This window comes from Hemiscyllium ocellatum, chromosome 2, assembly GCF_020745735.1.
Source record: "Hemiscyllium ocellatum isolate sHemOce1 chromosome 2, sHemOce1.pat.X.cur, whole genome shotgun sequence".
Lineage (NCBI taxonomy): Eukaryota > Metazoa > Chordata > Chondrichthyes > Orectolobiformes > Hemiscylliidae > Hemiscyllium > Hemiscyllium ocellatum.
Window position 1 is genome coordinate 10676958 of NC_083402.1, and position 125748 is coordinate 10802705.

The 125748-nt window shown below is 40.8% G+C and overlaps 1 protein-coding gene across 1 annotated transcript; it reads left to right on the top strand.

The window, feature by feature from the left end:
- The first annotated feature begins 693 nt into the window (after positions 1–693).
- cfap99 (cilia and flagella associated protein 99) lies at positions 694–104721 on the top strand. The gene is made up of 15 exons (XM_060847287.1): positions 694–804; positions 17063–17207; positions 21222–21316; positions 21413–21525; positions 31632–31809; positions 50404–50484; positions 70981–71049; positions 78676–78759; positions 88044–88132; positions 93828–94032; positions 95020–95161; positions 98850–99001; positions 100905–101116; positions 102066–102243; positions 104599–104721. The coding sequence occupies exons 1-15, from the start codon at positions 694–696 to the stop codon at positions 104683–104685; spliced, it is 1941 nt and encodes a 646-aa protein (XP_060703270.1). The 3' UTR covers positions 104686–104721.
- The last annotated feature ends 21027 nt before the right edge of the window (positions 104722–125748 follow it).

Sequence of the window (125748 nt, forward strand, 5' to 3'; positions counted from 1 at the left end):
GTGTCATCACATTATGACACTCCAGTGCTGAGAGATTTTTTTGGCTCAGATTCTATCCTTTGGATGAACACATGCTCTTGTTCCAGTGAAGCAATTCAAAATAAGGCAGGGAATTTCTTTAAAGTCTTCAAGAAAAAAGGAAGGCCTACATTTTACAATGTGACCGTCAAGACCTCAGAAAAACCCAAAGCATTTCACAATCAATCAAGTACTTTCAATGTGTCAGTGTGGCAATGTAGGAAACATTGCAACTAATTTTCACATCAGACTCCTACAAATAGCTCAAAGTGGATACACTATTTTAGTGAGACACTGTTTCGGGGATAGATAATGTCCAGAACTCTGGAGAGAACTTGCTTGCTTTCTTCAAGTATTGATGCAGTGTAATTTATATTGATTTATCATTTTGACCAATATTCTTCTCTTGACCAATATTACTAAAAACAAAATTAACTGGCCATTCATGTTTTTGGTGCACATAAGAGAGCTGTTCTCATGGCTTACATCGAAAGAAAATCTCTCCAAATTGATTTTTTATATGTGAAATATTTTTGAATTCTTAAAATATGTGAAAAGTTCCAACATTATCAATTTCACTCCAAACCTGATGCTGATGCAATGCTGCAGAAAACTAAGTCTCCTGTTTACAAACATTTTCCTATTTACCTTCCAACAGATTTTTCCTGTTTGAACATGTCAAGTTACTCACAGCTCATAATTGATGTTGTCCGTTTGCTGGATCAATTTGACCCTCAAAATCAGAGCACTGATCACTTCGTAAGTGAAGCTGCTAAAAATTATCAGGTGAGTGAACAAAAGTAGTCATGCTGAAAAGACTTCTGTAACAAACTCCTGAGTGAATTGCGAGAAGTGCCCGCAGGGCTTCACAGTGCCCTTATTCAAATAACGTGTTTGCATAGATTTGAGAAAATTGTTGTCCTCTTTAACTAAAGTGTTAATTCTGTGTTTGTGTTCTTCTGTTTTTATTGACTGTAGTTCTCAAAATGTAATTGTGTTTAATTTAACCTTTTTGCTAATATATTGTCGATCAACTCATTCTAGGCCTACAGCAATGTGGTTCACTCCTAATAGCCCACTGGGCAATTAGGGATGGGCAATAGATGTTGGGTTAGCCAGGGACTCAAATCACATGAATTAATTAAAAAAAAAGAAATGAAGTTTAGATAAAGAGGGAGTGGGAAGATTGATTGGCACCCATTTGCTACCCAAATCATTGGAAGTGGTGTTTAAGTGTCCTCGCAGAGTAGTTAAGTTATTTCAGAGGGCAATTAATTGTCAACCATAGTGCTGTAGGTCTGGAATGACATGTAGGCCAAACTAGGTAAGGCTGACAGATTTCCTTCCCAAAAAGGCATTTGTTAATCTGCTAGGTTTTTATGAAAATCATTAGATGGTAGCCAGCAGGCTAGCTACCCAGATTTCTTTTGTCGAATTTAAATTCCATCATCTGTCATGATAGGATTTGAACCCTTGTATGTTAAACATTAACCTGAGGTTCCGCATTACTTGTCCAGTGACTTTATTATGATGCCATCAACTTCCCTAACTGGACTTCAGTCTAGTACCAGTTTTCCTAACATAATTGGATTTTAGTCTGTGAGACTTGTGAGTGTATAAAATTGTTATAGCCATCTGACTGAAAAGAGGTTCAAGTCTCAGACTTAGAAAAGATTTGCAAAACTGTCTCAATAGTCCAAGGTAAAGAAACTGGGAAGAGGGAAGAACAATAGTTAGTTTGTTAGGGAAATAGACAGGCATTTCTATGGTCATAGATGTGACTGCAGGAAGGTATATTGCCTCCCTTGAGTCAGGATTAAGTTTATCACAAAGCAGCTCTAGGAAATTCTTCTGGAGCAAGGTGAACAGGTAGAGGTCATGGTCCACTTTGGTACCAATAACTTGGGTAGGAAGAGGAAAGTTGTTCTCCAATTAGAATTTAGGGTGCTGGGTAGAAAATTAACAAGGAGGACCCTTGTAATCTTCTGATCACTCCCACTGCCATGGCTAAATGAGTACAGAAATGGAAGTTAAGGCACATGAACGTGTGGCTACAAAGATGGTGCAGGAGATTCCTGGGACACTGGGAGTGGTTGTTAGGGAGGTGGATCCTGTAAAAGCCTGCATTTGAGCAGAGCCACGCCAATAACCCACTGCAAACTTTGAATATATGATCCATCAAGCCAGATTTAAATCTGGGATCTGGCTTGTCCAATATTACTATCAGCTTGGATCATAATAGTATCTGTTACTTCCATGTTAAGCCATGGAAGAATCTTTCTTGCTGAGTTTTTGTTTTTAATGTCGTTTTGTTGAATATTTTGAATTGTTTCTTCAAATGTTTCTTACTGTTTATTTACTGCTGTATCTTTATGTTTATCTATCCAATCACATAATCACCACATTCTTGAGTCAATGTGATTGATCTTATTTCACTTTAATGTTCTAACTGTATGTCACTTTCAGTCTTACTATGGGATTCAATTTTACTTCATTTTATCCAAAAAGATCTTTTACTGTGAGAGAACTCAGGTTAAAAGGGGAGGTGAAGGCCAAGAGTGATAATCGCTTGATTATTAATCCAGAAAATCTGCTGTCTCTGAGTTTATAATATCCAGATTCGAATCCTGGCACAGCAGATGGTGGAATTTAAATTAAATTTTTCAAAATCTGAAATGAGGAATGTACTAATGATCATGAGGCTATTGTCGATTGTCAGAAAAACCCATCTGGTTCACTAATGTCCTTCAAGAAACAAAATCTGTCATCCTCATCTGGTCTGGCCTATATATGACTCTAGACCCACAGCAATGTGGTTGACTCTCAATTGCCCTCTGAAATGGCACAGCAAGCCATTCAGTTGTACCAGTCACGACACAGTTTCAAAGAAATGAAACTGGACAAATCACTCGGCATCAATCCAAGTACTGGAAAAACAATGACAAATCACTAGATTCAGAAACTGTTTCATCAGATTGGAAAGCAGCAAACGTAGACTATTTATTCAAGAAAGGAGAGAGGCAGAAAACAGGAAACTACAGGCTTGTCAATGGGAAGGTGTTTGAATTGATCATTAAAGAGATTGTAGCTCTGACCTTTGAAAAAACTCTAGATATTGGGCACAGTCACCTTGATTTTGTGAAAAGGAAATTGTGATTATCCAACTGTTTGGTGTTCTTTGAAGGATAACATGCTGCAGATAAATAAGAAGCCTATACATAGATACTTGTGGATTTCCAGAAGACATAAGAAATAACAAAGGCTATGGTGGACAATAAAAGTTTATGTTGTGGGAGTAGCATATTACCATGGTTGGAAGCTTGTTTGGTTGGCAGAAAACAGAAAGTATGCCTAACTGGGTCTTTGTTTGATTGGTGAGGTGTGACATGTGGAATCCTGCAGCCTATGCTCAGGACTCAACCTTTTACAATTTGCATCAGTGAGCTAAATAATGGAAACAAAGGAATGAAAGCTAAATTTGCAGGTGACACCAAGATAGGTAAGCAAATGTTGTAAAGAAGACATTAGGAAATTGTGGGTGGATATAATAGGTTGTGTGAGTGGGGAAAAATCTGGCAGATGAAGTATAATGTAAGAAATTGTGAAGTTGTTCACTTTGGCAGGAAGAATAAAAAATGTATTACAGTACTTAACTTGAGAAGCTCTGCAGAATTCTGAAATGCAGAGGGATTTAAGTGTTTTATTGCAAGAATCATAAAATGTTAATGTGCAAGTACACCATGTAATCAAGATTCCTAATAGGAATGTTATCCTTTATTGTGAGAATTTAACCTAAGGATATTGTGCTTCAATAGTACAGAGTATTGGTGAGACCATGTCTCAAATACAACATGCAGTTTTGGTCTCCTTGTTTAAAGAAGGATGAAAATGCATTGGAGGTGGTTCATAAAGTTATCGAGCTGTACAGCATGGAAAAGGACCCTTCATTCCAGCTCGTCCATGCTGACCGGATATCCCAACTTTTTAAATATTATAATTGTACCAGCCTGTTTGAAGCTGGATTTAACACATGGATTTGATTCCATCGGAGTTTACAAGAGTGAGTGATGGCTTGATTAAAGTGTATAAGATCCTGAATGATCTTGACAAGACTGACAGGGAAAGGATGATTCCTTTCTGATCCATGTCCAGAATGACTGTTTTGAAGTGCAACCTTGGGATTCTGTGCCTCAGAGGGCAGTGGAGGCAAGGCCATTGAATATTGTTAAGACAGAGGTGGATAGATTCTTGTTTGGCAGGAAAATCAAAAGTTATCGGAGGTAAATGGGAATGTGGAAATTGAAACACACAAATGAATCAGCCATGATCTTATTGAATAGTAGAGCAAGCCTGAGGAGCCAAATAAACTTTCTCTGCACCTATTTCTTATGTTTGCCTTTTGATTCGAGTTCTACCAGTTTGAGAGAAGCAGCAACCTGTTGTAGTCAGTAAGTTACTGAGGCTATACTTCACCTTAGAGGTACAATCTCTCAAATTCTCAAATGTGGGGGTGTGAGGAATCAGCTGAGCAGTGTCTGACAGTAAGGGAGGGCCTATCTGCAATACTGGCCACCTGCTGAATGACCTGCTACTAAATATATTACAGATGAGGAAATGCTGGATGTCTTGAAACGGGTAAAGTTGGATAAATCCCCAGAACCTGATCAGGTGTACCCTAGAACTTTGTGGGAAGCTAGAGGAGTAATTGCTGAGCCTCTTGCTGAGATATTTGTGTCATCAATAGTCACAGGTGAGGTGTCGGAAGACTGGAGGTTGGCAAACGTGCCACTTTTTAAGAAGGGCGGTAAAGACAAACCAGGGAACTATAGATCAGTGAGCCTGATGTCGGTGGTGAGCAAGTTGTTGGAGGGAATCCTGAGGGACAGGATGTACATGTATTTGGAAGGGCAAGGACTGATTAGAGATAGTCAGCATGGCTTTGTGTGTGGGAAATCATGTCTCACAAAGTTGTTTGAGTATTTTTGAGGAAGAACAAAGAGGATTGATGAGGGCAGAGCAGTAGATGTGATGTTTATGGACTTCAGCAAGGCGTTCAATAAGGTTCCCATGGGAGACTGATTAGCATAGATAGATTTCATGGAATACAGGGAGAACTAGCCATTTGGATACAGAACTGGCTCAAAGGTAGAAGACAGAGGGTGGTGATGGAGGGTTGTTTTTCAGACTGCAGGCCTGTGACCAGTGGAGTGCCACAAGGATCGGTGCTGGGTCCTCTACTTCTTGTCATTAACATAAATGATTTGGGTGTGAGGATAAGAGATACAGTTAGTAAGTTTGCAAATTACACCAAAATTGGAGATGTAGTGGACAGCGAAGAGGGTTACCTCAGATTACAACTGGATCTGGACCACATGGGCCAATGGGCTGAGAAGTGGTAGATGGAGTTTAATTCAGATAAATGCGAGGTGCTGCATTTTGGGAAAACAAATCTTAGCAGGACTTATACACTTAATGGTAAGGTCTTAGGGAGTGTTGCTGAACAAAGAGACCTTGGAGTGCAAGTTCATAGCTCCTTGAAAGTGGAGTCGCAAGTAGATAGGATATTGAAGAAGGCGTTTGATATACTTACCTTTATTGGTCAGAGTATTGAGAACAGGAGTTGGGAGGTCATGTTGTGGCTGGATAGAACATTGGTTAGGCCACTATTGGAATATTGCATGTAATTCTGGGCTCCTTCCTATCAGAAAGATGTTGTGAAACTTGAAAGGGTTCAGAAAAGATTTACAAGGATGTTGCCAGGGTTGGAGGATCTGAGCTGTAGGGAGAGGCTGAACAGGCTGGGACTGTTTTCCCTGGAGCATCGGAGTCTGAGGAGTGACCTTTTAGAGGTTTACAAAATTATGAGGGGCATGGATAGGGTAAATAGGCAAAGTCTTTTCCCTGGTGTCGGGAAGTCCTGAACTAGAAGGTATAGGTCGAGGTTGTGAGGGGAAAGATAGAAAAGAGACCTACGGGGCAACTGTTTCCACACAGAGGGTGGTACGTGTGCGGAATGAGCTGCCAGAGGAAGTGATGGAGGCAGGTATAATTGCAACATTTAAGAGGCATTTGGATGAGTATATGAATAGGAAGGGTTTGGAGGGATATGGGCCGGGTGCTGGCAGGTGGGACTAGATTGGGTTGGGATATATGGTTGGCATGGATGGATTGGACCAAAGGGTCCTTTTCGATGCTGTACATCTCTATGACTCTAAATGGTCACCTGTGCTCCTCACTTTCTCCTTACTAAATGGTCACCTCCAGGCATTTAAACCACAACCCAGCTTCTGTTTGGGAAACTAAAGGACAAGTGAAATATCCAGTCAGCTTTCCTGAAATGTATTTAATAAGATTCTTAATTAACCAAATTAACAAGACAGGCAGACGTTCCTGATAAAAATGACTGGCATTGGGGACAGGGCCAAGAATGACTCATGTTGGCCATACCAGTATAACTGTGAAATATTCACCCCCATCATAAAACAGGACAGTGTCTCAACATTCATCATATTGACTTTGTTTCTGTCTCTCTATAAGTGCTCCAAAACTGTTGAGTATTTTCAGCATTTTATGTTATTTCAGATTTCCAACATCTGCAGTATTGTGCTTACGTATTTTGTGGTAAGAAGTCTGTGTTTAGGGCCACATTTGCAGTTGATTATCCTGTTAGCTGTTTGTGAAAGCTTGCATGTGAAAGAAATAATTACTGGCTCAAGATAGTGGAGAGTCTAAATAAGGAATCAGCAACTTCAGGAAAGAAAATAAAGAATATTCTTGGTGTTGTTTCAGTGAAGATTTCCTGCAGATTCTGACTGAAATGTGATGAATGATTACTGAAATAACTCCACCGAGGCTTTTATCCCACCACCAAGTCACCCTTTATTTACATGCCCGAATCCTTGACACTGATCCAGCTCCCTCAGAGCCAGCTCTCAGAGTAGACAGAATGTCTGACACTCCGGTTTTATCTGTCAGACTGGATTCCCTGATTGGACCAGATTATTAGCCCCAGTCAGGGAACTCATTTTCCTATGAAGTACACCTGGCTGACCTTATTACAATCACTACAATTCTCACAGATGGTTTAGAGGATACAAAGCACTCTGCCCAGTTCTGTTCCTACCATCTGTACACGATTGCTGCTGAATGTCACAATTCTTCAACAGAAGCAGTGAAAATGTCAGATTTTCAATCTGTGATAAAACAGCCCCAGACTGTAATATGATTAAATGGACAGTGACTGACAATCTCGTAACTTGGAGGAATAAAAATGAGAACTTATATATTTCTCATAAAGTTGACGTCTCCTAGAAGTCGGCAAAAGTGAGGACTGCAGATGCTGGAGACCAGAGTCTAGATTAGAGTGGTGCTGGAAAAGCACAGCAGGTCAGGCAGCATCCGAGAAGCAGGAAAATCGACGTTTCGGAATTCTGATGAAGGACTTTTGCCGAAATGTCGATTTTCCTGCTCTTTGGATGCTGCCTGACCTGCTGTGCTTTTCCAGCACCACTCTAATCTAGTCTCCTAGAAGTAACCTAGTGATTTACATCATTGCACTGTCTGCAGGTAACAAAATACATTTGGTAAATAAACTTCTTATGAAAACATTGCCCTTTTAATTCCCAACCCAACGCCACAACTTTCTGATTGACTCAGTGAGGTGTTGCAATGAACACATAACTATGTTTTATTGCCTCAGTATTTTTTCTGAAATCTCAATTCTCCCTGACCAGGAGCTCCCAGTACATTTGTTGACCTTTATAAAAATGGAACAAAAGCAAGGTGTGAATATCATATAAACTAAGAAAGGATTTTCACGGAAACCATTTGTGAACTACCTGGCGTACTGTTTTTCTGTGCAATTACTTCTTCCTTTGTATTGATTATTCTGTTTGTTTAAGAATTCATTACAAGAATATTATCTTGCTGAGTAAACAAATGAGCTATCAAACGAGCTACTGACACAACAGAATGCTTCAGAGAGATCCTTGGGTTGAGGAAGTTAATCAGTTCACTGAAATATTTTACATTTTCAATGTCAGAGAAAGCCATTGTGTATGGGGGTAATCTAATTGGGCACCACTTAACATTCCATCCAGTATTGCCATCTCTGAAGCACTTCTTCGGTACTGCATAGATGTTAATTTAAACAACCTGTTCAGACATGTTGTGATACACCTGAGGAACAGGTAGGACTTGAACCTTCTGATTCAAAGGTAGGGATACTTGCACAGGGCCACAAGACTCCTCCTGCACAGATCATTAAGTTAAGAAACAATTTAGTTCATCAACAGCAACCATCCAGAGAGATCCAATCACCTCAGCCACCAAGTGTAAACATCTAATTGTATCTTAAATGATTCGGAAGTCAGTGGAAGTGTTACCAGTCACCTGTTGTAATTCTGACAGGAGGCCAGCAGAACTCCCAGAGAAGTGTGATAAATGTCATGATAATGCAAAATCTAATCACGTTCTAGTCAAAGATAAATGTTCTCAAAGGCAAATGTTTAGCCAGTGAGTTCTACATGTCTCTCAGCTAATTTTGGCTAGAGCATTGTGGAATCCTTGTTTTTTTTCTATTCATATGTGGAAAGTGGACATCACTAGCTGGGCCAACATTTATTTCCATCACTAATTGACCTTGAGAAGGTGGTGATGAGCTGTCTTCTTGAGCTGCTGCAGTCTATTTGGTGTAAGGACATCCATAATGTCATGAGCAGGAAATTTTCAGGATTTTGACCCACTAACAGTAAAAGAATGGTGATATATTTTTAAGTTCGGGGTGAGTGGCTTGGAGGGGAACTTGCAGATGGTGGTGTTCACATGTATCTGCTGCTCTTGTCCTTATAGATGCTAGTGGTTGTGGGTTTGGAAGATGTCATCTAGAAGCTCTGGAGGATTTTTGCAGATCACCTTGAAGATGATACTTCTGTTATTGAGTTAGCGACGGACATTTGTGGCTCTGGTGCTAATCAAATAAGTTTCTTTGGCCCGATAGTATCAAATGTCATGAGTGTTACTGGAACTGCACTCACCTAGACAACTGAGAATCTTTCATCACTCTCCTGACTTGTGTCATTTAGATAGTGTACAGGCTTTGTGAAGTCAGGAGATGAGTAAATAATTGTGGGATTCCTAGCTTCTGACCTGCTTTTGTATCTACAGTATTCATATAGCTTGTCTAGTTCAGTTTCTGGGCATGGTAACCTCCCACTCCTGGATGTTGTTAACAGGGATTTAGAGATGTAATGTCATTGAATGTCCAAGGGAGATAGTTAGATTCTCTTCTATTGGGAATGGTCATTGCCTGTCTGGCACAAATGTTACTTCCCACATGTTAGTCAAATGCTGGATATTACCCAGTTTTTGTTGCACTTGGTCATGGACTGCTTCAGTATCTGTGAGTCATGAATGGTGCTGAACATTGTGTAATCATCTGAGAACGTTCCCACTTCTGATGTTATAATGGAGGGAAGGTCATTGATGAAACAGCTGAAGATGGTTAGGCCTACAAACATGAGGAACTTCTGCAGGATGTTCTGGAGCTGAGATGACTGACCTCCAACAACCACACCATCTTTCTTTGTGCCCAGTATGACTCCAAACAGCAGAAGTTTTTCCCCGATTCCCATTGACTGCAGTTTTGCTGTGGTTCCTTGATGCCACACTCAGAAAACTGTAATCCTGATGCCAAGGGCAGTCACTCTCACCTCAATTCTGGAATTCAGCTATTTTGTCCATGTTTACATTGAGGATCAGTGAGCAACTTATTTTTGGGCAAGTGCTGCTCAATCATATTGATAATGACATCTTCCATCCATCTCTTTACTGACGCTTGAGAGTAAATTGATGCGGCTGGAACTGGCTAGATTAGATTTGTTCTGTTTTTTTTGGGTACAGGACATACCTGATCAATTTTCCACATTGTTGTGTAGGTGCCAGTATTATAGCTATACTGGAACAGATTAGCTGGGGTTCTAGCAAGTTCTGGAAAACATGTCTTGGGTACTATTGCCAGAATGTTGTCAGAGCTCATAGCCTTTGCCATGCTATCACAATCATTTTGGCTGATGGGACTGGCATTTGAGGTTTTCTGGATCTTTGGATGAGGCTTAGTTCAAAGGAAGTCTGCTACTAACTTAGTCAAAATAAGATCCAAAATCAAAGTACCTACTCAATGAATAGTGTAGAACTTGCTAAAGGTAAAACAAAGTAAGTCAGAACTTGTATACAAGCAATTCCTTTCACATTCAGATTTTGCAAAACACACCACTGCACATGAGGCTATTTAAGGCTGAACCAAGGTGTTCACAACTTTTCGGTCATGGTTGATCCCATTTTGTGGTTCTGACTACACATCTGTGCCATCACTAAAACTACCTACATCTACTTCTGTATACTTACCCAATCTGCCCTGTGTCAGCGCAACTGTTGCTGAAACTCTCAAATCTCCACCATGCCTTAGTTACCTGTAGATTACTATTTCAGCTGGCTTAATATCTTACATCCTCTCTAAACTTAAGCTCATTCCAAACTCTGCCATTCATACTCAAAGGCACAGCAAGTCCTGTTCAGCCTCAGGGTGTGTTCATCCAAGCTGGCTCCTCGTGAAACAAAGGTTCAGTTTTATATTTTCTGCTCTTCCAGGCCTGGCCTTTCCTTATTCTATAACCTTCTCTGTCCCAACAACTCTGAGTCTCCAGTTTCTTTAGTTCTGTGGTTTTGCATATTTTTGACTAATCATTCAACTATTAGCAACCTGTCTTCAACTGCTTTGGTCCTAAGCTCTCAAACGATCCCTGGAAACCATTCTGCCTCTATCCTTCTCTCTCTGACTCGGAAATATTATTTAATGTGTACCTATTTGACCAAGTCCATACTGATATCTACTTGTCTGGCTTGGTCATAGATACTGCTGCAAAGTGTCTTTATGTGTTTTATTACCCAAAAAGTGCTACATAAATGCATTGTGGATGTCGGTTTCAAACTGTTGTCACTGTTGAAATTTTGGGGAATTCAGGACCTTTTTGCACAAATTCTCACAGACAGCAATGAGAGAAACAATCAGATGATGTTGGTTCAGGGATAAATATTGTCCAACATATTAAGAACACTGCTGACACTATTTAAATTGTAGAATGGAATCTCTTATATACATCAATTGGAACAACAGTTCAACCTTAGTTTAAAATCTCATGAGAAAGTTATCATTCCTGATTGAAATGTCAGCCCAGATTATGTGTTCAAGTCCTGGTGTGATGTTTGATCCTACAGTGTTCCTGCTCATTTGTATCATTGAGTCACACTGGCATGCAGAAAGTCCACAATCCATTTTAGAGCAGTAAATGTTCTGACAACCACTATTTCTGAAAGAGCTATGGATACTGGTAGATGGAATGTACATTGACACTTAAGACCAGTATAATAGAGTTGAGACATTTGCTGACCAAGATATTTCTTAGGACCTATTTGGCTAGAAAGTCTTGTCAAGGACATAATCCTGGCAGGTTGTATTTAAAATGCCTTAGAAGCTGAGGAATGTTCCGGTAGCTAGACAGATACCCTGTGATAATATATTCGCCCAATATCTATTTAGACCCATACCTGGACATGACATTAGAGATCGTAATTACTTTTGGCAACTTAAGCCAAAAGTACCTAATCTATCAGTTTGACTGTGAAGCAACCACAAATGTGAAGTAATCCACTCTGTAAGATAAATACAAAAAAGCAGATTACTTTTTAAAAAGTGATTGTATCCTTGTACATGAGTCACAGAAAGTTAAGATGTAGATTCAGCAATCAATTAGGAAGTCAAATGGAATGTTAACTGCCATTACAAAGGAATTGGAGTACAACCACAAAGTGGTTTTACTGCGATGTTTCAGAATATTGGTGAAGTTACACCTGTGTTTCGCTTTGCTCTCCTTATCATTGACCTTGTACCTACTTGTCATCAAGGAAGTGCTACAAACTCAGACTGATCTCCAGTGAGGAGACATTAGATTCACTGAGTCAATATCCTTTGGAGTTTAGAAGAGTGAGAGGGTATCCAGTTGAAACTCATACCATTCTTAAGAGATTTGAAAGGGAGATGCTCAGAAAAAAATGTTCTTACCTGGGAAATCTAAACATATAGTCACAATTTGAGAATAAGGCATTAAGGTTAGAGATGAAGAAACATTTATTCACTAAAATGCTTGTGATACTTTGGAATTCTCAACTTGAGAGAGCTCTGGATGCCTTGAGTATACTCAACAACTGAGGTTAGTAGTTATTTGGATATTAGTGAATGTGGGCTAGTGCAGAAAACAAGAATTCAAGTAGGTCAAACAAGAGTTAACTAGGCAAAAGTGATGACTGCAGATGCTGGAAAGCAGAGTTTAGATCAGAGAGGTGCTGGAAAAGCACAGCAGGTCAGGCAGCATCCGAGGAGCAGGAAAATTGACGTTTCGGGCAAAAGCCTGTGGGATATAGGTAAATTAATGTTACTTCTGCAATTATAATTGATTATATAAAAATAAATGAACTCACATCAGTGTGTAATTGTCTCAGCCAAGAGCTGAGTCAACAAGAATGGAAACCATGTGGAGGAAGTGCATAATTGTTTTTTGTATTAGCTAAAAATGTGTGCAAGAAAGAAATGGGACTGCAAGACAATGGTAGAAATACAGGCACTTGATAAAATGCTGTGAAGAGAGGCAGTTAAACTAGATATGCCTGTATAAACAATAGGTATAAACATCTGTTTCCCACTTTTACAGAAACACAGGAACAAACCCCAATTAAAAGAGTCTTAATGATAAGATGCTGAGAGGGGCAGCACAGATGGAGGGAGTAGATAATGGTAAGCAAAGGATCGGATGAGGTCAAACGGCCTTGTGAGGCCAGAAATAAGCATTTTGTCACAGACAAGGCTGGATAAGACAAGAGATAAACAGGAGTAATGGGTACCGATCTTAGAGAAGTGGAGGATGTAAATGGGGCAAGGAAACAATGAAATAAGAAAAAAATATGTAGGAACCAAATTAGGTAAATATCGAATATTTGTTGAATTCAGTGATTTTTGTCCCTGCCTTGTGGACATCACACCCACTTGCAAGTGTGAAATAAATGACACTACTGATTCAGATCTTGTCTCAGACTGAAATTATTGAAGTGAGTGAGCTTTGTTTCTCACAAGCCCTTCCTGATGAAGGGCTTTTGCCCGAAACATCGATTTTCCTGCTCCTCGGATGCTGCCTGACCAGGATGATAGCTTTTCCAGCACCACTCTGATCCAAACAAGATTTAAGTTCAATGGCTAACTAGTTTCCAGGGACCAAATAGTGCTATTTTATTAATACTAAGATAGTGGAAAAGTGGACTGATGACTATTTGTGCTCATCTTTATTATTTGTCGAGAGTGTAATGCTGGAAAAGCACAGCAGGTCAGGCAGCATCCGAGGAGCAGGAGAATCGATGTTTCAGGTGTAAGCCCTGATGAACGGCGTTTGCCTGAAATGTCAATTCTCCTGCTCCTCGGATGCTGCCTGACCTGCTGTGCTTTTCCAGCACTACACTCTCGATTCTGATCTCCAGCATCTGCAGTCCTCACGTTCTCCTCATTATTTACTTGTTTTAGATATTTGCATAGAAAATGTGGATTTAGCATATATTGTGTCTTTACATATTTTAATTATGTGGAAAAACAAATAAACTTTTCATTGTGTAATACTGTGACTTTTACAATACATTTTGTCCTGCAGTATAGCAAGTCAGAGTACATTGTAATATGTAGTGAAACTGGTTAGAATATTCACTGAAGAACAGGCTGTATGATACTTTATTCAGTCATCAATATACATGTAACTATGACCGGGTTATTCCCTGTCATACAGATGAGTCTTGTCATTTGCTTACCAGTTTTGTCCAAAGTTTCTGGTTGTTTTAGTTCATTCATGAAAGATCGGTGTTGTTGCTCAGACCTGAATTTCACCAATGCATTTTCTAATACCAGGAATGAAGTCAGGCAGTAGTAAAACAGTATGAAATATAAATATGAGTATATTGGTACAGAGCAGCAGATGATTCATTTGAGATCTCCAGTATCATAGATATCAGTCTTCAACCAATTTGACTCACTCCATGTGATATCAAGAAATGACTGAAAACACTGCATACTGCAAAAGATATTAGCCCTGATAACATTCCAGCAAGAGTGCTGAAGATCCTAGTCAAGCTGTTCCAGTACAGCTACAATACTGGGATCTAGCCAATAATGTGGAAAATTGCTCAGGTATGGTCATGCGCATAGGAAGCAGGATAAATCCAACCCAGCTACTTTCTGCTCTATCAGTCCATTCTCAATCATCAAGGAAGTAATAGTAAAGGAGTCATTGACAATGCTATCAAGCAGCATTTGCAAATTAATAACTTGCTTATTGAAACTCAGTTTGGGTTCTGTAGCATCACTTATCTCCTGATCTCATTACAACCTTGGTCCAAACAAAGATAAAAGATCTTAATTCCAGAGTTAACATAATGGCAATGTCTAGTAATGTCTGGATAACACTAGCAATCCAGAGGCCCACACCAATGCTGTGAGGAAATGGGTTCAAACCCCATAATGACAGAGAGTGATGATGGAGAGTTGCTTTTCAAACTGGAGGCCTGTGACCAGTGGTATGCCACAAGGATCGGTGCTGGGTCCACTACCTTTCTTCATTTACAGAAATGATTTGGATGTGAACATAGGAGGTACAGTTAGTAAGCTTGCAGATGACATCAAATTTGGAGGGGTAGTGAACAGTGAAGACGGTTACCTCAGATTACAAAAGGATCTTGATATGATGGGCCAATGGGCTGAGGAGTGGCAGATGAAGTTTAATTTAGATAAATGTGAGGTACTGCATTTTGAAAAAAGCAAATCAGAGCAGGACTTATACACTTAATGGTAAGGTTCTGGGATGCGTTGCTGAACAAAGAGACATAGAAGTGCAAGTTCATAGCTCCTTGAAAGTAGAGTCACAGGTAGATAGGATAGTGAATGCAGTATTTGGTATGCTTTCCTTTATTGGTGAGAGCATTGTGTATAGGAGTTGGGAGGTCATGTTGCAGCTATACAGGACATTGATGTGTTCGGCAAGAAAGATCGGACTCACCAGCGACTCCCATAAGAATTAAAAAACTGTGTAAGTACATGTAAAAGAAATGTCATATGCTGAAGTGTCATTTGTGAAGGACAAAATATTCCTGTCCTTTAAAATAAAGGTTTATTCCATTTGAGACTGATATATTTACTCTGGCATTTCTCAAACTATACTCAACATAAAATGAGTGAAGATCCACCACTGGGTATTGAGCCCAGCTTGTGTTCAGAGGCTCCTCAGTGAACAGAATGAGGCACAAAAACCATCAAGAAAACTTAACAAAATGCTGGCATTTCAGACATTAAGTCACTCCAATAGTTAGGAGTGCAGCAGATTAGCACTTGTAAAAATTTAGATAGATAGGCTTGTTAGGAAAGTAAGCCATTTAATTGTCAACATAGAAAAAAGTTAACAAACCAAGATATGTGTGAGACTACTGCAACTTCAATGCAATTAGTCAATTAACTCTACCACAGACTCAAGCAAAGACCATAAAAATATGAAAAAAACAGATATTCAAATGAGAAAAATGGATACATTTCTCATTATTAATAACTGAGTGCATATACACTAACTGCCTGGAAAGGAAAAGAATGACCAATTATTCCATAAAAGTGTTCTTGTTAGATCAAACACTGGCTATACTTACCCACACTAAATCGCATAAGCCCCTAAAGAATTGATACACTTAAAAAATACAGATAGCAACACACACCACATGGTGATCAGCCGGAGATCTAAAGATCTAATTTAGCAGCTCCAGTCTCAATGAGGTAAACATGCTGGTCACTCAAGAGATGTCAAGGAAAGCAAACATTGCTGATTGCTGAGGACAGTGAATGCAATGTCCCACATGACAATACTCGACAGTGAATACTTCAAAGACACAGAAAGCTTTTCAGTCCTGGTAAGAGAACTGCTAGAACAGATGGAATCTGCAGCTCCAAGATAGAGGCTGCGTGACAAGGCTATTATGTGAGAGTACTCGCAAATCCAGGTTCAGCCGGCAAGCAAGGATTTGATTGAAAATGACTGCTACAAAGGGAAAACTGTAATTGTTTTTTCATGGATGCCTGGTTCAGCATTTTTTGCTCATCCCTAATTATCCAGCAGGCAAGTAAGTGTCAACTAAATTGCTGTATATTTTGAGTCAGATACAGATCAAACTGGATAAAAATGACAGATTTCCGACCCTAAAGAACATAAGTGAGCCAGATGGGTTTGTGTGACAATTTGAGTGTGATTGCCATTAGGTTACATTTCTTTCATATCAGATTTTTGTTGAATTCAAATTTCGCCATGCCGTGCTGGGGTTCAACACTCCAGTATCCTAATTAAAGCAGTATATTTTTCTGCTTTAAGTCCATAATACAAAAGTAGTGGTCTTTATATTGTAAAAACCTATCTGGTTTACTAATATCCTTTAGGGAAGGAAATCTGCCATCCTTACCTGGTCTTGCTGAAACATGACTCCAGACCCACAGTAGTGTGATTGACTCTTTACTGACCTCTGAAATAGCCCAGAGAGTCAATTAGTTCAAGAGCAACTAGGACTGAGCAATAAATGCTAGCTTTGCCAGTAATGCCCACATTTCATGCAAGAATAAAAAAAGCAGGGATGAGATTGATCAACACAGACCACTTCAGGTGTGTGGTTCCGAGTACATTTGCCAAAAGCAAAAGATATGCTTCCCTAGTTCCAGTTTACACAGCCTATTAACTCCACACTATGCAACTGAAAACATAACTAATGATTTGCATTTTCTGGGATATTGATTCTGGTAAATATGTATTTACTTTTTTAAACAAAGCAATTAAAGTTTTATTTCAAAAAGTAGCTCCAGTTTCAGTTACAATTTAAACCAGATTATTTTCAGTGACATTTTCTCCTGTCAATTGTGCTTAATTTGCAGGCACAAGGTGAAGCTGAACATACATTCATTGTGGAAGTCCTGTCGGGCTGTTTACAGTACAAGCCACTGCTCAATGTGGTAGTGTCTGAATTTTATATGCTAGATGGCAGGAACTTTCTGCGATCGGAATGCAATCTCTACGTGGGTAAGAGATGTTTGAGCAGTTTATGTAAAGTCATTTGTGGCAGCTGAATTTGGAGAAAAGATATTTAGCGCACTATTAGTTCAGCTGGTTAGCAGCTCAGCAGTGCAGGCAACAGAGATCTCAGATTTAACCCTTGGTCTTTGTTGAATTATCTGCTGTCAGCCACAGTCCATTGGCCTCAATGTATCCTTAGTATTTCTGACTTCTCCCTACTGAGACAGTGATATCCACATCTCTCGAATGCCCTTAAAAAAGGAGCTACAAGAGAATAAGTCACCGAGGGTCTACTGATATTCACCAGTTGACCTTGCTGCCTACCCCCTAATTAATCTGCACCCATTAATCCATGGGCAACCAAGATCAATTAGCGCATATGAGTAGGAACTTTGGTGACTTATTCCCTTGTAGCTCTTTTTTTAGATGATGAGTGATGACAGGGTGGGGATCACCCTGTTTCAGTGGTCTAAACATTTGGCAACACTTAAGATCCAAGTCCATACATGAAAGAATGGGCCTTTCACATGAGGGAATTTCCCAGCCAAAAGCCAACACTTTCACAAGAAGAGGAGAGGAGAAAATTGCAGCAGGAATGCCATTCCCACCGACTGTTAGAGTTCTGTGTATGGTGTGAAACATGTTCCATGCAACATGTTACCTGGAGGATTTGTGTGCTGAATTGGAATTGGTATCTCTTCAGAATTATCAAAAGAAGTGTATCATTGCTAACCGACTGACAACCTTAAATTGGTTGTCAGTGCAATTCTTAGCACATTCAGGATTATCCAGAAAAAAATTGTCTGATTGCAGAATTACATGTACTGCAAAGAATTACACTGACAACGAATTTAAGATTGTCAGTCAGGCTCACAGGATGCCACAGTTGCATGTGTGCTGCATATATCAAAACACAGGGCCTTGCTCTTTGTGGACTGAGACAATATGCATGCATGGAGATCTTTTTTCAACTCAACTAAATAGGTGACAGCTATTTGTTAGTTCATTTCTCAGGACAATACCTTGACTAATCAAATTTACCCAGCTTTGTTTGAAATCTAAACAAAGCCTGGCTGTTTACTGTCAATCATCATTAGCTGTTGCATTTTCAATGGCATAACCTGTGGCAGAGTCCCTACCTCTGAGCCAGGAGGCCCACGTTCAAGTCCCACCTGCTCCAGAGATGTGTTGTGACATCTCAAGCAGATTGATCAGAAAACATAAAACCCTGAGGAACTCCTGCAGTGTTTTTCTGGGGCTGAGATGATTTGCTCTGTGACCATCTTCCTTTGTAGCCATGGGTGTTTTTGACTAGTCAGTACTCTCCATAGTTGTCAGTGCAGATTTTGGCAAGGGGCTTTTGTGGTGCCGAGGTAGAGTTCCTACCCCGGACCGAGAGGCCTGAGTTCAAGTCCCACTTGCTCCAGAGGTGTGTAATAACATCTCTGAGCACGTTATTTAGAAAAATAGGTCAACAGCAATATCTCCACCAATTATAGTCCACTTGCCAACCAATCAACACTGTCTTTTTATACACCCTAAATGTTGGTTTTTCCATGGCCTTCAAGCCCACTGTATATTTCAACATGGTCATCGCTGATCATCTATTCCAAAGCTGTGCTCCTGCTCTCTCCCAATTCCTCAATACCATTATTCTCTAGAAATCTGCTTCCTTCTTAAACATGACTTGGCCTCCACAACCATCTGTGGTCAAATTCCATTAGTTCACCAACTTCTGAATGAAAAAATTTCTCCTCATCCTATTCTGATATCCTATATCCTAAGATAATAATCCCTTGTTCTGGATCCCCAGTCATGGGAAACATCATCCTTGCATTCAGCCTGTCCAGCATTGTCAGGCTTCTATACATTTCAATCAGCTCCAATCTTGTTCTTCTCAACTCCAGTCAACTCAGTCTATCCTCATTCAATAAATGTGCCATACTACAAATCAGCCTGTGGTAAGTATATATTTTCTTAACTAGGAGATGAAAGCTGCACATAATACTCCAAGTATGATCTTACTAACACCCAGTGCATCTGAATAAAGCCAAACTCACCCCTGTACTGAAACCCTCTTGCATTAAAGGCAAACATTCTATTTGCTTTCCTTACTATTTACTGCAATAGTGTTTACTTTCACCTTATATAAGGACATGCAGGTTACTTTATACATCAATATTTTACAATCTATCATCATTCAAATAATACTCTACTATTCTTCTTATTCTACTAAAGTGGAAATCTTCATACTTACCCACATTACATATGCCATGTATTTGTCCTCTTACTCAATTTGTCTAAGTCACCTTGGAGCCTCTTGTCCAGCTTCCTCACACTCACAATTCCACCCTGTGCAATGCCAGCAAACATGGAAATATAATATTTGACTCACTAATCGAAACACTCGATATATTATGGATAGCTTGGTCCCAAGTACTAATTCCTGTTGTACCTCATGAATTATCACCTTCACTCCAAGAAAGACCCGTTTATTCCTGCAATAAAAAGCAATGTACAAAGATTACTGGAAATTTGATTTTAAAGCATAAAGTGCTAGAGAAACTGTCAGAATCTGTGAACAAAGAAAAAATGGCTTTTATGTCTGAATTTATTTCTCTGTTTCCTTTATGGCAACCAATTCTCAATCTACACCCGTGTATTACCCAATTCCATGTGCTTTGATTTTGTAAAATAACCTATCACATGAGTCTTTATTAAAAGCATGCTGAAAATCCAAATTCACTACATCCATTAGTTTCCCCTTTCCTATTCTATAAGGTACATCCTCAAAAATGTCCAGCGGGTTTGTCTAACATGATTTCACTTTCATAACTCCATGGTGACTTTGTGTAATCCTGTTGGTATTTGGAGGAAACAGCTTTTCTACATCTATGCGTCAAAACCCCTCAGGATCTTGTATGTTTTCAATTAAGTCACCACTTACTTTTCTAAACTCCAATAAATATCAGCTTAGTTTGTCCATCCTCTCTTTATAAAATGATCAACCTCTTCCATGGAGAAGTGATGGCCTAATGGTATTATCACCATACTGTTAATGAGAGACCTAGATAATGTCCCACAATGCAGATTTGAATCCCTCCTCAGCAGAAGCTAGTTCTTGAATTCAATTTTAAAAAGTCTAAAGATGGCCATGAATCCATTGTTAATGGTTGGAAAAACCTATGAGGTTCACGAGTGTCCTTTCGGGAAGGGAACTGCCATCCTTACCAGGCCTGGCCTACATGTGATTCTGGTCGAGAATGTGGTTGACTTTTAACTGTCCTCTGGCCAATTGGGGATGGACAATAAATGCTTACCTGCCAGTGATGCCCTCACCCTGTGATTTAATAAAAGAAAGTGTTAGTCTAGTAGACTCAATGAGCCCAATAGTTACCTTCTGTGTACAATTACTTTATCATTCCATGAGATGATGTGTATTGCCAAAGTTGAATTTATTTCCTTCATGTACAAATCTCTTCTTTCTCCCAGAATTTGATTTAATATAAATGGAGGGAAATGCCTTAATTTTCTTCATTAATTTCAATCTAATTTGAAAGTAAACAATGCCAGGTTAGAACTACGCTTGTCACTTTTAAACCATTGCTCAAGAAAGCTCCTGCTGTTCCTTAGTTTCTTTCTTTGTCCCTTCTACATGAAGGTTTTGACAAAAATCATTGGAGTGCTCCAGCACAGATTACCCTTCAATAATTTGTCCATGTGAGCAGTTTTATAGTAGCAGATTAATAGATAATGGGATCTATCACAGCCAGCCCTCGTCCTTTTTTCACAGGCTTTTACAGGGATCCTGAACCAACATTTAAATGGCTGATTATCCTTCTTGCTAATCCAGTGGAATTGAAGATATTTGAACAGCAGTTCTGCTGACCCAAGTATGATCAGCTCATGTGACCCAAATATGACTTGGACTTGGTCAATCTTGAACTGTATCACTCAGCTACTCACCTGAATTTTCTCTTGTTTCTAAAATAACACTGTACTTGCTCTGTTCTATTACAGTTATATGCTATCTTGCTATTTTTCGACTGGAAGAACTGGGTCTGAAACATTTCACCAAGATTGTCAACTCTCAGCCTGCGAACAAAATGCACCAAGTGAGGATGGCATTCATTAATCCCTGAAAATGTAAATATTTTATTTAAGATTTTAGTTTTATCATTATTTCCACGGCTGTTGTGATCTTTCCACAGTTTCTTAGGTTCTTATTTGATAGTCTGAACCTGACCACATGGATAAAGGATGAATGGTGCCAAATATATGATGTTGCCTATGTAAACCAGATGCTGATTGATCCTCTGCTGAGGTAATTCATCAAGTTTAAGATTATTTTCCTTATTATGTCATATTGAATGTTTTCTGTTGCCTGAATTGAATATTGGAAAGGCACATGCAACACTAATATGCTCAATAGGTGTCCCTGTTCTGATACCTGCCCCACCGAAAATTTCTACCTCCTGCCCAAAATCCACAAACCTGCCTGCCCCGGCCGACCCATTGTCTCAGCCTGCTCCTGCCCCACCGAACTCATCTCCCAATACCTCAACACGGTCCTGTCCCCTTTAGTCCAAGAACTCCCCACCTACGTTCGGGACACCACCCACGCCCTCCACCTCCTCCAGGATTTTCGCTTCCCCGGTCCCCAACGCCTTATTTTCACTATGGACATCCAGTCCCTGTACACCTCCATCCCCCATCACGAAGGACTCAAAGCCCTCCGCTTCTTCCTTTCCCGCCGCACCAACCAGTACCCTTCCACTGACACCCTCCTTCGACTGACTGAACTGGTCCTCACCCTGAATAACTTCTCTTTTCAATCCTCCCACTTCCTCCAAACTAAAGGAGTTGCCATGGGCACCCGCATGGGCCCCAGCTATGCCTGCCTCTTCGTAGGATATGTGGAACAGTCCATCTTCCGCAACTACACTGGCACCACCGCCCACCTTTTCCTCCGCTACATCGATGACTGTATCGGCGCTGCCTCGTGCTCCCACGAGGAGGTTGAACAGTTCATCAACTTTACTAACACCTTCCATCCCGACCTGAAATTCACCTGGACCATCTCAGACTCCTCCCTCCCCTTCCTAGACCTCTCCATTTCTATCTCGGGCGACCGACTCAACACAGACATCTATTATAAACCGACTGACTCCCACAGCTACCTGGACTACACCTCCTCCCACCCTGCCCCCTGTAAAAATGCCATCCCATATTCCCAATTCCTTTGTCTCCGCCGCATCTGCTCCCAGGAGGACCAATTCCAACACCGCACAACCCAGATGGCCTCCTTCTTCAAGGACCGCAGATTCCCCCCAGACGTGATCGACGATGCCCTCCACCGCATCTCCTCCACTTCCCGCTCCTCCGCCCTTGAGCCCCGCTCCTCCAACCGCCACCAAGACAGAACCCCACTGGTTCTCACCTACCACCCCACCAACCTCCGCATACAACGTATCATCCGCCGCCATTTCCGCCACCTCCAAACGGACCCCACCACCAAGGATATATTTCCCTCCCCTCCCCTATCAGCGTTCCGCAAGGACCACTCCCTTCGTGACTCCCTCGTCAGATCCACACCCCCCACCAACCCAACCTCCACCCCCGGCACCTTCCCCTGCAACCGCAGAAAATGTAAAACTTGCGCCCACACCTCCACACTCACTTCCCTCCAAGGCCCCAAGGGATCCTTCCATATCCGCCACAAGTTCACCTGTACCTCCACACACATCATCTATTGCATCCGCTGCATCCGATGTGGCCTCCTCTATATTGGTGAAACAGGCCGCTTACTTGCGGAACGCTTCAGAGAACACCTCCGGGCCGCCCGAACCAACCAACCCAATCACCCCGTGGCTCAACACTTTAACTCTCCCTCCCACTCCACCGAGGACATGCAGGTCCTTGGACTCCTCCACCGGCAGAACACAACAACACGACGGCTGGAGGAGGAGCGCCTCATCTTCCGCCTGGGAACCCTCCAACCACAAGGTATGAATTCAGATTTCTCCAGTTTCCTCATTTCCCCTCCCCCCACCTTGTCTCAGTCGGTTCCCTCAACTCAGCACCGCCCTCCTAACCTGCAATCCTCTTCCTGACCTCTCCGCCCCCACCCCACTCTGGCCTATCACCCTCACCTTGACCTCCTTCCACCTATCCCACCTCCATCGCCCCTCCCCCTAGTCCCTCCTCCCTACCCTTTATCTTAGCCTGCTTGGCTCTCTCTCTCTCTTATTCCTGATGAAGGGCTTATGCTCGAAACGTCGAATTCTCTATTCCTGAGATGCTGCCTGGCCTGCTGTGCTTTGACCAGCAACACATTTGCAGTTGTCCCTGTTCTGATGTTACAGAAATCCCCAGCTGCTTTCATCAACTTTACAAGATCCTGAACGTCCATCATCCTATCCTTTCACCTAAAAACACCTTAGACTTAAACCATGTATAACTTTAATTGTTGCAAGTTGGCGAGATTCCCAGTGCCTTTCTACCTGCAGGCCACTCAGAGTCAGTATGGCTTCATGAAGGTGAAAGCATGACTGAAAAATTTATTAGAAGTCTTTGAGGAGGTAGCAAGTAGGATAGATAAAGGGGGAACACTGGATGTTATATATTTGGGTTTTCAGAAGGTACCACAACATTCCATTTGCTTGATAAGGTACCACATATTAGGCTACTTAACAAGATAAGCGCACGTGGTGTTGGAGGAAGTATAGTAGCATGGGTAGAGGATTTGCTCACTAAAGAAAACAGAGAGTTGGAATTGGAAGGGGGGTGGAGCAGTGGTAGAGACATTTTCAGGTTGGCATCCTATAATCCACAGGGATAAGTGCTGATGACACAAGTTATATTAATGACTTGGGTGAGTAAAGTCAATGTACTTCCACTTTGCAGAGAGCACAAAACAGGTGGGAAGGTTAAGTGGTAAGGATGATACAAAGAGTCTGTAAAGGGAAATAGACAGGGAAAGCAAATGGACAAAAATTAGGAAATTGAATATAATGTGGAAAATTATAAGATGGTGCACTATGTCAGGAAGAATGGAGGAACTGAATGTAATTTAAATGGAGAAAGGCTATGGATGGCTACAAGGCAATTTGTGAATCCTTGTGCATAAATCACAAAAAGCTAGCAGCCAAGTTCAGCAGGTAATAGGGAGGGCAAATGTAATGTTGGCCTTTATTTCAAAGGGAATGAACTATTACAAATAGAGAAGTCTTGCTAAAACTATACAAGGCACTAATCAGACCAAAGTTTTGTGCCCATTATCAAACCAAAGGTATGCTGGCATTAGAGGCAATCCATTGGACGTTCACTTGGCTGATCTCAGTTGTGGAGGGACAGATTATGAGGAGAGGTTGAGTTGGTGGAATTCAGAAGAATAAGAAAAAACTTCATTGAAATATACAAGATTCTTAGGAGACTTGATAAGGTAGATGTGAGACGTTGTTTCCCTTTATATGGGAGTCTCGGTCCAGAGATCAAAATCTCAGAATGAGGAGTTACACATTTACAATGGAGATAAGGAGGAATGTCATCTTTCAAAGGGTAATAAACTTGTGTGGCGGGGGGGAAATCCAAGATGGCGGTGATCTAGGAGGATCACGTTGCAGAACTCTGCACTGTTACACAAGTGAGATGGATTTCTAACCCGCCCAACCCGGACCATTGCAATATTCTGGGACTCTGGAAAGGTTGTGGAGTCCGAGGAAACTGAAATATCAACTCACCTGAGTTTTTGCCATCTAGAGATGCCGAAGAAGGGAGGAGGAGCGTCCGAGGCCAGGCCTCCGGCCCAGCCTGCAGGATAAGCAGACTCTATTTCTTTCCAGGCCCTGGTGAAGGGGCTTGCGAACTCTTGCAAGACGTTGGGTAAACAGATAGCGGAGAAACTAGCCCTGATCTCTATCATGCTGCAGAAGAATGAACACCAACTGGGAGACCTGGAAAAGAGGACAGATGAGGTTGAACACAGAGTCACAGTGGGAGAAGCTGATACCAGTTCCTCCAAGGATAGGATCCTGAAAATGCAGGTCCATAATTTGCATGGCCAAGTGGATGATCTTGAGAACAATGGGCAGGAGAAAAAACATTTGGATCGTTGGTCTGCTGGAGGGCAAGGAAGGCGAGCAGCCGGCGGAATTTATTGAGGACTGGTTGCCAAGATTCCTTAACTTGGAGACTGGAATGAGAGGCTTGTAGATTGAGAGGGCTCACCAGATCATGGCGTGGAGGTCAGGTCTGAATCAATGTCCTTGTCCTCACTTGGTGCTATCCCATCATTATAGAGATAAGGAGAAAATTGTGGAAGCTTCCAGAATCCAGGGGAAGGATTCAAAGGTCCTAGTTTACAAAAGCTCTAAGATCATGTTCTTCCAGGCCTTCTCAGCGGCAGTGATCCAGAAAAAAAATCCTACGACGGTGTCAAGAGAACACTGAGGGAGCTTGGGATCTGAGGTATCCGGTGGTGCTTCTGAACACCTTAGATGGATCCATACATCTCTTTGAGACATTGGAGAAGGCAAGGACTTTGTGGACAAACTTAACCTAATATGAACAATTTAGTATGTACAAATAGTAGTGTTGTTTGGGTATGTCTTTGTTTTTTTCTCTTTGAAAAACAGAGGATTTCCAGTAGGGGCTTTCTTTTCCTTTTTTTATTGGTAATAATCTGGTTTAAACTATGTTTGACGGTGGTTGAGATGTGTACTTTCAATTTCTAAGTTAAGTTATACCAAAGGATGGGTGAGGTATTCACTCCTTTTTTCTTTAAAAATATTTTCTTTCTTCATACTGCTATTCCATGATTTATTTGCTTTCTTTGCTGCTTGTGTTTGTGGTGCGGCTCCAGCTAGGAGGAGGGAAAGTGGTTGGAATGGCTAAATGCCTACTTACGGGCAGCTTATGCCTGGTTTAGATATTTAAATGCCCAGGCTGCAGTATAGGTAAAAACAATGACTGCAGATGCTGGAAACCAGATTCTGGATCAGTGGTGCTGGAAGAGCACAGCAGTTCAGGCAGCATCCAACGAGCAGCGAAATCGACGTTTTGGGCAAAAGCCCTTCATCAGGAATAAAGGCAGTGAGCCGGAAGCATGGAGAGATAAGCTAAGGGAGGGTGGGGGTGGGGAGAGAGTAGCATAGAGTACAATGGGTGAGTGGGGGAGGAGATAAAGGTGATAGGTCAGGGAGGAGAGGGTGGAGTGGATAGGTGGAAAAGGAGCTGGGCAGGTCGGACAAGTCCAGACAAGTCATGGGGACAGTGCTGAGCTGGAAGTTTGAAACTAGGATGAGGTGGAGGAAGAGGAAATGAGGAAGCTGTTGAAGTCCACATTGATGCCCTGGAGTTGAAGTGTTCTGAGGCGGAAGATGAGGCGTTCTTCCTCCAGGCATCTACTGTGAATCCTCTTGCAAGGATGCCTGCCTTGAAGAAGTTTTCCTCCTCTCTCTACAAGAATCTCAGGGAGTCCCCCTCCCACTGCAACTCCCAGGTCATTTCCTCTGCCCTGAACCTCTTCAACCATGTCGTGAAACAAACTCGGTACCACAGCCACATTTGCTTCCTCAGTGCCTGCCTCCGTAACCAACTCATCCCACACGGACTCCGAACCACCTTTAAACCAGCAGAGTTTGGACCCGAACAGGACAAACAGTACAGACTACAGATTCAAAAACACCAGCAAGGTCAGGGTGGAATATGTTGGTGAAGTTGACGAACTGCTCAGTTGAAGGCAGCCGAGAAGGCTGACTTTGACAGGCTCTTGTTGGTCAAGCTACAGAGGATTACGGTGCTGCGGTCTGCATTGAATTCCATGCTCACACAAACAGCAAAGAAGGAGCTTACTCTTGCAAAGCAAAGGTTATATGAGCATCGTGACAGGCCAGGCAAATACCTAGCATATCTTGCCAGGAAAAGGAGTGCCCCTCAAACCATTACGGCGATTCGGAAACCTAATATGTGACTCCAAAAAGATTCACGTGGTATTCCAGAGATTTTACTCTCAGTTATACCAATCTGAGGGTTGTGAGGAGGGGGCGGGCCCAAATGAAGTCTTTTTTTAAGGATTTGGAGCTCCTGGGCATGACCCCCAAACAAGAGTCTTTTCTCAATTTCCCCTTATCAAAGCAAGAGGTGCAGGAGGCTGTGAAGCACCTTCAGAGTGGAAAGGCATCCAGTCCTGATGGGCTTCCCAGTGAATTCTGTACAGAATTTATAAACATATTGTCAGGTCTGATGCTCAACATGTTCAATGATTCATACAGTCATGAATGTCTCCCGCCATCTCTGAGAGAGGCCAATATTTTGCTTATTCTTAAAAAAAGGAAGATTCCGGAGGACTGTGCTTCGTATAGCTGCAAATGTGTTGCTGGTCAAAGCACAGCAGGCCAGGCAGCATCTCAGGAATAGAGAATTCGACGTTTCGAGCATAAGCCCTTCATCAGGAATAAGAGAGAGAGAGAGAGCCAAGCAGGCTAAGATAAAGGGTAGGGAGGAGGGACTAGGGGGAGGGGCGATGGAGGTGGGATAGGTGGAAGGAGGTCAAGGTGAGGGTGATAGGCCGGAGTGGGGTGGGGGCGGAGAGGTCAGGAAGAGGATTGCAGGTTAGGAGGGCGGTGCTGAGTTGGCCCATTTCACTCTTAAATGTGGACTTAAAATCCTCTCTAAGACTCTTGCATTAAGGCTTGAGACCGTGTTACCTTCTATTGTTTAAAAGGACCAGATGGACTTCATAAACGGCTGCAGATCCTCCAATAATTTTAGGAGGTTGCTTAACGTAGTTCAAGCATGTCAATAACAGTCAATACAGGGACTGGTGATTTCTCTAGATTTTATTTATCGAGTTGAGTTGCCATACCTTTTCCATACTCTGGAGCAGTATGGCTTGGGCGAAGCCTTTATAAGATGGGTGAAGGTTCTCTACAGTGACCGTCTCGCTGCAGTCATCACTAATGGGGTGGGATCCAGTAATTTTAACATTTTTAGGGGCAGCCAGCAGGGCTATCCCCTTTTGCCACTGCTGATTGAACAGTTGGTAGAGGCCACTCGTAGGGATCCCAATATATCAGCACCAGAACCGGGGTCAAAATTACATAAGATTTTGTTGTACGCGTACAATGTCCTAATTTTTTTTGTCAAATCCAGCAGTTTCGATGCCTCGCCTGATGCAATGTATTGGTGCTTTTGACACCTTTTTGGAGTATAAGATTAATCTTGCAAAATCAGAGGCTATGCCTATGGGTGGGCTTACGAAGGTGCTCAGTTTGTTATACCCTAAACGGATGCTCTCCTGATTTTCAATAAGCAAATATTCAGGAAACTGAACAGCTGGTTCAGCTCTTTTATTTGGCATCGTATGCGGCCCCTCCTAAATTAGCTAAACTGCAATTGCCTCACAGATTGGGGGGAAGTGGATCTCCCAGATATTAAAAGCTACCAACTAAGCTCGCTTTTATCCTCCGAGAGTGATTGGGCCTGTGGTTAGAAAGCGAAACCTCCCAGGCAAGGTGCCCCCTTAGTAGCTTGCTGTTTTTGGACAAAATGAGGACAGTTAGGGAACATTCCCATAACCCAATAGTTATCAATACTGTTAAAGCATGGAGGGCAATTCGGCAGAGGGAAGGCAATGTTGGCGAAACACCTTCTCTTACACCTATGGTGGGTATGCCAGGTTTTCAACCAGGGATGATAGATTCAAGATTCAAACATTGGGCAGCTAGGTGTGTGTCTTGCATGGACAATTTATTTGAGGGAGACACAATGACATCCTTTGATCAGTTAGCATGGAAATACAAGCTATCAAACAGGGACCTCTTTTGTTTTTTCAAGTTAGAGATTTTATTAAAAAAAGACTACACTTTTCACTGATCGCTCCAAATCTGACATAGAGAGGAGAGTGCTCAGTGCTAAGAGTACACTTTCTGTCAGCACTTTATATCATCAATTGGGGGGGGGGGGAGGGAGAGAGAAAGCTAGGTGTTGAGTTCTCCTCAGAGGCATGGGAAGATATTTGGGAAATCACGAGAAAGATATCAATTTGCAACAGGACCCATGCTTTACAATTGAAGATTCACCACAGGGTCCACTTGGCTCCGGACCATTGTGAAAATTTAAACCGGGGTATCTTCAACATGTCCAAAGTGCAAGGTTTGCACAGGCACTCTTACCCATTGTCTCTGGTCCTGTGGTAGGCTTCAAACATACTGGAATGCTGTGGCAGGTGCTATGGAGAGGATTTTGGGTGTAAGGGTGGAGAAGGACCCGATCTCTCTTTTTTTTGGCCTGCCCAGTGTGTTCCCTTGCAGATACACATAAGAAAGAACTTTTCAATATTCTCACTTTCTGCACAAGAAAGAATATCTTGCTAGGTTGAAAACCCCCCAGAAATAACAGAAGATTGTTATGGAGCATATCCCCTTGGATTTTCTCACAAATATGGTACACCATAAAACTGAGAATTTTTATAAGACATGGCAGCCCTTTTTGGAATACCTGGACACCAATGTATCTGCCACACTAATAAGGGTTTTGATATAACCTTAAAGATTGTGTTTTACAAGTCCAACATCCAGGGAGGAGGAACTGCTAACATATGAGTTTCTTGTTTGGCTGAGTTGAGTTACTGATATCTATTAGTTTGTTGTTGGTTATTATTTATTTAGTTAAATAGTTAGTTGGGATTTTTTATTATATATGTTTATACATTTGTACATGAGGGTGGATTGGGTTTGTTTTTTTTACTTTTTTTGCGTTCTTTCTTTGTACTGTTTTGTATTTGTTGTAATATTTTGTAAATTCTACTTTTTCAATAAAATGTATTTTTTAAAAACTTGTGGAATTCCTTACTGCTCAGGACTGTGAGGCAGTAACATTAGGTATATTCAAGGCTGAGAGAGACAGATTTTTAATCAATAAGGGAATCAAGATTATGGGAAAAAGCAGCAAAGTAGAATTGAGGATTATCAGATCAGTCATAATCCCATTGAATTGCAGAGCAGACTTGATGGGCTGAATGGCCTACTTCTATTTTTAGGTATTATGATCTAGCATACAAAAACTTGTCAATACACCATCAGTGCAGACTCATTAAACAAATATTGGCTAATGTGCTTTCAGGAATGTTTGGTCTTTTGTATTGCTTAACACAATGGCCCAGTGTGTTTTTCCCTGGTGAACTTCAGAAAGTCTGACAAGGCCTATTGTTTGTGTAATAGACCTATTGAAAAAGGCTTTTCTAGCAAGATCCTGGCTGAGGAACAGAAATATAGGGCATGTTTATGTTTTGAATGAATCACGTTGCATGAAATACTTCAAAAATGCTAGTTAAAACATAAGCAGTGCAAACTTGAAAGGGTTCAGAAAAGATTTACAAGACTGTTCCCAGGATTGGAGGATTTGAGCTAAAGGCTGGGGCTGTTTTCCCTGGAGTATCGGAGGCTGATGGGTGACCATACAGAGATTTATAAAATCATAGGGATCATGCATAGGGTAAACAGACACTGTCTTTTCCCTGGCATGGGGGAGTCCAGAACTACAGAGCATAGGATTAGGGTGAGAGGGGAAAAATTTAAAAGGGGCCTCAGCAGCAGCAGTTTCACACAAAAGGTGGTGCTTGTATGGAATGAGCTGCCAGAGGAAATGGTGAAGACTGGTAGAATTACAACATGTAAGTAATCTAATCTAATCTTTCGGAAACAATCAGACTGTTCATGATTGGATTCTGTAACTTAATCAGCCCAGGTTAAACTTAATTAGAATATATTTGAGTTAAAATACAGATATAAACAACAGGCTAGTCATTATGTTTTTACACATAGAAACTGTCTGAATTGAAAATGAATATCAAGATAAACTTTATTAATAGGACCAACAAAAAAAGAAAAAGACTGATGTATGAAGGAGTCAGAATTTAGTGTGGAACATAAAGATATAAGAACATAAGAACTAGGAGCAACAGTCAGGAATTCACCCGCTCGATCTTGGCTGATCTCTCCTCAGCCTCAACTCAACATTCCTAAGCACTCTCCGTAACCCTTCAACCCTTTACTAATTAAAAATCTGTCTATCTCCTCCTTAAATTTATTCAGTGTGCTGGGTGGATGCTCATATTAATTTCATCAATACTAACATTCCAGCAATATGTGATCAGTTGCCTGTTATATAAGCTGGCTCATTTTCCATTGTGCAAAGTTGTTCAGGATAAAAAGAAATATTTCCCTCACTCAAAGAGGTGACTAATGGGTGGAGCACCTTGAGGTCTTTCTCTGCACTAAATCAGAAAGAAGGCATTAACTGTGTTGCACGTCAAAAGAACTGAATAGAACTGATGGCCCAAAAAGGCACCATCATTGCTGTATTATTACGTAATTATATGTGTTTGCCATTCTGCTCTGTTCTCTCATTTATGTTTATTTGTTAAAGATGGCAACCAGATATCAACAACCTCATCGATCACTTAGCCAACAAAATGGCGAATCGGATTTCCAAAAAACTCGAGAGTCAGCCTGTGACAGTACCAAGAGAATTTAACATCACCAAGCCTAAACCACAATCTATCCCAATGCCTGAGGAAATTCAACTGCTGCAAACACGAAGGAAGGTAGGTTTGCTGAGTGCCTTTCACCTTTACTAGTGACTAGCACAAGAGAGAAAAACATCTACATAATATTGTAATTGCTTTGCTTATTTTTATTTACTTGCTAATTCCTTCTCTCTTCTCCTTTCCCAAAACACTTTTTTTCCTAGAAATTAATGACTCTTTGGTGCCTTGGCCAAATTGCTTTGATCATAAATGTTGGTAATTGTTTGAACCACAGCAGATCTAATACTGTCCTTACCCCATCAGGCACCTTCAAGTAACCTTGTGCTAATATTTCTACCAATTTTAGAGTTCCTACCATCACCCAGTTCCAATCAGCTAACTGCTTGCAGGACAGGGATTAATATTGGGACTTGGTTGGTCAGTCTTGCTGAATTATGTTTGGTCAGTGCTGTTTGACAAGAGGGTTATTTTTTAGTTTACCGTCTTTTTGAGCCGCATTGTATCTACCACGAGACAAAAATAAAGCATGCATGTGAACAGGTTACGCAGAAGATGTTTCTAAGAAAGAATGTTTGCCTATTAGCTTAGAGATGGCAATGACTTCTGTGACAATACTATGGATTTAAGAGCTGTATTTTCTCCTGGATTTTTTTGAAGACAGCTTTTAAGACAGAGTTGATCAGCTTTCTGTTGAAAACTTGAAAACAGCTTGTGAAGCCTTGAGGTTTCTTAAAGTCGGAGCAATAGCCTGAATAGGTGTGGTTAAGCAACCACAGAACCAGGATTTTTAGTTTTAGCTGTCAGCAGTCGCTATTGGTGTCCTCAAGAAGTGGAAGCTATTTTTTCCTCTCTCAGTTACAGCTAAAAGCTGGGGGTTCTCCTACTACTGCTGGAGTTGCATGTGAGACAATCTATTTTCTGAATTTGTCTTTTGCCAAGGGTGTGTTTATGAGATGTTACTACATTGGAAGTTATTTAATAATTATTAATAATCTATTATTCTGTTAAGTTTTCTAATAGCATTAAGTTATACCAATTTCTTCTTTCTTTTGTTGCGTTTTACCCATAGTGGATGAATAGAGTGTGGTTTGCTTTAAATCCGGTAGTTTGACCAATCGAATTGCATTTGAAATGCCAAGCACTTGCCTCTAAAATAGAACAAAGTTAGGATCTAGGCTATCTTATTCAAGTATTTTGAGCAGGCCTGGTCTGGTCCACAATACATCTACAGCTGCCCTTCCAAATAGACATTCAGTTCAGCCTGCCTAGAGGAAGTTGCTATGACACTCCTTCCACTTGATTACATAAACTTTGACCCTGTACCCTGGAGAAAACCTTGGAAATCCAGGGGAAGTAGAGAACAGTTTGAAAACTCTGGAGACAATTCTTTCCCCAAGTTTGTCTCACTTGTTCTTGAAAGGTGAACTTTGCCAAGATGGTCAGCAGAAGAATATCTGAAGTTGCATCTGAAGTTGCATCTTCTCATCAGCATATTAGGGATATTGGAAATGGGCAGGAAAATTGATAGAATTATAGAATCATACAGTACAGAAGAGACCCAAAAATATACAAAATCTACAAGTCCCACTTTCTATACTTGTCCTTTGGCTCTGAATGTTATGACACTTTGTTTTCATCCAAGTAGCTTTTAAAGGTTGTGAGGGTACCCGTCTCAACGACTCTCCCAGGCAGTGCATACCAGATTCCCACCAACCTCCAGTGAAAACCTTTTTTCTCAAGTCCCCTCTAAACCTCCTGCTTTTCACCTTAAACGTGTGTCCCTTATTGTGGACCCTTCAAGAGGAACAGCTGTTTTTTAATCCTATCTATGCCCCTCATAATCTTATACAGCTCTATCAGGTCCCCCATCACACCTCTATGCTCCAAAGTAAATAACCCCACTTTATCCAGCCTCTCAAGAGCAATTAAAATGTCAAGGTCAGTGTCGCCTTGTTCATATTAAATGGCAGAGCAGGCTGAAGAAGGCCACCTGGCCTGTGTTCATATGTTTCTACTCCTACTCTATTTCTAATGCCCTCATGAGGAGACCAACTATTTCCTCGGAGCGTTGCAGAGAGTGACAAGGTTACTTCTCAGAGCCCGAGTAAAGAGCTGTGAGATACTATTTGAGAAACAAGTCAGGTTCTTCAGCCCAGACAGGGATGTCTCAGCAGGAATGTTACACATAAATGGGAGACATGAAAGGGCGAGAGAAAACAAACTTTATTTCACAGGCCCTTGTCAAGGACAGAATGCACAGGGCTGGGGTTGTGAAAGGCACAGCCAAGACAGAAGCTGAGTGTAACTCTTTATACGGAAAGTGATCTGCAGTTTGCATGTGTAACCAGGATTGATGGTTAGGCCAGGAGAATCAAACTAATTTATCAAGCTGTTAGTTCCTTTCTTGAGAGGGACAGTATGATCCAAGAATGGGATCAAACTGCAGGAACTTGTTCCACATCTAGAAGTATCTGTGATTTCATATGTCACGGGATACTTGATTATATTCAGACAAGTTTCACTCATCACGGATAATGTTACTAAACTAACTAGCTATTTGTAGGGTTATTAGAAGTCAAGACTTAGATGTGAGTCATCTTTCTTCTGGTGTGCACATAACTAGGGAGATTTTCACTGGAACCCTGGGCACAGACCAAGGAAAATTTCCAAATTAATTATATTGTAAGAAAGAATTGGATGAGTTCCTTGCCATGGCCAGGTGGAGAAAACTTGTCAAAACAAAATTAACATCAAATATAATTAGAACACAGCAAAGAAAAAGGAAACATTTCTCTTTAAAACTTCACAAACCAGAATTCACTGAGCAGTGGCAGGGTGTAAAGAAAGGGGAATTGTATGTCAAAAAAAACAAAGCCATTAACCATCTAAATTAACTAAAACTTAAAGATGGATTAAAATTTCATCAGGACATAGAATGAAGAGTTTTCAAGTCATGAAAACATAAATAAACAGCATCAGCTCTCTCAGCATTGATCCAAAGGTGAAATCTACCAATTCATGGAAACTATTGATTACAGGTTTTAAGAGTGTGAACTTGCTGTATTTGAACAAATCACTGCAGATGTGTTCCTGTCACTGAAAAATGTTATGCTGAATATTCATAAAAACACACTTCTGAATATTGACCACAATTTAAGATGTGTAGTTCTTAGAAGTGCAAGAATGAAAGTTTCAAGTCAGAATTTACAATAATAATTGTAAACCATAATTAAATAATAATTTACAATGACAGTTTCTGTATTAAAGAGAAATTAAGGTCTGCAGATGCTGGAGATCAGAGCTGAAAATGTGTTGCTGGAAAAGCGCAGCAGGTCAGGCAGCATCCAAGGAGCAGGAGAAACGTCGAATCTCCTGTTCCTTGGATGCTGCCTGACCTGCTGTGCTTTTCTAGCAACACATTTTCAGTTTCATTATTAAATAAAGCATGAACAAATTGCTCATTGAACAAATTGAAATGCCTGTATTTATGCAATATACCCCTTTGAATGTTCTCAAACCACTTAATATATAATGATCTACAACCACTGTTGTCATGTAACAGTCAACAACATGAGATCCATGGTTAATCAACGATTTTGTACGGTTGATGAGGGGTACAGTATTGCTGAGCAAGTTCACCTCTTTGGACTTTGAAAATATTTTTCCAGTTATACATCTAAGATTGTGAGTAGATAGCAGAGGAGTGTTTGCCCTGTTCATTAGTATATTTGCTTTCTAAGCCAAGGATGGTTGGGAGCTTTATCAATCAAGTGGAAATTCAATTGCTCCATTGGCAGATTAAAGAATGATTAATTGGCAGAACAAGAGAATTTTTACAAGAAGCCATAAATTTTTTTTTCTGACCCTGAAATCCCTGAAACAGAAACCTTAAAGTCCAAGACTCACTACTAACCTGACTGTTGCAGTGAGCACTGTCAACATGGCAGAACACCTGATGCAACAGCAGATTGTGAAGTTTGGAATCACTTTGTTCTTGGGCCAATCAAAGCCAACTCTCAGTAAATGAAGCAAATGCACAACAGAATTATCTCAGTTTTCTTTGCTCATTAAAAAACAAAGCTGCTAGAAATGAATTACCATATGCTTGCTGCTGTGGCACCCTTCAGAGACACAAAGCAGGAATAAAGAGAGGTATAGTCAGAGGAAATATTAAAATATTGTAGTAGCTTTTATGTATATATGGGTGCAGGTCACTCTAATTGAATATTCATCTCCTAAAGTACAATGTTATTTCTAAATTTTGAAATGAGCATCTCCCATCATTTAAAATATTGGGAAACTCACCAGGATAGGAATATATTGTTGTAGGCTATTTAACAAATCAAGGGAAAGTGGGAATTGCAGACACTGGCGATCAGAGTCGAAGAGTGTGGTACTGTAAATGCACAGCCGGTCATTTGAGGAGCGGGAGAATCGATATTTTGAGCATATGCTCTTCATCGGGATTGTGGGGGTGGTCCAAGGGGGCTGAGAGATAAATGGGAGGGGGGGGGGCGTGGGGCTGGTGGGAAGGTAGCTGAGAATGCGATGAAGTTGGGGGTGAAGGTCATAGGTTGAAGAAGAGGGTGGAGCAGATAGGTGGGAAGACAGTTCAAGGGGGTAGTGCTGAGTTGGAAGGTTGGATCTGGGATAAGGTGGGGGAAGGGGAAATGAGGAAAGTGATGGATTCCACATTGATCTCATGTGGTTGGAGCGTCCCACGGAGGAAGATGAGGCGTACTTCCTCCAGGCGTCGGGTGGTAAGGGTTTGGCAGTGGAGGAGACCCAGGACCTGCATGTCCTTGGCAGAGTGGGAGGGGGAGTTCAAGTGTTTGGCCACAAGACGGTGAGATTGTTCCATGTGTGTGTCCCAGAGATGTTCTCTGTGTTCTGCAAGCACGTATCCTGTCTCCCCAGTGTAGAGGAGACCACTTCGAGAGCATAGGATACAGTGGATGATGTGTGTGGAAGTGCGGAGATATGAGTCAAATGTAGGTTAGACTAGGTGACAGATTTCCTTCGTTGAAGGACATTAGTGAACTAAGTGGGTCTTTATGATAATCAACAATGGTTTCAAGATAATCATTAGACTTTCAATTCCAAATTTTTTAAAAAATCATGTTCCACCACCTCTCGTATAATGAGATTCAAACCTGGGTCCCCAGATCATATCTGGTTCTTTAAGTTCCAGTCCAATGCTAATGCCTCTACAGAATCACCTCTCCCCTGTTTAAGAATGTTTGCACACAAATTATTAAATTATTGAAATTATGTTTACAAAAGACAACAGGAAGAAGCATTATATCAGGCAAGTTGGATAGAATCCAGCAGGTTGAAGAGATTAAAAACGAGGATAACACTCTTCCAGGCACACCAAATTCCCCAGCCATTCCACCCACTGTGTTCTTGATCTCTCTTAACTTGATCTTTATTATGCTTCTGCTAAATTGCCTTTATAAAGTACTGTTAAAAACACAAAGGCGAATCATGTTTTGTTTGATCGCTACTTACACATGGAATCATTCCCTTGAAACAAACACACTTCTGTATTTCAAGAGCATTGTTGCAATTGGTAGTCATTATAAAAAAAAGCACTAATCAGAAATCAATCCATCTTTTGATGAATTCCGCCCTGACCATCTGAGGCTTGTGCTGTAGCATTGTAGAAAGGGGAAAAGGGAATGAGTTGCCACCTTGCGTAGGTGAATGCTGACTCAGTTGAGCAAGAGTAAATATGCAGATTTCTAAACAAACTGGGAACCAGATATTATAAATGTACCTAAACAAGATCATTTGGTCATTGAAACCATTCTTCCTATAGGCACTGTACATTTGCTACTATGGATTCCACTCCAATCCCCAGCAAAAATCCACAAAATATATAGCTCCAGTCAATCACAAGATAAATCAACTTGAATAATGAAATATCAAATTATTCTTATATCTTACATTATTCACAAGTGGCTGCTTATCTTTCTTAGACTGACATTTGCACTATCTCAGCAGCTTAAGAAAAACGTTGTTTCAAACTGTGTGGAATTGACTGTGACTATATTTATAACCCAACTTCTATTTCATCAGCTGTACTTCAAAGCTGGTAACAGTATTAACTGCTTTAGCTGTGAGTCCATGGCACAAAGGAGGGAAAGATTCTTTCATCTGTTTTGTTTTGCTTGAAGCTTGATCGTGTCTATTCATATGTTTGTAGCCCAGTTAGATAATCTGCATTGCTCTCTGTCTTCTGTTATTACAAGGAAATGTCTATTTCCTAAACTGTGATACCATAGCAATGGTAATGGGAACCCTTAAGCTTATTCCTTGACTAACCCATTTGGGGTATGGGGTGGCATGGTGGCTCAGTGGTTGGCATTGATGCCTCACAGCCCCAGGGACCTGAGTTTGATTCTACCTTCAGACAACTGTCTGTGTGGAACTTGCACAATTTCCTCATGCCTGTGTGGACTTCCCCCGAGTGCTTCGGTTTCTTCCCATAGTCCAAAGATGTGCAGGTTAAGGGGATTGTGGGAAATGCAGGAGTAAGGATGTGGGTCTGGGAGAGATGCTTTTTGGAAGATTGGTGTGGACTCAATGGGCTGAATGGCCTGCTTCAACACTGCAGGGATTCTATGATCTCTTCAACTTCTCTCTTACTTCCATTAATCTTTTCTTCTCCTTGCATATTTGTTTCTGCTCACTTTATTGTTAAAACTTGTGATCAGTTTCAGTGTTTTAATTATCTCCATTGCCCTCAGATCTGCAAAAACCCATCTTTACTCTGTTTTTCAAGTTTTCTGTATAGCAATGGCTTTGAATATCTCAAAAGCCCTTGACTTTCTCAGCATATACTTCAGAACAACTTGCCATCAATGTCTATCCAAGCCTCAGTTCATGATCATTATCTAATTTCTTTCCAAGTCATTCTATATTCTGTAGTTTGTTTGTAAAAACTGCGCTTTTTGATAACAATCTGACGTAAAGTGTTCTGAATAAGTCAGAATTTCATCAATCGGTTTGACATGTCTACATCTGAATTTTCTTTCTTCATTTCTCCTATTTCATATGAAATTAAAATGGAGGCAACCCATTTGGCTCTTTGATTCTGAGCCACCATTCAAATAAGACTGAAATGTTTGTTTCAAATTCCACATTCCTATCTATCCCCAATAGCCTTCAATTTCCCCACTAAACATGAATCCATCTACCTGTGTCATAAAAACTTTCGATGACCTCACCTACACATTTCCTGCACTGATAAATGCCATCCCAGACACTGCCCAGCTCTTTGCCTCTTGCTCTTACTATTCTGTCCCAAGCTGTCAAAAGCACAGGACTTCTTACCTCTTACTTTTCTCATATAACTTATTGACCTTAACTATTTCCAGAAAAATTATCCTTCCTTTCCAACCCTTTACATTTCTACTGAACTGATTCCTTCTAATCTTTTTCTGTCACTCTTGATCATGGCCTGTAATATAGGTTAGGACCAATTTTCTTTGCTCCTTAAGACTGAATGTTAGATGTAATCCTGTTTTGATATAATTTAGATTAGATTAGATTAGATTAGACTTACAGTGTGGAAACAGGCCCTTCGGCCCAACAAGTCCACACCGACCCGCCGAAGCGCAACCCACCCATACCCCTACATTTACCCCTTACCTAACACTACGGGCAATTTAGCATGGCCAATTCACCTGACCCGCACATCTTTGGACTGTGGGAGGAAACCGGAGCACCCGGAGGAAACCCACGCAGACACGGGGAGAACGTGGAAACTCCACACAGTCTGTCACCTGAGTCGGGAATTGAACCCGGGTCTCAGGCGCTGTGAGGCAGCAGTGCTAACCACTGTGCCACCGTGCCACCCACATTTGGCCATTGTAAAGGAAGAAGCAACTTTTATATAATACCTATCAGGCAGTGTTTCAAATATTTCACACACAATGGAAATGAATGATGTATTTGATGTCCTTTTATCATTTTTGGAAGATGGATACTAAAATAGAGGTAGAGGAAATTTTGTCAGTTCTGTGAAGTTTTTTTTTATCAAGGTCAGAAAATCATTCCAGGTCAGTGACATAAATACGTCATTATTAAAAATAGTGTGAATGTAATTAAGAGCCTGGGAGAGCCTCCATTGTGTTTATGGATAAGAAGTTTTTATTGGTGAATTTGTGACAGGTGAAGTAAATGGAACAAAGCTATTGGTTTAGTTTGATTTCAAACAGAAGAATCAACTTGTTCAAAGAATATGGCAAAAATATACTGCAGATGCTGGAAATCTGAAACATACAGAGAATGCTGGAGAAACTCAGTTTTTCTAGGAGCATTTACAGAGAGACGAACAAAGTTGATGTTTGGGGTCTGACATGACTGCTCTTCAGAATATTGTTAAATTTAGTTCAGAAGAAACAAGAGTATAACTCAATTCAGAGGAACCAGCCACCTTAACTGAAATGTGAAGTTTCCAATCCAATGAGTCTTGAAGTTGTTAGAAATGAGAAAGTTTAGGCCCTCAGAATTGTGAAAGATTAATGCACACAGACTCTGAAAAGAATCGTAAAGTTGTTTCTGGAGTGTACATGAAGAAAATTAGAAGGAATCACTGAAGTAGAAATTTAAAGAGTTGGGAAAGAAGGATAATTTCTCAGGAAATGAGCAAATGTACTACATACTCTGGGAAACAGGTTAAAATTTGTTTTGCTGTTTATGTTTTCAAAACTGTTTTCATACCTATATTGCTTGGTTTGCTTTTTTTTTATTTTGTTAACAAACATATGTCAGTTAACAATGAACATTCGCAGCCTTGTGTGAGTAAGTTTCAATGACTAACCATCAGTAAAAACTATTAAACATATGATCTATCAACCAAGTTTCATTCTGGGATCTGATTTGTCCAACAGTACTATCAGCTGGGGAGATAACATAATAAACACTGTAGGAATGTAGACATCATTGTCACGTAGGCAACAACTTTGTGCAAGTCACGGTGGATTAAATAACTTTTATTTATAAGTTAATAAATACTTTATAATCTTTTTCTGCTCCTGTTGTTTTGACTGGGTGATAAATTTAGGCCTCAACATGAAGAGAACGCCCTGTGACACTCACCAAACAAGGTTACGACAAAATGTTGATAATTTGGATTTTGATCAATGGAAATGTTAGTCAAAGAGGGATAATTAAAGTCTACACTGGCCTGCTTTAGTATTAACCAATGCGTTCAAAAATATTTTTAATCAACCTGTGCAGGTATGTTATAGCACAGCTCTAGTGCAGATGAGACTTGAATCCTGGCCTCCAGGGTGAGATAGGGGCACTACCACTACACCACAGGAATCCTAAACCAATGTATTCACAGGTTTTTACAACATTGACTAAACCTAAAGAGGACGTAACTGGCTATGAAGCCCTTTGAAATGTCCAAAGTGTATGAAAGCTATCCAGTTCAAGATTTTCTATCTCATCTTATCATAATTGCTTTTTGTGCACCTGTGTCCTGTGCTATTTTGTAAACAATGTTTTTCTAAGTCAATAACACTGAGAAGTCTGGGTAATTGTCAACATCCCTGGTAGCAGGATAATTTCCGAACAATAATCAATTTAAGTAAACAGCTCTCTTATTAGGAAATGAGCTCATGACACTCAAAAGCTTCATTGTCTTTTGAAATTATGATTACAATCATTGTGTCATATTTCCATGATAAAAACAGCATGGTTGAGAATAAGTGACGTCTTGAGGCATGACGAGTCCTGTCAGAGTTCTCTGTCAAAGGTCCATTCGTCGTGAGTGCTGGAATGACTGACAATCATAAGCACAGATATACTGCCCGATCAAGAGCAGCACTGACAGCCACAACCAACAGGCCATAAAACTTCATTCTCCTACTACAACCTGTACAAAGGGAATGCCAAACAATGAGAGGCCAGTCAGTCTTATTCTGGTGTTGGCCAAATTGTTAGAAAGTGGCAGATGGAGTTCAACTCTGTTAAGATTGAGGTAATGCATTTAGGGAGGTCAAATAGTAAAAGGGAAACAAAATAAATGGGAAAATACTGAGAGGAGTGGATGACGTTAGAGATCTAAGCTTGCAAGAGCAAAGCACATAGGTGAGCTTGTAAAGAAGGCATATGGAATGCTCTCCTTCATTGGCAGGGGTTTTGAATTTCAAAATAGGGACATAATGATGAAACTATATAAGACAGTGCTGAGGCCATAACTGGAGTATTGTGTGCAGTTTTGGTCACCACATTACAGGAAAGATGTAATTGCTCTGGAGATAGCGCAGAGAGGATTTACTAGGATGCAGCCAGAGCTGGAGAATTGTAACTCCGAAGAGAGATTGGAGTTGTTTAGCTTGGAACAGAAAAGGCTGAGGAGTGACATGATTGCGGTATACAAAATTGAGAGGTAGAAATAGACTAGGCAGGACAAACTTGTTTCCCTTGGCAGAGAGTTCATAACTGCTGAAAATGTGTTGCTGGAAAAGCGCAGCAGGTCAGGCAACATCCAAGGAGCAGGAAAATCGACGTTTCGGGCATGAGCCCTCCTTCAGGAATGAGGAAAGTGTGCCAAGCAGGCTAAGATAAAAGGTAGGGAGGAGGGACTTGGGGGAGGGGCGTTGGAAATGCGACAGGTGGAAGGAGGTTAAGGTGAGGGTGATAGGCCGGAGTGGGGGTGGGGGCGGAGAGGTCAGGAAGAAGATTGCAGGTTAGGAAGGTGGTGCTGAGTTCGAGGGTTGGGACTGAGACAAGGTGGGGGGAGAGGAAATGAGGAAACTGGAGAAATCTGAGTTCATCCCTTGTAGTTGGAGGGTTCCTAGGCACCCTCCTAGGAACCCTCCAACCACAAGGGATGAACTCAAATTTCTCCAGTTTCCTCATTTCCCCTCCCCCCACCTTGTCTCAGTCCCAACTCTTGAACTCAGCATCACCTTCCTAACCTGCAATCTTCTTCCTGACCTCTCCGCCCCCACCCCCACTCCGGCCTATCACCCTCACCTTAACCTCCTTCCACCTGTCGCATTTCCAACGCCCCTCCCTCAAGTCCCTCCTCCCTACCTTTTATCTTAGCCTGCTTGGCACACTTTCCTCATTCCTGAAGGAGGGCTCATGCCCGAAACGTCGATTCTCCTGCTCCTTGGATGTTGCCTGACCTGCTGCGCTTTTCCAGCAACACATTTTCAGCTCTAATCTCCAGCGTCTGCAGTCCTCACTTTCTCCTAAAGAGTTCATAAACCAGGAGTCATAGTTTCAAGCTAAGGATGAGAGGGGAAATGAGGAAAACTTCTTTTTACACAGAGTGGTGGGTGTCTGGAATTCACTGCCTGAGTTGGTGGTGGAGGTAAACCTTAGAACACCTACAGCATGGGAACAGGCCATTTGGCCCAACAAGTCCACACTGACCCTCAGAAGAGTAACCCCCTCTGCCCATCCCCTTAACTATAACCCTACATTTTCCATAAGTAATGCACCTAACCCACACTTTCCAAACACTATGGACAATTTAGCATAGCCAATTCACCTAACCTACACATCTTTGGGCTGCGGGAGGAAACCGGAGCACCTGGAGAAAGCCCACACTGACACAAGGAGAACATGCAAACTCTACACAGACAATCACCTGAGGCTAGAATCAAACCTGGGAGCCTGGCATTGTGAGGCAGCAGTGCTAACCATTGAGCCACCGTGCCACCCTCAGACTCTGAACTTCTTTTAAACGTACCTGTATCTGTATTTTAAGTGCTGTAAGCTGCAAGGCTATGGGCCATGCACAGGATTAGAGAGGACACCTAGGTGTCTTTGGGTCAACGTAGATGAAATGGGCTGAAGTGCTGCGTTGTTTCTATGGTTCTATGGTTTCTAACCCCCAAGAATGCTGGAGACATACAGACAAAAATAATATACAAAGGAAAATACTAATATATTTAAAATCTTAAACATGGATTAGAGATGTGCAGTTAAAACTTAAAATCACCTTAGTTCTTCTTGTCATCAGCAATCTGTCTTTCTTTGAAAGAACTGCCTTTATCCCTTATGCTGTTCTTTCACAAGAACCTGACAGATTTTATACTGTAAAAATAAATAACTTGCCAGCAGCATACTGAATGAGGAACAGTGAGAAAGGTGCACCACTGATATCAGCTGCATTAAAATAATAAAAGGTGCAGTTTACTACAAAAATGAATTTGGCAAAGCATTTGTTAGAAAACAGTGTTGCTTAATCTAACATGGGTTATCAGCAAGGAAACATTCTTTGGTTGACTGAAACATCCTGAAACTGTGGAGGGATTGAATATAAGGCGTTTCTTGTTCCAAATGTATTTCTATCTTCTTAAAGCTGTGACGATTAATTTGAATAATGCTATCAACTGTTCCACCTCTCAAGTTCCAATCCTAAACTCTTTGTAGTGCAGTGTGGTATCCCTACCTCTGAGGAGGAGTCCTAGGCTCAAGTTCCATCTGCTTCAGGGCAGGTTGATTTGGAAAATACCTACAATCCTCAATCTTCAAGGTTTTGAATAGATTTTCCTTGCAATGAACTCTAAATTATTGATTCATGAAATGGCTTGACATAACAATAATCAGCAGGGCCTCACTCACTGGGTAGCTCAGCACATCAGTGCTTTTAAGACAGCCATGCCCTCTTGGAACACCTAAAATAGCTAAACTACTTTTTAATGCTGCAGTGTTTAATGTGTTTGGTCTCATGGGGTGACCAAGTCCCAAGATCCCAGAAATAGCACCTGTGTGACATCTGTATTTAAAAAAAACTTTCTGTTCCTCATTTATTGCATTGAAGGTCACAGATTTATAAACCAAAGTAAACCCATGAGATTAAAGGGACAATGGCAATAAGTATTAGCCAATTACGGAACAGAAAACAAAGAGTGACAGTGAACAGTTGTTTTTCAGGCTTGGCAGATATGACCAGAATTGTTCTGCACTATTTTACTCTCTTATGTGCATATTTATGAACTAGACTTAGGTCCATTGTAATAATTTCAAAGCTTGCAGGTGACACGAAACTCTAAAACATAATAAATACTGGTAAATTTAGTAACAGACCTTGAAGAATGTAGTACAATGGATAGATATGTGGCAGATGAAACTTAATCCAGTGAGGAATGAAATAATGTGCAATGTGTTAGAAAGATTGAGCAGAGGCAATAGTAACACTGGTACATTTTTTGAGGATGAAGGAACAGAAAAAATGTGAGTATGTACACAAATGCTGAAAGGTGGTAGAACAAGGTGGGAAGTCTGTGAATATCAAGCATTCTATATGGTTTTCACAGACTATAAAAATTTGCAAGACAGAACTTCAGTTTGACTTTATTCTATTCTGTTCTGGGCACACACTTAAGGAAGGTGTCAGGACCTTGGAGAGCGTACAAAAGTAATTTACTAGAATGGTACAAAGGATGAGAGACTTCACTTATATGGAGAAACTCATTTGAGCAGATTTGGTGCAAAGGAAATTTGACTGAGATGTTCAAAGTCAGAGAGGTTTTGTTGGAGTTAATAGAAATTATTTCCACTGCCAGAAGGATTGCTAACAGACCAGAGTTGATTTGCTAAACAAACAGAGTTGATCAGATTAGGTTAGATTCCCTACAGTGTGGAGACTGGCCCTTTGGCCCAACCAGTCTCCACTGACCCTCTGAAGAGTAACCTACCCATACTCATTTCCCTTTGACTAATGCACCTAACACTATGGTCAATTTAGCATGACCAATTCAGCTGACCTGCACATCTTTGGATTGTGGGAGGAAACCGGAGCACCCGGAGGAAACCCATACAGACACAGGGGAAAATGTGCAAACTCCACACAGTCGCCTGAGGCTGGAATTGAACCTGGGTCCCTGGTGCTGTGAGGCAGCAGTGCTAATCACTGAGCCACCATTACAGGAGCAAAATTTTTAATGCAGTGGATTGTTGTGATGTAAAATGTGCTGTCTGAAATGGTGCTGGAAGCAGCAGTACATCACAGTAGAACTCAGTTATAACTTCCAAAAGAGAATTGAAGTGGTACCTGAAGAGAAGATATTTTCAGAGGTTTAAAAAGTAGAGACCTGGGACGGAAATGAAAAAAAAAGGTAAGGAAACATAAATAAGAGTAACTACAAAGTAATTAGGGCAGAGCTACTTGGAGTGAACTAGAAAAGAGGTTTATCAGGAAAGAAAATGGTTCGTGGCTCACAACAATAATATATTCCTGCAGAAACAAAGATTCTAGGAAGAGGATAAATTGACTATAGTTGACCAGGGGAGTTAAGGATAGCTTCAAATTGAAAGCAAAACATACAATGAAACAAAGATATGTGCTAAACCAGAGGATTGGGAAAACTTTAAAGACAACCATAAAAATAATAATAAGGCAGAATGTAGGAAATAGCAGGTGTAGGAAATTTAACCCCTTAGCCATTTGATGTGATCATGGCTGATCTCAGTTTGGCCTCAACTCCAATTTCCTGCCTCTTTTCTATAACCCTTCTTCCCATTACTAATTACAAATTTGCCAATCTCCTCTTTAAATTTACTCAATGTCCCAGCATCTACTGCACTCTGAGATAGTGAATTGCACAGATTCATAGCTCTTTGAGGGAAATCATTTTTATTGTCTCTGTTTTACGTCTGCCACTCTTTATCCTAAACCAATAATCTTTCATTCAAGATTGCCCCATGAGGAACTATTCTTTCTTTGTCTACTTTGTCAGCACCCTTTAGCATTTTCTATAACTCAATTAGATCTCCTCTGATTCTTCTAAATTCCAGAGTGGATAGACTTAAACTGCTTCATATCTCTTGTGAGACAAAATCCTGTTCTATGGAATCAATCAAGTGAATCTTCTCTGAACTACCTCCTATATAACTATATCCCTCCTAAAGTAAGAGGGCCAGCAGCGAGAGTCCCTTTGTTTAAGAAGTTAATCCAGGAAATTACAAGCCTGTGAGTCTCATGTCAGTGGAAGAGAAATTATTGGAAAATATTCTTTGAGTTGAGATCTTTCTGAGTTTGGAAGCAAATGGACTTATTAGCAATGGACAACATGGTTTTGTGCAGGGGAAGTGCTGCCACATCAACTTGATTGAGTCTTTGAGGAGATGGTGAAGATGATTGATGAGGGAAAAGCAACGCTTGTTGTCTACATGGACTTTGATAGAGCCTTTGACAAGGTCCCTCATGGCAGACTGGTACAAAAGGCAGATGAAGTTTAATTCGGCCAAATGTGAGGTGATGCATTTTGGAAGGTCAAGTATTGGTCAAAATGTCCTGGCAGAAAACTCAGGAGCATTGATATTCAGAGGGATCTAGGTATACAAGTCCACAGATTACTGAAGGACAGGCAGGCAGATAAGGTAATAAAAAAAGTCTACAGCATGCTTGTCCTCTTTGGAAGGGGCATTGAGAATAAGGATAGGCAAGTTATGCTGAAGCTTCATAGAACTATAGTTAGGTCCCACTTGGAATATTGTGTACAGTTCTGGTCAACACATTACCAGAAGGATGTGGATACTTTGCAGAGGGTACTGAAGAGGTTTACTAGGATGTTGCCTGGTATGATGGATTTTAGCTATGAAGAAAGATTGAATAGCCTGGGTTTGTTTTCACTGGAACACAGGAGGTTGAGGGGCAAACTGCTAGAATTTTATAAGATTGTGAATGGCATGGATAGAGTGGAACGTATGAGGCTTTTTCTCAGGGTGGAGGGGTCAGTTACTTGGGGACACAGGTTCAAAGTGCAAAGAGGGAAGTTTAAAAGAGATGTACGAGGCACGTTTTTCACACAAAGAGTGGTGAGTACCTGAAACATACTGCCAGAAGAGGTAGTGGAAGCAGACGGAATAGAAGCATCTATGTAAATAGGAAGGGAATAGAGGGATACAGATCCTGAAAGTGAAGACAGTTTTAGTAGGGAGGGCAAAATGTGTCAGCTATAAGGCCTGTTTGTATTGTTCTTTGTTCTTCGTACAAAAAAAAAGTACCAGAGAAACTAATCGGGCAAAGGAACAAGAAGTTCCATGGACCTGATGAAATACTTGCTTGGATATTGAAAGAAGTAACTCCAGAGATAGTAATCTTTCAGGAATCCTTCAATCTTGAGCAAGTCTCAAAGGATTAGAAAACTGCCAATGAAAACCTTCATTTAAAAAGGAAAGTGAACAAAATACAAGTAAATATTGGCCAGTTAGCTTAACAGCTTTTTATCATGAAAATATTAGAATCTATTAAAACATGTAATAGCTGAGTATTTTAGAAATGAATAATATGATAATGCATGGTATCACGAAGAGGAAATAATACCTGACAAATTTATTACAATTCTTTGAGAAGGTAACAAGCAGGATATATGACAGGGAAGCAATGGGTGTAATATATCTGGAATTTCAGAAAGCATTAACAAGAAAAGAGACTATGGTTCTTGAAGGTAATATATTAGCATGGAAACAGGATTAGCTAACTAATAGAAGACAGAGATTTGAGATAAGGGCAGTGCACTTTCAGGATGGCAACCCTTGATTAGTGGAGTGCTGCAAAGATCAGTACTCTGGCGACAATTCCCAAAACATTGAGTCTGCTTTCTGTACACAGGTAATGCCAGACCTGCTGTGTTTCTCCAGCAATTTTTGATTTTGTGCACTATAGCCATGTTTGTGGATGACACTAAAACAAGTGGGAAAGTAATTGCTGAAGATGACGCAAAGATATAGAAGGGTTGAGCGAGTAGACAAAAACTTGGCAGATGGAATGTATTGTGAGATTATGGATCTTAGGAGGAAGAATAGAGAACTAAATATTATTTAAATGGAGAAAGACTGCAGAAAGCTACAGCACAGAAGGATTTGGGATTCCTCATGCAAAAATCACAAAAGCTACCATTTAAGTTCAAGTTGGCCTTTATTTCAAAGGGAATACAATGCAAAAATAGGGAGGTCTCATTACAAATAAACATGGCACTAGTCAGACCACAGCTGGAATACCATAAACAGTTTTGAGCCCCTTCTCTCAGGGAAGATATACTGCTCTTAGAGGCAGTTCAGATAAGATCCCACCTACAGAAAGACTGTCTAATGAGGAGTGGTTGAGCAGGTTGAGTCTGTACTCATTGGACTTTAGTAACAAGGTGATCTCATTGAAAGATCTTAAATGGCCTTGACATGATAGATGCAGAAAGGTCATATCCCCTGTGGGAGAATCTAGGACCAGAGGGTATAACCTCAGTAAAAGGGGCTGCACATTTAAGACAGAGATGAGGAGCAATTTCTTCTCTCAGGAGGTAGTATTGATTTCTTTACTGCAGAAGGCTGGGTCATTAAGTGTGTTCAAGGCTGACATTGACAGAGGTTTTTCAGAGAAACAAGGGTTATAGAGAAAAGGCAGTGATTGCAGTGGATGGCAGAGCAGACTCGGTAGAACAAGTGGCCTACTTCTGCTGCTAGCTTAATGGGCTTATGATCTTAAAAATGGAATAAATCCATGCTTCCCCGTTTTTAACACAAAACTATATTACGTTATTCTTTGTTCCTAAAATAGATAAATTCAATACAGCAAAAGAAATATGAAAGGGAATAGGATATGTTCACATGATTCATAAAAAGGAGGCTGATGAGAACACTGTTGCTGTCGAGCGTAACCACTGCATGGCCTTGTTGGGATGTGAATAGTATCGAGGTAAAAACAATGACTGCAAATGCTGGAAACCAGATTCTGGATCAGTGGTGCTGGAAGAGCACAGCAGTTCAGGCAGCATCCAAGGAGCAGCGAAATCGATGTTTCAGGCAAAAGCCCTTCATCAGGAATAAAGGCAGTGAGCCTGAAGCATGGAGAGATAAGCTAGAGGGGGGTGGGGGTGGGGAGAAAGTAGCATAGAGTACAATAGGTGAGTGGGGGAGGGGATGAAGGTGATAGGTCAGGGAGGAGAGGGTGGAGTGGATAAGTGGAAAAGGAGATAGGCAGGTAGGACAAATCTGGGCAAGTCATGGGGACAGCGCTGAGCTGGAAGTTTGGAACTAGGGTGAGGTGAGGGAAGGGGAAATGAGGAAACTGTTGAAGTCCACATTGATGCCCTGGGGTTGAAGTGTTCTGAGGCGGAAGATGAGGCGTTCTTCCTCCAGGCGTCTGGTGGTGAGGGAGCAGCGGTGAAGGAGGCCCAGGATTTCCATGTCCTCGGCAGAGTGAGAGGGCATCAATGTGGACTTCAACAGTTTCCTCATTTCCCCTTCCCCCACCTCACCCTAGTTCCAAACTTCCAGCTCAGCACTGTCCCCATAACTTGTCCAGACTTGTCCTACCTGCCTATCTCCTTTTCCACCTATCCACTCCACCCTCTCCTCCCTGACCTATCACCTTCATCCCCTCCCCCACTCACCCATTGTACTCTATGCTACTTTCTCCCCACCCCACCCTCCTCTAGCTTATCTCTCCATGCTTCAGGCTCTCTGCCTTTATTCCTGATGAAGGGCTTTTGCCTGAAACGTCAATTTCGCTGCTCCTTGGATGCTGCCTGAACTGCTGTGCTCTTCCAGCACGACTAATCATGAATAGTATCTAATACCCTTTTAAACAGATAAATGAATAAACTTTATGAGCTTACTGATATTTCAGGCAAGTGTTGTCTCAGTCTTATGTTTCTCTCTCTTATTATTCAGATTCCCAGAAGTACCTATGAACCTCCAAAAGAGCAGCAACTGCTGGAAACACTTAAAAGGAAAAATCGTCGCAGGGCAGAGGTTTGAATGCTTTTGTTGTCTTTCTTATGCTGAATGCAACTCAGTTGTTTGTGAGTCTTGTGGATCCAACTGGTGACAAGCCATTTGGTTGCAGTGGATGTCCTCTGTATTTCATCAACCAATATCCCTACACACTGACTCAAAAGCAATTTATATCTTTCAGCTCTTATTTAGAGCTAATTTAGATCAGGAGTGTTTCCCTGGTAACTCCTGTTCACTGAGTTCAGGTCTGTCAATCCCATCCCTGGGTCTACAGGTTTTACCATCTCACAGGGGAAGAAGCTGCTGAGAATGTTGCCTTCCTCCAAATAGCTTGCTTAATAAATCTTAGCTAAGCTATGAACATACTTTAATTTTAATAACAAATTAATTATATTTGTAGCATATTTTAATTTCTCACTTCTCCATGTAAGAAGAATATAGAGTTAGGGTTAATTTTAGTTTTAACAGAAAAACTTAAATGAACTGATTTGCTTATGTTATGACTTTATTAATAGAAGTTAACAAGCAATACACTTTTAAGTGGATAAATATAACCTGATGCCAAGAACTGTCAAAAGGTGTAATCTCAAATGTAATAGCATCCAATTAGATATTATTTCTAAATATTCAAGAATATCTAAGAATAGACAGGAGTAAAAAATGTGACAATATCCAAGGATGGAATATCGATCAATATTTAAAGTAAATCTTTACTTGCAAACCACAAGTGAATAAGGTGCTGTCTCCTGGAAAAAAATATATTTTCAGAAGTAATATCTGAGTGTTCTTAATACTTCTGAAATGTTAGTGAAAGGGTCTTATTTTTATATTGTTTAGATCCTACCTGCTATGAAAATGTTTGTGTTAACCCTTTATATGTAGGTTTCTCCCACTTTCATCTGATGCTGTATCATTTAATATAATTCCTTTATTATTCAGTGAAAATTCCTTTATGAAGTTGTGATTCTTTATGTCATCAATTTATTTTCTTTATACGTGGATATTTCTTTCATCACTCTTTAATGCCTTCATCTTACAAGAATCATTCATTCAGGATTTCTCAGTAAAGTTATTTCATTTCTGTCTTCATGAGTGTCTGATCCTGGTAATTAGTAGTACTGATGTGATTCGGATATTTGTCATATTTTTTCAGTTGGATAGTTTCAGTATTCCTTCTGTTAGCATCTTAATGTCACACCTAAGCGTGAAAATATCATGCCTTTTTCCAAGCCTTCATTCTTTATACTTTTCTTGTTATCTGTTTTGAGTACTCCTCAATTACTTTAACGATAATGTATGTCATAATATTATGTGTGTCATCTCCATGCCCATTTCTAGGTGTATTCTAATTTCAAAGTGGACCTTCCTGGCTTTTTCTGCCAGTTGCAATGGTTTCTTTAAAGGTGAATTCCTACCTGAATATTTATCTTTAAAGTGTTTTAAAATAATGTATGCCCTCCCTCTCAAATTAGTCTCATTTATTTCCCAGTCAAATATATTTAGAGTCATAGAGTCATAAAGATGTACAGCACGGAAACAAACCCAACTTGTCCATGCCAACTAGATATCCCAACACAATCTAGTCCCACCTGCCAGCACTTGGCCCATATCCCTCCAAACCCTTCCTATTCATATACCCATCCAAATGCCTCTTAAATGTTGCAATTGTTCTAGCCTCCACCACTTCCTCTGGCAGCTCATTCCATACATGTACCACCCTTTGAGTGAAAAGATTGCCCCTTAAGCCTCTTTTATATCTTGCCCCTCTCACGCTAAACCTATGCCCTCTCGTTCTGTACTCCCCCATCCCAGGGAAAAGACTTTGTCTATTTAACCTATCTATCCCCCTCTATAAGGTCATCCCTCAGCCTCCGACGCTCCAGAGAAAACAGCCCCACCCTATTCAACCTCTTCCAATAGCTCAAATCCTCCAATCCTGGCAACATCCTCGTAAATCTTTTCTGAACCCTTTAAAATTTCACAACATCTTTCCAATAGGAAGGAGACCAGAATTGCACACAATATTCCAACAGTGGCCTAACTAATATCCTGTACAGCCGCAACATGACCTCCCAATACTCAATACTCTGACCAGTTTGGATTAGATTAGATTACTTACAGTGTGGAAACAGGCCCTTCAGCCCAACAAGTCCACACCGACCCTCCAAAGAGCAATCCACCCAGACCCATTCTCCTACATTTACCCATTCACCTAACACTATGGGCAATTTAGCATGGCCAATTAACCTAACCTGCACACTTTTTTGGGACTGTGGGAGGAAACCGAAGCACCCGGAGGAAACCCATGCAGACACGGGGAGAATATGCAAACTCCACACAGACAGTTGCCCGAGGCGGGAATTGAACCCGGGTCTCTGGCACTGTGCTTCGTGCCGCCCACAATCATTCACACTAATCATTACAGTTCACATCAATCATGGAGAGGAAGATAGGTGAGAATTTCCCCTCCTTAATTCATTGGCAATCATATGAATTGTAGTCAGAAGCAAAATACTGTGGATGATAGAGATCTGAAATTTAAAAAATTGTACCTCCTGGAGAAATTTAGCAGGTTTGCAGTATTTGTGGAAAGAGAAACAGTGTTAACATTGAGTCCACTGATTCCTCTTCAATTATAGTGCTCTTCCTGAATGTCCCAGTTGAGATAACTTGATTCAGGCATCCAACCAAACTGCTTATTATTTAAATGGATTATTGAGTATCTTCACCTGAGTAAAGATTCATCTGAGCCTTTGTGTTTAGTGCCAGGATTTTGTGTTGCATGGGTAATAGACACCTGAAACAAGGGATTCCAGTGTGACTAAAAATGGAACCTGCAGCCTTATCAGCAAACGTGGGGAAAGCTGCTGGGGCTGCTCACATCTCCTCAGGCATCTTGCCCCACTGGGCACCATGTCTCCTGGGTCTCAAAAGAGTGTGGAAATGAGAAATGGGGAGTTGGGGGCAATCACAACTCCTGTGAAGTTGGGAGAGTGCTCCTTCTCTCCAGGAAGGAAAGACAACTTCAATACATACTTTTAGTTGGTGGCCTCAGGAAGGCTTTAGACATCCTTTAAACCCAAAAGCTGTCATACTCACTGAGAACTGATTTCTTTCAGAGCTTATTCAACAAATGTGAGGCTCCAATTAATACATTCAAGAGGCCGAATACCCTGACAGCAAAGAAATTGACATCAAGAATTTGTAATGCACTAGTGATTGCTACAACTAGTTTTGAATGCTTTGTACTGGAAAGGGAACATATTGATGTCAACCCCTTTCAGCCAAAGGGTGGATACCAGAAAGGTCTCAGCAACCAAATGAGAACACCAGAACTCTGAGAAATTCATATTGTTCAGTTCATAAAGAATAGCTTTCACTTGATACACAAGTATGTTATCTGTCATTCAGATACTTTAATTGCAACATAAGATTTCTTAAAATAAAGCCTACAGATCAGTAGTAGTATTACAATACCAAGGATTTAATGGCCCAGATTTTGTCAATATTTAAGGAAGGACACTTGTCATTCATGAGGCTTTTGAGCATCAGATTGCAGTCATTAGTGAATCAATTTCAATGTGCTGCCCTCAATAGGGGGTCAGAGGACACAACCCATGTCTTGTCCATCAATCAGATAGTAGAATCCTAACACAAGTCTGAAAGCCAAATGGGGACAAGGTGGGAGACAGGTGAACTGGGAATTCCCTGCTACCCAATTGCATACATCGTTTTGTGCCCAAGACATTTTCAAAAATGCCAGGATAGGGGCAAAGCCACGATCACGTCTCGATCACCATCCCACAAGTGACATGTACACAATAGAGGCAATGCAAGGCCACTGTACCAAATGGCTCAAATTTGCTGGATAACATCACATCAGCAGACCTACAGCTTAATTTTTCATCCTATCTCGCAGACCTCTGAATTACAATGCAGATCAGAACCTTATTAAAATTAAACTCTAGGTTACTGTCATGCAATGTTCAATGTCTAGTTGTTCCAAAGTTCAGAAACTGTACTGTGTGATATTGGCACTTGAATTAATTTGAATGCTAATTTCACCAGACAATTTTCAGTTCCCATTCTATATTAATGACCTTGGTTATGTTAGTTAGATCAGTTCATTCAAATAGATCAAATTGTTTTGAGAAGAGAAACAATTATTGCAAATATACTTCAGCACAGACGGTCCAGACAAGAACTGAACATTAATACTGTCATATCCTCAGCAGCTCCCCACAATTCACCCTTGCACTGTGTCATGAACATCACTAACTACTCTTTCCATGGGACGCTAGTGCCTACTTCAAGGGGGCATAATGACTGGTAATTTGGCTTGAGTCTAAAGATATCCAACGGTACATAATAGGTGTTTAAGATACATTTACTAAACTGAGGTAGTGCATTGCCATTACATTGAAATTGTAAAGCAGAAACAGGCTGTTCAGCTGAAAAAAGTAGTGTCTCTTCCCACATCAGAAAGTGATCCTGATCCCAAATGTCTGTCTTGTTTCCATATCGCCTCAAACCCCATTTTCTACAAGCAGCTATCAAACGTATTCTCCAATGTTGACATGGTCTCAATGTCAATCATTATTTTTGGCTATGCATTCTACAACATTCTGGATATTGCATCTTTAATATACTGAATGATATAAAAATAAAATCCTTCTGATTACCTTAAGTTTCTGAAATTTAACCTGATGTTCATGTCCTCAAGCACTAGGTTCCTCTCTAATTATTGAAATCAGTTTCTATCTGCCTCTCAGACAAATCAAGCCTTAAACTCCTGTATTCTAATGCCAAATGCCCCTCTGTCATTGCAGGCACTAATATAGATTTTTTTGTGGCCAGTGTTAGCAAGTTAATGAGGCAATTTTACAAGTTGTACTGTCAGCAGGAGTCTCCTGCTAATCATGTGGAAAATTGGAGAGAGGATGTGTCAATGTTTCTGATAAATACTGCAGATGAGTGGATTTTTCTGTTAGCAGTGCAGAGTCAGTGAATGATCCCATGCTACAGAATAAGAAAAGTGTGGCAGAGCTACCAGCTTTACACTCTTCCTCAAAAGATGTATACCTTCCAAGTTCCCTCTCCCCATCTACACTACCAACGCTTGCATTTTGTGATCTATTCATGTCTGGATAGGCCTTGTTATCTGTTCCACACTACCCGTTCCTATCATGTGCGAGTTTAACTGTTAACCATATTTATCATCAATCTGCTCAACCAACTCTCAACTCAGCTTTAATATCCTTATCTCACAAATCTGCAAGTCTCTCCCATCTCTGTTGTTCTCCATTTGCATGGACAATGTCTTTATTCTTACATAGAACAACTGGTCCACAGCTTAAAGCCTCTGACATATTGGTTAAAGGTGACAGCTTACCACAACTGGTGAGTGAAAATAAACTGTGTTTCTTCATGCCTTTGGTATGAGAGATACAGATTTAAGCCATATCAATCTGTAGTAACTGTGTCCTTTTAACTTTCTATTTTTGACTGTAGACTGAAATGGGAAGAAGGCAGATTTAAAAACAATAGAATGTGGAAGGGAGTGTGGTGCTATTTAAAAGCGGGCTGCCAGTACTTATTGTAAATGCAGTTTACACGTTTTTGTTCAGTCACTAACAGATATTTAGTTGCAGATGAACTGGCACCAAGGGGTGTGTACTAGATGCAATCCAGGAAGCAAAAAGTAGCTGATTGGTCTATGAAATGATATCAGTTATGATGACAAAGGCCTTCTAAGTGCCAACAATTATGCGATTGGCTCCCAGATATTTGAATAGTTTGTGGACGTGAATAATAGTGTCAGAAGCATTCCGACTACTGGAAAGTGAAGTGCTTCTTTCTCTCTGCAGTAAAAAAACCAAGGGCATGAAGAACTCAGTTTATTTTCCCTCACCAGTTGCAGTAATCTGTTGCTTTTAACCAATACATCATAAACTTTAAGTTGTGGACCAGTTGCTCTATGACTACTGCAAACCAGTGAAAGTACCTGAAGAAGAGAGATCAAGGAGCAGTAAGTCCTGACAAACCAAAGGATCATCTCAACGAACCCTGTGGACAGGAACTATTGAACTACCTTCCCAGTTTTTCCTTCACCCTCACATCAATGTTTTGTTGTCTGTATGTATGTGTGAGAAAGTTTTATAAGTGGGGTACACATTTTAACAAGTAGAGTTATATGTTAATGATTCATAATTGTTTTCCTGTATCTAAAATCAATTAATTGTAATAATTAGTCGGTCTTAAATACAGTAATCTGGTCCCTGTTTTCTGTAACCTATGCCTAGAAAGATGGGTAAATTTGGGAAATTTTGCTTACTTCTATAAAATCTTTAACTCCAGGAATAGTGGGAGTTGATTTCTGGTGCTCTCCCCTAGTGAGGCATGACATGGTGCACCTCTGACTTCACCATCCATTATCAGATCGAACTGCTTTATACATTGAGGCCTCATTCTGATTTTCCAAAACTGACCACTATTCCAGGATCATCCTGGAGAGCACAGTTAATTTCTCTTTCTATGACCTACCAAAGTTATCCTTAAACTCTTTCTGAGCTCCTCACCTTCAAATCCACGATTTGTTGAATCTTCACAAGGGCATTTCTGTTGGCAATTAATATCAGTGACACTTTGATCCTGTGAATGAATTTTTAAAACTGCATTTCTTTATCACAGAAATTGATACAAATTCAATTGATTATGTGGCCATCCCCTCTCCCTTTCCCTCAAACGCCTCATTGCACTTATGTCACACCCTTTTTGAATATTTTTTAGACATGAAAAGATGCAAATAATCATTTGTTGGCACTTACATTCTGATATTCTGTTGTGCCTTTCTCTTTATTAATTCTAACATTCAAACTGCTTGACAAGAAAAATTATGAGTAACTTAGTCATGGTTGACCATGATTATGTGAATATTTCTAACAAAGTTACTGGTGTACTTGGAGATTGCATGCTGCAGGAATAGAAACAGAACATTCAGACTCTGCCTCAACCTAGTTTTCATACATTTCTTTTACAGGAGAAAATATGATCTCAATTGACTCAAGATCATTGAAATTTTGATGCTAATGTTTATTTGTACTAATTATTATATTAATTTGATATATAGTAAAAGCAAACTTTGCACAAGACCTAATATTATCACCATTCCAAACCAAAATAGCAGCTGATTTTTTTGCTTGCAGTTTTATTCACCTCTTCTTCCCACACAAGGTCTGCAGTTCGTGTTAACTGACAGTCATTGAACAGTATTTGTACTATAACCTCCTGAACCATTTATGCAATGACAGCAGTTTTTTGGATAGAACAGGAGAAATGTTAATGGACACTCCTGAACCTGTTAATATTCAGCTATGTCTTGTGAGAAAGCAACAGAGGACTGTTCGTGATCACACCACTGTCTGTGCTGGTTATCATTCAGATGCAGAGCTCAGAGTAATCTTTTTCCATCCGTTCTGCAACACCACTTTAAGTAATACTTGATGGATTTTCACTTAACATTACTTGACCTCACTTCAAATACTCCATCAAACCTTAAATTGCACTGCCATCGGTCTACAGTTTAGAACGAATTGACAGTAGTTGAAGCACCAAGGCCAGGCAAATGTTTTTACTGTTTTCTCACCTATCAGTGGATGGCCTGAAAGGATCCTTCTGTGCAGTACTCGTCTCTGCATTTATGATTTATCTGGGCCAGTTTTGTACTCACTCCTGATCCCCAGATGGCATGGATTCCTTGGTCGAGTTTGATTTAATTGATGTTTGTCACACTCCTACTTCTCACAATTCTCTCATTCTTGTGTGTTTATACAATTTTTTGTACAACTATTAATGAAAAGCTGACTGGGATAGAGAATGGTTAGGCAGTGGAGCAATTTGCAGTTTTAATAAAAGCAAATTACTGTAAATGCTGGAAATTTGAAAAAACAATGGAAAATGCTGGAATTACCCAGCAGGTCTGGAAAGAGAAATAGATTTGATGTTTTAAGACCATGAAACATAGGAGGAGATTAAGCCATTTGGCCTACTGAGTCTGGTTCAACATTCAATCATGGCTCTTATGTTTCTCAATATCATTCTCCTACTTTCTACCCACAACCTTTGATCCTCTTAAGAAGAATCTCTCTATCCCTGTCATGGAATCTACACTCAATGACTTGTCCTTCACAGCCCTCTGTGGCAATGAATTCCATAGATTAACAACGCTCTGTCTGAAGAAATTCCTTTTCATTTCAGTTCTAAAGGGTCATTCCTTCACTTGGAGTTGGTGCCCAGTGGAAATATCTTCTCCACATCCACTCCATCCAGCCTTTCAGTATTCTGTAACTTACAATGAGATCTCCCCTCATTATTTCAATCTCCATCAAGAACAAACCCAGAATCCTGAACCACTCCTCATATAAGGCCTTCATTCCAGGATTACACTGTAAACCTCCTCTGGACCCCCTCAAGGCCATCACAGCTATCCTTAGATATTGGGCCCAAAACTACTCACAATATTCCAAATGCAATCTGACCAAAGCCTAATACAGCTTCAGTACATTTCTGCTCTTGTAATGTCAGCACTCATTTTGAGAGGGCTAGAATACATTTGCCTTCCTAACTGCCAACTGAATTTACATTTTAACCTTCAGAGAATTCTAAACTAGACCTCTCAAGTCCTTTTGTGGTTCTGCTTTCTGAAGCCTTTCCCATTTAGAAAATAGTCTATGCCTCTATCCTTCCTACCAAAGTGCATAACCTGACACTTTCCCACATTGTATTCCAAGTGCCACTTCCTAGCCTATCCAAGTCCTTCTGCAGCCTCCCCACTTCTTTAACACTATTTGCCCCTCTACCTATCTTTTTGTCATTTGCAAACTTTTCAACATGCTCTTAATTCCTTTGTCCAGATTGTTAATATAGAATGTGAATAATTGTGGTCCCAACACTAATTGCTGTGGAACTCCACAAGTCACCAGCTGCCATCCTAAACAAAGATCCCTTTAACCCCCACCCTCTGCCTTCTACCAGTCAGCCAATTCTCTACTCATGCCAGTGCCTTAACCCTAACACCATGGGCTCTTATCTTATTAAGAAGCCTCCTATACAGCACCTTGTCAAAGGCCTTCTGGAAATCCAAATAGATCCACTGGCTGTCCTTGCTTCACATGCTCATTACCTCCTTAAAGAATTCCACCAGATTTGTCAAGCATGACTTCTGAGTACTCCACAATCTCATCCTAAATAATTAAAATCTTACCAACAACTGAGGTCAGGCTAACTGGCCTTTAATTTTCCACCTTCTGCTCCTCTCCCTTCTTAGACACATTGGCCATTTTCCAGTCCTCTGGGACTCTCCCTGACTCCAGTGATTCTTGAGAGATCAGCACCAATACCTCCACAATCCCTTTAGCTATCTTCTTCAGAACTCTGGGGTGTTGTTCATTCAGTTCAGATGACTTATTCACCCTCAGAACTTTCAGCTTCCCCAGCACTGACTCCTTAGTGATGGCCACTGCACCCACCTCTGTCTCCTGACTCTTCTGACATACTACTGGTGTCTTTCACTGTGAAAACCATCAGATCTAGCAGCAGAATTAGGCCATTCAGCCCATTGAGTTTGCTCCACCATTCAATCATGGCTGATATGTTTCTCAACCCCATTCTCCTGCCTTCTCCCTATAATCTTTGATTCACTTACTAATCAAGAACCTATCCAGTTCCGGCTTAAACAAACTCAGTGACTTGGCCTCCACAACCTTCTGTGGTAATGAGTTCCATAGATTCACCATCTTCTGGCTGAAAATATTCCTCCTCATCTCATTTCTAGAAGGTCATCCCTTCCCTCAGTGCCCTCAGGTCCTAGTCTCTCCATGTCCACTCCATCTAGGTTTTAAGTCATATATTACTCTTCAAATGTAAAATAAGGATTTCAAATGACTAAACTGGGGGTAATTTAACAGTGAGCACAGAGATCATGTCAGGGTAACATTGATTTAAACTTCACCAAGCAGAATCCAAAGAACTGAACAAGTGGACTGTTAAAATCCCTTGGAGTTAGTTACACTCATGTGGCTTTCTGGAGAACAGTCAAGTCAATCCCATTTTTCTGCTCTATCTCCATGATTTTGAAAATTTAACCTTGATGGATGGCTTGGAAATGAAATCTGGAGGCTAAAATCCTGTAACAAATTAGGAAACGTACTTGAGGGGTTTCCTACTGTGTTTGCTATTCAACAATTCAACAGCTAACTCCCTTGATTTCTCACTGTGAGGTAATACTAGCACCTAACAATCTACAAAGACATTCTAGCTTTCAGAGCGTCACTCCTTCATCAGGTGGTAGTGGAGGGCTCAATCTTAACACACAGAATTTATAGCAAAAATGTACAGTGTGATGTAACTGAAATTATACATTGAAAAATTGATTGTCTGTTAAGCCTTTCATCTGTTAGAACACAGTGATAGATTCACTTCTTTCATGTGTAAATCACAAAACCTTTTTTTAATATAGATATTTTTATTGGAAATTTAACATTTTTGCAAATTTACAAAAATAAACAAAACTCTCAAATACAAACATTGATGTACAATTAAATCATATATACAATAGTCAAAATTTAGCAAAGAGAAGAAAAAGAGAAAAAAAAAGAGAAAAGAAAAAAAAAGGAGAACCAAAAAAGAACAAAACTCAACTTTCTACTAATCTAACCTTTAACTAACCAGAGTGCATACCTAAGTCTCTTACATGCTCGGAATGTATAAACATCAAATATAATAAAACCCGTATTCGCGCAGGATTCCTCTCCCAAGGGGCCCCGGAGCAGCCCGGTCTGAAATCTTCACTAAATAAAAGCCCTTGTTAGGATGGCCGAAATATCTGCATTTATATAATTCAAAAAGGGCTGCCATATTTTATAAAATAATTCAGTCTTTCAGTGCACCATATTTGTGAGGAAGTCAAGGGGGATATATTCCATAATTAATCTGTGCCAATTTGAAAGTCCAGGGGGGCCCTCAGCCACCCAGTTCACCAAAATATTTTTCCTTGCACAGAAAGAGAGAATAGAAAATAGTCTCTTCCCGTGCATATCCAGAGATGAGAGGTTCGAAAAGCCCAAAAGGAGAGATACAGGGTCCACCCTAATTTCCGTTCCTAAAATTTCTGTCAGGGTACTTGCTACTTTAGTCCAGTATCTGCGGATTTTCTGACAAGTCCACAGACAATGTACAAGAGTACCCACCTCTATTTTGCATTTGGGACACATTGGAGATGCTCCTGCCTTAAATTTTGCCAGTCGAGCCAGTGCTATATGGGCCCTATGAAGTATCTTTAGTTGGATAGCCTGAGTTCTGTTACAGATAGTAATTCTTCTAGCATTTTCCCAAATGTCATTCCACATACAAAACCTTTTTTTAACAAGTTGCATTCTCGGGTTAGCTGTTAACAATGGTGATAGCTAGACAATATGTTGAAGGTGTTGGCCCCTGTGTTCTCTGTCTATGCCATGATGTTTAGATTGATTCTAATCTAAAAAGTGAGATAACGGAATTTTACATGAATGCATGCAGGTTTTGAGCAAAGTATAATGTAACCCTGTAAGTACAAAATATATGTGTGCATGTGGATCTTTGTCTGCATGTGTATGCGTGTGTGTGTCTGTCAGGTTTGGGGGTTGTGAGTGTGAGAAAGTGTATGTGTGTGTGTGTATCGTGAGTGCAGAGTGTCTTAAGTCTGTGAGAGGGTGCATGTGTAGGTGTGGGAGTGTGTGTGTCTGTAAGAAAAATCTGGAGAAGCTTGGCATTCTCACCAGTACTAGCAAAGCCCAGCTTGGAACCACAGTAGACAACATTATCACTGCGGGGAAGTCTATTAACAACTTATCAGACCACATCCTTCGACCGGAAGAGATTGAAGTCCTGAGTAGGGGTCTCAACTTCTGCCCCACCACCAAAATGGACCCGTTGGTTCTGGCAGCAGACACGGCGGAGTTCATCAGACGAATGAGACTCCGGGAATTCTTTCAAGGTGCTGGCAGTGATCCCACTGAGCCCACTGATGAACTGGAACAGTTATCACAGGGATCTGTAGAGGAGCGACCAAAGAAGGTGTCAACTTGGACCCCACCGGAGGGCCACTGCCTTAGGCTTGACATGTATGCTCAAACCGTCAGGAAATATATAAATGCCCGATTCATCAGCCGTACCCACAAGGTAGGGCACAACATCACCCGTTCACAATGCAATGCCATCTAGGCTCTCAAAACCAATCACAACATTGTCATCAAACCAGTAGATAAAGGAGGAGCCATTGTCATTCAGAATAGAACAGATTACTGCAAGGAAGTGTACCGACAACTGAATAACCAGGAACACTACAGGCAACTACCAGCTGATCCGACCAAAGAACACACCCGTGAATTAAACACACTGATCAGAACTTTGGATCCAGTCCTTCAGAGTTCCCTATGCACCCTCATCCCACATACCTTTCGTGTAGGCGACTTCTACCACCTTCCAAAGGTACACAAAGCCAACACACCAGGACGTTCCATCGTGTCGGGCAATGGGACCCTATGTGAGAATCTCTCTGGCTATGTGGAAGACATCTTGAAACCTATTGTACAGGGGATCTCCAGCTTCTGTCATGTCACTACGGATTTCTTACAAAAACTCAGCACCCATGGACCAGTCGAACCAGGAACATTCCTCGTCACAATGGATGTTTCGCACTCTACACCAGCATTCCCTACAATGACAGCATTGCGACAACAGCCTCAGTACTCAACACCAACAACTGCCAGTCTCCAAACACCATCCTACAACTCATCCGCTTTATCCTTGATCACAATGTCTTCACCTTTGACAACCAGTTCCTCATCCAGACACACGGAATAGCTATGGGGACCAACTTTGCACCCCAATATGCCAACATTTTTATGCACAGGTTCAAACAAGACTTCTTCTCTATGCAGGATCTCCAACCAACATTGTACGCCAGGTACATTGACAACATTTCTTTTCCTCTACTGCAAACCCACAGACAACCTCACAATGCTACACTTCTCCAGCTTCCACCCAAAACATATTCAAACAGCCATCCCCTATGGACAAGCCCTACAGTTCACCGGATCTACTCAGATGAGGAGTAATGTGACGGACACCTGGAAGTACTCAGGGATGCCCTCACAAGAATGCGGTATAATGCCCAACTCATCAACCACCAGTTCCCTCCTCAGGAGACAAACACATGCTGCAACCGACAGGTTACCCTTTGTTGTCCAGTATTTCCCAGGAGCTGAAAAATTATGCCATGTTCTTCATGACCTGCAACACATTATCAATGAGGATGAGCACCTGACCAAGACCTTCCCCACACCTCCACTACTTGCCTTTAAACAACCGCCAAACCTCAAACAGATCGTTGTTTTTAGCAAGCTGCCCGGCTCTCAGGACAACTCCATACAACCCTGTCACGGTAGGCGCTGCAAGACATGTCAGAGTGTGTACATAGATACCACTATTACGCGTGTGGACACCTCCCACCTTGTACATGGCAGGTACTCATGTGACTCAGCCAGCATTGTCTATCTTATACGTCGCAGGCAAGGATGCCAGGAGGCATGGTACATTGGGGAAACCGAACAAAGGCTACGACAACGGATGAATGTGCACCGCACAACAATCAACAGACAGGAGTGTTCCCTCCCAGTTGGGGAACACTTCAGTGGTCCAGGACATTCAGCCTCGGACTTTCGGGTGACCATCCTCCAAGGTGGACTTTGGGACAGGCAGCAGAGAAAAGTGGCCGAGCAGAGGCTGATAGCTAAGTTTCCCATAGGGAGGGCCTCAACCGGGAGCTTGGGTTCATGTCACATTACAGGTGACCACCATTGCACTATACACACACATACAGATACTCCTACACCTACACACACACACACACACACACACACATTCACTTTCTCACACTCACAAACCCCACCCCAGACAGACACACACATTCACAGATAAAGACCCACATGCACACATATATTTTGTGTGATGAATTTGTACTTGCAGGGTTACATTGTACTTTGCTCAAAACTGCATGCATTCATGTAGAACTCTGAGCTCAAAAACTGCATGAATTCATGTAAAACTCCGTTATCTCACTTTTTAGATTAGAATCAATCTAAACATCATGGTATAGACAGAGAACACAGGGGGCCAACGTCTTCAACATATTGTCTAGCTATCACCATTGTTAACAGCTTACCCGAGAATGCAACTTTTTAAAAAAAGGTTTTGTGATTTACACATGAAAGAAGTGAAATTATTACGGTATTCTAACAGATGAAAGGCTTAACAGACAATCAATTTTTCAATGTATAATTTCAGTTACATCACACTGTAAATTTTTGCTATAAATTCTGTGTTAGGATTGAGGCCTCCACTGCCACTTGATGAAGGTGTGACTCTCCGAAAGCTAGTGTGTTTCCAATTAAACCTGTTAGACTATAACCTGGTGTTGTGTGATTTTTAACTTTGTACACCCTAGTCCAACACCGGCATCTCCAAATTATAAAGACATCGTTTGTAAATGATCTTTAAGGATAATGTTGAGAAGAGATTATAAATAACTGCATCGATAAGAATTGATAGCCGACCCTAATCCTCCATTCCCCTGATGCCCACATCCAAACACTTCCTTCTTGAATAATATATAGGAACCCATGCAGAATTTCCTGAGCCTAATTCATTTGCTTGGCTTGTCGAGCTTAAACCCTCATATATTTAAAATATTTTTAAAATGCTTGTTCTTATAAGGGATGAGGCGATACTACCAGGATTTGATATCAGACAGTGGAGGAAGCTGGCCTGCCATCAAAAACTCTCAAGGTGTCAGAAGTTTCTAACCTGCAGGAAAGGATAATCCAAAGTTCAAGTCCCACCTACTCCAGGGATGTGTAATAATATCTCTAAACAGGTTGATTAGAAGGTATATAGAATCATTGAATAGGTACTTCACAGAACGAAGCCATGTGTCCTATTGTGTCTGTGCTGGGTCTGTATAAAAAGCACCTCACCAAGTCCCACATTTCCAACTTTTTCCTTTGGTCCTACACTTTTTTCCATCAGATAATTTTTCTTTTTCAATTTGATGGCCTGTATTGACTCTGCCTTTTACAAAGTGCATTTAAGGTCCTAACTGTCTACATAAAGGATTTTTTTTATCTCACATTTCCATTGTTTCTTCTGTCAATCATTTTAAAGTCATATCTTTTGGTTTTGGATCCTTCCACCAAATAGAACAGTTTCTCCCAATCTGCTTTGTCCAGACCCCTTATGATTGTGATTTGGAGGCAAAGAAGGACAATGATGTAACTTTGGTAGATAACATTAATATATTAACAGTAAGAGGAAAGAGTGAGGCCAAAGGGGCAATCCGTGCGTGGAGCCAAAGGATGTGTATGAGGCCTTAAATGAATATTTCTCATCTGTATTCAGAGGAAAAAGACATTGTAGTTGGGGATTCAGTTGGGATGGTGAGGTTCTAGAACATGTTAGGATTAATAAGGAGGAGGCGTCAGATGGTTTCGCAGACATAAAAGTGCATAAATCCCAGGTTGTGATGAGATGTATACCAGGCTGCTATGGGATGCAAGGGAGGAGACTGCTCTGGTTCTGGCAGATATATTTTGTATTTTGATGGCCACAGGTGAAGTGCTAGGTTATTGATGGTTAGCTAATGTGGTTCCTTTGTTCAAGAAGGGCAGCAAGGATAGGCCAAGTAATTAGTCTGATGTTAGTGGTCAGGAAATTGTTGGAAAAGTTTCTGAGAGACTGGATTAATCAATACTTGGAAAAGCAGGGATTGATCAGGGACAGTTAGTATGGATTTGTTGGGGGCAATTCCCATTTGACTAATTTAATTGAATTGAATGAGTGAATGAACGACTGATTTATTGTCACATATCTCTAGGGAGATATTCTGTCAACAGAATCCAGCATCATTTTCAGATACAAATGAATAAAGAGAAAATACTTAAATAGGCCAAGGTCTCAAACATGGCTCCAAGACTTCGGCAAGGTCTCTGTGAGGTCCCTGCTCTGCTATCGCTGCAGCCAATGTCTCACCGCCAATTCCAGGAATCCCTGCTCCAGTCACCACTGACACTGCTCCGGCCTCCCCACATCATCAAGAAGATGACAAAAAAAAGAAGAAGAAAAAGATGAAAAGGAGAGAAAGATTAAAAATAAAGAATATGACTGGCCTGGAGTGAACAGGCCTACTGTGCTGGTGCTGGTGCTGTCATCTAGAGTAGAAAATGTGTTGCTGGAAAAGCGCAGCAGGTCAGGCAGTATCCAAGGAGCAGGAGAATCGACGTTTCGGGCATGAGCCCTTCTTCAGGAGCCTTTCCAGCAACACATTTTCAGCTCTGATCTCCAGCATCTGCAGTCCTCACTTTCTCCTGTCATCTAGAGTAGCTGAGCTAGCTGTCTGCTCCATGCTGCAGGATTCACTGTCCCCTCTACACCTCTGTTGTTTTTTTAAAAAAGTGACTAAATATATTGGTGAGGGCATGCTGTTGATGTGATTTATGTAGATTTCAGTAGAGCCTTTGATAAGGTCCCACATAGAAGGCTGATCTAAAAAGTAAGAGCACATGGGATCCAAGGCCAGTTAGAAAGCTGGATCCAAAATTGACTTTCCAGTAGGAGGCGAAAGGTGATGGTGGAGTATTGTTTTTGTGATTGGCAGCCCGTAACCAGTGGTGTGCTGGGACCTTTGCTGTTTGTTATGTACATTAATGACCTGGATGTGAATGTAGGAGGTATATTAGTAACACAAAAAAATTTTACGGTGACGAGGATGGTTTCAAGCTACAGTCTGAAATTGATCAGCTGGTCAGAGCAATGACAAATGGAATTTTACACTGATAAGGATGAGGTGATGTATTTTAGGATGTCTGATAAGGGGAGCATTTGCACATAGACAGAATAGATTGTGAGAATCTTTTCCCTAATGTGATAAATAAGTGGTTTAGAGAAGATCTGAGCAGGAATTTATTTTTTGCACAATGGGTGGTAAAGGTATGGAATGCACTGTCTGAGAGGGAGATACTCTGGCAACATTTAAGATATATCTGGATGAGCATTGAAAATGCCAGGTATAGTAGTCTATTGACCAAGTGCAGATAAATGGGATTAATTTATAATGGTGTTTTTCTGGTCGCATAGACATGGTGGGCTGAAGAACTTGTTTCTATTCTGCATGACTCTGTGACTTACATATTAAATTTCATCTGCCACTTGTCTGTCTCTTCCACTAGCCTGACAATCCCTATTGATGTTTACCATTCTCCTTTCCACAGTTCCCATTTTGAAACATTGTTGTGCTCAACAAAGGTGATAAATGCATATCAACAAAGGCAGGAGTCTAAACACTGGCCACCTTCCCCCAATCTGAATAAAAATAACGTTCACAGCTCTCTACTGAGCTCAGTTGGCTGGATGGCTGGTTTGCAATGGAGAGTAATGCCAACAGGCTGAGCATACCATGGAGTACTTTCCTTTCAACCTCTCCCCTTGCCTGAGGCATGGTGATTCTCAAGTTAAATCACCCCCCAGGAATCTCTCTCTAATGAAAGAGTAGCCTTACATTCTGGAAAGACAATAGCAACCTTACGTTTTACTTCATATCCATTTCATAAACTCGAATTTTACTGACAATCCTATTATGTGACACTTTGTCAAATGCTTTTTGGAAGTAATGACACTGAGCTCAAAAATCCACACTGTTAAGAAATTCATCCAAATTAGTTTGCCTTTAACAAACCTACAATAGCTTTATTTAATTAATCCACATTTGACCAAGTAACTGTTAATGTCATTCCTTAAAGTTTCCCCATAACTCAGGTTAAACTGACTAGTTGCTGGGCCTATCTTTATACCTTTGATTTGAACAAGAAGTAATATTTGCAATTTTCCAGCTGTCTTGCCCTACTGCTATATTTATTGGGGACTGGAAGGTCACGATCAGTGACTCACCAATTTTTTTCTTTTGTTAGATCCTGGATGAATCCCATGCAGTCCCAGTGACTTTATCAACTTTGAGTACAGATAGCCTGTTGAATAAAAACATTAAGTGCTGAAGAAACTTGGCATGTTTGGTAGTATCTGTGGAGAGAGGAACAGAATTAATGTTTGAGTCCAATATGGCTCTTCTTCTGAACTCAGCCTGTATAATATCTCTCCCATCATTAGTCCATCTGAGTCTCAATTACCTAACTGAAAGCAGCTTCTAACTTGGTAGAACCATAAATGCCCTCTATTTAAGTCCTGTTTTAGGTCCTTAGTAGACCCCACTTTTTTTTTAACCATCCTCTCACTGTTTATATACAGAATACTTATTCCAGACACCCTCTTCCTCTGTTTCATCTCAATCTCTTTTCACATCCAGAAAGCCCACTTTTTGATCTCTTTCTACCTCCTGTGCATGTGCCTGGATTGTGCCCAAATGACTGTCCTTTGTTCAATTACAGTTTGACCTACCAATCTTTCATTTCAATTTATCTTGACTAGATCAGTTCTCATTCCATTGAGTTCTGATTAAGGGTCATTCAACCTGAAACATTAAATCTGTTCCTCTCCACAAATGCTGCTGAATTTTCATAATGTTTAATTTCATTTCAGATTTTTAGCATCTTCAATATTTTTCTTTTGTCTCATCTGTTAATGTTTACCCTCCCCCTGTCATTTTTGTTCTGCATTGCGCAATGTACTTTTCCATGGTCAGCCTAAATGTTATGAAACAGCTTTCAGTGTCCATTAATTTATAACCCACTTGATCTTATTCCCAGGAACCAGATCCAACAAGACTTCCATCTACATTGGGTTATAAGTTTATTGATGTCGAACATTCTCCTGAATTCATTCAAGAAATCCTTCTCCCCTCTACCCTTCACATGATTACAATCCCAGTCTAAGTTAGGATAATTAAAATTCCCCTTTATAACTCAAAGACATCTGTACTTTCCTTGGAAATTTGGTTTGTTATCTTTCTTACCAATTGTCACACAAGAAGCACTTTTAAATAAAGAAATTCACTCATGGAATGTGGGTGTTGCTTGCTGGGCCAGATTTATTGCTCATTCCTACTTCCCCTCAAGAAAATGGTGGTGAGCTACTTTCTTGAGTTGCTGCAGTCCGTTTAGAAACCTATGCTGCAGTTTGGGATGGAACTCCAGGAATTTCACCCAGCATAATGCTACATCGATTGTTACTTAACTGTAACCAAATGAATTCTGTCCTTGACCCCTTAAGGGCATCTGTCTTGAACACTGTTACCCCTCCTCCTTTCTGTCTTTTTTAAAATTGTTCATGGAATTTGGGCATCACTAACTAGACTAGCATTTATTGCCCATCCCTAATTGCCCAGAGGGCAGTTAAGAGTTAATGGCATTGCAGTCAGTCTGGTGTTACATGTAAGCTAGGCCAAGTAAGAATGGCAGATTAGATTACTTACAGTGTGGAAACAGGCCCTTCGGCCAACAAGTCCACGCCGACCCGTCGAAGCGCAACCCACCCGTACCTCTACATTTACCCCTTCACCTAACACTACGGGCAATTTAGCATGGCCAATTCACCTAACCTGCACATCTTTGGACTGTGGGAGGAAATCCATGCAGATACGGGGAGAATGTGCATACTCCACCAGTTAGTCGCCTGAGGCGGGAAAAATGAACCCGGGTCTCTGGCGCTGTGAGGCAGCAGTGCTAACCACTGTGCCACCATGCCGTCCTTCACTAAAGGACATTAATGAGCCAGATGGGCTTTTACAACCATTAGTGGTTACATGGTGGTTGTTTGGCCAACTTTCAATTGCTGTGTTGGGATATGAACCCATGTTTCCAGCAGAATAGCCTGAATCGCTTGTTTTAGTAATTTAGGGGCATTCGCACTATGCCACCATTTCCATTCCATATCTTCCCTATCTTAGTGAGGAATCATAAAAATGTCATAAAAATTAATAAGAAAGGAATAATTGCCAAAATATAAAGCTACAAGGTTGGAAAGGAAAAATGTTGGAGTTAAATAATTTCCAGGCATTGTATATAGAACATAGAACATAGAAAAATACAGCGCAGTACAGGCCCTTCGGCCCTCGATGTTGCGCCGACCAAATCCTACCTAACCTACACTAGCCCAATAACTTCCATATGCCTATCCAATGCCTGCTTAAATGACCATAAAGAGGGAGCGTTCACCACTGCTACTGGCAGGGCATTCCATGAACTCATAACCCGCTGCGTAAAGAATCTACCCCTAACATCTGTCCTATACCTACCACCCCTTAATGGTGAGTGCTTCAAGCTGGCAGGTGAATCAGTTGTTAATTTTGATGCATTTTGTCCACTTTTTAAGTTGAACCTCTCATCAGTAACAAACAGAAAAGACAGCGATGGGAATGGAGTTTACAAAGATCTATCATTGATATGACTCAAACTACATATTCTGTTTTCATAGGAGCATCTCATGGAATCCAACATTGATGCATTCCGGTGTGCCATGGTACATGAAACCGAACATAAAAGGGTATGTATATATTTGACTCATAATTTGCAAAGTGTATGTGGAACAAGTGCATCTGTATTTCACTTTTATTTGGGAACACCTAAATGTGTTATATATTGAAGAGGAGAAAGAAAATAAGTATCAAGAAGCAAGAAAAAGAAACAGTCTGAGAAATTTTAATATATTATTATCCTTGAAAGTTTGTTTTCTTTTTAAAACAGATAAATTTTGGTCTGTTCTCTGAAAATAATTGTTTTTTTTAAAAGGAAATAATGGTCAGAAAATTAGTTGGAACGGTGACATAAAACATTCACAGAAGGAGTCTGATTCAGTCAAGTGTCTAGCAGGACACCTATGAAGTAAATGGATGGAATATTTACGTTGCTGCATTTGTGGAAAACAGAGCAAACAGACCAGAGGCCAGTAATTCAGCCTTTAACTTCAGTTCACAAGAATTAAGTGTTCAGTTCAGAAGAGAGAACAGTTTCCCCCGAGCGGGAGAATGAAGTTTTTAATTCAGGATGACCAGTCACCTTTCAGTTTGTGAAGCCTCCAAGTGTGACAGTGAAAGTTCTTAAGTTGTCAGAATTTTGAATTATTGAAAATAAGTCATAAAACTCTCTTAGGCTGAGGAGGAGAATGAGAAAAGGCATTTAAGTGAGAAGTTATAGTTAAGATAGGAGTATGTTTCTCTTGGAGTATCTGTGAAGGACAGTGTTTTAAAATAGGTTGAAACTTTGTTTTACTGTTTGGTTTAAGACCTTTCTAAACAGTTATGTAGATATAACTTGTTTTCTTCTTTTTTGTATCATAAATTTGTGCACTTTTGTCAAAGAATCTTTGCATCCTCCTGAGTTATGTCCATCACTAACAATCAAAGTACCAACTAAAAAAAAATGAAATTTAAAGATCTACCAACACATGTTTCACTCTGACATGACTTGCCAGTATTACCATCAACTGGGATCTGAACAGTTAGAATGGGAACTATCACACAGAGCAGTCTCAACAAAGAAATGAAATCGGACAGACTATCTGGTATTGCCCAGGCACCAGAAACAACAACTTGAAAAATAGCCCTGTCATTCCTACAAAATCCTCCTTATCAACATTTGGGGGCTCGTGCCAAAATTGGGAGAGCTGTCTCACAGATGAGTCAAGCGACACCCTGATGTTGTCTATACATTATGACTCTGTGTGTATTGTTATATCCCAGATACCACCATCCCTCGATATGTCCTGTCCCATTGGTAGGACAGCAGAGTAGCAGCACAGTGGTAGATACAACCAGGAAGAAGTTTCCATGGGAGTCCTCAATATTGGCTCTGGACATCGTGTTATCTCATGGCACCAGGTCAACCATGGGCAAGGACCCCCTCCTCCTCCGACCAACCAACATCCCTTGGCTGATGAGTCAATGCTACTCCATGTTGAATAACACTCGGAGGATGGCAAGGTCACAGATTGTATTCTGGCTGGGTCTTCAGTATACCCTCTTGTGGTTAAATTACCACAGACTACCTTTAATTAGACTACTTATTAATGTATCTCACAGACAATCAAATACTGAAACAATTACTTAAAGATTGTATGTAAGAACCAAAATAAAACCCCTCAAGTAAACACATAAGCCTCACAACCCAAATTAGCTATTAACCAATTAATGGCAGAATTCAACTATGATTCCAACCAACAGCATTTGTCTCTGGATGCATCCAGGTTTCGATCCTTGCACAGTGTGGTTCTTCAATGTTCTGCTGCTAAAGAATCATGGAGTACATGATTTTACACAATTTTCTCTCTTTCATGTTTGTGGTGTGTCATTATTGATACTTTAGATTCTTTCAACCCCAATATTAACCACATTTCTGGAGCCCTCATGTCTGTAACTTTCCTTCTTATCAGAAGGAGCTCCTCCTTTTTCTTGTTACATTTGGTGTTGACTGTCTGTTCAAAGACTCAACTTTTTGTTGTTTATGGAGTGGTTATGGAGATAACTGAGTTTAGAGTCATAGTATGAAGGTTCCCCATTTCTTTACTCAACCTGAAGTGGTTGCACTGGTGATTATTAGAGCCACAGTCAAAGTTTGCTAATGGTTGTAAAGAAGGCTTTGTCAGCAGACAAAAGAGGAGGAGACAAAGAACAAAGAACAAAGAAAATTTACAACCCAGGAACAGGCCCTTTGGTCCTCCAAGCCTGAGCTGATCCAAATGTACTTTCTAAACTTGTCGGTCAATTCCTAAGTATTTGTATCCCTCTGCTCTCCACCTACTCATGCATCTGTCCAGACGCACCTTAAATGAATCTACTGTGCCTGCCTCTACCACCTCTGCTGGCAACGTGCTCCAAACGCCCACCACCCTCTGTGTGAAGTACTTGTTGCGTATATCCCCCTTAAACTTTCCACCTCTCACCTTGAAAGCATGACCTCTCGTTGTTGAATCCTTCGCCCTGGGAAAAAGCTTGTGTCTATCCGCCCCATCTATACCCTTCATGATTTTGTAAACCTCAAACAGGTCCCCCCTCAATCTCCTTTTTTCTAGTGAAAATAAGCCTAACCTACTCAACCTCTCTTCATAGCTAGCACCTTCCATTCCGGCAACATCCTCGTAAATCCTCTCCAAAGCGTCCACATCCTTTTGGTAATGTGGCAACCAGAATAGTACACAGTATTCTAAATGCAGTAGAACCAATGTCTTGTACAATTTTAACATGACTTGCCAGCTTTTATACTCAATACCCCGTCCAATGAAGGCAAGCGTACCATATGCCTTCTTGACCACTCTATCCACCTGTGCAGCAACCTTCAGGGTACAATGGACCTGCACTCCCAGATTTCTCTGCCCATCAACTTTTCCCAAGGCTGTTCCATTCATTGTATAATTCGCTCTAGAATTAGTCTTGCCTAAAGGTATGGATTTGTATGGATTGAAAACCATCTGCCACTTTTCAGTCCAACTCTCCAGTCTATCTATATCCTCCTGTATTCTCTGACAGTCCCTTAGGCTTTCTGCTACTCCACCAATCTTTGTGTCATCTGCAAACTTGCTGATCATACCAACAGTGCCCTCTTCCAGATCATTTATGTATAATACAAACAACAGTGGCACCAATACTGATCCTTGTGGAACACCACTGGTCACCTTTCTCCACTTTGAGAAACTCCTTTCAATTACTACTACAGACATTGGAGGATGCTGGCATGGTCAACAATATTCGAATTTGGAAAAGAAGCCAAGGAAGATGATTAAAAACAATAGTTACGTAGTAATTTTGGACACTGATGAATGCAACTTCAATGTTCTGCAAAAGATGTAAACTAGACAGTAAGACCTCAAACTGGGACCGCTGAGAACCCAGTCTTAATGAAATGGACAGCAGCCCCAGTAAAGTGATAGTGCAACAGACTTTGAAAACTGTTATAAACCCAAATTGCAAACAAGGTCATTTTAATGCTTTTCATGAACATGAATACTTTACTTTTCTAATTTCAATCACTGCCCAAAACCAACAGTCAAATTCACGTCAGCAGAGCAGCCTGAAAACAATTGCAAAAAGATTTCCTCGAATTACACAAAAGAGGGAATGAGCAGTGTCCAGTGAAATGCTGCTCACTGATTTACACAGATATGTTTACTTATAATTTCTTATAATTTGTTACAACACAGAGATGGTAAGCTAGAACAAACCAGACTTACTAACACTAGATAACACCAACTGTGAAATTAAAATATTCAGTGACCCTCAAAATTGTCCCAATTGTTCCTAACCAGATTTAATGAATAACAGATATAAGATAACAAATTTATAGCTTAAACAAAAATTAACAACATATTATTAATACTGTAGCATTAACAGAGCAAAGTTAAACAACAAAGTATTCTAATTAAAGTCCCATTATCTTACCAAACAAGAGGGCTGCTGTCTCAATAGAGAGAGAGAGATGACTAGTGAAGGTTTTGGTGATGGTTTTAACCAAAGGTCATCATACTCAGGGAAGGAAAAAGTTTGAGAAGGAGAATCCTTGATTGTAACCTCAGCTGAAGTGGAAATTGAACCCACGCTGTTGCCTTCACTCACCAACGATCCAACCAACTGATCTAACTGATGCCCCCATTCAAATTAATGTCTACAATTTAAACCCAATCTTCTTTGATCATAAATCCCCATACTCACAAAGATACACAGACATGTGCACGCACACGCACACGCACACACACACACACTCTAAAGGGATGAAATAAAATAAAAATTTAAAAAGTCATGACTGCTAGTTCACTTAAACAGTTTCAAATTAGGTTAGGTGGATTGGTCATGCTAAATTGTCCAGGGATGTGCAGGCAAGATGGATTATCTATGGGAAATGCAGGGTTACAGGGCTAGGGTAGGTGGGTGGGTCTGGGATGTCCTTTGGATGGGTACTGTGGACACAATGGGCCAAATGGCCTGCTGACATACTGCAGGGATTCTATGATTCTATAAATGATAGTTGCTAAGCCTTCATGCATTCCTTGGATAATGAGTTGTTTACAGGTATGTGGGACTTGATTCTAAAGTGACAGGTCAATGCAAATGGATTCCACAGACTGTGGAGACTTTTACTTATGTTACACAGACTGCAGTGCTTTCCTCAGAACTTTTAAAAATTTGATAACTGGAGGAATTCAAGAGAGCAACCAAAACATTTCCAGCAGTTTTCACAGCCACACAACTTTCTGCCAAGAAAAAAAGACAATCAAAACCAGTTCAATCTTTCATATTTCTTTTTGTTTCCAACATTCTCTCTGTTCGGCTGACAGGCCTTTGACCCTTTTAAGCAGCTGCTGGTCCTTGAACATAATATATCTCAGGTGCCAAAACTTCTGCAGTGTTCTTAGAATTATAAACAACTTGCAACTAACTTTCCAAGCCAGTTCCCATAAACATATATCAGTTTGGTTTTAAAACAAGCTACTGCTCAAAGTCCAAAGTTTAACTTTCAAATTCAGCTCCAAGTTCCAAACCAAAAATATGAGAAAAATAAATAAAAACAGGGATGGTTTAAATGTTAATTTAAGAATTGAACAATTACAATTGAACCATTTAAAAATTGAACAAATTAGAAACAAATTCCGATGCTGTGGTGCACGAGCACATTTGGTGGTCCAAACATATAGTATGGGTCTATAATCTTTTTGCACAAACGAGTCCACACTTAGCAGGGTCTCGGTCTTTGTTCTACTGTTTGAAGTTGTAGTGTGACTGTTCAGTGCCTGTCCAGGTGGAAGGACCTCGAAAGGAATATCAGTTTGGATGATGACTTGCCTGGCAGCCAGGCCAAGAATGAATTGGTGTTTATATAATAGCTTTCACAACACTTCAGAACACTTCACAGTCAATGATTTACTTCTGATGTGCAGTTACTGTTACGCAGGGAAGTGCAACAATCAAGCACTCTGTTTGATTGCTCTTGGCAATAAATTTTAGACAGGTTACTTTGCAAAGTGCATTGAGATTTTTACCATCCCCCTGAAGGGCAAACAGAGCCTCAGTTCAACATGTCATCCAAAGATTAGTGCTCCTTCAATTCTTTCCTGCTGTGTCAGACTAGATTATGTTCTCAAGCCTTTAGAGTGGGACTTGAACTCATGAGCTTTTGACTCAAGAGATATCAAAGAACCCCTCTAGTGTGGAAGCAGACCATTCAGTCCATCAATTCCACACTGACCCTCCAAACGTGATTCCATCCAGACCAAACCCCACCTTCCACCCTATCCCTGAAATCTTGCATTTTCCCAAGGCCAATCTACCTACCCTGCATATCCCTGGACAGTATGGGCAGTTTAGCATGGCCAATCCACCTAATCTGCACATGGTTGGACTGTGGGACCCATGCAGACACAGGGAGAACATGCAAACTCCATACTGACAGCTGCACGAGGATGGAATCGAACCTGGGTCTCTGGCGTTATGAGTCAGCATAAACAATACCCACTGCCAAGCTGACAGAAAATATTAGAGGCTTGGATACAGATCACCTGGACATGTCTTTAGAGAATGGCACTCTCATTTAAGAACCGTTCCTCTTCATCAGCAATTTTAACATAACAAAACTCTCACAGGCACTGTATAGGAGTTTTATTAAACAAAATATGATTCTGGACAACATAAAATATTAGGTCAGATGACCAACAGTTTGGTCAAACAGGTTAGTCAATACTTGTAATCAGAGGGGCATAAATAATCAGACAAAAAGTAGTTTATTGATTCCAAGGATGAAAGCGTTCTCCTCTGAGTCAAATAGATCTTTAAAAGTTATGAGGAGAGATTATTCAAATTAAGCCTGTTTTCTGTAGTATTTAGAAGGTTAAGGAGTGATCTGTTCAAAGTCATCAAGATAATAACAGGAAAAGTCAGGGTAAATAAAAATGAACTATTTTCACTGGTTGGGGATTGTAGAACTAGGAGGCCTAGTCTGTTTTAGGGCCAGACCATTCAGGGGAGATTTTAGGACATAAAGAAGTTTGGAACTTTTCCACAAAAAGGCATTGATGCAAGATCAGTTGTTAATTTTAAAATCTGAGATAGTTGTTTTCTGATTAAGGAAAGGTATTAGGGGATATGGATCAAAGACCAATATATAGTGTTTGGCCACAGATCAGCCAGGATCTCATTGAATACTGGAACATACAGGGAGGGCTGAAAGGTCTATTCTTGTTCATGTGCTTTCTGGTTTTTAGCAAAATAGCAAGAGATCATCTTGAAATATATAAGAATCTGAGTGAGTCTGACAGGAAAGATGCTGAGAGGCTTCATGGGGTAATATAGAATAAAGGGGACTGAGTCTCAGAATTTAGAATCCATTACTTTACTTGGTTGGCTCCCTATCCACCACCTGAAATATTCACTCCCTTCAACATTGATGTATAGTAGCAGCAGCAGCAATGTCCAGCATCTGCTATCTCTCCACAGAAGATGCCAGACCTGCTGAGTTTCTCCAGAAATTTTGATTTTTGTTTCAGATCTCCATCATCTACAGTTTTGCTTTGCTTTTTTGTACAATAATCTTCAAGTTTCTCCCTAAGACACCCTTCATTCTTCATTTGGAAGCTTATTGCCATTTCTTCACTGTCACTGGGTCAAAATCTTAGAAATACCTCATAGCATGATGATTTGGACTGTTAATAATGATGGGCTCAAAATTCACAAATTGCTGTTCAATTTCACTCACATTTTGGTCTTGTCATCTCTATCTGCTTCATATTGACAGTTCCACATTCACAACCAAATTGTGGAGCTGCGGATACCTGTTCTATAGTCCACTGATGTGGGTGCAACTGAGTGGCCATTAAAAGCTGCATGCGCAAGGTGCACATAGTTCCATATAACCTCCAAAATAGACATTTTAAATTTCAGCAGTGATTCATTGTTAACTAACAAGCGAAGTATTCTCTATTTATAGACCTGTTCTAAACCTCTTAATTATACATTGTATAAGATAGAATCTAACAAACTGCAAAAGTGGTCCTTTTGAAAGCTGCTCTGACCACCTACACAAGTGAATTAGAGTCGAGCGCTGTGCTGATGTACAAAGATTTGCAAAATTATTTTTCAGTTATATTCTGTTGTTATAGTTACCCACCTGTGTTTCTTTGTAACCCTGACAGCGAGTTTTGTCTGAAATTAAGAAAGAGGAAGAGGCCAAGATGAAATATACCATTCCAAAACCACGACCCATCCCTGCACAGATGGTAAGTCTTGGTGAGTTTTTTTTAGAAAGGGCAATGTCTCTGCTTAACCAACTAAGAGCTATCAGACCATTTAGCTCAATGTTGTTACCACAAACACTAACCTCTAGGCTATAATGTTTCACTGGGCTCTGCATTGAACCTTTAGATGAATTTTCATTTAAGTGACAATAGGAAATATTTTGTGTTAATTATTACATTTTAATAGCGGAACTTGGTTAGCACTGCTGCCTCACAGTGCCAGGGACCCGGGTTCGATTCCAGCCTCGGGCAACTGTCTGTGTGGAGTTTGCACATTCTCCCCGTGTCTGCGTGGGTTTCCTCCGGGTGCTCCGGTTTCCTCCCACAGTCCAAAGATGTGCAGGTTAGGTGAATTGGCCATGCTAAATTGCCCATAGAGTTAGGTGCATTAGTTAGGGGAAATGGGTCTGGGTGGGTTACTCTTCAGAGGGTCGGTGTGGACAAGTGGGGCTGAAGGGCCTGTTTCCACACTGTAGGGAATGTAAAAAAAAACAGAACTTTAAGTCAACGTTGTCCTCAGCTCTCTCAATGGAAGAGGGGAGAAGCCTGCCAGAGTACCTCTGACTGTCAGATACCCATTAATTCCTGTGAGAAGGAAAGGGAGTGGTAGCTGCTTAGTTGTGTTGGTCAATACAGTCAAATAACTCTTGAACAATCTATGTCAGACATGAAGAGAATCACAGCTGCAAATGTGTTGCTGGTCAAAGCACAGCAGGCCAGGCAGCATCTCAGGAATAGAGAATTCGACGTTTCGAGCATAAGCCCTTCATCAGGAATAAGAGAGAGAGAGCCAAGCAGGCTAAGATAAAAGGTAGGGAGGAGGGACTAGGGGGAGGGGCGGTGGAAGGAGGTCAAGGTGAGGGTGATAGGCCGGGCCACCCCACTCCGGCCTATCACCCTCACCTTGACCTCCTTCCACCTATCCCACCTCCATCGCCCCTCCCCCTAGTCCCTCCTCCCTACCTTTTATCTTAGCCTGCTTGGCTCTCTCTCTCTTATTCCTGATGAAGGGCTTATGCTCGAAACGTCGAATTCTCTATTCCTGAGATGCTGCCTGGCCTGCTGTGCTTTGACCAGCAACACATTTGCAGCTGTGATCTCCAGCATCTGCAGACCTCATTTTTTACATGAAGAGAATCACCACTGTTAAAGCTGAACCCTGGGTACATGACTGTAAATTAGAGGTTAAGTTAAAAACAAAGGAGGGGACCATAGGAGATTAATTTTGTGTGTTGCCTGGAGAATTAATGCCACCTTTAGATTGGCCCAGGTGTGAAAAGTCCTTCCAAGTGTTATTCCAAGTGAAAAGCCAAACACTAATTTTAAGATTTGTCCTCATATTCTGCACTACAGAAAACAGCTTCTTAGTACTTATTCTAATAAATGCTTTTATTATTTTAATAACCACAACTGAATTACCTCAATCCTTTAATCAAGCTCTTTGGAAATGTTACGACAAACTTAAGGCTGAGATTTGAACCCAGATATTTTGGCTCAGAGACAGGAACACTACAACTGCACCACAAGACCCTCATTGCAATCTTTATAAACATAATGGAGTATAAGCCATATTGATGTCAGCTGTCATTATAATTTAACTCTTTATATCATGGTATCCTTTAGGTGAATCTATACTGTTTTCCTTCCAAAACCAGTATATCCTTCCTTCCTGCACTGCTCTGAACTGAATCTGGCTATGGTTCTGCACACCGAAGCATTACTTTCTCCGTTTATTTCACTTTTCTAGTTATATGTGTGTGTTTTTACACTGTGTCTTTATCCATTCTTCTTTGCAATTTTATCTTCTCACTAAAAAAAATTCAAAATAGTAGTTTCTGTTTATTGTGGTGGGCCAGCCCTGGTGATGGTGTCCCTCCTTTACAGTCACTCCATTGGCTGAAATGGGCTATGAGTGGAGAGTACACTCCCCTTACTGTCAAAGGCAGCCTGCCTGGCCCCCAGAAGGATAAAAGGATAAAACATCTCTTCCAGGTGTGATGATGCTGCTCCTTTAACAAGGTTGTATTGTACTTGATTTGTTTTCAGGAGGTCGTAAAGACACAGATTCCAAAATGTCTGGGGTTGATCTACTTGAAGAAACTTAAGTTTTAAAAAAAAACACTTGTACAATGAAAGGGGAGTGGCCAGTTCTCCCAGCTCAGCTTTATCTCTTTATTAGATTAGATTAGATTAGACTTACAGTGTGGAAACAGGCCCTTCGGCCCAACAAGTCCACACCGACCCGCCGAAGCGCAACCCACCCATACCCCTACATTTACCCCTTACCTAACACTACGGGCAATTTTAGCTTGGCCAATTCACCTGACCCGCACATCTTTGTGACTGTGGGAGGAAACCGGAGCACCCGGAGGAAACCCACGCAGACACGGGGAGAACGTGCAAACTCCACACAGTCAGTCACCTGAGTCGGGAATTGAACCCGGGTCTACAGGCGCTGTGAGGCAGCAGTGCTAACCACTGTGCCACCGTGCCGCCCATCTTATTTGGGTTTGGTTTGGTTTTAGCAAGTAGTTAGTTTTTGAAGCTGCTGGAGCCAAAGAAGCAGGTCCATGCTGATCCTTCCCCCTTTCTGACATCTGTCCTGTAAGACCCTGTGTTTGGATTTTCCTTTTTTTGCCAAGGGGTGTTTATGGGGATTGGTGCTAGTATTTGAAACAGCATCATTAAGTTGAGATAATCTATTAGATTTTCATATAGGTTAAGTTATTCTGTATTCTGTTCTCTTTTGTTTGCAAATAAATTCTGTTTTGTTTAAAACTAATTGGTTGGGCCAGCTGCATCACTCCTGGAATATCCACTTTACACATGCTCAAAACAACTAAAAACGGTAGGGTCTGAACTACAAGGTTGAAATGTTTTGAGGGGGTCTGACTGGATCCATAACACAGGCTGCAGTCTCCCTATCAGTAACGCTATTGAGATTACTGCCTCAATATTGACCACCTCAAGTGGTGGTGCTGTCAAGGCTGGGAGAAAATGAGGAATGCAGATGCTAGATATCAGAGTCAAGAGTGTGGTGCTGGAAAAGTACAGCAGGTCAGGCAGCATCCGAGGAGCTCGAGAATCAACGTTTTGGGCTTAAGCCCTTCTTATGCCTCAAACGTCGATTCTCCTGCTCCTCAGATGTTGCCTGACCTGCTGTGTTTTTCCAGCACCACACTTTCGGTGCTGTCAAAGCTACCAGGTTCATAGAATCCCTACAATGTGGAAACAGGCTATTAGGCCCAACAAGTCCATGCTGACCCTGTGAAGAATAACCCATCCAGACCACTCCCCTACATTAAACCCTGACTAATGCACCTAACCTACACATCCCGAAACACTATGGCAATTTAGAGTGGCCAATTCACTTAACCTGCACACCTTTGGATTGTGAGAGGAAACCCACACAGACACAGGGAGAATGTGCAAACTCTACACAGACAGTCACCCAAGGGTGGAATTGAACCTGGGTCCCTGGTGCTGTGAGGCAGCAGTCTAGATTAGAGTGGTGCTGGAAAAGCACAGCATCTGAGGAGCAGGAAAATCAACATTTCAGGCAAAAGCCCTTCATCAAGAATGGCAGCAATGCTAACCATTGAGCCACCGTGCTGGCACTTTAAGTGAGTTGGCAATTCTGGGAGGTGTGCCAAGTGTTAGACCATTGTCCCAGCCGTGTCCTCTATTGGCTGCTCCAGAGTCCTTCATTCAAAGATGCCGGTGAGAAAGGTAATGAGCTGAATTAATTGCTGAAGAGGCTTGTGATGGATGGATTCATTTCGCAATGGACTTGGATCGTATTTAGCTGAGAAGGTGCTTTATAAACTGTTTCCTCAATTATCTGGCAGCTGCTCAAGTCATGTATTGATTCATTAGAGAGACACAGCTTTCCCAAGCATTAAAATGAAGTCACCCAGTTACGGTTTATGAGTAGGGAGCCATGGAACAACAGGGACTTAGGAATAGGTGGGTTCAGAAAAGATTTACAAGGATGTTGCCAGGTTTGGAGGATCTGAGCTACAGGGAGAGACTGAACAGGCTGGGACTGTTTTTCCTGGAGCGTCGGAGGCTGAGGGATGACATTATAGAGGTTTACAAAACTATAAGGGGCATGGATAGGATAAATAGTTAAAGTCTTTTCCCTGGGGTTGGGGAGTCCAGAACTAGAGTGCATAGGTTTAGGGTGAGAGGGGAAAGATATAAAAGAGACCTGAGGGGCAACTTTTTCACACAGAGGGTGGTACGTGTATGGAATGAGCTGCCAGAGGAATTGGTGGAGGCTGGTACAATTGCAACATTTAAGAGGCATTTGGATGGGTATATGAACAGGAAGGGTTTGGAGGGATATGGGCCGGGTGCTGGCAGGTGGGACGAGATTGGGTTGGGATATCTGGCCGGCATGGATGGGTTGGACCAAAGGGTCTGTTTCCATGCTGTACATCTCTATGACATTATCCCCTTGATAGATACCAAACTTCATTTACCTGTCATTGCTCCTTAGGCCTTCATACATTTACAGAACAAAACACTATGAATCGCACTGTTGAAAATGTCAATTTGATCAACATCCAGTGGCTGTTGGAGAAGAGAGTTGCAGATCTGCACCACTCTTTTAGCTTAAAGCAATGAGAGGCAAATGTCACATAGTCACCTGATCGTCTGCAATGTTAAGATGGTGCTCCCTCTAATTGATGTTACAGGTGATTTACTGGTGGTGATGATGGTTAGTAGTTGGAAAAAACAATGCCATGGTGATTTGGCAGTGGGAAAGTTGTGGGTCAGAGCACTTCTGGATATGGGAAAAAAATGTGGTTGTCCCCCTTTTCTTCCTTATCCTAAAGAAACTAGAGTGTTTAAAAGATGTCTTATTTCTTTCCAGTGAACTATTGCGATTGATTATAAGGAGTTAGCTCCGTTGTATCCTTCAAGGACTCTTCTACCTGTGCTTGTTGCATTCAAGCAGGAATGCCTCTTGGAGGTATTTATTCTTCTTATTCAGGATTGAGCTGCCTCGGTCAGTGAAAGCACTGGAACAAAGTGTACACTCTATGAAGCTCAATCTGCTAACAGCTATCAGCAAGAAATAGACACAAAATGGAAAAGAACTGTTTTGAGGAAGGGTCACTTGACCCAAACATGAAGTCTGATTACTCTTCACAGATGCTGCCAGACTTGCTAAGCTTTTCCAGCAATTTTGTTTCTGATATACAGCTGAGCTCATAGGACTGGGAGCAGGTAGAAGGTTTAGCGAGCAATATGAACCAACTCTAACCTGTCAACACCCAGGTTTCACAGGGGTGAGGGGTGGGTTTATCAATCTGCATATGGTTGAAAATATTTATAAAGAGTCAGTAGTTCTAGGCTAGAAGACACAGGTTCAGGTCTCACGTGCTCCACAGGGTATAATAACGTCTCTTAACAGGTTGATTAGAAAAATATTTACTGTGGATTAATAAGAGCTCTTGTGGCAGTGTCCCTATCTCTGAGCCAGGAGGATGGGATTAAAATTCCACTTGCACCCAGTTTGTGACATACTGTATCTAAACAGGTTGGTTAAAATAAATGTGCAGAGAGTCAGTTGAGATTGAAATCTGTGTTCATGCAGGATAGAATATACTGTAGCCAAATTTGCAGGTGACACTAAATTAGGTGGGAAACTAAGTTACAATAAAGAAATAAGATATTTACAATGGATATGGATAGATTAGGCAAATGGGTCAAAATTTGGCAGATGTAGTTTAATATGGATAAATGAGACATTATCCATTTTGAACAGAAGAATGGAAAAACAACTTATTATCTAAATGGAAGAAAATTTCAGAGTGCTTGCTTCAGTGCAGTGGGATCTGGGTGTCCTTGTGCATGAATTTCAGAAAACTGGTATGCAGGTACAGCAGGTAATAAGGCAGGCAAATGAACTTTGGCATTTATTGCTAAAGCATAGAGTATGAAAGTAGAGAAGTGTTGCTGCAACTGTCCACGGCATTAGTAAGACTGCAGTTGGAGGATTGCTTACAGTTTTGGCCTTCTTATTTAAAAAGGGATTTAGTTGCATTGGAGGCAGTTCAAAAGAAGTTCACTAGATGATTCCAGAGATCAGGGGTTTGTCTGAGAAAGAGAGACTGAGCAGTTTAGGCCGATACTCCCTACAGTTTTAGAAGATTGAGGGGAGATCTAATTGCTGAATGTGAGATGCAAAAGGGGATTGAAAAGGTAGACATGGAAAGGAAATTTCCTCATGTGGGAAACTAGAATGAGAGGTCATTGTTTTGGGATGAGGGGTAGCAAATTTAAAACCGAGATGAGGAGGAATTACTTCTCTCAAAGAGTCATAAATCATTGGAATTCACTCTCGCAGAGTGTGGTGGATGCTGGGACACTGAGTGAATTTAAGGAGGGGATAGACAGATTTTTAAGTTTTAATGGATTGGAAGATTGTGAAGAATAGGAAAATAGAATTGAGACTATGATGAGATCAGCTATGATCTTATTCAATAGTGGATGAGGTTCAAGGAGCTGAATGGCCTGCTCCTGCTTCGAGTTCTAATGTTCAAGCATCAAACAGAGCAATAATCAGCCCAGTACTGAGCAGGAGTAATCTGAAGATAATTTTTTAATCAACCTATTCAGAGATAATATTGCAAAATCACTGGAGCAAGTAGGACCTGAATTTTGGCCTTGTTTTCTCGAGATAGGAACACTACCACTCTGACACAAGAGCCCTTATGACTCTTTAGCTATTTCTCTTCTTCATATCCAAAAGAGACATTACACATGACCGATTTTTCTTCCCACTGCCAAATCACCCTTGCTATTTTTCATCTATTATGGACAACACTAAATCACCCATACTTTCAATTACCTAATTTACATGCAAAGCTTGCTGAGGGCAATGGAATATCAAAGTTGAGGGAGAATATCAAAGCTGTGGTGCCCACCTCTCTCTAAAAGCATTGAGTGTTTAATGGAGACCATGTGCTCCCTTTATAAGGACACAAAAGTAGCCGCTGAATAGGGGCAGACAGTTGGCAGCTATGACCCCCTCCACTGCCCACTGCCCAGACTTGTTAATAGCCAATAGGCTGGGCTTAGAATTAGACCCACAAGAATGTTCTCCAAGTTGCCCATAACCCTCTGTACTAGATGCATCAAGACCAGGAGCATAGGACTGAGTATAACCAAAAGCACAACAAAAGATGTTTCAAGTAACTAAAAAGAGGTGCAAACATCCACAACTATTACGTCCATCATCCAGGGACTCCACAGCACCACAGAATAAACAACTGGATGACTCTATAATAAAATCTTTGTTTAAAAAGTCAATCATGTTAACTTAATTAACTAATTAACTTATTTTAAAAGCCTGAAAGGGGACACGGTACTACCATAAAACAAATTCACAAAGAAACTTAAAAGGTTTGAATCAAAATACTGTTTCGGAGGAAATTATGCACTCCATCCTTGTGGCTTCCTCAGAAAGCCTCAAGTTTACCGTGGGGAGCCACATGCTCCTTCTCCAGGGACATACACATACAATCATAACCACAAAGGAGAGGCAGACAGTCAAGTTTAATGACCTTGTACACAGCACAGTACCTACAACTATTAATAGCCACCTTAGCAACACCCACTGGAAGTATTCCCCTCTTCCCACCCTCCTCTGCACTAGGTGACCAAACATGATGGCTTTGTTCTTTTAGTAAATAACTTGGCTTAAAGTTATTTTTAAAAGGTTTGCTTGTCTCTGTCAAGACTGGAACAGGAGTCAGCATCAAATCTGTTCAGCTCAGGGTGCTGTTGCTTGAGGAGTGGGGTGAGGGGGTGGGGGTGGGGGGCGCAGTTTCATTCACCACCATTAGGATTTCTCATTTCCAAGTTTCTTGTAGAGGCAGGAAGGCTCCAGCCAGCTGCACTGCTCTTCAAACACCAACAACCTGCCTACAATTAGCCTTCAGCTCGCCTCATCCCTCCCACACACATAGGTGAAAGAGACAGAAAGGTATTATTTGATTATCTATGCTCAATGTTACAGGAAACCCATAGTTGTGCATAGTTAAGAAATGAATGTAACATTTCCTGTCTATTAATTGCAGATCATCTCTCGCTAAACCATAAAAACTTGCAACAGCCTTGAATTTGCAAGTGTGAGTTAACTTCATAGATGATGATACATCAGACCTGTTGTTGGTCACACTGGCAGTTGGCATCTGGATTGATATTAATACTCACACTACCACTTCTTAAATTAAACCAAAACTTTGATAAGAATCTCTGTGTTAAATAGAGAGATATACATTTGAAATAATAATAGCAGGTATCAAAAATGGTTTTTGAGATGATAATGTTATCAGTGACTTGGGAGGATAGTTATAAAATGTTAATATATTTCTGAATTAAATCCTCATGGGCATATAATGGTGTAATAACAATTGAAATGCTGTTAGTATGCAAATCCCCCTGAAGAGATGTGCCACAAATTATAAATTTCCAGTCTTTACCTGTTGATTTACATCACTCCTCCACTTGGTTTGCCATTACGTCCATACCCTCCCTGAGAAATTTAAAAATCTGTTGGATTTGTACATTGTTTTCCAGTTAAATGAGCTGAATAAAGTTGAGATGCAATCTCAAAGGATTCAGTATAAACTGCCAAGTCTTATTCCAACATACGGTTGTTATAGATTTTAAGAAGTCTTGTATTGACATTTCTAACTATTTTTTTCCGGCATCTTTTCTCTTTCTCTCTCTTAATCCAACCTTTCTTCCCCCTCTCTTTCTTTCTCCTCTGGTGCTTGATTACTGGTCATCATCCCACACTATTCAACAAATCTCTCTGTCATTTCTGTTTCTTTCTGTATCCTTTTCTTTACTTGATTCAGGAGGTACACTACAGGTCCAATCATTCAATGAGGTCTGAGATGCCCCATTGCCTTGGCTATGCTATTATCAGTCAGCATTTGCAGCAAAGTTAAGGTATATTTAAAAAAAATCAAGCTGAAGGATGCAGGAGGAAGTTTATGAGATGCTCTGCTTCATCAAGATTTGACCCACATCAGATAACTTTGATCAAATTATAAACCTGAAACTTCTATTTTTCACTTTGTTTTCATGCCTGGATTTGCAGACCACTTTATCTCTTTCAATGAAGGTGATGTTTGTCAGTCAGGAATACTGTTGTAGCCATGGTATGCACCTGGTAAATTTTAATTACAATGAAGCAGGAATTAGTCAGTTGAACAGTACATCCTTTTTGTCCCACCAAATAGATGGAAAATCTTCCAATAAAATTGAACACAGCAGCCATCCTGAGGGAGAATGTTCTCTACGAACGGAGAGTGAAGAAAGAACTGGAAAGGTACAGCACCTTCACTATCTCTTCAGTTTTTGTTTGTTATTTGTTCACAGCTGGTGGGCATCATTGACAAGGCCAGCATTGCTGCCGATCCTTAATTGTCCTTGAACCAAATAGCTTGGCAGGATGCAGCTTCCATTCTTAAAGGTCATTTGTGAACCAGGTGAGCTTTTATGATGTAGAAACATTAAAACTAGGAGCAGGACTAAGCCTTGGAGCCAGCTCTGCCATTCAAAATTCTGGTGTGGAGGTGCTGGTGTTACACTGGGGTGGACAAAGTCAGAAGTCACATGACACCAGGTTATCATCTCACCGGATTATTTAAAATCACACACTTTCGGAGCAATGCTCCTTCGTCAGGCGAAACAAGAAAGTAGCAGTGCTCTAAAAGCTTGTGATTTTAAATAAACCTGTTGAACTATAACTTGGTATCATTCAAAATTATCATAGCTGATACTCCATCTGAACACAACCTACCAGTAGCTACCTGTATCTGATTCGCCAGCAGCTTCAGGTGGTGTAGGACATTGCTGTCCTGGGATCTGATTGGCCAGTCAGCCTCTGGGGTCTTCACTTAATTGGTGGAGTGGTACTGGATCTGGTGGAATTTCCTGCTGGTAGGGGCAGGAGGTCTAACACCCTTGAAGATGCCCACTCCCCACACACTCATGAGAAATGAAATATCCCAGTTTATGTTCATTAAATAACTTGGGTGGCACGGTGGCACAGTGGTTAGCACTGCTGCCTCACAGCGCCAGAGACCCGGGTTCAATTCCCGACTCAGGTGACTGTGTGGTGTTTGCACATTCTCCCCGTGTCTGCGTGGGTTTCCTCCGGGTGCTCCGGTTTCCTCCCACAGTCCAAGGATGTGCGGGCCAGGTGAATTGGCCATGCTAAATTGCCCGTAGTGTTCAGTGTAGGGGTATGGGTGGGTTGTGCTTCGGCAGGTCGGTGTGGACTTGCTGGGCCGAAGGGCCTGTTTCCACACTGTAAGTAATCTAATCTAAAAAATTTGTAACAATTTATGTAATTTGCAACACCTTGTATTTTTGAAGAATAGACTTTATCTATTGAAGAGGAAGTTGGAGTTGTTGGAGACAGGAGGCCATGTGATTAAACCTCTCAAAAGTATGCTCAACCAAAGCTTTCAATCCTTGTCATTTGACTGCAGTCAGGAGTTGAAATGCAGATGTTTTGTTTTAGCCTTTGAAATTAGGACAGCCAAGGACAATTTCAGCTCTGCAAAATACTTGGTTGAAAAATCAGCAAATTCAGCACTGAACCTGTTTGTGTGGCACAGTTCCAATTTGAGAGGTTTCAAAGCTGCCATCAAAAGTAATGACACTGTCCAACTAAATCTCAGTCAGTTTGAAAAGATGGCACTTAGACACAAACAAAACACAGGGATGGTTTTAATTTACTCCCTCTGGTCAAAGTGGCTCTGGCTCACCTTCCACCTGTTGAAGCTAACTGTCAAGCTGCTGCATTTTGGGTACAGTGCTGACAGGGTAGCTGGAGCCAAGACATTCGGAATGTGTCCAATCACAGCTGAAAGCTCTGTTATGCAATGACGAGGCTGGATTGTTGCAACTCATTAAAGATTATTATATTATTATATCATGTGACTACACAGTTGGGGGAAGAAAGAATTGATGGATCTTACTCTTTTCCCATCTGGCAGTTCCAATGTTCCCAACCAATCACTTGCTAACTTCAAACCAAAAGACCTGCAGATGCTGTAAATTAGAAACAAAAACAAAAATTGCTGGAAAAACTCAGCAGGTGTGGCAGCATCTGTGGAGAGAAGTGGAGTTTTGAGGAAAGGTCACTCAACCCAAAACTGCAGGTCTGGCAGCATCTGTGGAGAAAAAAAAACAGAGTTAATGTTGCAGATCCAATACTCTTGTTAACAGAAATCTTTGAGAGAGGAGCAGAACTTCTTCAAAGTGGACGTACCTGGAAGAGATGTGGAATTGAGTTAAGAAGGGTTATTTGGACCCAAAGTGTTAACTCTGATTTCTCTCCACAGATGCAGCCAAACCTGCTGAGTTTTTTTCAGCAATTTGTTTTGCTTGCAAAAGAACAGTTCACTTGCTATTGTCACTGAGCAGATTTGCTTCCAAAACTTGTTCCAACTGTCACTCTGCTGAGAGGCTTGCAAACTGTCATTGGTGTGCAATAGGATAGGGGGAGAAAATTGATTCAAGCAAGGGGAAACAGGGATTCAACTGTTGCTCCTTTGGAGTTCACAAACCCAAAATTTCACAAACCTCATTTGTGGTCCTGACCCTTCTTTGGATAGCCTTCCAACACAGCAAATGTGTGCTATTTGAAAGAAGAACAGTGGATCTTCTTTCTCAAAGTTGTCCTGTCAGTCCACGACTGACATCCCACTTATATACTCCCTAACAGCTGTGAAATACCTTGGTCAGGACATGTTTGCTGCTCCTCAGCTGCCAACATTCATTCCAACAGAACTTAAGATATGTGTTTGTTGCTGAGAAAACCTGTGCAAAATTGAGGAGTCAATTCACTCGCATCTTATTTCTGATCCAGGAAATGCACTCTTCTGCTCTTTGCTGATTTCTAATGACTGATTCTAACACCTTCCCCATGACAAACATCATTTGGCCCATAGTTTTCTGTCTTCTGTCTCCCTCACTTCTTGAAGAGTTCTATTTGCCACTTTCCAGTCTGATTCAATCCATGTACTATACATTGACTCACAATGCCCTTAGGAAGGGAATTCCAGGATGTTGACCCAATGAAGCTCCATCCATCTGGGGAAATGGGAATTATTCCCCCACACACTTGACTTGTGCCTTGTAGATGGTGGACAGACTTTGAGGAGTCAGGAGGTGAGTTACTCATCACAATATTCCTAGCCTTTGACCTGTTCTTGTAGCCACTGTGTTTATGTGGTGAGTCCAGTTGAGTTTCTGCTCAATGGTAGCCCAGTATGTTGATAGAGGGGTATACAATGTTGTAACATCATTGAATCTCAAGTGGCAGTGGTTAGATTGACTCTTAGAGGAGATGTAGTAGCCTGGCATTTGTGTAATGTGAATGTTATTGCCACTGGTCAGCCCAAGCCTGGATATTGTCCAGATGTTGTTACATTTGAGCATGGACTCACGGAGGAGTCACAAATGGTGCTGATCATTGAGCAATCATCAGCAAACATCTCCACTTCTTACTTTACGTTGGAGGAAAGGTCATTGACAAAGCAGCTGAAGATGGTTAGGCCTAGGACACTACTCTCCAATCATAGAAACCTTACAGGGCAAACAGAGGCTATTCAGCCTCTTGAGCCTGCATCTTATTCCTGTAACCCTCTATTTACCATGGCTAATCCACTTAGCCTGCATGTCCCTGGACATTACAGGACAATTCAGTATGACCAATTCACCTAACCTACAGAAATGGGAGAACATGCAAGCTCCAAACAGCCAGACACCTAAGGCTGGAATCAAACTTGGATCCCTGGCGCTGAGAGGCATGTGTTAATCTCTGAGCCACCATGCCACGCTGTGAAAAACTCCTGCAAAGATGTCCTGCAATTGAGCAACCATAACCATCTTTCTATCTGCCTGGTATCATTCCAGGGGAGAGTTTCCACCCCCATCTTGATTTCCATTGAATCCAATTTTGTTTAGGCACCTGGATGCCACACTTGATTGAATGCAGCCTTGATGTCAAGGGCTGTTACTCTCACTTCACCCCTGGAATTTAGCTGTTTTGTCCATGTTTAAACCAAGGCTGTAATGAAGTCAGGAGCTGAATGACCTGTAGAACCCAAACTGGGCAACAGTGACCATTATTGCTGAGCAGCTGCTGCTTGACAGCACTGCTGATGACACCCTCTTAATGTCAGATTAAAGGACAGCTCTGCCTGAAAGCAAATCATGAAAAAAAAAGACATAGACTGGCATTTTGTGGAATTGGAAATTAAAATGGAGGACAGATTACATGATTTGAAGATGCTGAGGTCAAATGTTGGGTCCAGGGGCTGTGCAGTACCACATCAAGAGATAAGATAGTTTTTTATTCACTCATGGGATATGGGCTTTGCTGGATAGCCAGCATTTATTATCCATCCCTAATCAGAGGGCAGTGAAGAGTCAAACATATTGTATGTAGGCAGATTTCCTTCTGTAAAGGACAGTGAACTGAGTGTTTTTAACAACAATTGAAATTAGGGTAGATTTATTATTCTCGGATTTTTATGGGGGAGAGATTCGCCAATTCAAATTGGTGGGATTTGAACCATGTCTCCCCAAACATTATTAGCCAATGACATTACCACTAGACCACTGTATCCTCTGTTAGTTAGGCTTGCATTGGGCTTCATTGGAATGTTGAAATAATGATGACAATAATGTATCAGAATAGATTGTCATTGTTAGAGCCAAACAGTACTTAAACCTGTTTTTCCAAAGCAAGTTATGTCAAGAGACTGCACAATTGGCAGTAGTTCTCCTTCAAGTGGTGTAGGTTGAAGAGAATTGATTAATTTGTTGAAAATCATGAATTATATTAATTGAATAAATTGAGAATTATTTTCAATGGCATAGAACTACCACCCCATAGACACAGATGTAAGATAACTGGCACAAGAGGCAAAATACAGTTTTACACAGTGAGTTGTTGTGATCTGCAATGCATTATTTTAAAGGGTGATGGAGACAAATTTATTAGGCATATTTAGAAGTGAATTGGCACAACTGGCCAAATAATTTACTGTCGAAAAGGTGTTGCTGGAAAAGCACGGCAGGTCAGGCAGCATCCCAGGAGCAGAAGAATTGATGTTTCAGACATAAGCCCTTCATCAGGAATGTGGAGGGGGATGGAGGATGAGAGATAAATAGGAAGGGTGAGGCTGCCCTCTTGACCTGTCCCACCTGTCCATCTTCCTTTTCTCTTTTCCACTCCACCCTCCTCACTGACCTATCAAAATTGTCCCCCACCCACATCCACCTATCGCCTTCCCACCTCCCTTCCTCACAGCCCCATCCCCACCCCCATCTCCTATTCATCTCTCCTATTCATCTCCTTGGATGCTGCCTGACCTGTCCTTTTTCAGCACCACTCTTTTCGACTCTCCAGCATCTGCAGTCCTCACTTTCTTCAATTAATCTACTGTGCAGATATTTCTATGATCAACCTAATAATGTGACCTTTGCAACCCTTGAATTTGTCAACACCAACTAGCTGACAGAAGATTCCTTGAAGATTAATTTCAGTAGCAAATAACAATAACCATGAACAGTTACATAATGCCATTAACACTGAGAAAAATATCTCAAGCATAGTCAAGCACTTTCTTGAGGTGGTTCTGGAAATATGGAGGGAAATGATACTGAAGGATGCTAACATATGTTTTAATAATAGTGGACAAGTGCCAACGCTGTCAAACAATGAAGAAATCGAAACAAAGAAAAATCACCAGGAATATAACTGTAAAATCACCAGGAATATAACTGTAAATGTCTATAGTTCTACAGTGAGGCTTTCTAGAAGTAGGTTGATCAACACCAGCTTTGTAGTTAAACCATGTGATCCAAATAGAACAGTGGTATTGCTGGAGAAGATCACATATCATTAAAAAAAATACGTACTGTAGAATGAAGCCAATTCCTAAAATTAAAAAGGATTACCATTAAAACCTTAACAACTGTTTCTAATGTGACCGTTCCAGAATTAACAATCTAATTGAAGGAGGTTATGATCCTTCCAAATTTGAAGAAATGCTGAGGAAAAAGGACACTGAGTTAATGGAACAACAATTGACTGATGCACAACGCCGTTGCCTTGAAAACAAGATTCTCTTGGAAGATGCAATCCTGGCACGGGAAGCAAGAATTGAGGAGAACAAGAGGAATGCAGCTCTGCAGAAAGAGGAGGTATGGAGTTACATTGTTGCAATATGTTAATCTACTACCACTTTAGAACTTTATGGATATTTGTTACAAAACACAATAAAAATAAATAAAAAATCTTGGCTCATCATTCAGACCGACAATTTCATATAGTAACCTCTGCCCCATACTTTTTCTCTCTTCTAGTATTTTTTTGTGTGCATAGACAGCAGCTGTTGGTCATGTGTGGACTTTTGCCCATTTACACCTCCTCTCAACCTTTATGTTTCTTTGCTTGTACTATTATCTTCTTTCATCATGACAATTACGTCTTTTATTTCATCTATCATTCCCTACACTCCATCACAGTTTTCTTTTTTTATTGCAGAAGAGAGACACATTTTGTCACAGCTTTATCTTGCAAATAAGACAACAACTCACAATTATTAAACTACAGCACAACCCTCTTCACTCACAAACCTGAAAGCCCACCAGATCTTGTGCTGATCAGATACCCTGGTGGTTGTCAAGTAGTTGTCAGGGATCTCCAGTTGACTGCTATTTCTCAGGAAGGGAAGATTCCAACCTCTGTCCCTCTCTCAACAACTCCTGTCAGTAACTTTAAATCAGTATACTCAATTATGACTAAAATATTTAAATATGCTTCAGTCTCTGAATCTGTATGATCTGATTTCTTAATTAAGTGACTAGCACAGATAAACTGGAATTCCTCTATATTTGTCTGTAACGCAAGAGTAATTTATAAACTCCAATAGTTTCAAGTGCCACAAAAATGAACTTGCAAAATACTATGACTCTGCACATCTTATGTAACACAAATCTTTTTCTCAAATCTGCTGATTTGAACAAATGAAACTGAGCTTACTCAAATCAGTTCTGGTGAAGAGTCACTGGACCTGAAACGTGAATTCTGCATTCTCTCCACAAATGCTGCCAGATCTACTGAGCTTTTCCAGCAATTTCTGTTTTTGCTTCAGGTCTTTTATATAACTGAACCATCTGTCATTTCAGGTAGCAAAAATGATGCAGAAACATGCAGAGAAGCGACTTCAGGAAGAGAAGGAGGCAAAAGAACTGGTGGAGCGGGTGACAAAAGGGCGTCACAACACAAAGCAGCAAAAACTGAAAATACTGGAAGATAAACAGAAGATGGGTATGTGGTGTAAAAAAATGTCCATTGTGTGGAATGCTATGGGTTTCCCCCTTTTTAAAATTCATACTCCCTTTCAAGGCTTTTCAAGAGACTTTTGTACACCAAAGAGCAGCGGTAATTCGCAAACATGCTGGAACATAGTTGGAATTATGTCAAGTGAGATTTATGCTACCTTGTCTGTCATAGTTCATAGCAACTTTTGTCATGCAATGTTCTGCTCTTTACCTGATTATAACCAGGGTCATAGGCACCTTTCTCAGGAAATCACATGGCTGGAGGTACTCAGAACTGCTGGACCATTTTGATGTTCATGCCACTAGTCCCACATTTGAAATGGATCTGCAGATCACTTTAGACACTGTATGCTAGGGCCTACTCTTTGCACTGTGGTGATTTTTTTCATTGAGAACATGACTTACTGGACAGGAAAGCTTACTGTCCTTGCGGACAGCATCCTGGAGTCTTGCTGGACAGGCTGTTCGAGAAAAGGGTTGTCTTTTCTCCTGTGGATTGTCACAAGAGGCCACACCACCAGATCAAGCTAGCCTGGACTCAAAATGGAGCCCAAGTCAGGGCTGTTCAGGACACTCAGCGGTGCAGGCAGAGGGTCAGTGATTTTCTGCATCCTGCAAGGGTAAATACCGCTATCTTCTCTCTGCTACCTCACACTCATGCGGCCAATATTCACCATAACATAGCATTGTACAGGCCTCTCATCAAGGCTAATAGAGTACCTATTAGAATAGGTACCTAATAGAATATCTTAAGTATTACAAGTGTTATATTGTGAATCATCAGAAATCATGGGCCATTTATTGGTACTGACTTAAGTAGAATTTGAGATGAGATTCTGAAAGCAAATTTAAAGGAGCTAGGTAGGAAATTGAAAGGCAGGACCTCAAAACAGTAACTTTCTGTTACTTGCAGTCCTATGTGCTGGTGTGCGTAGAAATCGGAGAAATGACTGATTCAACATGTAGCTGAAAAGCTGGTACAGGAAAGAGGGACCATTGAGACCACTTCTGGAGAAGGTCAGATGGTGCACATCTGAACCAGACCAGGAGAAACATCCTTGCAGGGAGATTTGCTAGTGCTGTTGGGAAGGGTTTAAACAAGAGTAGGAGGGGGATAGGAACCTACGGTAAATTCAGAGCAGGGAAAAGAAGATAGAAATTTAGCAAGTGACTCTGAAAGGTAGAAGAAGCAGTGGTTAAAAAGTGTACAGCATAGGAATTTGGTATTCTGGAAAAGGTATATCTAACCACAAGAAGTTCAAGATTTTTTTTCAAGGAAGTGTCTTAAAAGAGCAATCCTGGAAGATCCTGGAATGTGCCTATAATTTTCCAATGAGGCCTGCCAGGCTGACAACACTCTGTTTTATACAATACATTCAAAAATCAATTTTCTTAATCAGCTGTCACCAAGGGAGCTGAAAGTGCACCCTGAACTATTTTGACTCACTTAGCTTGCTCATATGTTTTCGGAACTTGCTCCTCCCATCTGTACATCCAAATGCCTCTCCTAATTTGCTCCAATATGCGAACCTGGATATCCAAAGACTGGGAATTAGGAATTGACCTGTTCAGTTTCATGAAGGCCCATGGCAGAAATTGACAGCCATCTGTAGACTTCATACTCAAATTGGGGGACAGCAAACAACAATCTAACTCTCTATTCCCTAAATAAAAGCCAAGCAGTCGGATCACAGTAACAGAACATGAATGAAAACAGGAAGTGCTGGAGAAACTCTGCATCTTCTGTGGACTGAGAAACATTTCAAGTCTAATAACAGCTTTGGAAATTTTATTCCTTTGGCTAAGTTGGTTATATAAAGAATATGTTCCTGAGAAATACCACTTGTCACTTGGATCCTTTATTCCTGCCTTCTATGCCTCAAAACTACTAATAATTGCATATGCTCTTATTTTGATTATAATGCTTGTGCATTCAATGCTTTTACAATTGCATGTAATCAACCATTGAAAATCACCTTTCTACTCCTCAAAAAAATAAGGACACTTGACATAACCTACTCTGCACAAATTCCTGCTTTTATTTGGTCAGATCCTACTGGACCAAGTAGTTAGTCACTGCTATGAAATTCCAGTAAGATTCTGATATTTGATGTTAAACTGACAGGTCTGTAATTACCTGGAGCTACCTCCTTTCTTAAATATTTGCAGTGTTTACAGCTTTAGAATTCAAAGGCCTAGTTCCTGAATCTAGAAGGTTTTGGTTAATATAAATCATACATCTGCAATTTTGTTATCAGTTCCCGTTTGTATTGATGAAATCAGCTCTAATTAGTATGGCATTTATGGAAAATTGCAAAGATCATGGCTTCAGTCTTAATATTTAATTTGGATTTAATTTAACTTGGCAAAATTGCTGCCTCACCTATTCAGTATTTCAAGTATTTTCTATGTTTATCTGTAGCAAAATTATGTCACAAGCACCACAGTGATCAGTGAACTGTGGATTAATATGACTCGTAAAGGCCCCTACTTAATTGGTTAAAGTAGACCCACAGCTGAGCTTTTTTTTAAGTCACTTTTTGAAACAAGTTATTATTGAAGTCTCCTTGTAGGGAAAATAAGATCAAATTTTTGATAATAAATTATAGGTACTAAGATTAAAACAATTACAGATAAGACAAAAGAATAATTTATGAGTGATTTTCCTCAAACAGAACAGTACAGGTAGTTCTGCTATACACGCTACTGAAGTTGTGTGCTTGTGCAACCCCACACTATACAAAAAATTGTGCAATACAAATACACTTCAAGTGTCGGCGATGCAATTGTTATGACCAACACACAGTTTAAAAAATTCATGTTTTGGAAAAGCATTCCCTATTCACCCAATAGTGTTACAGCCAATTTGTGTTGATGAAAGATGTATGATCACAGAACTGCCTGATATGTAGTTTTGTGCATACATTTTTCCTTTGTCATCCCTTAGTCAAAACTCCCCTTTGAGGGAGTGTTCCTAAGAAACTTCTTGGAGTTCTGCGCCATAAGATGCTGGAAAGTCAATTTAACAGTTTCAACTTATAAAAACTTCCAAATTGGTGAATAATCTTCACAACTGTGAGCATGGTCAGTCCAGGGCTTGGGACGACACTCAGGCTTTTTTTAGGTGAAGTAATTGGCTTCTCAAACACAAAGTCATCAATTGAACAATTTCCATTTTGAAATCTGTTGTGCTAGAAAATACTGGTTTACACCTCAGAAGGACCTATTATGTTGCCAAGAGCTAGGTGTAAATCCTCTTTTTGTGATTTGATATGGAGAAACAATTCAATAGGCCTTGAAACGTTCCAATGTAAGAGACATTACCTCCATCCTGAAGACCTTTCTTAAACATAATTTCCAATATATGGGTTTTTTATTTCAGAAATATCTTTCTGAATTTTTTTTTAAGAACTTACTGCAACAGACAGCACGTTCGTAATATGAAATTGTGTACTGTTACATCTTTAATCTAAGTACTAATGTGATGACTCACCACTTGAATAATCACTATTATGTAACATAATTACTTTGTATACTGCCTTTCTGAAAATGCACATTACATAGTTTCTGTTTACTAACAGACCTGATAAGATAGCTTACAGTGCTTACTAATTTCTCCTGCGATCATGAGAAAATAATACTGATATTTAACATGTCTGCTGATTTTTTTTCAGCTAAGGAGCTGAATAAGGAAACAGAAGAACTGCTTCAACAGGCCTTGGAGAAAGCTAATGAAGAAATTAGAAAAAAATCAGAACTGATCCGAGAAATCCGAGCAATGCAAATGGTGCCAACATTTAAACACAAACTTATAGATTTAGCCAAAGTAAGTCCTAAGTGTCAAAAGCTGAAGATCAACCTTGTGATTAGTGACAGAAAAAATTAACATGTAATAAAGAAACAGTTCTGTATTTATCTGCACATATTGTTTTCTTTAATCACATAAACCCTCCTAGAATCAGACTTTTACAGCACTCAACAGCTTTCAGATCCCTTGCCTCTCCCGTAGCTTGGCTTATCTCCATTTTTCTTTCATTTTCTCCAGCTTTCACTTTCACAAAATAAAGAGGTCTCCACTTACATCTCTCTGTGGCAAAGGTTGAACAATTTAGTGTAAATAAAAAGTCCTCTGTGACAATTATTAAATGAATGGCCCTGCATTACTGATTTCTGTAACAAAGGAAGTATCCTATCACTGATTGCTTTATCAAAATACCTGCATTATATTAAAGACTGTATTAAATTGCTTTACAACTTCTCTATATCTTGAACTTCTTTCATTTTAAACCTGTTCAATATGTAAGACAGATCTAGTCCGATTCCAGTTTGCTTTCAACCCATGGTAACCTTGGCCTTTTTTTCGCATGCCATCAGGCCTTGCTTGCAGAAACTGTCTCACCAATTATATGTTGGACCTATTTGCTTAGGCCATAAGCCACTTGTCCACACTCCCTCCTCTTGATCCCATGAGCTTTAGCAAATAGGATCACACAAACCAAGTCAAATTCCCTTTGCAGGCAAACATCTAAGTCTCAGACAGTCAGTCCAAAACAGTTTCATGTGAGACTGTGGTCCCCTATTCACACACTTAGTTGTTGCTGGATCAGAATCCTAGCATAATCACAGAACTGTCCTGGCTTATATGGTAATTTGGGTAATAGAATGTATAATGACAAAAAGGCATGAAGGAAAGTCATAGTTTTATTTCTTTGTGCAAACTATATTTCCTTCATGATTCGAATATTTGATTTTTTTTAAATAAATGGTAAACACAAGAACAGAAATTACTGGAGATACTCAGCAGGTCTGGCAGCATCTGTGGGACAGAAAAAGAGTTAATATTTCAAGTCCAGTGACCCAGAACTGATGATAGCCAAAAATGTTTTTATGTTGATGACAGGGACATTGGAAGGGAAAAGGAGTGATTGGATAGGTAGAAATGGAGCCCAGGAAGCGAGAGAGAGAAAGAAAGTTGGCAAACAAAAGAATGGTTGATAGTAAGCCACTGGAGAATAAAAGCTGATTATGGTGAAAATGAATTGGCTGTGCTGAAATCAACCCAAGTCATGAGAAAGCCTGGGGTGGGGAATGGGGAATGAGTAAAGAAAGTGGAAGGAGGTGCTCAGGACTCAATACCGAGTTCAATACTATTAGGGCGTGAACACCACCTTCCATGTCCTTGAACAGCTTTTCTTCTTATTGTGGAAGAAAAAGTAAAATTTTATGTTGAATTGAGTGCAGAAAGGTTCAGTTGAGTCTATCAATAAACAAAATAATTGGTGAAATATTTGGATCGACTTTATGCAGAACCATGCTAACTATTGTGGAAGGAATGGGAGTAACTTCAACTTTGCTGTCAGGAGTGAGGTACCTTGTTGGAGTGACTCAACAGCATGTTTTAGAATTCACCTGATTTTCACTCCATTAAAATTAATGAACAAAACTTGTGTAAATACTCTAACAAGATTCATGTTACTGTCAATGGAGCAAAGTTGAACATGAATTTTTTATTTAATTATATGTGCACAAGAATATTCCCAGTAATTTTAGTGCAAATGCCAAAACAAGTTTATCCTTAGGTAAACTTAGATAGTATTTTCATTATTTTCTAATTTCATCTATTGTTCAAAGACTATTAGTGTTTAACTTTTATGAATTTGCCTCAGTAAATCTATTCATTCATGTAATGTAGTCGTATCTCATTTGGAAATCATGTCATTGAATCTCAGCCAGCTGGTCATAATCTTTTGACCGAGATGTCAATAGTAGAGTTACGAGAACGCTTGGGGCTGCTGAAGGAGGCACAGATTAAGGCAGAGGAAAATAAACGAGATCGGATCCTGAATGAGAAACAAGCAAAAGAGCAGCTCCTTTTGGATAAATTACGACAGATCTCACTGCACAGAGAAGCTTTGAGCAAGAAAGCAGTAATCAGGAACAGGTATGTTAACAAAATGGTGCTCAAATAAAGATGAGTGATCGGAATGTGTTTTTTAGATTGTAACTGTAAATTGATAAATTATTTATTTTCTCTCTCTATGGGATAAAAATATCCAAATACAATGCAACACTGTCACACGATGGATAATGCAAATAATATTATTTAAATAGAGGCATGGCACTTTAACCAGAACTTCATCAATAAGCACATCGACTGAGAGCCCATCTACCTTCTCTTGAAAAAAAGAACCGGAAATGACATCATCCACCTTAAAAAACCAAGACCTATAAATAGAAAGGTGGGGCATACCACCAGCACTTCACCGGAGACTCTGATTATGTTACCTCATCATGGTGACAAAATGTCTGAAAACAAACTTCCCTGCTCAGTGAGCTAACTTACATACTTATCATCAACCTGAGCTACAAATCTTCTCAAAAATCACCAATATTATTTAAATTCCTAATTTTTCTTTGCCTTGTTTTTATCCCATCCTATTGGCTTAGCCCTATTCCAGTGTCTCCTTGCACTCGTGAATTCATTAGAAAGGGCATGAACAATAATATATACTCCTACACTCAGCATTTAGCTGCTGATTTTGTTTAAAATGACTAGAAAACACTTGAAATACTCCGTTGGACAGACAGCATCATTGGGGTCACAAACAGAGTTTAATTTTTCAATTCAATGATCTGTCAAGAGGTCAACAACCTTCAACCTTCACCCACTTTCTCTCCCCATATGTGAAGTGTAACCAACTATGTATTTGCAGCATTTTCTGTTATTTCAAACTTGTAACTTCCAATATTATTAGTAACAACATTTTGATTCTTATATAACTGAAAAAAGTGTGTTCATTGCATTTACATTCACTGAGAGAATAGTAGGTTTCTATCAATCCAAAGCTGTGAAAAATAATCAAAGAAATATGTTTTTCTTTTTAATGTAGAGAAGAGGAATTGAGAAAGCTGAAGGCATCCAAACAGGTGGCAAACAATCAGCAATTGGCTGAGCTCCAAAAGAAACTCGAAGAAAAGAGAAGGGAGCATCATAAACTGAACAAAATACAAAAAATAAACACTCAAAAAAACCTAGAGAGATCTATGAGAAGCTCATTTGCAGACAGGGTAATGCACCTTGTACAATGCTTTGTTAGTAAATAAAAAGTGTTTTCTTTCAGAAACTTCCAACAATTATTTTAGAAACCGACAGGATCATTTTTTTTATTCATTAGTGGGATTTGGGCATTGCTGGCTGGCCAGCATTGATAGCCTATCCCCTTTAATTCTTGAGAAGGTGGTGGTGAGCTGCCTTCTTGAATTGCTGCAGTCCACTTGCTGTGGGTCGACCCGCAATGCCAGTGGGGAGGGAATTGCAGGATTTTGACCCAACGACTATAAAGGAATGGTGGTATATTTCCAAGTCAGGGTGGTGAGTGGCTTGGAGGGAAACATGCAGGTGGTGGTGTTTCCAAGTACTTGCTGTCCTTGTCCTTCTAGATGGAAGTAGTCATGGGTTTGAAAGGTGCTGTCTAAGGATCTTTGAATTTCTGAAGTGCATCTTGTAGATAGTACACACTGCTGCTACTGAGTGATGGTGGTGGAGAAACTGAATGTTTGTAAATATGGTGCTAATCAAGCGGGCTGCTTTGTCCTGGGTGGTGTCAAGCTTCTTCAGTGTTGTTGGAGCTGCACCCATCCAGGCAAGTGGGGAGTATTCCATCACACTCCTGATTTGTGCCTTATAGATAGACTTTGGGGTGTCAGAAGGTAAGTTACTTGCTGCAGTATCCTTACTCTCTCTAGTAATTATCAATTATTTGAATTTAAAAAGTCAGAAGTAATGGTATTGTGGCAAAGTCTACCAAATTGTTCTTGAAGTGTTAAGTCCCACCCAGAATAAAAGTAAAATAGGTCTAATTTTAATAATAATCCAGCAGTTTAACTCTGACAGAAGGAATTAAAAATGATTTTAGATTCAGTATTATTTAAGATTTGTACAAAATAAAATATTCTCTTTCAAAGATCATTCAATTGACATCCACGAAGAGCCTTGACTTCACTTTAAGGCAGTTCATTGCAGATCACAAATAGGTTGATACAAAAAGATTCTTGTGTCATCTCTGGTTCTCTTACCTATCAACTCAAATCTGTGTTCTGTCGTTAAAAACTCATCTGATATTGGAAGCATATCCCCCTTATGACTTCAATCAAAGTATGATGTTTTTGAACCTATCAATCAAATATCATCTTAATACCTTCCATTCTGTAAGAAGAATAGCCCATCTTCTCCGGTCTATCCACATTACTTTATCCATCAACCCTAGAACTTGATAGTAATTATTTTCTGCATCCCCTGCAAGGTTTTGTAATCTTGTCGAAAGTGTGGTGCCCAGAATTGAACACAGTCATCAGCTATGGAGGCCTACTCATTGTTTTATAAACTGCAACCTCCTTGCTTTTGATCTTCATTCCTCTGTTAATTAAGTCAAAGATTCCATTTGTGTTACAACTCTCATCTTGTTGCCACCTCAAAAGATTTATACAAAATAACATAACATTTCCAATATCCTGCCTTCAGTTTTCTCATGAACTTGTTTCACTTGATTGTTTGCCAACAACATGAGTCAGCACACAGATCCCTGCTCTTCTGGCTTTATAACTTGCCATTCTTCAAGCCTCAGTCCCAGTGAACAATATTTTCTTTTATTATTTATTTCTCTTTCTGAAGAAGTGTCCCTAAAATATAATTATTTAATTGTGCCTTTGGTTCTGTAAATATCGTTGCTGTCCACTGCTATTTTTGTCAGTTGATTTTTTTCAGATCTTCTAATTTGAGGTGTTCTTTTCCCCTGCTCTTTTCTCCCCTGCATTCCAGTGTCCGTATCTAATGAATCTGCAAAGAGTCAAAGCAAGTACCTTCTAATTGCCAAACCAGAGATACAAATGCCACTAAACCAAAAGAAAAACACTGTGTATGCTGGAAACCTGACATAAAAATCAAAGTGCTGGGAAGTCACAAACAGTGGTCTGGGTAGGAGACAACCATGCTGCTACTCAGCTGGATACGACATGATGGTGCTTGAACACCCTGACACTGCTGTGATAGATGTGTACATAACTGGCTGCTGTTGACATTTTGAGTTATCTGCAGTTCATATGTTTTTCTTCTGGGAATGCTCATCTTTTCCAACTCGGAAGCAAATAGTATCATTTAATCTCTCCAGCAGCACCACCTAGTGACTTTACTTTCATACTGTTTTATAGTGTCTATAAAATATGCAGGAGTGATTACTTAATGAATTTTGCAAACATCTATATTCTGTTTATCTTCGTTTCATCCACTCTTCACTGACCACAGTGAATCCCAATCTAGGATTAACACCTCCCCCAGTCTTGACAAAGAATTCAACAAAAGTATGTCAGGGGATAGAAATCACATCTTATAAATCTAATAGAATGTTTGTGTGTAATTCTGCCTAGAAATCAAAGGAAGTACGTTGGTGGAAGAACATGGAAGACAGTCGTGAAAACAAGGTCCGGTTGCTTAAACTTCAGAAAGCGTCCTAGTACAGTGCTGCTCAGTGGAGTAGGGTGGTACATCATTGCCCAAATACCATTCCAAATGAAACCTGCACTTTCAGTAATGTTAGAGCTCATGAAATAATCTTCCCAATAAATATCTAATTTTACTTTACAATGAAGAATCTCTTACTGTTTTAACATGCACCAGAGAATTTACAAACACAACGTTTTGATGAAAGGCTTAAAAAGGTTAAGTCTGCTGCACTCTGATACACAGAAACACGTTCCCAACGCTGTGTTTATCCCTTAGTCATTGTTTCTCCCCAACTCCACAGATACTGACACCTTCTGAGTATTTCCAACAATTTTCATTTCACTTTCAGATTGAAGGGATGCAATGCATGGAATCAGATGGGTGTGAACACAATTTTTGTCTTTCTCTTTAGCAAGGCTTTGTGCAGATTCTTTTCTCTCCATCCCGAGTGGGGTATAAAACAGACAAGGCATTTGATTCCATTGTTAGATTTTCCTGGCTACTAGCTTGTCACCAGAGACTAGTTTGAGGAGCACCACTCCGGATGAGTTAACCAGGAGATTCGCCTTTTACTGCCTGGCAATGGCATTGCAGAAGAATTTACAGGTTCATCCTTAACCAGTTTGGCCACATTATCAATGCACCTTCTTTGACCATCAAGTCCTGGACTGAATCTGTAGTTTGCGGCTCAGAGGCACTGTGCAAAAGACCTCACTTGTATACTGCTGCGGATTTGGTCAAATTTTAAGATATTTTGGCTGTGTCAATTTTGTTGGGTTGGGGTTTATGGATGGCTTCATTGCAAGAGGCCTCATGAGTTTTCCTGCTCGATCATCCCAAGCTTGCCTCATCTTCCTCTATGGTGACCAGCTCATCCAATGCTAGCCTGATTTTACCATTTGTCATAGTCTGAAGAACTTGCGACTGCCAGGATATCCCAGATTAGACTGGCATGCCTAATGGCAATACAATCTTGGAACCCTGGCCATGAACCCAATCGAGCCTGGCAGTCCAGAATTGCCATTCATTGTCAAGGTACAGTTGCCACAAAACAGCATTTCTCAGAGCACAGAGATAGCATGGCTGACAAATACGTGGACATGCAAAAAGTTCATTGAAAACTCAATTGCCATTTAAGTACCAGGCCTCACATCTTAATGATCCGCAGGCACATCCTTTTCCCCAGTGCCCACAGTAGACCAGCATCTTATCATTATTCACTGTGAGACGTCACAGGAAGCCTTCAAACAACAGCAAACAAAACTTTTATTTATAGAAACCAAAAGCAAATTGAAATCAAACAAACAAGCAATATTTCTTTTCTGAATACAAATGAACTGTTTACATGTTGAGCAACAACTATTTTCCTGTCAATGAGTGATGACTTCATGCAGCTCACATCAACTGGAACCTGGTGTCAATTAGACTCTGTTCAGCTTGTACCATGTGACACAGCTGTGCTCTGTCATGCTCAAGGTGCTCCTCTTTGGAAGACTGCTCCCACTCTCCCAGTTGCTCAGCATCCATCACATTCCCTTATTATTTGCTCCAGTTGTGCAGACTACAGTATGCTAAGATTTTGTGGCACATTCTGTCTGGAATATATGTCAGAGTCCCACGAGACTTGTCCCAGCAGCAGATCTCATCTTCACAGTCTTCACAGGCTTCACAGATTGCGTTTTTTGAAGACGTAACAAAGAGGATTGATGAGGGCACAGCATTGGATGTGATCTATATGGACTTCAGTAAGGCATTCAACAAGATTCCCTGTGGGAGTCTGGTTCGCAAGATTATTCCTCATGGAATACAGGGAGAACTAGCCATCTGGATACATAACTGGCTCAAAGATAGAAGATGGTGGTGGAGGGTTGTGTTTCAGACTGGAGTGCCACAAGGATCGGTGCTGGGTCAACTACTTTTCGTCATTTATATAAATGATTTAGATGTGAGCATAAGAAGTATAGTTAGTAAGTTTGCTGATGACACCAAAATTGGAGGTGTAGTGGACAGCTAGATTACAACAGGATCTGGACCAGATGTGCCAATGGGCTGAGAAGTGGCAGATGGAGTTTAATTTAGATAAATGCATGGCGCTGCAGTTTGGAAAAGCAAATCTTAGCAGGACTTATACACTTAATGGTAAGGTCCTAGGGAGTGTTGCTGAACAAAGAGACCTTGGAGTGCAGGTTCATAGCTCCTTCAAAATACAGTCACAGGTAGATAGGATAGTGAAGAAGGTATTTGGTATGCTTTTCTTTATTGGTCAGAGTATTGAGTACAGGAGTTGAGATGTCATGTTGCAGCTGTACAGGACAATGGTTAGGCTACTTTTGGAATATTGTGTGCAATTCTATCCTCCTTCCTATCAGAAAGATGTTGTGAAACATGAAAGGGTTCAAAAAGATTTACAAGGATGTTGCTGGCGTTGGAGGATTTGAGCTATAGGGAGAGGTTAATTAGGATGGGGCTGTTTTCCCTGGAGCGTCGGAGGCTGAGGGTTGACCTTATAGAAGTTTATAAAATCATGAGGGGCATGGATAGGATACATAGACAAAGTCTCTTCCCTGGGGTTGGGGAGTCCAGAACTAGAGGGCATAGGTTTACGATGAGAGAGGAAAGATATGAAAGAGACCTAAGGGGTAACTTTTTCATATAGAGGGTGAAATGAGCTGCCAGAGGAAGTGGTGGAGGCTGGTACAATTGCAAAATTTAAAAGGCATCTGGGTGGCTATATGAATAGGAAGGGTTTGGAGGGATATGGGCCGGGTGCTGGCAGGTGGGACTAGATTGGGTCGGGATATCTGGTTGGCATGGACGGGTTGAACATCTCTATGACTTTTATAATGTGCTCATGACCAATGACATGGTATTTCCTGATTTGGAGATGCTGGTGTTGAACTGGGATGTCCAAAGTTAAAAATCGCACAACACCATTATTCTCCACTACCATCTGATGAAGGAGCAGCGCTCCGAAAGCTAGTGCTTCCAAGTTGGACTATAACCTGGTGGTATCTGATTTTTAACATAGCATTTTCTGGGTGGGTAATCATATGACCAGTGTGCTTTACCATGGCATTGATCAAAGAATAGGCTTTTTTTTTATTAATGGTCACCTTCAGTTGAGCTTTGTGCATGGAATCATCAGCCATGTCACAGAGGGTAGCCCTTGGCCCAGATCCAGACCGGCAAGGTATCTGGATCCTGAAATACAGCAGGAGCATGAGAGCACTCAAGGATGTAAAAGTCATGGTGGTTCCCAGAATATCGGGTGTAAACTTCTAAGAATTGATAGATTGGAATTCTTTTCTTTTGGTGCATTCAGCTGAGTTGTGGCACAGCCCTTTCAGTGTGACATGTACACCAAAAGCTGCTGCCCAGCTGCAGTACTGCTCTCATCACAGGGAAACAAAATGAACTGGTATGAGCTAACACAACCGGCATTTGTGAGTGGATTATTGAGAGATCCCACACAGGTTGCATAGAAGCTCAATGTCACCATCACCTTGACAGCCACTGGGATAGTATAGGATAGTCACCCATTCCTTCAGGTCATAGGTCCCTCTCCACCAGTTGGCTTTGACCAGTTGCAGTGTCCCAGGACATCCTCAGCCTGCATCGACAATATACCTCACTCATCTGGAGGAAATGGCATTGAGGACAAAATATTTTGGCACTCCTCTAGTCTTCAATGCACCTCCATGGGTTCCTTCAGCTACAAGCTCTTCTTTTGATAGAGACTGTTTGGCATCTGCTGCAGGATGCTGCTGGTTCAGGACTTCATGGTGCTCTGACTCTCCTCCATCACCCTGCACCTTCACTGCCTGCCAGCAACAGTGGTTATAATCCCTACTGTGGCTAGGTCCCATCGATCACGCCGACAATGAACCTGTGTAAGGAACATAAAGAGCCGAATAGGGGCTTAGCCATGAGAACAGTCAGCAATAACATCCTCTCCAAATAATGGCTTAATATACTCCTCCATAGACAGGTTTCCAACAAGGACAGCCATGGAACGACTAAAGTGATACTGCAACATAGTTTTACAAATGCTCCACTGCTCACGTAGCAAAGAAATAGTAGCAGGGTGTTTGGCTTTGAGACTTGGGCATTTGGTTAAACCACGTGTAGTACATTTGTCACACAGGCATCTGGCATATACTGTTGGTTTGAAATTACCGTGCTGTACAGTAACATGTCTACCCCCTTGACAGATGACTGCTGATAAGCATGACAGGCTGCTTGGCTTTGTGTCTTTTCTAAACAGCAAGGCAAGCACTTAAGCTGTGCCAATAGTTCAAAGGAACAAGAACCTTGTTCTTTATTCAGAAGAATTCATGCTGGGCTCAAACATTAACTCTGTTTCTCTCTCCACAGCTGCTGCCAAAACTGCTGAATTTCTCCAGCAATTTCTGGGTTTATTAAACATGAACAAACCCTTTATTGTTTCAGCTCACTGCCACCTTGCCTCCCATTGCAGGAAATGAATTTGTTCTTGGACAATGCGTTTCTTGCTTATTCACCAATACAATTAAATTTTCATAGAGCTTTAACTCTAATCAGATCACAAAATCATTTAGCAGATACAGGTATTTAAAAAAGAGAAATGATGTCGATTATACACATTGGGTTAATATTATTTTCAATTAATTTGTGAATACTAACATATTTGCAAAAGTATTTCAAAATCAGTCAGAATAATGAACCAGCATGCATTTCTAAACTGAATTAATAATGATTAAGGTTTTTGAGAAGATTTGTAGCTCGGGTTGTGGATGCGATTGTTGTCTTGTCATTTCTGAGATGTTCTTAATGTAAGGGAGGGTCACCAGTGTATTCGGCTACACTGTGTCTTCATGATGTTGTCTGTTCCATAGATATTTGTGGACAAAGTGATTGTGTATTTTGTGGAGGCATTCTTCTTTAGTTTTGCTTAATTCCGATGTGTTGCAATGTGTTATTGCTTGTTTGAATAGTGTTCTGACACAGCTCTGTTTGTGGGCATTGGGATGGTTGCTGCTGAAATTAAGGATTTGGTCTGTATGGGTTGCCTTCCTGTATACCTTGGTTTGGAATTCAGTGATGATCATTCTTTCCACTATTATGTCCAGAAATAGGAGTGGTTTGTCTGCCGATGGGATTACGGTGTTCTTGAGGGCTGCACATGCTGGAGATCAGAGTCAAGAGTTTGATGCTGGAAAAGCATAGCAGGTCGGCAGCATCCGAGGAGCAGGAAAGTCAATGTTTAAAGCATAAGCTCTTCATCAGGAATGTTGGGGGAGGCCCAAGAGATAAATAGGAGGGGGTGGGGCTGGGGGGAAGGTAGCCTAGAATGAGATAGGTGGATGAAGGTGGTGGGTAATGGTGATAGGTTGGAGTAGAGAGTGAAGCAGATAGGTGAAGATAGACAAGTAGGACAATTCAAAAGGTCGGTGTTGAGTTAGAGGATTGGATCTAAGATAAAGAAGGGGGCCAATCCACAGCCAAATTCCAGCCACCCAACGCCTGGAGGAAAAACACCTCATCTTCCATCTTGGGACCCTCCAATCACAAGGGATCAATGTTGATTTCACCAGTTTCCTGATCTTCCCTCCCCCTATCTTATCACCCTCTAACTCAGCACCACCATCTTGAACTGTCTTACCTGTCCATCTTTGTCCCCATCTATCTGCTTCACCTTTCACTCAAATCTATCACCATCACCTCCCCCCCCCCAACCACCTTCATGCACCTGTCGCATTCCAGGCTACCTTCCCCCCAGCCCCACCCCCCCCCGTCCATTTATCTCCCAGCCCCCTTAGGACCTCTTCCCCTTCTGACATTCGTGATGAAGAGCTTATGCTTGAAACATTGATTTTTCTGCTCCTCGGACGCTGTCTGACTTGCTGTGCTTTTCCAGCACCAACTCTCAACTTACAATGTTCCTGTCTTTCTTTAGTCCTTCTATGACCTTTCTCTCTGATTGTTGATGGTGTTCAATTCATGTCTTTGGTCAAGTGCAGGGACCACATTTGTCTAGGAGTCCATTGGATCGAGTATGGCTAGGAAGTCCGTTTTGTTCATGTCTTTATAGTTGTAGTTAAGTCCACATAATAGGACAGCTTTTTCCGTTTTTGTTAGCTTTCTTTTGATAAATTTCTTATCCATATGTCTGACCTATCTGTGGCATTACGGTGGATAGGTTTGGCCAGTTTCTCTTGTTGAAGAAGCCAATTCTTTGTACTGGTTCTGTGTTGTTTGGTGTTGATGGCCTGTTCAAGAGTTGTGGTCCACTGCTGGTCAGTCATGTGCAAGTACAGTGACTTTTTTCCTATGACCACTCGGGATCCTGGTTATGCACAAACCATCAGCTACACTACACCAACTGCTGTCAAGGATGAAAGGCTCCATACCCGTAACATACTGAATCAACATAATATACAAAATTCCATGTAGTGACTGCCACAAATGCTACATTGGACAGACCGGAAGGAGACTAGATACTAGAATACATGAACACCAACTGGCAGTAAAACAACACAACTGATTCTCACTCATCTCCATACACTTAGGGCTATCAATTTGACAGAGATAACATAACCATCTTAGGGCAAGCGAGCTGAAGCCATGCACAGGAATTTCTAGAGGCCCGATTCTCAACCGGAATGCTATCAATGCGACTGCGAAATAGGTCTGTAAATGACACAACCCACCATAACAGACCAGGTCAGATAAATAATGAGGGGATTAGTCCAACAATGCTTCATCAGAAGACACACTGATGGCGTTACCTAATAAAATGACAAAATATCTGCTTACAAACCAACCAGCTCAATGGGCAAACCAACAGTAATAATGATTAATTAAAGAATTAAGTATCACTCCTGACTTTCATCCATTGTAATATGCGGAGTCTTTCGAGGGATATTGACCAATTGTATGAGTGGGCAAAAACCTGGAAGATGGATTATAGATTCTTTTGGAACTTGTCAGGGGAGATGCAGAGAGGTTTTACCTTGTGGAAGAGTTTAGGACCAGAAAGTTGCGCATTTACAACAGAGATGAGAAAAAATTTCTTCTCCAAGAGGGCAGTGAATCTGTGGAATTCTTTACCATAGAGAGCTGTTGAAGCTGGCTCATTAAGTACATTCAAGTTTGCAATCAACAGAGGGAATCACTAAAGGAATCAAGACTAATGGGGAAAAGGCAGGACGGTGGACTTGAGGACTTTTAGATCAGCCATGATCTCATTGAATGGCAAAGCAAACTTGATGGGTTGAATGGCCTACTTCTGCTCCTACATTTTATGGGCTAAGTTTTGATTGTCTCTTCACATAGTGAAGTGGTCAAACAGTAGAAATGAAGGTGTTGGCCCTGATTGGCTGGTTCCACAGGCCCTTTCACTCTCAGTACTCTACACCAAAACATTTTGAAGTTTCTCTTTACATAGATAATAAGTTGCCTTGTTAATGTTCTGACCAAAGTGAATAATCTCACACTTATCTACATTAAACGCCAACTGCCAGACTTTAGACCATTCACCTAATTTATCCATACACACTTATAAATTCCTTATTTATTCATTACAATTTCATTTCCCATTTATTTTAGTGTCATTTTCATATTGACAGTACCTTATTCTATCTTTACAGCAAAGTTATTAACATAGATTACAAATAATTGGGGCCCTGAGGACTGAACTCTGTGGTACCCTACTAGTTACAGCTTGCCAACCAGACAAAGACCCATTCACCCCAACAGTCTGCTCCCTGTTGGTTAGTTATCTCAATCAGAAGGTAATGTTTTATGCCAAACTCAACATGATCTTTATTTGTGTATTAACCTTTTGTGTGGCACTTTACCATCAATGCCTTCTAGAAGTCTAGATATATTAATCTACAGGCCCTGCACTGTCCATATCATTTGATACATCCTTGAAGAACTATAGAATGTTGGTCAAAAATATTATACCCTTCAATAAACTATGCTGACTCTGATATATTGCATTTTTACATTCTAAATGTCCCATTACTATTTTCGCAATAATGGATTCTAACTTTTTCTCAACAACAAATGGTATACTAATGACTGTAGTTTCCAAATTTCTGCCTCCTTTCTTTTTGAATAACTGTGTTACATTTTTCCAATCCACAGAATCCAGGAATTTGAAATATTATAAACAATGCATCCACTATCTGTGCTACTACTTATTTTAATATCACATTTGGCCCTGGAGATTTCTCTGTCTTTAATCCCAATAGTTTGCTCAAAACTTTTTCCCTAGAGTTGCTGACTATTCTAAGATCAGCCTTTTCCATAACCTTTGCCTTTTCCTTTACTGTTGGGCTGGTTTCAGTGTTCTCTACCATAGAAACTGAGGTAAAAGATTGAGTTAGTGTCTCTGCCTTTTGTGTGTTCGTCATTATTAACTCCCCAGTCTCATCCCCCAAGGAACCAAAATTAACTTTTGCTATCTCTTCCTTTTTATATTCTTAAAGATGACATTGATATCCTTTTTCATATTTGTGTTAGTTTCCTTTCATAATTAGCAATTTACAACCCTATCTCACATGCTTTTTCTTTCAGTAGATGAAAGAGGGTGGGAGGATTGGAATAATTCCAATTCCATTACCTTTTGTGTAAAAAAGTGAGTACTGATATAACTTTAAATTGTAGCTAAGCTATTCACTGATACTGACCCACTGCACTAAACTGCCCCAACAGACTACAACTTGTATTCACATAGTTCGTTTAATGTAGTTAAGCATCCTAAAACACCTCACAGGTACACTGTCAAACCAAATTTGATGTTGAGACATGAAAACATGTATTAGGGTAAACGACCAAAGAGCATCTTGAAAGATGAAAAAAAGAGGTGTAGAGGGTAAAGGCAGAAATTTCTGAGCTTTGGGTAATGTTGAACCTGAATAAAATATTTGTTTGACCTCAATTGGCGAATTATACACTTTTATTAACGTATTCTTTCATGGGACGGGGTGCCCATAAGACTGGAGCAGAGGTAAATATAAGGTTACATTAGTTACCCTCCAAATTCACAAGAGGGTCTGTAGAATCTTGAAATATGACCATCAATACATCCACAATTTCTCAGGCCGCTTCCTTATATACTCTGGCTCTGGAGATTTATTGGCATTTAGTCATATCAATTTCCTCATTCCCATTTCCCTTCTGATACAGGTAATTCCCCTTTAACTCTACAATTGCGTTCCAGCGAAACCTCGCTTAATAGAAATAATATAAGAAATAGCAACTGGAGTAGACCATCTGGCCTTCGAGCGCTCTCCTGTATTCAATAAGAACATGTCTGATCCTTTCATGGCCTCAGCCCCACTTACTCACCCTCTCACCGTAACCCTTAATTCCTTTACCATTCAAAAAAATCTTAGATTCAGTGAAGAAGCCTCAACTACTTCGCTGGGCAGGGAATTCCACAGATTCACAACCCTCTGGGTGATGAGATTCCTTCTCAATTCAGTCCTAAATCTGCTCATCCTATTTTTGAGGCTACGCCCTGTTGTTCTAGTTTCACAAACCAGTGGAAGCATTCTCTCTACTTCTTTCTTATTTATTCCCTTCATAATTTTATATGTTTCTATAATATCTCTCCTCATTCTTCTAAATTCCAATGAATATAATCTAGTCTACTCAGTCTCTCCTCATAAGCCAATGCCCTCAACTCCAGAATCTCTTCTGCACCCCTCTCGTGCCTGTATACAGCCTTTCTCAAGTAAGGAGGCCAAAACTACATGCAGAACTCTAGATGTAACCTCACCAGCACCCTGCACAGCTGCAAAATAACCTCCCTGCTTTTAAAATCAATCCCTTTAGCAATGAAAAACAAAATTCCATTTGCCTTCCTAATGACCTGTTGTACCTGAAGACCAACCTTCTGTGATTCATACACAAGGACACCCAGGTCCCTCTGCACAGCAGCACGCTGCAACTTTTTACCATTCGAATAATAGCCCTTTTTACTGTTATCCCTACCAAATAGGATGACTTCACATTTATTAACATTATACTCCACTTGCCAGACCTTTGCCCATTCACTGAAACTATCTATCTCTGCAAAGTTTCACAGTCCTCTGCACACTTGGCTGTACCACTCATCTTAGTGTCATCCGCAAACTTTGACACACTACACGTGGTCCCCAACTCCAAGTCATCCATGTAAATTATGAATAATTGCAGTCCCAACACTGATCCCTGAGGCACATCACTAGTCACTGATCACCAACCAGAAAAGCACTCATTTATCCCCACTCTTTGCTTCCTGTTAGTTAACTAATCCTCTTTCCATGCTAATACATTAACCATAATACCAGACATCTTTATCTTATGCAGCAGCCATTTGTGCGACACCTTGTCGAATGACTTTTGGAAATCTAGGTACACCACATCTACTCAATTCCCGTTGTCCATCGTGCTTGTAAAATCCCTTTTTTAGAAATAATGGGGCCTATGGGAAAAGTGGGATTTAGGACAGACCAGCAAAAAATATCACTCACAATCACCCAAAAGCCGAACAGAAAGTATACAATAGTCTAAACAAACATTTAAATCATATTTATTAATGAAACAAAAGTAAATTTAATACATTACATTGAAAATATTTTGTTAATGCAGGGACAGAGGGTCATCATCATCACCACCTTCAGGTGTAGTTGTGCAGATGGCTGTGGTTGACTTTCTTCTGATTGTTTCTTGGGGATTGGTTTAAAAAGAAATCCAGTTTTTTCTGCTTTGCCCTCTTCTGTCTTGAACAAATTGTTTGTAAGGGGCCAGATGATATATTTTTGAATGAACTGTGATACCCTGCTGCATTCTCCATTGTAATTGTCCTCTAAGAGCTGCAACTACCTCACAATTTCCCTCAGGATAGAAGACAAAAAAGAAGTGGAAAGTATTCGTGGTACAGCATCCTGGACTTCATCTTTTTCATCTCTCGTTTCCAGTTCCACCTCCGTGACAAGCTGTTGTAGCTCAGCTGTTGAGAAATCTAGCTTCTCTTCCAGTGTTATAGCCTTTCTTTTGCATTCACCACCCACAATTTCATCACCAGGGCGCTTCTTGCTAAAATTCTTGTCACTATGCTCCTCCAGTTTAGCAAAAGAAAGGATAATCTAAGAGTAGATTGTGTGATATACAATTACAAGAACAAATTAGAAAGGCAAATAATATGTATAAGAGTAATACAGTCCTGCAGGAATTATACAAGGATATTCTTGTCTCAGGCGGGGAGCAATGAAATACATTAGTTGAATTTTTGAGATGAAGCTGCTCAATATATAGTACTGTACCTCTCACGCTCTGACAGCAGCTGATATCAGCGCATGTGCAGAATGGTGCAGAGATTTCAGTGCTAACATTGGCGCATGTGCAGAACGAAGCATGCAAGACGATCACCAATTTAATCGCCCTGTTGCAAAAAGAGGTAAGTGTCCTCAAAAATACCATTCCCTAATTCTTCAGAGATGTTATAGCCAATTGTGCTGCTGAAACACATTCTATGCAAGGACTATCTGTGCTGATTACCTTCAGTACCTTCCTCTTAGTAAACCCTGTGTTCCCCAATATTTTTGAGGTGTTATTTGTGACTTCCTTTGTGAAGACAAATCAAAAACATGTACTTTATTGGTCTTTAATTAAAGGGACCCAACATTTGTTTTCACCTAAGTTAGGCCATTCAGCCCATTCAGTCTACTCCACCATTCAATGAGATCATGGCAAATTTGGTAATCCTCAACTTCACTTTTATGTCTTTTCCCTATCAATCTTGATTCCCTTCCTGTTTAAAAAAAGTCTATCTTCGCCCTGAATGTACTTACCAATGCAGCCTTGACAGCTCTCTGAATTCCACAGTACCCTCTGACAGAAGAAATTCTTTGGTCCTTGTATAGTTTTAGGAAAACTTCCTTCTTTTGTACCCCATTCCCTCTGAAATAATGTTCCATTTGCCTTCCCTGTTACCCATTGAATGTGGATGCCAGTTTTTTGTGATTTATGCATGAGAACTCTTAACACCCATTATGCTGTAACTTTCTACAGTCTTTCTCCAGTTAAATAATATTCAGCACCTCGATTCTTCCTGCCAAAGTGCACAACCTCAAATTTTTCATTACACTCTATTCCATCTGCAAAGCTTTTGCCCACTTGCTTAACCTCATTATATCCTGTCTACTTGCATGTGGTTTATGCCCATAGTCAGACCATAGCAGGAAAACAGTGAGCAGTATTGGGCTTGTTATTTAAGATAAAATATGCTAGCATATGGAGACATTCTAGAGAAGGGTCACTAAGCTGGCAGCAGGTACAGAATGACTGTCTTATAACTTGGGTCTGGAGAATCAGAGTTGTACAGCATGGAAACAGACCCTTTGGTCCACCCAGTCCATGCTGACCATAATCCCAATTTAAAATACCTCCTGCACCTGCCTGTACTTAGCCCTTAGCCCTCCACAAGTTTCTTATTAATGTACTTACCTAATTGTCTTTTAAATGTTGTAACTTGACCCACATGCACCACTTCCTCTGGAAGTTCATTCCATATATGAACCACGAATGTAAAAAAGTTGCCCCTCGTGTCTTTTTTAAAACCTTTCTCTTCTCACCTTAAAAAATATGCCCCCTATCCTTAAGGAAACCCTAGCAACACACTGCAGCACCCAGGAACTACAAGCAGCAGAAGAAAAATATTTAGCGTATTGAAGAGCAATGGGTACCCAATGGATACAGTCTGTCGATTCTGAAACAACAAACTCAAAAAAGGAGACACAACACATCCAGAAACCCTAGCCACACTACCATACATCAAAGACATCTCGGAAATGACTACCAGACTACTCCAACCCTTTGGTATCATGGTAACCCACAAGCCTATCAACACAGTGAAACAGCCACTGATGAACCTAAAGGACCCTATAGCAACAGCCAGCAAAACAAATGTATTTTACAAAATATCCTTGAAGAAGGATATACAGATGAAGAAGGACACCACTTCGACTGGGACAATACATCCATCCTGGGACACGCTAAACAGAGGCTCACATGGGAATTCCTACAGGCCTGGCATTCAAACCAGAACTCCATCACAGACACTCACAACCCCCCATCCCAGACACATACACCTACAGACACACACACTTCCACACTCACACATGCATCCTCTCAGAGACTTAGACACTCTACACTCACATACATACACTCCCACATTCACAACCTCCCCGCCCCCCACACACACATAGACACATACTCACTCACACACAAAGATCCATATGCACATATATACATATACGTTTGTGAAATGAATTTACAGAGTTACATTGTAATTTGCTAAAAGACTGCATGAATTCATGTAAATCTCTGTTATCTCACTTTTTAGATTAGAATCAGTCTAAATATTATGGCACTGACAGAGAACACAGGGGGCTAACACTTTCAACGTATTGTCTGCCTAACACCAATTGTTACAGTTAACCTGAGATTGTAACTTTTTTTAAAAAAAAGTTTTGTGATTTACACATGAAAGAAGTGAAACTGTCATGGTATTCAAACAGATGAAAGACTCAACAAACATTCAAGGTATTTTTCAATGTATATTTTCAGTTACATCACATTGTAAACTTTTGCTGTAAGGTTTTTGTCTTACAATTGTGTCCTCCACGATCACCTGATGAAGGAGCAGCGCTCCGAAAGCTAGTGCTTCCAATTAAACCTGTTGGACTATAACCTGGTGTTGTGTAATTATTAACTCCATCAATAAACACTTTGATTTGGACCCTATTTACCAACTGCTGAGAGAAAGAACTGGAAATGATATCACCCACCTTAACAGACCAAGACACATAAATAGAAAGCGGACAGAACACCAATGCTTCATCGGAGGCTCACTGATGTTACCTAGCATGGTGACAAAATGTCTGAGAACAAAATTGCCAGCTCAACTAGCGAACTTACAATCTTTCTTCATTTTCCACTATACCACCAATTTTGGTGTCATCCGCAAACTTACTAACCATGCCTTCTATATTCTCATCTAAAACTTTTATATAAATGACTCACTTTTTTAAATTTAGAAGAAAGAGGCAATCTTATTGAATCATACCAGATTCTTCAGGGACCTGACAGGGTTGATGAGAAAGGATTGTTTCCCCTCATTGAAGAGAATAGGACCAGTAGGCATAACCTCAGAATTAGAGGTTATACATTTGAAACAGAGATGCTGAGGAATTTCTTCTCACAGAGGGTAGTGAATCTGTGGAATTCAACAGAGTGCTGTTGAGGCTGGGTCATTAAGTATATTCAAGATTATCTGGCGATAGACAGATCTTTAATCAATAAGGGAAACAAGCATTGCAGGGAAAAGACAGCAAAGTGGAGTTTAGGCTCATCAGATTAGCCATAATCTCACTGAGTGCTGGAGCAGACTGAATGGCCTATTTCTCCTACTCCTTGCAGTCTAAATTGGAAATACATATCTAGAAAGACAAGGGGTGACAAATACTTGGGAGCCATTTCAAACCATTCGGAGTGGAAGGGGAGAGATCCAGTGGTCATTGGCCATGTAGGTACCCATGACATAGATAAAACTAGGGCAGAGGTTCTGCGAAAGGAGTATCAACACTTAGGAGCTAAATTAAAAAGCAAAACCAAACAGGTAATAATTGCTGGATTACTACCTGAGCCACAAGCTAATTTGCAAAGAGTCAATCATATTAAGCGGGTAAATGTGTGGCTCAAAGATTGGTGTGGGAGAAGTGGGTTTGAATTCATGGGACATTGGCACTAGGACTGGGAAAAAAGGAACCTGTTCCGATTGGATGTACTTCGTCTGAACCGTGCTGGGACCAGAGTCCTAGCAAACTGTATAACTAGGGCTGTAGACAGGGCTTTAAACTAAATGGTGGGAGGGGGTTCAGTTCTAGGGTAATTAGAAAGCCGAATTAAAGGAGGAGGTAAGAGTGCAAACTCAGGAGAGGTTATTAAAATTGCCAAGGCAAAAGTGAGGACTGCAGATGCTGGAAAGCAGAGTCGAGATCAGAGTGGTGCTGGAAAAGCACAGCAGGTCAGGCAGCATCCGAGGAGCCGGAAAATTGACGTTTTGGGCAAAAGCCCTCTATTCCTGATGAAGGGCTTTTGCCCAAAACGTTGATTTTCCTGCTCCTCGGATGCTGCCTGACCTGCTGTGCTTTTCCAGCACCACTCTTATCTAAACACTATTAAAATCTCCAGCACAGACACAAATAGGACAGAGAAAAGATTAGCAATCAAACTTCAAGCACATTGGACAAACAAATAACAATGAGAAGATGGACGGTTAATATAGCGCTGAAGGTGTTATGTCTGAATGCATGCAGTATAAAGAATAAGGTAAATGGGCTTGTGGCAAAATTGGCAGGTCTGATGCGGTGGGCATCATGGAGACATGGCTGCAGGTGGATCAGGATTAGGAGCTGAATATTCAAGGGTATGCATCCTATCAAAAGGGGGGCAGAGGTGGTGGGATTATCCTATTAGTAAGAAATGAAATTAAATCAACAGTAAGAAATGAAGGAGAGTCAGATGGTGTAGAATCTATGTGGGTAGAATGAAGAAACCACGATGGTAAAATAAAAACATAGCTGGAGTTATGTACAGGCATCTAACCAGTAATCAGAAGCTGGAGCACAAGATCCAAAGGGTTTTTAGAAATACATTAAGGACAAAAGGGTAACTAGGGAGAGAATAAGGCCCCTCAAAGATCAGGCAGGTGGCCTTTGTGTGGAGCTGCAGAACACAGGGGAGATACTAAACGAGTATTTTGCATCAGTATTTGTGGAAAAGAATATGGAAAATATAAACTGGAGGGAAATAGATGGTGACACCTTGCAAAATGTACAGAGTACAGGGGAGGAAGTGCTGGATGTCTTGAAACACAGAAAAGTGGATAAAACCCCAGGACCAGATCAAGTGTACTTGAGAGCTCTGTGGGAAGCGAGGGAAGTGACTTTCAGGGCATCTTACTGAGATATTTGTATCATTGATTGTCACAGGTGAGGTGCCGGAAGACTGGAGGTTGGCAAACGTGGTGCCACTGTTTAAGAAGAATGGTAAGGACAAGTCAGGGAACGATAGACCAGTGAGCCTGACCTCAGTAGATTTTTTTTAAAGATTACTTACAATGTGGAAATAGGCCCTTCGGCCCAACAAGTCCATACTGACCCGCCACCCACCCAGACCCATTCTCCTACATTTACCCGTTCACCTAACATGACAGGTAATTTAGCATGGCCAATTCACCTGCACATTTGTGAATAGTGGGAGAAAACCAGAGCACCCAGAGGAAACCCTCGCAGACACGGGGAGAATGTGCAAACTCCACACAGAGTCGCCTGAGGCGGGAATTGAACCCGGGTCTCTGGCGCTGTGAGGCAGCAGTGCTAACCACTGCGCCACCGTGCAGTGGGCAAGTTGTTGGAAGGAATCCTGAGGGTCAGGATGTACATGTATTTGGAAAGGCAAGGACTGATTAGGAATAGTCAACATGGCTTTGAATGGGAAATCATGTCTCACAAACTTGATTGAGTTCTTTGAAGAAGTCACAAAGATGATTGATGAGGGTAAAGTGGCAGATGTGATCTATATGGACTTCAGTAAGGTATTTTACAAGGTTCCCCATGGGAGACTGGTGAGCAAGGTTAGATCTCGTGGAATACAGAAAAACTCACCATTTGGATACAGAATTGGCTCAAATGTAGAAGACAGAGGGTGGTGATGGAGGGTTGTATTTCAGACTGGAGGCCTGTGATCAGTAGAGTGCCACAAGGATCGATACTGGGTCCACTACTTTTCATCATTTATATCAATGATTTGGATGGGAGCAGAAGAGATATAGTTAGTAAATTTGGTAATGATACCAAAATTAGAGGTGTAGTGGACAGCGAAGAAGATTACAACAGGATCTTGATCAGACGGGCCAATGGGCTGAGAAGTGGCAGATGGAGTTTAATTCAGATAAATGCGAGGTGCTGCATTTTGGGAAAACAAATCTTAGTAGGACTTATACACTTAATGGTAAGGTCCTAGGGAGTGTTGCTGAACAAAGAGACCTTGGAGTGCAGGTTCATAGCTCTTTGAAAGTGAAGTCACAGGTAGATTGGATAGTGAAGAAGGTGTCTGGTATGCTTTCCTTTATTGGTCAGAGTATAGAGTATAGGAGTTGGGAGGTCATGTTGCGGCTGTACAGGGCATTGGTTAGGCCACTGTTGGAATATTGCGTGCAATTCTGGTCTCCTTCCTATCGGAAAGGTGTTGTGAAACTTGAAAGGGCTCAGAAAAGATTTAAAGAATATTGCCAGGCTTGGAGGATTTGAGCTATAGGGAGAGGCTGAACAGGTTGGGTCTGTTTTCCTTGGAGCATCAGAAGGTGAGGGGTGTTCTTATAGAAGTTTATAAAATCATGAAGGGCATGGATAGGATAAATAGACGAAGTCTTTTCCCTGGGGTGGGGGAGTCGAGGACTAGTGGGCATAGATTTAGGATGAGAGAGGAAGATATAAAGGCAACTTTTTCACTGAGGGTGATATGTGATGGAATGAGCTGCCAGAGGAAGTGGTGGAGGCAAGTACAATTGCAACATTTAAAAGGTATTTGGATGGGTATATGAATAGGAAGGGTTTTGGAGGGATATGGGCCGGGTGCTGGCAGGTAGGACTAGATTGGGTTGGGATAGCTGGTCGGCATGGATGGGTTGGACCGAAGTGTCTGTTTCTGTGTTGTACATCTCTATGACTCAATACACCAGGCGATAGAAAAGATATATAGGAAAGGCTATGTTACAGTGATCATGGAGGATTTCAATATGCAGATGGACTGGGAAAATCAGGTTGGGAGTTGATTGCAAGAAAAGGGGTTTGTGGAGTGTCTTTGAGATGGCCTTTTTGGAGTAGCTTGGGGTGGAGCCCACTAGGAAATAAGCAATACTGGCCTTAGTGTTGTGCAATGAGGTAGACTAAATGAGAGAATTTAAGGTGAAGGAACACTTCGGAGTCAGTGATCATAATATGATTGAATTTACTCTGCAATTTAAGAGGGAGAAGATAGAATGAGAGGGAGCAGGTATGACAGTTGAATAAAGGCAACTACAGAACCATGAGGGATGAGCTGGGTAGAATTGACAGGCAGAGAAGCCTAGCAGGACAGACAGTGGAACAGCAATAGCAGGAGTTTCTGGGAATAGTTCAGGGACTCAGCAGAGATTCATCACAAGGTAAAAAGAGGCATGGTACAGAGAAGATGAGGCAACTTTAACTGACGAGATAAGTCAATGATAGCAAAAAACAAAAGAGAAAGCGTGGAATTTTATAGATGACGTTGGTTTTGTCCATGGGTTGTACCGGGTCTTTTAAGTTTGTTAGTTTTTGTTTGAGAGTGTCGGTGGGTTTGTGTGCTACTGGGATTCTGTGCTATGTAGATGACACCTTTGCCATCACAAAACGAAAAAAAATAGAAGAGACATTTAACATCATCAACAACACCCTCACAGGCATAAAGTTCATCAAGGAGGAAGAAACTGACAACAAACTTGCATTCCTGGACGTCACAGTAGAAAGGAAGGACTGACCAAATACTGACAAACACTGACCAAATACTCAACTACACCAGCAACCATCCCAACACACACAAACAGAGCTGTATCAGAACACTATTCCAACTGCAGCACAGGCGAACTTCGAAAAACAGAGGAGAACCACCTATACGACGTATTCAAGAAGAACGGATACTCAAAAAACACAGTGCCCAGATTCCTCAAGAACAAACCACGACAAGCAGACAGAACACAGCCAGAAACCCTAACCACCTTACTATATATCAAAGAAGTTTCAGAAATGACAGCCAGACTACTGAGATCCCTCGGAATCCTAGTAGCACACAAACCCACCAACACTCTCAAACAAAAACTAACAAACTTAAAAGACCCAGTACAACCCATGGACAAAATCAACGTCATCTATAAAATTCCATGCAAGAACTGCCACAAACACTACGTAGGACAAGCAGGAAGAAAGTTAGCCACCAGGATACATGAACACCAGCTAGCCACAAAAAGACATGACCCCCTCTCCCTCATAGCCCTACACACGGATGAAAAAAACCACCATTTCGACTGGGACAACACATCTATCCTGGGACAGGCTAAGCAAAGACATGCCAGAGAATTCCTAGAGGCCTGGCACTCCAACCACAATGCCATAAACAAACACATAGATCTAGACGCCATCTATCAACCCCTCAGAAAACGAACAGAAATGACATCACCACAAACCCCAGGAACCCCATCCAGGAGAAAGATATAAATAGAAAGCAGGAGACAACAGCTTCGCTTCACTTGGAGGTCGCCACTGATGATGTTGCCTAGCCAGGTAATGAAACGTCTGAATATCAAACCTACACCCTAAAACTGTATGGTAAAATAGGGCAAAGTGACCTTGGTCTCATCAAGGGGAGGTCATACCTCACAAATCTGCCAGAATTCTTTAAGGAACTAATGAGCAGGTTCGACCAAGAAGAGTCAATGATGTTATCTACCTGGACTTCAAGAAGGCGTTTGACAAGGTGATGCACAGGAGGCTACTGACTAAGATAAGGGCCCATCGTATTCGAGGCTAGGTGCTTGCATGAGTAGAGGTTTGGCTGTCTGGCAGAAAACAGAAATAAAAGGATGGCAGCTAGTGACAAGTGGTGTTCTGCGAGGCTCAGTGTTGAGACCACAACTCTTCATTTTATACATTAATGATCTAGATTAAGGAATTGAGGGCATTCTGGCAAAATTTGCAGACAATACAAAGAGATGGCAGGGAGGCTGCAGAAAGTTCAGGAGAGTGGGTAAAGAAGTGGCAGACAGAGTACCACCTAGGATTCTGTCAAGGTAAACTTGCAGGTTGAATCAGTAGTTAGGAAAGCAAATACAATGGTGGCATTTATTTTGAGAGGACTTGAATATAAAGTAGGGATATACTTCTAAGGGTCCAGAAGGCTCTGATTAGACCACATTTAGAGTATTGTGCACAGTTTTGGGCCCCATACCTCAGCAAGAATCTACTGGCCCTGGCATGTTCAAAGGAGGTTAATAAGAATGGTCCCAGTAATGAAAAGCCTATCATATGAGGGACATTTGGAGACTCTGGGTCTATACTCGATGGAGTTTTGAAAGATGAGAGGGATCTAATTGAAACATACAGAATACTGAATGGACTGAACAGAGTAGATGTTGGGAAAATGTTTCCATTAGTAGGAGAGACTCGGACCTGAGGGCACAGTCTTAGAGTAAAGGGAATACCTTTTAGAATGGAGATAAGGAATGGCTTATCTTCTTCAGCCAGAGAATGGTGATTCTATGGAATTCCTTGCCAAAGAAGGCTCTAGAGGCTAGGTCATTGAGTATATTTAAGACTGAGACATATGTTCTTGAGTATCAAGGGGTACAGGGAGAATGGAACTTATCAACCTCGATTGAATGATGGAAAACACCGTATGGGCTTAGTGACTTAATTTCTACGTCTTATGCTGACTTAGAAGTGTATCACAATTCCTTCAGTAACACCGAATCAAAATCCTGCACAATACTTTGGACGCAGCTCGCCACAATCTTCTCAAGGGCAGTGTATTATATATATATTCCCAGAAAGACTCCGCCCACCTCTTACTGATTGGCTGGCAATGCAATGGGCGGAATCAACTGCGGTGATTGACAGTTCGATTGTCACATGCTCTCCGGCATCTCGCCAGCTCCCCTGACAGAAGGACGAAGGTTATTTTCAAACACGGGTTAGAGCGTCGATAATCCTCAAGAGTCTCTCGTCTCGAACAACACTATCCGCTCATCCTCGCCGACAGACAATGAGCGACTGCATAACTGGAGCTCGCTGGTCATCCCCATGTGGCTTTTAACCTACATCAATCATTTTGATCGACCTTTTTTGCACAATACAGATAACGAATATTGAAATTTAATACGTATGGGCCGCGACCAATCCTGACAGGGGGCAAAAGATGGAAAATTTGAAAGCGCCGCCGTTAACGGCCAGTCCGCGCGCCGG

Bases quoted from the DNA above. Each gene is read 5' to 3' on its own strand.
- cfap99 (XM_060847287.1), top strand. From the start codon at position 694: ATGTCAAGTTACTCACAGCTCATAATTGATGTTGTCCGTTTGCTGGAT. The intron at 21,526-31,631 runs GTAATTCATCAA...TATTTGTTAAAG, and splicing joins CTGATTGATCCTCTGCTGAG to ATGGCAACCAGATATCAACA. The intron at 99,002-100,904 runs GTAAGTCCTAAG...ATTGAATCTCAG, and splicing joins AACTTATAGATTTAGCCAAA to CCAGCTGGTCATAATCTTTT.